Source organism: Schistocerca gregaria, chromosome 2 (genome assembly GCF_023897955.1).
Source record: "Schistocerca gregaria isolate iqSchGreg1 chromosome 2, iqSchGreg1.2, whole genome shotgun sequence".
NCBI lineage: Eukaryota > Metazoa > Arthropoda > Insecta > Orthoptera > Acrididae > Schistocerca > Schistocerca gregaria.
This window is the reverse complement of record NC_064921.1, coordinates 374,662,980-374,807,158: the sequence shown is the minus strand read 5'-3', so window position 1 is coordinate 374,807,158 and position 144,179 is coordinate 374,662,980. Positions and strand designations below refer to the sequence as shown.

Genomic DNA, 144,179 nt, shown 5'->3' with positions numbered 1-144,179 from the left:
TTTCTCCATTAACAGTGAATATATGTCTCTGCCTTTGTCTCAAGTTTCCAGCCAGGCTTAAACACAGCAATATCTGGCTTTTCGCTATTGTCATCCTGTCCTAATCCTAGTGATTACAGACACTGCCAGTGTGACAATTCCAAAACCAACTACATCCTTCTTGTGTAAAATTCTGTTGAAATATAAATTTAGATAATCATATGCTTGTGCAAGGAAGTGTCATAATATAACCGAGCACCAGCCAGTATAGCCGAGTGGTTCTAGGTGCTTCAGACTGGAACTGCACAACCGCTATGGTCACAGGTTCGAATCCTGCCTCGGGCATGAATGTGTGTGATGTCCTTAGGTTATTTAGGTTAAGTAGTTCTAAGTTCTAGGGGACTGATGACCTCAAATATTATGTCCCATAGTGCTCAGAGCCATTTTTGAATCAAGCCCATAATTCAAAAAGAGAGTAACATAATTCCTTAATGGCTTACAGAAGAGAACAACAGTTACTTAATAAGTACAGGCCAGATGAAAAAGTATACATCCTTTTATAAAGATAAGCTTATATATTATCATCAGCATTACAATTTCTCAAAGTGAAACAATTACAATAAGTGTTCATTCTGCAAACCACCTGTCTCCAAACACTTCTGAGCATGATGCCACACATTCAAAATCACGTTTTCCAAGAATAGCTTCAGGACTTTCTTGACAAGCCATTTCCGTTTCATCACACAGTTCTGTTAGTGTGTGTGGCTTCATGCTGTACACTACGATCTTGAGGGTATCCCACATGTAAAAATCAAGTGGGGTAAAATCAGGAGATACTTTGTACATTGTGAAAGTGGGGTGGAGTGCCATCTTGCAAAAAAGATAAAAAAGGAGGGAAGGTTCAGCATCAGACAAAACAAGAACGGATTGTGAAATTAATAAGTACAGATTCTCCAGGTAACTCCTACCAGTAATTGTACCTTTGAAAAAGAAAGATCCAGTGATTCCCCTTGACAATAACTCACACTGTGCATTAAGACCCAAAATACTTACCGCTCATTTGATATAAACATCTGGACGTCATAGATCCTGGTACATACAGTTATGTCTCTTTATCGTGCCATTTAATTTGAACTGTGCCTCATCACACTCCATTTTGGAAACAAAATTAGCAACACATTCAGCCTGCACAGAGAACTTGTCACTAAACTGACTTCTTCTACCTTGGTCATCCTCATTCAATGTGTGTAACAATTCTGGAATGTAAACTTCCCATTTTACTCTGTGCAAAATATGGCTTACTCTTACTCTACTCATGCCTGTTTCACATGTATGTTTTTGTGTTGATTTTTGTAGTGAGCGTCTGATGCAGAAGACTCTTCACCTGTTACTGTATGTGGTGGGCCTGATCTTCCTTACGACATCCACAGTTGTTCGAGCAGTTTTGAACTTATGGCAAAGGCAAATGATGCTTATGCATGTTAGTGGTTCATTTCCATACTCCTGCCCCAATATTGTTACAGTTCACTGATTTTGTAAACTTCCAGAAACATTTGAGAACATTTTTTTGCTGCTCGAATGTCAGTCATGCTTGTGCCATGGCCTCACTTTGTACACTGAAATTAGGACAACATAACACTACTGCCATCTGTTGCTTCACCATCATACAGCACGATCAACCCACACCCATTGTGATTTCAAAGCATATCGTTCATATAACCAGTTTTAAAGTGTGTATACATTTTTTTAGTTACCTTGGAGAAACTTTGAGTTATTAGAAATTTTTAACTTGAATGAACGACTTTATAAGCAGAGTAAGCAGACATTCTCTTATGAAATTTGTGTGTCATTGTCATCAAGCATGCGAGCATGGATTTTTGCTATGAATATCCAATTTTTGCCATCTAATCAATTGAGTTAAATAAGTCTACAGTTCCAAATATATATGCTGCAAAGATGTACGCCTTAAGTTCATTGTGTAAAACGGACTTTATGCCAATGTGGCAGCACACAGTTGTCGTTGGCTGTTAGTCTATTCTGAGCATGCATAACTTCTTCTTGCACAGGATGAGCAGTTTAGCTCAACTTATGGACACACCAATCCTGCATTAAACATGCATCTACACAAATCACACTGAATGGTCGACAGAGGCCAGGGTTGTAATTAGCAGAGCTTTCTTGTTCGTCGCTTGGTCTATTCACATCTGCACCATTCTTCTTCAAGCAAGCTGACGGTAGTCGATGTAGTGTTCCTCCGCAGTAAAAAGTCTGCAGCACATTCTTCCCATACTCATGTATTTATACCTGTCGTCTTCATGATGGGTTTTAGCTAATCCTTAAAACACTTAAGAGGGCCTCCATGAGGTCTATTGCAAGAGTACAGTTCACTGTAAGGAATTTGGTGGGTAAGTCTGGAATCACTTTGTGATGAACATGGCCTAATCATCTCAGCTGATAAGTGATGATGGTTGTCTCAAAGCTGTTTAGATGTGTTTTCAAGAGAACTGCAGTGTTGACATAAGGTCCCTCCACTTCATGTTCGTGAAATATCTCATTTTTTGTTGGTGGAAGCGTTCAGTTTGTTATATATCAAGACAATAGAGTGTCCAAGCTCCCCAGCGATACAGGAGCATGGAAATGAGAACAGCTCTGGACATCATGAGCTTCTTTAGTTCTTTATTCTTGAAGATTCTGTGCAGTAACCATATGAATGCTGCATGGGCAGTCCCATTTCTTTTATGACAGGATTGGGTTGTTTGGAAGAGGAGACCAAACAGCAAGGTCACCAGTCTCATCGGATTAGGGAAGGATGGAGAAGGAAGTTAGCCATGCCCTTTCAAAGGAACCATCCCGTCATTTGCCAGGAGCAATTTAGGGAAATCACTGATAACCTAAATCAGGATGGCCGCCGTGGGATTGACCGTCATCCTCCTGAACGGGAGTCCAATGTGCTAACCACTGTGCCAACTCACTCGGTTTATGACAGGGTCATTCCATTTCAAGTGATCACATTTTTCAAACGTTTCCCACTCATCCATTTCCAATTATGTTCAAATATACCTTGTGTACAGATGTACCATGCAAATGAACTCATACAAAATTTGATCTCATAATACGAATTTGTTGGAGACTGTGGGCCTTTATTTGAGAAGCTCTTCAGCAAGGGTGCAGTAAAAGCAAGCAAATCTCAGTGTTTAAATCTTTCTTAATACAAGGAACAGCAGTTAGGAACCTCTTGTCGTTAGATGCTCTACATCTTTTGGCCCTAAATCAGAAAAACACAGTGTGGCAGTGTGAAAGACTTTGTGAGCCAATACAATGCTTCAAAGCACCCAAAAACAAAAGAACAAAAAGAAAACCGTAGGGAAGTACATTCAGAGTTTTTGGTGTACTTTAGAGTCAGATACCTCTACAAGAAAAAACAATATGGAATTATAACTTGGGACATTTGTTTACAATGCCTGGGATATGATTCTATAAGCAAATCTTCCCGCTTAGCCAATTATTTTCAGTTATAATCCATCACAAACATGGCGTCGAATTTAAAATTACAATAAATGAAACAAGTTCAGATGTAAATATTAAAAAAGGGTAATTTCAGAAGTTATTCTTCTTAGCACCGCTGGAAAGAGCATACTATTCTCCATTATAAACATCTTGTTGTATCTTAGAGTCGACACAGCGAAGGGATGAAATGTAACTTGAACTTCAACAAAATTGTGCAATATGTACCACCAGAAGAGGCTTGATAAATGCACAATGCCAGTTCAAGCAAAAGTGGTGACTGCCAAACTGATACTGGTTTACAACTAACCGTGAAGACGTATACAACTTTCATTTAAGAAATCCCTCTATGAAGCCGATGGGCAATAGTTGCGAGATTCATATTTCATGTAATACAACATGAAACCATTCATTATATGTGAGTCACATTACAATATTTTTTTTACTTTTGCTGGTGTTTGTGACCCCTCTGGTCATTTATTATAAGAAATAATTAAAATAATTTATCATTTTTCAAAGAAAACCTAATTTATGTAGTAATGGCAACTATTATTATATGATAAGGCTTTAGTTTTCATGGATGACTATAAAAATCAAGCTAGCATAACTGATTTCTCACAAATTTCGCTTCTTGGTTAGCTTCTATTAGATGGTCAGCTTTGTTGAATGTTAAGGTATTCTACGTTGTATCGCGGCTTGCTGTCAAGTTCGTTTGGTTAAATAATAATTATAATTGATCTCAAAAGTTCTTCCTGCACTTTTCCTTTCCTTGGCTATAACTTAAATTGGGCCACGATGATTGTAAGAGCAGAGGCTGGTGGTGTTTTCCAGAATAATTTAAAATAGATTTCCTTAGTTTCCATTGAGTTCTCTTTGACTGTTAGAAAAATGTTATTACGTAAACACAAAAGCCAAAGCTTTGCATGAACTTTCGCTTCGGACTTGAAAATAGGATTCCATAATTAAAAAGAATCGTAAGTGAATCTGAAATTACGATAGGAAAAAGTAATTCGATTCTGGTAATAATATCCAATCAGACAGTCACCGATACTGACGTGCCTTTATTTTTATGTACGTTTAACCGGGTTCACACACGCAACGTAAGTGTCGCCACAACTAGTGGCATAATTCAGTTGCATGTGTGAAGAACTCCTACAGTCTTTAGTGGTGCAACTTAAGAAACGCAACTTTTGTTAGGCCACAAAAAGTCCAGATTGGCTGGACTTCGTTGCACCACTTCCCTACCACCAATCATCCTTGCCATTAGTATTACAAAACACGAGAATTCTATCGCTGTTATTATGCTCTAATTGCCACTGTGCTCCATTCGATTTCAGTGTGTTCTTTATTTTTGAAAAAAAGTGAAAACAATGGTCGGCAGGTACATTTTCACAGCTTCTAGAATTGCAACAACAGAAACATTTATTTGATTTTCTGCCGCTGTGTGTGTGTGGGGGGGGGGGGGGGGGGATATTTGCAAATCAATGACGTATCCCACAGTCATAAAAGATTTTTGAATGAATAAATAAATAAATAAACTAAATATATGTAACCAAAAAAGCGATTCGTAGCTTTTTTGAAACCAAACGTTGTATTAATTGCGGATTATATGCAGGAAACAGCTCCAGAGAGTGATGTGGCAGCTGTTAAAGTAAAAATAAGTCATTCGAAATGCCTATATCAACGAATACAATAAGATTCTAAAATCTCGGAAGAGAAGTGTGTCTGCAGGAGATATTTACAAACCAAGTGTTGGTTAGCTTGCCTTTGAGACAGCATTTTTGTCTCTGAATGTTATTTCTGTTATAAATGTATTTGTCTCACCTGATTCTTGCACAATGTTGAAGAAAATTATTCTAGAGCTGCTCAATCATTATCTATAGCAATTAACAAATGCTTATCCTCTGTTGTATTCTCAAAATTTCTTAAACTAACATGGACAGTATCAATTTACAAAAAAGGTGACCCGTGTGAAGTGTCCAGCTACAGACCAATTTCTATCATTCCTATTCTAGCTAAAGTTATGAAGTCGGTAATGAAACTCCAGTTACAGAATTATTTTGAAGTAAATAAGCTTTTCCAGGACACACAGAATGGTTTTCGCAAGGGAAAATCAACGTTTCCAGCAGCACTGGACTTAACAAGAAAAATAAGCCAAGGATTCAAAGACAGAGAAAGTGTGGCACTTACACTCTGTGATCTTAGCAAGGCATTTGACTGCATTTCCCACAAGGTACTGCACAATAAATTGAAGTGTTACGGTGTTGGAGGTGTTGTTTTGGCAACTATTCAGTCTTATCTGGAAAACCGGAGACAAGTGGTATCAATTCATGGAGCAACATCACAAGAACAAAAGCTGGAATATGGAGTTCCCCAAGGGTTCGTTATAGGGCCTCTCATGTTCCTCATTTATGTCAATGATATGGGTTATAACAACAACATGTTACAGTTTGCTGGTGACACCACCCTTTTAACTAAAGGAAGAGCTGCTGCAGAATCACTCCAAGAAACCGATGTACTCTTTCAAAACATTAAAGAACGGTTAATCAAAAATAAAATGAAAATGAATGAAGAAAAAACACAACATCTGATATGCACCCTTAAAACATTGGATGCCATGATAATATGGAGACTGTCAAACTGTTGGGCTTCATGATAGACAGGAAACTAACAATGAACAAACACACAGTGTAAGTGTGTTCCAAGCTCTCTCGTGAGGAGGTTGAAAGGTGTATTGAGTGACCAATAGCTCATAACAGTATATTATGTCCTATTGTATAGCCACATGAATTATGGCCTACTGTTATGGGGACTTTCTGCAGGTTGTAAGAATGTGCTACTTCTACAGAAAAAAGCTCTCAGAACAATCACATCAAGCAAAAGACAGGAGCACTGCAGGCCTATATTCAAGCAGTTAGGAATTATGACAGTCGTCAGGCGGTATGTGTTTTTATGTCTCATTAACTTGAAAAAAAAAAAAAAACCAAGGATTCTTCAGCATGAGGCAAGATATCACAATACCCGTAACAAGTGGAGCATCGAAATACCCAGGTGTCGACTAACAGGAACGCAAGACAGCTTTCCAGTGGTTGCCCTAAAGATGTTCAACTCACTGCCTCAAGAAGTGCAACCCCTGCCACTAGGAACATTCAGAAGGAGAGTAGCACAGGACCTGAAAGAACAACCATTGTACTCCATTGATGAATTCTTTAATAGTGACCAAAGTGAATGGACAAACAAATATTGTTACTATTAAGTACCTGCCCATATGATTTTCCGTCAAGTTTGTATTTGGTGTGTTTTCTGTTGTAACCAAATAATTGAATAATTTATTTAATTATTTTGTCCTTATAAATTTCTTTTCAGTACATACATCGTACACAAGGTATTGTACAGAAAACCTTTTTATTAGTTGGTTTTTCAAATATAAAATACAAATACAAATGTTTTATTCCACTGTTGAAATTATTTAGATGCTAGGCATGACCTGCCTGAATGGTCTTGTGTAAACCAAGAAATTCAATGTGCAAACAGAAAACTAAAAAAAATAATAGTGAAAGGCTTCCATAACACTTGTTTTATTGATACTCCTAGTAACAAGGGGCTTTATACAGCACAAGGACAACACCTTAATGCAACTGGTAAAGAACTAATTGCCACAAGGATTTATGAATCAGTGGAAACAAATAGGAAAGTGTACAAAACAGCAATAGAACTTCTTATGGAAGGATACTGAAGTCTCAGATAAAGAATCAGTGAGAATTGTTACTGACACAACTCCAGTACAAATAACAACATAATCCTTAAAAGTGAACTCTGTTTGTGTGGAGAGGACAATTACTCAATCAAAAACTTACCGAAGAGGGCAATGCAAAAGTTTGAAGAAACAGCAAATGAGATGGCAGGAAAGAAGGCACCATATAAGAAGAGAGACCTACTTGCAAAAAGAAGATCAGCAAATCTAGCTCAAGGAATGAGAATACTAACACGTGGAGTACAGCAGTCAACACGAAAAAAGAAACCACAAAAAAGGGACCAGGATTTTTGGTGGGATCAGCAGTGGTTTCACAGACGAAAGCAGTTAACAAAGTGAGTCATCAATTGGATGAACAGGTATGTGACTATCATAACACATATGATCACAGTGCATCAAGATTAAAGACATTAACGGAACTTACAACTTCAAATATAAAGTCAAATTGCTCTCAGAGGAATACAGGCAGAGACAAACTACTTACTTTTCTACAAGTTAACATATGTTGTATTAGAAATAAAATTTTAGAATTAGAACATTTATGTAACACTGAGCATGTAGAAGTTATATGTGTATCTGAACACTGGTTAACACAAGAACAAGTAAATATGTTCATTCCCCAAGGATATGTTGTGGGAGACATGATATGTAGAAAACAGAGAAAGAATTGTTGGGTGGGAATTTTTGTCAAAGAAGGAATAATGTTTTCCAGAATTGATGTATCTACATACTCCTCTGGACTGGATGGGGAGTTTAGTTGTGTAAAACTAATGAATGAAAATATAGTGGTAGTTAGTCTATATAGGTCGCCAGATGGTGATGTAAATTTGTTTATTGAAATATGTGAATTAATAATTTAAAAAATACTGAAGAGTGAAACGAGAATTGCTATATGTGGTGATTTCAACATAGGAATGTTAAACACACGGAGACCAGTTGCTAGGACATTTTTGAATTTGCTAAGATCATTAGACCTCTATTGTACAAATAACTGTGCCACACGTAAGAATGCCTGTATAGACAATATTATTGTGAATTTCCATAGGAAGGATTTTACAGTTAGACTTGCAGGAAGTGGACTTGCAGATCATGAGCCACTACTCCTTACACTGACAGAAGGAAGAGTACATAAATATGTTTGTTGATAGATTAGGAAGTGCAGATTGGGACTTTATATATAATTGTCAATCTGGAAAAAGGGAAGCTGAAATTAGCTTTGGTAACTTCTTTAAAAAGTACACAGATTTATGGTATTCTTGCACACCAGTAAAAAAAATTAGATATCCAAATGAAATGAAAAGTCTGAACTGGTCACACAAGAGCTAGTAGAAATTAAAGGAAACTTGCATATGCTGTACCAGATGCATAAACAAGCCTGTGACCAAGGGGCAGAACAGAGTGTGAACATTCATAGGTCATATCTGAAATGCAAAAAAATAGTATAAAGCTAAACTTCTTGTGGCAAAAAAGCAAGCAGTGGAGAACTGTATAGAAAGAGCTCCCAATAAATGCAAGGCAGCCTGGCAAATAATAAAACAAGAGAATACACTGAAATGCACAGAAACAGCTCTGCTTGATCCTGAAGAATTAAATGAGTACTTTTTAAACTCAGTTAAAGAAATAAGTAACAGTATCAAAGCAACACATTTATCTGCAATGATCCTTCTTGGAACACCACTGCCTGTTAACCTGGCATTTCAATGGAGGGCTGTCACGCCTGCTGATGTTATAAAAGGTGTATCCAAATTTTCAGGTTCTAAAAGTATGGACTTTTATTGGTTATCAAATAACATAATTAAAAATACAATACACTCAATCGCCAAACCATTAGCTTATATTTTTAATAAATGTGTAGAATTTGGAGTTTTTCCGGATGCACTGAAGGTACCAAAAGTTGTCCCAGTTTTTAAAAAAGGAGACAAACATCTCCCCCGAAGCTACAGACCAGTCTCGATTGTTCCAATATTCTCAAAGGTATTTGAGATGCTGATACACACTTCTTTGAAAAACACAATATCCTATGTAACAATCAGTTTGGCTTTCAAATCGGGAAGAACGCAACAGGGGCCATCTTGGAAATCATTGACCAAACCTTAACAGCTTTTGAAAATAATAACATGGTATCACTGGTATTATGTGACCTAAGCAAAGCTTTCGATTGCATTCCTGTTGACATACTACTGGGGAAACTAGAGTTTTATGGGGTGAGAGGGAGCACTTTATCTGTGATAAATTCTTATTTAAGTAACCGAAAACAATTCGTTTCAGTCAGAAATTTAAATTCTTCCATCATGGAAATCAGCACAGATGTACCACAAGGGTCTATCCTCAGACCCTTCTTCTTCATTGTCGCTATTAATGATTTACCTAAAAATATAGTTCCCCCTGTTGTGTGTTATGCTGACGATACAACACTACTTACCACACATCAGAACATTTCAGATCTGAATAACCTATTAAAAGAAACATTGGATAAGGCCCTGGACTGGTTTGCAGCCAATAAGCTCCTATGCAACCCTGACAAAACACAACAACTTTTAATGGGAACATCAAATGAAGTAGACAATAAGTCGGTAAAACTCTTAGATATTCACATTGGCTCAAAACTATATTGGGAGGAACATGTCAATCATGTATCTGAAATTTATCTCGGGTGGCATACCTTCTCTTGAAACTGATGGAGGTAGTGATCTTGGAGTACCTCAGGGTGACATACTTTGGGCTATTCCAGTCACATATAGTCTGATTATATGGGGGCACACCCCTCACATCAAGAACGTATTGAAATTAGAAAAAAAAGTCGTATGTATAATATGTAAAAGAGGTCATAGGGGGCACTGGCGACCTCTTTTTTCCAGACTCAGAATACTTACAATTATAAATTTATACATCTATGTGTCTGTACTCTATATTAAAAATAATATTTCAGAATTTATTGCCAGAAGGGAAATACATGAACACAACACCAGGGCTAATGGTGATTTAGACATACCGCGCCACAGATTAGCGAGAACAGGAAATTCCCACAAAGTTAACCCACTCAAAATGTTCAATAAACTGCCAATTCATGTTCAGACTATGGATACAAATTCTTTTAAAATTAAGTGGTACAGCTGGCTGTCAGATCATCCATTCCATGACATTAAAGAGTTCTTTGCGATTCCTAAGGAGAATACAAGCATTTAAAAGTTGTCTGCATTTAAACATATTATTTTGTGTTGTGGTTAATCGTGTGTAATTACATAGTTTATACTATAAACAATAAAATACCATATTATATTAGATTATAAGATAGCTTGTTGTGTTATCTTCTCAAAGCTGTCCTCTGTAATTTGGTACTCTGCCATACTTCAAATGTATTCTATAATGTATTGACAGAAGTTTATTTTATTATTCTGTATGTACTAGTACATCTTGTATGATGAAGGCAATATCATTGTAAAATGATATATTGTGAATAAAATTCTTGATTGATTCTTGATGGATACTGGTGTCATCAGTGTTAACATAATAATAACAATGATAATAATATAAACTTCGACATGAAATATGTTATTAAGTAGAATATAATAATTCAAGATGGATACAATACATAATGTGCAAATATTAATAACAACAAGAAGTTTCCTAATAGATCAATTGCAAGATAAATGAACTACATAGTTCAGCGAATGAAAAATAAATAATCAAAAACATAACTAACAATAAGTTCATAAACAGTAATAAAATAGTTGTTCAGTGTCACGTATATATAGTTTGCAGTTAATTTATAATACATCCTCATAAGGAAAATGGGTAATTTGTTACATACTCAAGGAACTTTTGAGCAGAGTAAATTAGTTTACTTTTGATCCATCTCGAAAGACTGGTTTTAGATTTATTTATTGGCACTGTGTAGACATTTTCAGGTAATTTGCTGAAGTAGAAAGGACCAAGATATTTGTAGCTTTTATGTGTCATTGCAAACCTAGCATATGACGTATTAATTGTACATCCATTTCTTATGTTATGGTCATGAACTGTTCTCCTTAAGTCAGATTCACTCAGATTCTCTTTAACGAAGACAAGGCAGTTGTAAATATACCGGCCAAGCACTGTCATTATATTTAGTTTCTTAAAATAATCTCGACATGATTCATATAGGCTAAGTTATGCCATCACACCTTATGGCTTTCTTTTGCCATTTAAACACTAATTTTGAGCCTACAGAATTTCCCCATAACAGTGTTCCATAATTCAGATGCGAATGGAAGAATACAAAATATGCATGTAACAGAAATTCTTTACTGACACTGCTCCACAGCTTGTACAGCAGATATATGACACATGCCAATGTGCCACATATCTTCCCTGTGTGGGTATCCCAGCTGAGCTTTTGATCTATATGAAATCCTAATAATTTTACTGTTTTGTTATCATGACTGGGAGCGTTCAGATTGAGCATAATAGCTTCAGTTTTACTAGCATTCTTCTGCAGCACATTTGCCTCAAACCAAGTAGTGCAGCTCTCCATTGCCACATATTCAAGATTGGTGTCACATGTGATGAGTGTTGTGTCATCAGCACATAGCAGTGCATCACATGATATAACTGTAGATAAATCATGTAAATCATTTATATAAATAATGAAAAGGAAAGATCCAAGAATAGATCCTTGAGGTACACTCTTTACTGGGAGACATTCTGACTTTTATTGGTTACCTTAACTAACTGTTTTCTATTGGCCAAGTATGACTGCATTAGGCATAGGGCATTCTCTCTATCTCTATAGTGGCAGAGTATTTTATGAGACTATTGTGGGAAACCATATTAAAAGCTTTCCTGCGTCCAACAGTGCTGCACAGTTAATATATTCATTTTCAAAACAACTGTATATTTTTGCTACCATACTCTCAACTACTTTGACTGTAGAAAGGCTGGATCTGAAACCACATTGTGGGGACGTGAGTACATTATTATGTTCAAAATATTGACTCATACCGTTGGAGGCAAGCCGTGAAATAATTTTGTTAAAGCAATTATGGTATAACACCACAGATCAGTGTTACCCTCTGAGAGGAATTTTGTTATGTTGACCGTCTTGTACTTAACAGAAAGATGGCTTATCAGAAGTGAAAGTCAGAATTACGTCGCCGCCATTGGATAAGCAGCTGCTGCAGCAAGTTGTATACTCTTAGCTCACCTATTTGTTACATAGTTAATTCTTAATTTATTTGCGTGTTTTTGGTATTTGCATTGTTTAATTCATAAATTTCGAGCGTATTATAGTATTTGAGAGTTGTAGCATCGCGTTTTAGCACCTCAATAGTGTAAATCCGCGTAGTCGTCTGTCTTCTGTTTTTGTTTTGAACGGCCAGTGTCCGTTGGTCACAGCCAGTGTGCTCTCTGCCGCTGTTGGATAAGCAGCTGTAGCAGCAAGTCGTATACTCTTAGCTCACTTATTTGTTGCATAGTTAATTCTTAATTTCTTTGCATGTTTTTGGTATTTGCATTGTTTAATTCATTAATTTCTGGCGTATTATAGTATTTGAGAGTTGTAGCATCGAATTTTAGTACCTGAATAGTGTAGAATTGCGTAGTCTCCTTCCGCCGCTGAGCAGTGTGTCAGCAGTGCGCAAGTAGCAGCATTACTGCATTTACTAGGCAATCTTGTATTTTAATAACCGTTTAAATTTTGTGTCAGACTGTGCTCTCTGTAGATTAGTTCAGACGTTCTTGTACAACAGTTTTTAGCATCGATAGGGACTGCAACTGCTGTGTTCAGATGCAGGCTGAGTTGGCATCCCTTCGCTCTCAGCTTCAGGCTGTGTTGGCTTTGGTCACACAACTTGAGGCTGTTGCCAATGTGCATCACTGTGGGGGTCCGGATGGGGGTTTGTCGGGGATGGCCAGCTTGTTGCACACATCCCCCGATCGGATTGCGACTGTGGCTGCCCGGGCTACTGGCCACATTGAGGCTGATCCCTCACCTGCGGTAGAGTGGGAGGTCGTCTCGAGGTGTGGCAGGAGGCGAAAGACATTCCGGAGGGCTGAACGGAAGGCCTCTCCAGTTTGTCTGACTAACTGGTTTCAGGCTCTGTCTCAGGCTATACTGATCTTCGGCCGGACATGGCTGCTTGTCCTGTTCCAGAGGTTGCCCCTCAGTCTGCAAGATCCAGGCGGTCGCAGAGGGTGGGCTTAGTGGTAGTTGGGAGCTCCAACATCAGGCGCGTAATGGGGCCCCTTAGGGATATGGCAGCAAGAGAGTGGAAGAAAACCAGTGTGCATACCGGGGGGAGTCATTCCAGATGTGGAAAGGGTCCTTCTGGATGCCATGAAGGGTACAGGGTGCACCCATCTGCAGGTGGTCGCTCATGTCAGCACCAATGATGTGTGTTGCTATGGGTCGGAGGAAATCCGCTCTGGCTTCCGGAGGCTATCTGATTTTGTGAAGAGTGTGAGTCTTGCTAGCGGGATGAAAGCAGAGCTCACCATCTGCAGCATCGTCGACAGGACTGACTGTCCTGTTATAAACTACTAGTCATCAATGTAACGAAGTGGGGCGTTGTCACGATAGTTCAGTGTGTTCGGTCAGAGGGTTAGCTGTCCTTTGGAGTAAAAAAAATGAGTGAATGGATCAATGATGAATTTGAATAGGTGTCATGGGATGTCTCACTTGAACAAATGCAACGAACAATGACGAACAAAATGAGATAAAAAAGTGGATATGTTCTCACAGTTGCCAAGAAAGTGTTATAATGAATGTGGTAGTATTGATACAAGTCCTGCCCTCCATTCACCTTCATGGCTCTGGGGGCTTCAGGGACTTGTCATTGTCAATAATTTACAAATTAAGCAACAAATACAGAAGTGCAACTGAATACTCAAAACATGTTGATTATCTGGTAAAAACATCATCAGAACAAAAAAACATAAAAAGACTGATGCATGTGAGAAAGAATTAAAAGATGACTTAGTCTCGCCATCAACTGCCTATGAAGTGTAAAAGAAAATTTACAAGCTTATTATTTGAGGAGATTTCTTTTCCAAACAAGAACATCTTCATATTAAGCACATGTACAGAAAGAATAGATTCTGGTACTGATGCAGGCATATTTCTGCTGGTTTTTCAGGAAGAAGTTCATTTTCCTGGCAATGAATTGTAATGTTTCCCTCAAATTAGAACGTACTATTTATTTAGCAGTGGGGGAAATTTTCCTTAAGTAAATTTTGAAAAACTTATTACTACATAAATAACTAGCATGTAATTGACAGGATCTCACTTTAGAAGAAAGAAATACAGCAGTAGTCGTACTTCTTCGCACAAATTATAACATACTTCACACAACCAGCACACTTACGTTGCGTTGGGAAGCTTCTAAAGTACCTTTCGTACTATATACCTCTATGTAAACAACGAGTAGAAAGTGGGCAGGTTGTACCTCTCAAAGAGTGAAAAACCATATAGCAAGCAAATTCTCCCTCTGACATAAGTGAAATAGAATCATGAAAGATAAAATTGTTATGTGAAGTATACGTACTAATGAGAAACAATAGCCTCTGAACAAATATCTCTGAAGTAACTGTAGAGTATATGATCCCACTTCTGACACCAATTGTAAAAGAGTACAGTTAGGGAAGGGAATGGGGAGAGAAACCTTTGAAACTAATGTTAATGTATAAAATGACAGGGAAAAGGAAAAAGGTCGTAGATATGCTTCGCAGTGGCAGTCTGCAGTAGGTCGAGTGGTTAGGATTTGATAGTGAGCATCCAGGGCTGCCGTTAAATGACAAAACAGGAAATTAGGTACAATAATGAGAATATGTTTCAATGTATGGTGTGCAAGGGGCGAGCCTAGGGTCGGAAGTTACCAGGTTTAGGCCAGTCCAGGAGGTCGAACAATTAATTGAAATGAGCAATGGATGCGGAAGCGGTTCACGTTAACTCATGTTGGTGGCCAGGCATGAAAAGTGGAGCCAGAGGCTCTGCCGTCCAAAAAGACGTATGTTCTGCCCGAGGTCTGGATTACAAGAGAGAGAAGCAAGTGTGTTCTGCACTGCAGGACACTCCAGTCTCCGCACATGTGATCGGTATCCTGTGCATACTATTGGCTAAAATAAAAGGCTTGAATTCGCTAGCAGTTTCAGCAGAGGGCTCAGGGCGTCTCCTGTCAGCAGCTTTAACTGGACAGAACTGTCACAGTTTTGAAAGACAAGCGACTTGTGTCACGTAGGCATGGCGTAAGTTACTCAGGGAGAACACTTGTAAAGATTCCACTGGGCCTTTGAAATAAATTTCTTAAACCAATTTCATAAAACATTCCTTGAATGTCAGCCATCTTGTACATTCCTTCCCCCTTCCAGAGAAGTGGTACAAACATTGTTTACAAATGGAAAGACAATTTGCTGTAGCAAATGCCTTAATACCATGGGAGGGATGTGTTGCAGTTGTTTTCATTTTTTGCAATTGGGAGGGGACTTACATGTAGTCAAGTATACCAATTTCCATGAGTTACGAAAATAGTAAAATATTAATTGTTCATATTTTGTACAGAAATACAATGTCATCTGTAATAATCGAAATCATCACTGCCCATATTATCAAGTCTTAAGACAAGTGTAGTTAAAATGATGCCATAAAGCTTCACAAGATAGGAATGAACTATTATGGTTTTTGTTAGTTTGAGGGGAAGATCTACTATTATAACAAAATACTTAATTCTATGGTAATCAAAATATTCGAGTAAAAAGATAATAAATTGACTCACTGCAGAACATTAACGCCTAGCTTGGGTTGCAAATGGGTTACGTACATTTGAAGAAGAGTGATAACATATGAAAAATCTTAGGACGTCCTCTGTGTGTTAGTCACAGGTAATGGATATAGAAAGTTCCATGGACTACAACATACACGGAAAAAACACTGGAATTAAGTATGAAATCAGGGACTGTCAGATGGCATAAAATGAGTTTGTAAAACAAAGTTACAGGCATGAAAACACACAGGCAAAACTCTACAACAGGTAATTAAAAGGTGTGTCCATAGTGACAAAACAACTAACAATATTCTCGTGCTATTCATAGAACTTCATATAAAGGAAGGGAAAGAATGCAGAGAGCTTATAATCAGATCATAAAACACAGAAAGATTCACACCTAGAATGTGGTTCTGTGCGACAGAGGCGCACGCATAGTTTTTAAACAAACTTTGACTGACGGGAGAAGAGCACGTGGCTTGTCCGGCGGGGAAGTGTGACGTCGACAGACTTCGTTCTCTCTAGCAGGATGATGGATGGGGTATTATCTGTGGCGTTACGCACGTCTTGCGGGAGTGGAAAGAGCGGGCAGGTTAGCACGAGGTACGAGGAATGGTGAGGGGCGAAGGGGAAGTGGCTGCCAAGGAGATAGGTCGTTGGTGGCAAGGCACTTTCAGCACTCGGCACAGCTAGCGGTGTGTTCCGGCGGTATAATGCAAAGTACGCGTAAAAGCAGAGAAAGACAATGCTGGCTGGCTAACAGATGGTCAAACACCGGTAATGATCCACACAGAGCGACACCAAATTTGTACATGTAAAGATCATAACTGTTATAGGACAAAACCAAATGCACGGCGGCACAGTAAGAAACATTTAAGGAGACTAAGTTAAGATCGTTAGTACAATACTCGCATTAATTCTTAATCAGATACTGGACTACAGAGTGCATTTCAGTGTTGATTTTCAGGAAACACGAAATTCAAAAATGTTCAAATGTGTGTGAAATCTTATGGGACTTAATTGCTAAGGTCATCAGTCCCCGAGGGTACACACTACTTAACCTAAATCATCCTAAGGACAAACACACACATTCATGCCCAGGGGAAGACTCGAACCACAGCCGGGATCAGCCGCACAGTCCATAATTGCAACTCCTGAGACCGCTCGGCTAATCCCGCGCAGCACAAAACGCTGAAGTAACAGGTTGAGCTACGAAAAAATGGTGCGAAATACTGCAACATTGTACAATAAAACTTCTATTCATTTGGGTGGAAGTCTCTTGCTAAATAAATTTTCAGCAAAATAGCGCGTTACTGCGATGTCGTCACGTCATGGGTGCTAAACATCAACAAATCAGTGCTTATTTCAGCGGGAGCTTCAATCTTGTAACATCATGGGTGCGTTTGTTTCAATAAACAAACTGGTGTCTCTCATTTCCTAAACACACGACAGGGCACTGTATCCAAATGGTAAGCAGTGTCAATTTCCGTGCTCGCTCGTAACATCCTTACTTCGTCAATAATAATTACTTCGTAAGAAGTAGGGTGAATAATAACGAAACTTGTGTTTGTCCTGGTGAACTCTCTATCTCGCTTACCGCTCTACAGTGTGAGGGTAGCACACTTCTTCTCAACTTCAGGGACGCATTCAAATCTTCTCTATTGTGTAGATAACTCAGGTGCTTCACTTGGCAAGGATTTCCACGAAAATGCATATCGTAGCGGGCATGCTAAGGGTTTGCAGAAGGTGGTATGGTGGTACTATACTTCAGAGGAGACTCGGAAGTGCAAAGGGATACCAAGCTAAATAGCAGAGCACGGGGAGGCACCCGGTAATGGCCAGCTTTGTTATGGCAATGCATTTCTGTTTCGTGTTTCATCAGCTGGTGGTCTTTTGCTTCTAAACTCCCCTCGGAGTAGTCTGATCAGCGGGCATGAGAGTGAAAAACTCGCAATCATTTTTAATCTTAGGCAGTTTGAAAGAAAACAGGGAAATAAAAGCTTTTAAGACGACAGTTGACGTAGCTCATCTGCAAAGCAGTGGAACAGTGGAGTGTTAGTTGCAAAATTTAGATGAAAATTCGAAGTATCACAATCTATTGAACAAGAAAAGACAAATAGAATGGACAACTCAAGGAGGGCATCCACATTCTAGGTTTGACAACAAAACGAAACATTCAACGATGTAGGCTTGTAAAAAGTAGCGTAGTAGAAAAACTTTATTAGGGTAAACTTGATACGGTCTTTCGAAAAGCAAAACAAAACCATTGTCAATAAAGGAGATCTAAAAGTGAAATACAGTACAATAAAAAAATCGACTACAAAGCTAAATATAAGGCAAATAGCTTAATATCATCAAATAACAAATACTTAAACAGCAGATGGGAGAGGGTATCTTTAAATACTTAATACTGTCCGTACATGGTCACTCAAAACTTATACAATAAATGGCTTATAAATCAAATAAAGACTAAATTTATGACAGGCAAGAAGAAGAATAGTGGTAACGTTTGTGGGCATGTCTGACTTATCACAAGACGATGGCTGTGCCAGTCCTCATTGTTGCGCAAAGCAGTCTCTGCTTATAGTAAGCGTTTGCTGGGAACATAGGCCGCAAATTAGACGACTGAAAAACTGGAAACTCGCTGCATGGTTAAGTGAATCATGGTTAACGATTCTGCGCTGACATCTTTGGTGGCAGCATGAAACAGACCATTTAACATCACATAAAACAACACACACAAGACCTTTTGTCTGCTCATCAATAACCTCAATAAAACAACCTCAAACATCACTTCACATCAACAAAACTTCGTTGCCCTCTGGGTGATAACTGCCGGAAGTCATCTAACCTCTCTTATCAACTTACAGGGGTAGAACAGATCAATTATGTTTCATTGTAACTTCGTGAATTGAGTTACTCAATCAAGGAACTACCACTTACCTAAAACAGAAGGGATGGGTAGAAAAAGAATAAATGGTTGGGAAAGTGAATGCAGAGAGACAAGAGAGAAAAGAAAGAGAAGATAGAAAAAGTTCATTCCTTTCGTTCTGCAATCCAACATGTCACACAGCATCCTATTGGTTTCGGCAACACAAGTGCTAATCGAGTAATTATGACTGTGCATACGCTTGGGGCATAAAGTCGCCTAGTAGCAGTTGTAAACAACGGACATCACCAGGACCATCAGAATCCAATGGTTTGTCGCTTTACATACAAGCCCTAAACGCTGATTTCACGTCTGTGCCTGGTCTTGCAATAGAAACAAACTTCCATCAACATAAAAAGAGTTAGTGCACTAACGATTTGAGAAACCTTGCAGGCGCAGTATGATGGCAGAGGGAGTTTCAGAGCCCTTAATGCACTCACATCTGTGGAAAAAGAAGAAATAACGCTTATAGGAAAGATGAAAGAAAAAAGAGTTGATCATGATTAGATTAGATTAGATTAGATTAGATTAATACTTGTTCCATGGATCATGAATACGACACTTCGTAATGATGTGGAACGTGTCAGGTTAATAAAAGATGTCTGTACAAGATATTACATTACACAAATATTGCATGACACTAATGTTTAAGCTGGGTTTTCTTTTTCTTTTTTTCCCCTCCCTTAATTTATATTTAAAAATTCAGCCAATGCGTAGAAGGAGTTGTCATCTAGAAATTCTTTTGATTTAGTTTTAAATGTTGGATGGCTATCTGTCAGGAATTTGAATGCTGTTTGGTAGGTGACCAAAGACTTTTGTGGCAGCATAATTTACCCCTTTCTGTGCCAAAGTCATATTTAACCCTGCATAGTGAAGATCATCCTTTCTCCTGGTGTTATAGCTATGCACACTTCTATTACTTTTGAACTGGGTTAGATTATTAATAACAAATTTCATAAGTGAAAATATATACTGTGAGGTTACTGTAAGGATCCCTAGATCCTTAAATAGATGTCTGCAGGATGTCCGTGGGTGAGCTCCAGCAATTATTCTGATTACACGTTTTTGAGCAATGAATACTTTTCTACTCAACGATGAATTATCCCAGAATATGATGCCATACGAAAGCAGTAAATGAAAGTAGGCATAGTTAGCTAATTTACTGAGATTCTTATCACCAAAATTTGCAATAACCCTAATAGCATACGTAGCTAAACTCAGACGTTTCAGCAGACCATCAATGTGTTGCTTCCAGTTTAACCTCTCATCAATGGACACACCTAAAAATTTTGAAAATTATACCTCAGCTACAGACTTCCGTTCAAAGTCTATATTTATTACTGGAGTTGTGCCATTTACTGTACGGAACTGTATATACTGTGTTTTATCAAAATTTAAAGAGAGTCCATTTGCTGAGAACCACTTAATAATTTTGTGAGAAACATCATTTACAATTACATCACTTAGTTCTTGGTTTTTGGATGTTATTACTATACTTGTATCATCAGCAAAAAGAACTAACTTTGCATCTTCATCAACGTGGAATGGTAAGTCATTGTATATCAAGAACAGTAAAGGACCTAAGACCGAACCCTGTGGGACCCCGTACTTGGTAGCCCCCAGTTTGAGGAATCTGCTGTTGTTTTAACATTACATGAACCACTTATTTCAACTTTCTGCATTCTTCCAGTTAAGTATGAATTAAACCCATTAATGCACTGCCCCCCTCAAACCATAATGATTTAGCTTATCTAAAGAATTCCATGATTTACACAATCAAAGGCCTTTGAGAGATCACAAAAAAATACCAATGGGTGATGTCCGGTTATTCAGAGTATTTAATATTTGATCAGTGAAAGCGTATATAGCATTTTCTGTTGCAAAGCCTTTCTGAAAACTAAACTGAGATTTTGTCAGTAGTTTATTTTTACGAATATTGAAGGCTACTCTTGAATACATTACTTTCTAAAAAATGTTTGATAGGGCTGTCATGGTTCAAATGGTTCAAATGGCTCTGAGCACTATGCGACTTAACATCTGAGGTCATCAGTTGCCTAGAACTTAGAACTAATTAAACATAACTAACCTAAGGACATCACACACATCCATGCCCGAGGCAGAATTCGAACCTGTGACCGTAGTGGTCGCTCGGTTCCAGACTATAGCGCCTAGAACCCCACGGTCACTCCGGCCGGCAGTTGATCATGACACAAAAACGAAACGGAAGAAAATGCCATGAGTAGCTGGTTGCCAAACACATTGTGCAAGCTGCGCATCCCTGGAGATTAATCGAAAGCTATAAAAACAAAATCTTAAAAAACTCCTCATAAATTTATGGCAATACACATGTTCAATGGAAGTGTATTTTTAAACTAACATCTATCTAACATACATCTGATGGGCTTATCTAGGATTCAGTTGCCTTTGTGAAGACTAGAATCTGGAACAGTACATATGTATAACAAAGAAGAATCTTAGTAGTGACATTGTTCCATAGGTAATTAATGGATAAGTTCTTCTCTGGATAAATGGCTGCAAGGTCTCAGTGTACAACAACAGTCACAGTAGAGAAGATACGATGGCGATGCGGCGGCTGAGGGCCGTTCGCACGCGGTACTCACGTAATAGCGGCGTGGGCAGTGGGGCGGCTGGCTGCACGGTGCTGAAAGTAGGTGGCCTGGGTGTTGATGGCAGGACCCAAACGAAGACGGCAGTGGGAAGCTGACTGGCGGCGAACGTGGAGTGGCAGGTGGCCGGCGGCATTGGCAGGGAAGCCGCGCCGACCGATAATAGCTGGAGCTACAGCAGTGGCTCGCACGCATTGCGGTTTTCTTACGTCATGGCGTCCAGCTCAGAATTGGCAGGCGGGGACCGAGAAGCGAAACCGAAGCGGCTGCGACTGTCAAATGCGGATGGAACGCACACAGTGTGCACGTGTGCTGTGAAGCACAACTCGGTGGACTAAGTAAGCACATGTAGGAGCGGCACGCTGCAGAAGCAGTCAGTGGACTTTGCCTCGGGCGCTGGTATGTGCGGGTGTAGCACCTGGCGTCACAGCTGGCTCAGTTTCAGCAGCCAGACTCGGCTTGCAGCAGAGTAATAGCGACGATTTCTGACCGACCACACAACGTCAAACATGAACCAGGATAATTGGCCACCCTGTGAACCGAACGTTGGGAATGAATCCCACTCATGACACCAATTGTATATATCCCATTTCTGACACCAATTGTAAAAGAGTACAGTCGGGGAAGGGGATGGGGAGAGAAACTTCTGACAATCTATAAAATGGCAGGGAAGGGGGAAGAAGGTTGTTAAATATGCTCATGGTGGCAGTGTGCAGTAGGTCGAGCGGTCAGGATTTGATCGTGGGCATCCAGGGCTGCCATTAAATGACAAAACAGGAAATTAGGTACATTAATGAGAATATATTTCAATGTACGGTGTACAAGGGGCTCGCCTAGGATCGGAAGTTACCAGGTTTAGGCCAGTCTAGGTGGTCGAACAATTAATTGAAATGGGCAATGGAAGGGGAAGCGGTTCATGTTGACTTACGTTGATCGCTGGACGTGAAAAGCAGAGCCAGAGGCTTCGTCTTCCAAAAGACATGTTCTGCTCGAGGTCTGTATTCCAAGAGAGAAGCAAGTGTGTTCTGCACTGCAGGACACTCCAGCGATCGCACACGTGATCGGTATGCTGTGCACGCTATTGGCTAAAATCAATGGCATGAATTCGGTTTTGCAAGAGAAGCGACTTGTGTCACGCAGGCACAGCTTTAGTTACTTGGGGAGAACAATTGTAAAGATTCCACTGGGCATTTGAAATGAAGTTCTTAAACCAATTCCCTAAAATATTCCTTGACTGGCTGCCATTCTGTACATAACCATGAAATGGTGAAAATCTGACAATTAAAGGTAATTCGACCTCACAGTAACTTCCCCAGCAGCAGAGAAAAAAGGTTTTTGTATATGTTTTCGTTCTTGTTATGATTGTTACTTATTGAAACTTCTATTTTACGGTAATTATAATTTGATTTAATTTCCCACAATAATGGCTGAAGTTTCAACCCTGAAACCGCTTCCACAGTGCAGCCTTTGTCAAGCCACCAATTTTGAAAGCCATGTAAAGACCTTCAATGCCATAACTAACCAATTAAATCACATCACTGGCTACAGTATCGAAGATCAAGGCCTGATACATCGGCGCAGTGGGCCAGCTATCGATGATGAGTTACAGACCTGTCTCCACCTTGAAACAAGAAAATACGAATTTCTGCAGAAGAGTTACTGCAATCATTTCCATAGAAGGATCACACCACAAGGAAATGTTTGCAAGTTATTCCTGTAGCAGCAGTGGATGAGCTAAACGAAAATAAAGCCAAGCCAAAAGTTGTGCCCAAGATGCTAAAAAGAGTTAGGAATAAAAGCAATAGAACCAATGGCATCACACTCGGCTTCCAACAATTAAGGAGATTTAGATTTTAATGACGACTGCAGTGCAGCAAACAAATTTCATCGTCTTTTGATCTCTCCCCTTTAAGTTTTCTTGGATAAGCTCTAGGGACAAGCAAAGCCATGCAGAGTGAGAATTTAACGAAGTACAGGGAACAACTGCAGATCAAATTTCGGCTGCTGGAAGGCTCAATTCACAATAATTTAAAGTTGAAAATGCCAGCACGCATTGCTCCAACTGCAGAAACTACAATCAATTGCTGAATAAATTGAAGCACAAAATAACCTCACTGAAATTCCTAAACCAACAAAGCTTCTGTTTTGCACACTTACTCCCAATATCTTGTCCATAAAAAAACTAGCAAGAGAATTAAAAGTTTCTGGAGGAATTTTTAGGAATGCAAGTTAACTAAAAGCTGTAAATGGCACATTAGCAACACCAGCAACGAAATATGGAAGGCCAATTTCCGAAGCTGTGAAACAAACAGTTACGAATTTTTATGAAAATGATGCATATAGCCGACTTTGTCTAGGAAAGAAAGATTTTGTCTCAATTAGAAGTGAAACAGAAACTCCTATTGTAAATGAAAGAGTTGTTTATTCAGTGTCAAAAAGAAAAAAAAACATGCAGCAAGACATTGGGTTTTCTAAATTTTGTGAGTTGTGACCAAAATGGTGCATTACTGTTGGAGCAGTTGGAACACATTAAATATGTGTTTGCACAATCCACCAAAATGTGAAGCTAATGCTTAATGCAAGTCTTATTGACTTCTCCGGGGGACACCACCTTGACGGAGCACTGTCTGTGCGGGTGGAGAGGCTTGTGTATGTGCGGGAAGCTGTGGGTTATGCCAAAGGTAGAGGACCTACTGCCAGAAAGGCCTCATCTGCTGGATCAGACTAAGAGTGTCCCACAACGTCCCCTCTTCCCTATTCACTCCTAGTCCTACCATGTTCCCTGACCCAACACAAGGTGTGATGCGATCTGTGCTGAGGGGTGCGTGGCACATGGGAAGATGTGTCACAAACAGAGCCTCAGGGATACTGGGCGACCTCCCTGAGTAATTAGCCTTACAACACGCGGGGTATTCGTGGTGTGGACCTTCTAGATCCCCAAATCTCGTCGGACCAACATGGACACGACTACAAAAAAAGAAAAAGAAACTGAGGGGCAAATTGAGACCTCAGATACCCAAACATCGGGGACTGAACCGATGGAAGGCACTTCCACAACTGAATCAGGGTCTAGACCTGAGCCAGAACTGGGAACTGTAACCGAGAAGCTGGACCAGATTAAGATCAAAGGCTTGTCTGGGGCCCGAAGGAGGAAGCTACTCAGGGAACAGAGGGAAAAGGAAGGAAAAAAATGGCTTCCGAAACACAAATGGAGGGAAGTAAAGGGACTAGAACCCAAGACCCCTAGGAAAAAACTGTCCCAGTTTGAAGGGGACACGCAGACCCCCATAACGTCACAGACAGGTAGTAAGCGGATAAGGGTGGAATCAGAGACTCCCTCCTCCCTGGATAAGCGAATCCAGACAAAACCAAGTCAAGAAACAGGGAGACAGACCTATAGTGCTTGAGTCTCGGTTTTTATGATGGCAGTTATCCAGGAAGGTTATCCACTGGTGGCCATTACCTCGCAGCAGGAGGAACTAGTACAGATAGCCCTCTTTGAAAAGAGTGGTGGGGGGACGCTGGACCAGGTCCCGAATTCAGGAGGGTCTATCTAGATCGTGGTGCACTCATTTTTGTCTGTGAGAGGGTGCACACAGTAGAATGGCTCATGGACAAGGTGCCCATGATATCGCCGTGGGAAGGTGCGAAGCTGCTGGTCAAGACGGCAGGGGAGCTTCTTAACACCGCAAAGATATCATTATGGGTACCCAAGATCCTTAAGGAAGTCTCTCCCACGACTCTGTTCGGGAAAATAGGGGCCCATAACCCAAAAGTCCCAACAGAAGACTGGAGAGTGATTAACCAGAAGGTTGCTCCGGAAGGACGAACCCTGGTGGTGGAGGTTGGTGAGAAGTCCCGGAGGGCGATGTAGGAGCAGGACCTGAAACTCTTTTCAGAGCACTCACAGGTCACCGTCAGGGTTCTCAAAGACCTCAAAGATGGCAGTAAGATGGAGCCTGGAGGTGCTGCAGATTAATCTGAAGCACAGTGAAGCGGCCTCTTCTGCCCTGAGCCGCTGCCTAGGGAGACAGGAAGTGGATGTGGCCCTGATACAAGAACCCTACAACCTGATACAAAGGGGATGCATCGGGCCTCGAAAACACTGGAGGTAAGTTGATCTATGCCAGAAATATAATAAACTCCAGAACATGCATCTATGTTAGAAACGGCATTTCTTTCATGCCAGTGATGGATTTCTGCTCTAGGGACTTAGTAACCATCAAAATGCAGCAATGTGAGGAAGGTATCACGAGGGAAATTGTCTTGGCCTCAGCATACCTTCCTTACGAAAACAGTTCTCCCCTTCCCTTGGAGGTGAGGATACTGGTAGAGACTTGCCATCGGTAAGGTGACCAACTGCTGGTGGGGTGCGACGCCAGTGCCCACAACCTAGTGTGAGGCAGCAAAGACACCGACAGTAGAAGTAAGTATCTTCTTGAATTCCTCTTAGCTAACAACTTAGAGGTCCTGAATAGGGGCAATGAACCTACATTCAGGAATAGCAGAAAGGAAGAAGTAATTGACATAACATTTGGTTCCATGACGATGGGTAGCTATGTCAAACAATGGCATGTGGTGTTGGAGCCATCCTCATCGAACCACATGTACATTAAATTCAAAGTTGAAATGGGAATCAGGCAGACCATGACTTATAGAAGTCCCAGGAAAACAGACTGGGAGACATATAGGAGGAACCTTCCCTTAGGATTATCGGAAATTAAAACCACGATAAGGAAGCCAGTAGAATTTGAGGAAGTAGCAGAGGATGTTACCTCTGCCATAGTGATCTCATATCAGGACAACTGCACAATCACCAGGAAGTGCACAAATAGGAGTGTTCCTTGGTAGAATAACAAATTGGAAACGCAAAGAAAACAGGTATGGAGACGCAAAGGACAATTGGCTAAATATCGTGAGGCACTTGTCAGTTACAATCTTGCAATAAGACAAGCAAAGGAGGCATCTTGGAAGGCATTCTGTGACTAAGTGGAAGGCATGGCTGCACAAGCCAGACTTCACAAGATTCTCACTAGAGTACCAACTAATTCAGGAGGTACGTTGAGGAAGGAAGATGGGGAATACACAAAGACAGCACGAGATGCTGGAATTGCTCCTCAAAACTCACTTTCTTCGATATGCTCTGTAGGATAACACAGACCAGTATGTGACACCAGAGAGACAACAGTCCTCAGACACTCGAAGAGAGGACTGGGAATCGGCCAAGGAGTGTGTGAACTTCAACAAAATCCAGTGGGCGGTGGGAATATTCCAGCCGTTCAATCACCTGGCCCAGATGGAATTCTTCCAGCTCTCCTGCAACAGGCAGGAGGAAAACTTACAAGATCCTATGCAGGCTATTTAGGGTTAGCTTAGCAGTAGGAATCATTCCCAATGTTTGGCAGTGAATGTTGTCTTTGTTCCAAAGCCAGGGAGAATTGATCATACCAAGGCCAAGGATATGAGACCAATCAGTCTGTCCTCCTTCATTCTCAAAACATTGGAAAAACTGGTTCATGTATACGTTTGGGAGAGGAGGCTATGTAGGGTTACACTACACCTGAACCAACACGCATACCAACCAGGTAAATCATGTGAAACAGCTCTCCACTAACTCGTCAGGAAGGTGGAAAAAGCACTTCACTTCCAAGAAATACCCTTCTGCATCTTCCTGGATATCGAGGGGGCCTTTAGTAACACGACTTTCGATTCCATGGTAAGGGCAGCGGAGGTGCATGATTTGGGGACCACTATATGTAGGTGGACCAGAGCCATGCTTAGTGGAAGGAAGCTAGAGGCTACCATGATGAATGAAAAGATGGTAATTAAGACCACAAGAGGCTGCCCATAAGGAGGAGTTTTGTCTCCTCTATAGTGGAATCTAGTGTTGAACGAACTCATTGAGGAACTAAATTCCACACATTGCTTCTGTCAAGGATACGCAGATGACCTTGTCATAGCAATAATTGGCAAATTCACTGACACAGTCCGGAATTTGGCACAAGGAGGGTTGGACATTGTGCAAAAATGGTGCATTAACCAGGATCTGAGAGTTAATCATAAGAAGACTGTTGTGGTACCATTTACGAAGAGACGTATCCAGAATGCAAGTTGGAATCTAAAGCTCTTCTATGAAACTCTACTTGTGAAGGGGACAGTGAAATATCTAGGGGTAACCTTGGATGAGAAGTTAACTTGGACCCCTCATATTAAGAGTATCTGCTCTGAGGCAGAAACACTTTAGTGAGTACTAGAAGGGCTTGTGGCAAAAACTGGGGCCTAAGCCCCAGGGGTTACACTGGATATACACCACAGTGGTTAGACCTAGGATTTCCCATGGGGCCGTAGTGTGGTGGAAGAAGGTAGAACAGCGGGTTACTGCTGAAGAGTTTGCTAAGGTGCAGAGATTGGGCTGCTTAGCCATAACGGGCGGAATTAGCAGCACACCAACCGCTGGAATGGAAGCCATGCTGGATATACCTCCACTTCACCTTTGGGTTAAGATGGAGACAGCAGCTGGGGCATACAGACTTAAAACTGGCCAAAACTGGGTCTCATTTGGATATCCAGAATCACACACTAACATAGTGAGTGAGGTAAATATCGCTATGGCTGGGGAAATGCCCACTGATTATATAATAACTCCGAACTGCTTTGACAAGCCTTACAACATAATAATTGGAAGTAGGGAACAGTGGGAGAAAACAGTTCGACACCGTAAGGGGGACATTGTTTGGTTCACCGATGGGTTGAAAACAGATTAAGGCGTTGGGCAGGGTTGTACGGGGTTCAGCCAAGACTGGAGAGCAGTATCTACATCTACATCCATATTCCGCAAGCCACCTGACGGTGTGTGGCGGTGGGTACCCTGAGTACCTCTATTGGTTCTCCCTTCTATTCCAGTCACGTATTGTTTGTGGAAAGAAGGATTGTGGGTATGCTTGTGTGTGGGCTCTAATCTCTCTGATCTTATGCTCATGGTCTCTTCGCGAGATATGCGTAGGAGGGAGCAATATACTGCTTGACTCTTCGGTGAAGGTATGTTCTCTAAACTTTAACAAAAGCCCGTACCAAGCTAGTGAGCGTCTCTCCTGCAGTCTTCCACTGGAGTTTATCTATCATCTTCGTAACACTGTCGTGATTACTAAATGATCCTGTAACGAAGCGCGCTGCTCTCCGTTGGATCTTCTCTATCTCTTCTATCAAACCTATCTGGTAATAATCCCATACTGCTGAGCAGTATTCAAGCAGTGGGTGAACAAGCGCGCTGTAACCTACTTCCTTTGCTTTCGGATTGCATTTCCTTAGGATTCTTCCAATGAATCTCAGTCTGGCAACTGCTTTACCGACGATCAACTTTATATGATCACTCCATTTTAAATCATTCCTAATGCGTACTCCCAGATAATTTATGGAATTACCTGCTTCCAGTTGCTGACCTGCTATTTTGTAGCTAAATGATAAGGGATCTATCTTTCTATATATTCGCAGCACATTACACTTGTCTACATTGAGATTCAATTTCCATTCCCTACACCATGCGTCAATTCGCTGCAGATCCTCCTGCATTTCAGTACAATTTTCCATTGTTACAACCTCTTGATACACCACAGCATCATCTGCAAAATACCTCAGTGAACTTCCGATGTCATCCACCAGGTCATTTATGTATATTGTGAATAGCAACGGTCCTATGACACTCCCCTGCAGAACACCTGAAATCACTCTCTCTAGGAAAACTGGCCTCCAAGCCGAAATTACTGCAATCAGGGCGTGTGTGGTGGAGAATATGAGTAGGTGCTACAATGACCGTAGCATCTACATCTATTCAGACAGCCAGGCATCCCTGAAATCATTGGCAGCTCCTGCAACAAGACCTAAGATTGTTGCAGATTGCCACAGGGCTCTGGTGGAGCTAGGGGGATGCGATAGGGTGTACCTAGTGTGGGTCCCTGGCCATTCAGGGATCTGTGGCAATGAACAAGCCGATAGATTGGCTAGGATGGGGGCAACAACTCCGTTTATTGGACCAGAACCTGTCTTGACAATCGCCAAGGCTATGATCAAATTAGGACTATGGATCTGGCTCAGGAAACAGCACGTAGGATATTGGAGCAAGGTACATAAATAAAAACCTGGTAAGGTAATGATGCCCAAGCCATGTTTTGAAAGAAGCTCTGTAATCCAGGGATTGAACAGGAAAGAGATCAGACTCATGACTGGACTGATGATCGGTCATGGGAATTTCAAAAAACACCTACACACAATGGCTATAATGGAAGAGGACCCTAAATGTATTATCTGTGATGAGGGTGAAGAAACTGCATTACACCTCATCTTTGAATGCATGGCATTGGAGAGTAAAAGACACAGAATCTTTGGGACAACTAGACCTGAAGAAATAGTGTCTAACAAAAAACTGGTAGAGGGACACCTTGCACTATTTAAGGGCACTGGTTGGCTTTACTAGATGTACAGGGAGCGATACCACACACTAAACCTTGTTTCGATGTGGGCAGTAGCGGGTTAGATCTAAGCTGTTTTAGCTCTCCTGTTAGAGTCAAATCAAATCAAATCAAGCCTTACTGACATTGACTACAAAGCCCTTTTTGTCAAGATTGTCTACAGTTGAGATTTGCATGCTTCAACAGTGTGAAAACCGCCCAGATAGAATTGAATTAGAGAAATATTTAACAGAAGTGTTTAAAAACTCTGACTTGGATGATGTGATTGAATTCAGACAATGGGCCCACACTGATAGTGATACACTAGAGACAAAGCAGCTTGCTTTTGAAGGATTTAGTGAAAATATGATTGTCAAAATTTTGAAGCTTTTTAGATGTGACTACATTGTGAAACACCAGGCTTGTCATTTGTCTAACAAACCAGTGCTCTGTTTCAAGTGCCATCGGTTTGGAAACACCACTCTTGGATGCAGGGGTAAGGCCACTTGTGGCAAATATGGTAACGTTATCCACGAAGGAGTCAGATGTTCGTCTCCTCCAAAGTGTGTGAATTGCTCTAGGACTCACTCTGTTTGGAGTAGGGACTGCTGTGACTTTCTTGAAGAATGGAAGGTACAGAAGATTAAAACCACATGACAGATCCCCTCTGGTGAGGCCAAGAAGAGTTGTAAGACCCTTCGCTACTTCTTTTGTGTCAGTTGTTAAACAGTCAATACAGAAAACTGATGCTGCTACATGTATGGATGTAGCTTGTGTTAGCACTAATACCTGTGTTTGTCAGTGTCTTGTGCTGCTGCATTTACTTCACAGCCTACACTTTCTCCCAAAACGTCAGAAAAGTCTGTGGTCGCAAACGTTATGTAGCTCCATGCTCCCCCTAAATTTCAGTCTGGCCCACTGCCCAGTGCTGCTACTATCACTGCTACGTTTGTCTCTTCAGAGCCTACTAATGGAGACAGGAAGTGAATAGTCCAATGATGTCGATGTCATACTATCTGATGTTTCTCTTGACTCTTCATTAGAGCTAATGGAGCTTGATGTCGGACTGGGGCGATCATCTCACCCCAAGACTCAGCCCCCGCCCATTATGGGCTCGCTTCCCGGCCGAAAGACATGGTGAAAGTGCAACCCCCTTCACAGATGGCTGCCATCTTACAGCAGAACAGTAATGGGATCAGAACACATGTAGAGGAACTGAAATTCCTAGTGCAGGAACGCCCTTGTGCATGTGTTTACAAGAAACACATTGTAAAGTTACTGAAGCCCCTGTGCTATGGGACTATGCCCTTCGCTGAAAGGATGACCTGACTTGGGACGGAGCCAAGTGATGGGTTGCTGTGTTTATTAATAACGCACATCACTCCTCTGCTCTTCCCCTGGCTATTGATCTGCAAAATTCATGGGTGTTAGAGGATCGCTGTTTGCTCGCTACATCTGCTAGATGGAATAGATTCTGAAGTGCTCATAGATCTCGTGGAACAGCTCCCAACGACCATTTATATTACTGGGAGATTTCAGTGCCCATCATGTGTTGCGGTGCTCGACGTCTACTTGCCCTTGTGATCGAGTTTTGGAGAGCCTCATGACGTGAGGTTAGCTTTAATAGCCATGAACAAAGCGATTGTAATTTTAGTTCTGCTGCAGATTGCTGACCACTGCTTTCTTGGATAGATTACACATCATGAGGATGAGGTTAGCTTAGGACATGAGTTTAAATACGGGGCTACAAAAAGCGTCTCCTGCTGCAGTTCAGTCCTTGGGCACTTGAACTCAGCTGTCGACAGAGCATCTCGCGTTTCTGACATACCATGTGGCGGTCACTTACAACATTGCTCTGTGTTACTCATTAACAGCATTTGTCAAGGACTTGCCATTTACGTTTGGTGTGTTACCTATGACCAAGCAGTAGCTGGTGGCTGATGTGGTAACACCATAGCGTAAAGTGACAGATGTAACTGTCAAGCAATTTTAAATGGACTATAGTAGATCCACTGATGAAAGCACGACAGTGTTTATTATTTCGGTTTTGAATTATCATTGGAGGATGATTGTAGTATATCGATTGTTAAAATGTATTGTTTCTACTACCTGTTAGTAACATGTGAGCAAATCTGGGTAACTGCTGTTGTAGTTTTAACGTTTGGAAGGAAAAAGGCCTTAGCCATAAGACTATAAAGCATACTAAATCGCAAGAAGCAACACCATTCAAACCAGAAATATGTAGGCCCTAGTCAGTCCATGACAAGATATGATATGATGTGCTAAGTTGAATACTAATTTTGTCAAAAGCTGCTAACATGGTGTTCTCCATTAAATGTGAGAATATGTGAAAAACGGATATGAACTAAAATGAAGTAGAATAGTAATAATATTCGCATTTAAATCGAGCAGTTCACACACAGATTCATAGACAGGAAGAAATGCCAACAGGACACTGTTTGACAAAACCAGTTTCTGTTTTATATGAAACAATAACAAAATGGCATCATATTATGGATGCAAGCAGAAATAAAACACAATACAAGGAACATATTCATGATTCATTTCAAAGATTACAATACACCAGGAGCAGTGAAACTAGCTTCTGTGTCATGTCATGTCAGTTAAGAGTTACCTTTTTACATGTACTAAGGGGCAATTATTAACACTTGATAATGGCCACACAGTCGAAATTGCAAAATTAGGTTTTAGACATCAATAATTTTACAGTCAAACGGCACCCATGACCTCATTTACAAAATTTTACATGACTGAACCTCAGCTATGTAAAATTAATCTTATTTGTTTGAGATTTCTTGAATTCTAGTATATTACTTTGAAAGGTCACAGAAGCCTTTCATGTAAATTAATGATGGAGTTGGGGAGAAAGGAAAGGGATTGCTAGTGTAAGATGCACAGGAACATTATGTGGAATCAGTGGCAATGAGTAAAAATGTGTACCAGACTGAGATTCCAGCCTGGCATCTCGTGCTTACTAAGCAGGTATGTTAACCACTGTGCCATCCAGGACACAGTGTTACTGCAACTGCGCAGACTATCTCGGCATGACTCACGGCCACTGTACATTCCCACCAAGCACCACCTGTCCCCAATCCCTGTCCATTTCTTCCATGCTCGTCCCTCTGAGTTTCCTGCAAGAGATTGAACGTACTTGAGCATCTGCACTGGAAAAGCTGAATCCATTGCCCATCTAGGCGTAGGCGAATCACTTATATTAATGCACAGTGTCCATTTTTTCAGACATATCGGAAAGAACAGACACCACACATTCATACAAAAATGTTTCAGTTTCTAGGCATGCACATACGCACTAAACGACAAGGCCCACCCATAAAGTATAGTTCAAGAATATTATCATCTAAATTCCGTATTTCAAATGAATAATACGGATTTTCATGCCAAATTTTGTCATATTCATAGTTCACTGCCAAGCTACCGGGAGCTCTATTGTCGTTCTCGTGGTCTTGCACTTCTGATATTGTGGTGTGTCACTGGGAGCGCTGTAGTCGTTCTTGAGGTCTTGCGCTTCTGATATTGTGGTCTCTCTCTCTCTCTCTTTTGTCCATTTTCTGTGATTTGTGTAATGTACTCCAGTCCTGGTCTTCATCTGTAATTTTTGCCTTCTACTGCTGCTTCAGGTATTCTTTTTGGTAGACTATCATGTCGAAATATATCAACTATCATCTAAGGCCTTCTTCTTCTTAGGTGTTTCATGAATTACCTTTTCTCTCTTGCCCTAATGAAATCTTCCTCATTTTGATCATTTCTCTCCAGCTGATTTTAATCCTTCTTCGGTCGCATCATGTTTCAAATGCAACAAGTCTCCTCTCCTCTGTCAGTCCTATCGTCCAAGCTCTACTGCTGTGTTACAATGCTCCAATAACTGTTTCCTCAAGTCAAGGCTACTTTCTTTGTAGTGAAAGAGTTTTTCTTCTCCTTAAAACATTTTTCACCTGGTAGTTCTGCATACTATCACCTTGTAGCTTCTTCCATCACCCACGAGTTTATTTCCTAGATAATTAAAGTTGTTCACTTAGTAATCTGTTTCATTTTTCAACTTTACTGCTGTCTTGCATTTTTTATTTCTACTGCAGACTAGAGCTTTTGTTTTATGTGTGTTTATTCGTATGGATTTCCTCTTCCATTATTTTATCCACTGGGTTCAGGATTTTTTGCATGTCTCCTTTACTTTCTAGAGTTAGTGCTATATAACAGACAAATCTCAGCATGTCTACCTTATCACCATGAATTGTTACTCTTATGTTTACTTCTCTCAACCTATCGATAACCTTTTGTATGTTCAGACTAAATTTGTATGGGGCTGAGGACAAACCTTGCCATATCCCATTTTGAATGTTAGCTGATTCTTCTTTATTACCACAGCGAACTACTCCGATTTCACGAATGTTTGCACGATTATGCAAACAAAACTGAATTCCTCATTAATTTTATGTATTATTTATAATTGTAAGTCGACAGTAACATATGCTACAAAGACTTACAACCACGATATTCATTCTTAAACACTCAGTCCCAAGATGCTTTCTGCGATTACCATGACGACTTTTTGTCTGTTTTGTTGGAGGATTGAATTAATTATGTGTCTAGTGCCCTTGATCAGTGAGCTTGTCAAATTTGTTGTAGCGCATTTGTGTGAAATTGAATGATAATCGGTAAAATTAATTTCCGTCGCTTTTTAATCCTAAATATCTTATACCCACTTGAGAGGCGGTAGTCTGTAGGAGACCTGTGCTGTTGGATAATAGAAGAGGCGAAAACAGCCAGCCTTAAATTGGATTTTCACATAATATGTTAACATGTTTTCGTACAGTTCTCACATTAATAATAATCGACAGCCACCTGTGTTGACTGTAGCCAATTAACAAACGATGTTGATCAAGAGACAAAATAATTTGCAAATTATTTTATAGCAATTTTCGTTTTTAAGTTACTTAACAATAATATGAAAAGAGAGACATCAGAAGTTGAGTGTGAGAAACAGAAAGTTAAAAGCTGCGCCGGAACTTCCGATACTTTCACTGCGAAGTGACAAAAAAGAAATGTTGGCCAACCTGTGAACACAACTAAATGTAAACAGTAAGCTAAGCTGATATGAGGTTTGGCGCAGATATGATGAGGATTGGGAATCTTGCCTTTAAGAATTTTCGGAATGTGCTGTTGCCACGGTAAAATTTGTTTGTTTTATACAAGAAAAAAATTGTACATTCGTAGTTTTAGTACTAGAACAGAAAGTCACTCCCACCGAAGTGAAATAAAGCTTTTTAAATTGAGTTACTCAGATACTTAAGTGAAATATTGATGTTAAATACTTTCCGTGCATTTTGTGCCCGTTAATGGTAACGGCGTGGCCTGCTGCTGCAAGTATGCAACAACAGACAATGCTGTCTCATTCATGTAACGCTGTAAGCCTGTGAAAGGCAGTAATCTGTAGTAGGTATTGGCTGCTGGATAATAGAAGAGCAGAGAACAGCCAGCCGTTATCGCAGTGTATAGAGGGTCTTAATGTACTATTAAATCAGAGAGATGCCATTGAAACTGATGGCCTTATTCGTGAAAACCCACAGGTGTATGCCGTTGCAGGATTTGTGTACGATTAGTTTTTATTTATTAATATTTGATGTGAAAAAGTTCCGGTCCTTGCTTTTTGTAATGTTGGGTGTTTCGCAGTTTATATTGTGAATGGAGTGTCACTACTAAGGGCAGCAAAAGTTACGATGCATAAGAACTTATTGGTCATGTGAAGTCTGTTTAATTCTGGAGCTTTCCATAATTAGTCTGTTAGAGTAACAGCAGCACTTGTTCATGGAAGTAAGCACCATACTCCAGTCCTCAACGGACCCGTCAGAAACGAGTATACGATACAATAAACAGTATCTCCCGCCATGCACTTTACAGTTGTTTGCTTAGTACGCCTATGGATTCAGAATTAATGTCAACTATTCACCAGACATAACATAAACTAGAAAAAAAAAAAACGGTAAAATGTGCCAGTTGTGTTCTATTGATGACAATGGTCTCTAATGAGTAATAAAAAAAGTTGTGTACAAAATGAGACTGTAAACTAGTTAGTTTTCACAAATAGTTCAGGTCAAGTCAAGCCATAAATTTTAATAATTCAGGACTACAATCAGTTGAAGAAATGCAGATTTTAATAAATCACTACTCGTTACATAACTTGCTACCAAAACATGAAATATGGGTTGTTTATTAGCTTAGGTGATTGTAGTATTGTTAGCTTTTTCTGGTAAAAATGGTATGTGTACACACTGGCAAGGAATGTGTCCATTTTACTCCCACTGCACATGGCAGGTGCATTTAACAGAACTATGTTATTGGTGAGATTTGTGAAGTCATATTGTGTTTCGTATCTCTCACCACAAAGGAGAATCTTCAGGAATGTGAAGAATGTTAAATTATTTGTTAAGTGGCAGGAGCAGCAACTGTAGGCTACTTGTATAAAGTATAGTAACAACAAATTTTGATTAGTGCTAATCTATTTATGATGATGATGATGATGGAAATGATTTAGTTTCCTATGTAATAGCAGAAAGAGTTCCTTTGGAAAACAACCTCTGTCCTTTTTTTTGTACTGAAGGTACTCATCTACTGTTTTTATGTGATACTTCAAACTGACAATTTTTGTAAGTTTATACAGAACACTATCGGCTCTGTGCAGGCTTACTAGTGAGGCCATGTTGTTGTTTTGAAGGTACAGGTTCAATCCTCGCTTGCTCCTGGGATTATTTTTGTCACTTATCCCTCTTGTAATGATTTCTGTATGTGAAGAAAGGTGAATTTAAATTCTGTGTTGAACTGTGGGCATACATCCTCCCCTCCTCCTCCCTCCTCCCCCCTTTCACCCATTAATTGTTTGTCAAGTCAGCTTGATGGTTGGAACAAAACAAAGGCATGCCACCTCAAATAGGACCAAGGCTGTTGGCCTAACCAAGTTTCAGTTTTAGGACAGCTTTTACATTTTTTTTTCTAAAGAAATCAGTGAGGTAAATGGTCCAGGTGGAGACATTAAAATGTTGGTTTTGTTGATTCAGTGCCAAGAGAATTAAGAAAACAAGTGATGAAATGTTAAATGACAAAATTGAATCTAGGGAAGAATGAACTAAATAGATGTTTGAGGGAAGGAATGGGGGTGGGAGGAGGATTCTAGGGATGTTGACAATAAAATGCACAGGTCTGAGGGACTGACATGATGATATAGATGTAATTGACTTTTATCCTAAAATTGGAGAGATACATAGGGGCCCAGTGTAACCATGCACAATGGTGATAGTAACAGTAAAAGTTTATCAGTCCTACTATAGTTCCTCTGTTTTTGGTACTGATCAGGAGACGTGCTGTCTCCCAAGTGCTATTGAGAGTTACTTAGCACGGAGAATCATAACCCAGAAATAGTGTAAAGTAATTGTAAGTCAAGCTACATATTTTCCCCATATTCTAGCAGTTCCCCAACAATTGATTACTTGATTCTTCATAGAATGAAACTCTCGCTCTACAGCAGAGTATGCACTGACATGGAACTTGCTGGTAGATTAAAACTGTGTGCTTGACTGAGACTCGAACTCAGGACCTTTGCCTTCATGTGCAAGTGCTCCCCCATCTGACCTACCCAAGCACGACTCGACCATTCACACAGCTTTAATTCCACCAGTACCTCATCTCCTACCTTCCAAACTTCACAGAAGCTCTTCTGTGAACCTTGCAGAACTAGCACTCCTGGAAGAAAGGATATTGAGGAGACATGGCTTAGCCACAGCCAGGGAGATGGTTCCAGAATGAAACTTTCACTCTGCAACGGAGTGTGTATTGATACGAAACTTCCTGGCAGATTAAAACTGTTTGCCAGACCGAAACTTTAACTGGGGACCTTTGCCTTCATGGGCAAGAGTTATACCATCTGAACTACCCAAGCATGACTCAGAGTTCACTCCTCGGTGCGGCACGCAGTTTTAATCTGCCAGGAAGTTTGATTCTTCATGTTTTACACTGCAGGCTTGCTGTCCTCTGCAGAGGAGGCAACAGCTGTATACAAAGAACCTGAAGCAACAGGTAGTAATCCATCAACGAAGAGTACATTTGTCTTGTGTAATAGGCAGCAATTTAACAGCTACAGTTGAGATGAATGTTTATACCTTCCACAGAGAACTTTCAACAAAACCTGTCTTATAGATTGTCAGCTCGTGCTTTGATTGACAAGGTGCAAGATGAAAGGGGATGATAATGAAGGTTATGCAGCCTGCAGAAAAATGATGACATGGATAGTGCCGAGGGATTTTTCCTGTACTGCTTTTATTTATTTATTTATTTGTTCATTCATTCATTTATTCAAATCTAGGGATTGTCGCTCAATTCTTATTTATGTGTGTTCATTCTACAGGCATCACACAATGATATGTTGATTGTTATGGTAATACACTCATGTTCAGAAAGAAGGAGAACACCCTGAACGACTCAAGATAGGATGTACATATTCACAGGACATGCACATTGGTATATTCTGCAGAAATGATTGGCATTTGAACCATGTCAGCCTGCAGGTTCAAAGTCAACAGTATTGCGGTGCAACACCACCTACCAATGAAATGTGCCTGTAGCTCACATTGCTGTGAACCACTGTGACTTAAGCAGGCGTGCAGGATGTCTCACAGACAAATGCGTGAACCGTAGCATCAGATCAGTGAGTTTAAAAGAGGGCACATTACTGACATGTGAAAAAGTGACGCATCCATCTGGGAAGATGCTGCTTGTGTGGGGCAAAGTTTTTTCGACAGTGCAACGGGTGTGTGCAGAATGGTTCACGGAAGTTCGTAGAACATGGTGAGATTGATCAGGTTGCACCACCCTGATCATCCCCAGAGAGGACTGACACGTTCTCCAAATGGCGGTGCAGGACAGATTGTCATCCTCCTTGGCTCTGGTGCAATAGTGGAACAGTGTGTATTCGCACTAGGCAAACAGTGACAGCTATTGGGTACAACTGCAAATCACAGTTGGTGTGGTCCAGTGCCCTGTAATCTGTGTGACCTACATTAATGATATCCTGCAACCTGTAGCCACACCCTTTTTGCACAACACCCCAGACATCATTTTTCACAAGACAGTGCACAACCATGTTTTGGTGCATGAACATGTGCCTTCTTGGTGACACAGGATGTCAGCCTTTTGCCAATGGTCGCCAATTGAAAAAGTGTGGGGATATGGTGAAATGACTGGTCCAACACTGACCCAATGTCATCCACCACAGGTGAACTTTGGAACCAGGTGAATGCAGCGTAGATGGCTATACCACAGGACATCAAGCAGGGACAAGTTATCACGGCCCATGGTGGACCCTGTGCCTACTAGGCAACAGGACACGTGCTGAACCGAAGTGATGGAGTGCTAATCATTTCTGCACAACATACTAATGTACATGTCCTGTGAATATGAACATCCTATCTCTAGTCATTCAACATGTTCTGTTTCTTTCTGAACATGATTGTGCAATGAAATTCAGTAAATCAAAACATACATACAGAATAAGTATGCTTTCTGAGTGTAGGACAGGTGATTGGCTGTGGCCTTGGTGAAGGAACCATCCTGTCATTTGCCTGAATTTATTTAAGAAAACCTAAATCAGGCTAGCCAGACAGAGCAAACTCCATCCACCTGAGTTAATAACTTAACAGCTACATTGCCTCATTTGGTTGGGTTCTATTGGACCACGAATATAGTGCTATGCCCCCTCCACTAGCTCGAGTCAGTTCGGAGAATTGACTCCAGGACTCTAAACATGCAGCTTATCTCTGTGCTTATCATTTCCTTCACTCAGCCCACTTGAAAAACTGAGTCAGTGTGATGAGTAGTACTATGGTTCTCGATGCTAAATGATTGTCAGTAACGAGAAGAGTGAGATGTTGAATTCTGGAGAATCTCAAGACAGTATTACTGCACACATTAGATGTACACATGATTTTCATGTAAAGGCATTAAACTGTGGTTAGTGTTATTTGTTGTTGATGTTGTGAACAATTACTCTGAGTGCTCTAAGTAATCTTTAATCATGTAGTACAAATTATTTATAAATAAAACAGAAAGAAACTTCCACATGGGAAAAATATATTAAAACAAAGATTCCAAGACTTACCAAGCGGGAAAGAGCCGGCAGACAGGCACATGAACAAAACACACAAACACACACACAGAATTACGAGCTTTCGCAACTGGTAGTTGCTTCGTCAGGAAAGAGGGAAGGAGAGGGAAAAATGAAAGGATGTGGGTTTTAAGGGAGAGGGTAAGGAGTCATTCCAATCCTGGGAGCGGAAAGACTTCCCTTAGGGGAAAAAAAGGACAGGTGTACACTCGTAGACACACACATATCCATCCGCACATACACAGACACAAGCAGACATATTTAAATGCCTTTAAATATGTCTGCTTGTGTCTGTGTATGTGCGGATGGATATGTGTGTGTGTGTGTGCGAGGGTACACCTGTCCTTTTTTTCCCCTAAGGGAAGTCTTTCCACTCCCGGGATTGGAATGACTCCTTACCCTCTCCCTGAAACCCACATCCTTTCATTTTTCCCTCTCCTTCCCTCTTTCCTGACAAAGCAACTGCCAGTTGCGAAAGCTCGTAATTCTGTGTGTGTGTTTGTGTGTTTTGTTCATGTGCCTGTCTGCCGGCGCTTTCCCACTTGGTATGTCTTGGAATCTTTGTTTTAATATAAATTATTTATGAAGAATGCTTAGCTGCCTTTTTGATAACCTTTTTCATTTTATGCAGAAAATTATTACACACTTTTGTTCCCTGATAGAAAATGTTTTCAGTTTTTTTCCCATTGGTAAATGTAAGATCAAACTAGCTCTTGTTCCATGATTATGTATAGAGCTATTAGTGAAATATGTAGTAATATTTTCCAGCTCTGCCCAACAGATTGGTATATTTACTCACTTGGTGCAGTAAGGATACACAGTTTCTTAAACAGTTCTTTACAATGAGCCTAAACCTCTAGTTATTATTCTTACAGCCCTTTTCTGCATTGTAAAAGTGTGTGCAGTTTATAGATGTTTTGTGGCTTTAATCACTAGAAAAGTATCCCATAGCCATGATGTCACATACGAATAGCGTTTAACCACAGGACATTGACTGTTACAAATTGATGGTGAAACCCAATGATGATGATCTTTTTACCAATATATTTGTGTGTGGCTTCCATATTAATTGGCAATCAGTGCTCATTCCTGAAAATGCACAATGTATAGATTTATCGACTGTGCCAAATACGACAGTTATTTTCCCTGTTTGTGCTGAAGTGCAAATGTTTTTCTTTATTCATTGTACTGTTATTACATGTTGCTTAACTGTAAACATCCTTGAGAGTGGCATTCTCCAATAGAAGTTCTGATGTTTTGTTGGTGACTTTAATGTTACTGTCCTCAGTGAAGAGAACTTTTTCTCCATGTCTTACACTGTCTGGAAAGTCATTGATACACTTTAAGAACAGGATTGGACCAAACACACTACCATGGGGAACATCTATGTTGATGTTTCTTGTCTGACAATTGTTGTACTAAAAAGTTTATCATCAGCTTATATGTAAACTGTCTCTACTCTTTTGCAAGAAAGACTGGAACCATTATTTTGCTGTTCCTCTTATACCTAGTGCTTCAAGCTTGTTTAGCAGTATTTAATAGTAAACAGTGGCAAGAGCCTTGGACAAGTCGAGTAATGGGCATGTAACACAGTAATCTTTGTCAAGAACTTAAAAGTAAAACTTTTGTGAACTGTAACATACAATATTGTACTTCTCCCATGTCGGAAACAAAACTGTGCTTCATTGAAAAGGTTTCATTTATCATGTAACTCATTGGCTATCTTTCATGACTGATTCAGTTATTTTTGAGCATCCAGACAGTAATGCAGCTGGTCTGTAATTTTCAGTTCTCTCTGTATTACCATTCTTCAGTAAGGGCACAATTCAACCATGCTTTAGATAGTCTTGAAATAAACCCAAATTAAAGGACTCGTGTATTATGTTTGTTATTTGGGCTTGTATGCTGTTTGTGCACACCTTCAGTGCAGAGACTAGAATGGCTCCTGAATTATTTTTTAATTTCAGTAATGTCTTCCTAATTACAAGCTCTTATGTGGGGAACAAACCTGTGGAATAAAATTTTCACACTGAAGCAGAGTGTGCGCTGATACAAAAATTCTTTGCAGATTAAAACTTTATGCTGAACACAGGATCTCTGCCTTTCGCAGGCAAGTGTTTTACTAAGTTGCCCAAGCATTACTCGTGACCCATTCTCACAGCCTTACTTTCACCAGTACCTCATCTTGTACTTTCCAAACTTTGCAGATGTTCTCCTGCACAACATGTGGAACAAGTGCTCCTGAGAGAAAGTCTATTGTGGAGACATGGCTTAGCCCCAGCCTGGAAAACGTTTCCAAAACGAATTCTTCACCCTGAAGCAGTGTGTGCACCGATAGGGAACTTTCTTGCAGATTAAAAAGGTGTGCTGGACCAGGCTCAAACTCTCGGACCTTTGTCTTTTGTGGGCATGTGCTCTAACAACTGAGCCAATCAAGCATGACTTGGAAACATCTCATCAAAAATTAATTTAAGCAATGTGCACAATTTAGAGAACAGAGCAGTTACATTGTTTTCCATGTGCACTTCATCCCAGGTGTGTTTACCAGTGCCATAGAACAAATATGTACTTTATATCCTGAGAAGAACCTTTTTTTTTCTTTTAGCCATAATGAGATTTTCACTCTGCAGCAGTGTGTGCACTGATATGAAACTTCCTGGCAGATTAAAACTGCTTGCCAGACTGAGACTCAAACTCGATACCTTTACCTTTGGTGAGCAAGTACTTTACCAACTGAGCTACCTAAGCACAACTCACGACCCTTCCACAGCTTCCCTTCTACCAGTACCTCGTCTCCTACCTTCCAAACTTCACATAAGCTCTCTTGCAAAATGTGCAGGACTAGCGCTCCTGGAAGAAAGCTTGTAGAACACTTGGCCACGAAAGGCGAAGGTCCTGAGTTCACATCTCAGTCTGACAAACAGTTTTATTCTGCCTAGAAGTTTCAACCTTTTTTTAGGCCCTGCATATTTATGGAATTTTGGCAGTCTTATCTTTAACTTTATCTGATAATAATGATCAGAGAGGCCAAGATCTCTTGTAATTCCTCTGCAAATTATGGTTTAAGAAACACATTTGTGTACTGTCTAACCATTTTTAACAAAGCAAGCACTCATAATATGATTTTTTTTCCCTTTTTTGTTCCCTCCGATGATGGCATAGGAACAAGCCTTTTTTTGACGATGTCTCTTAAGTATTGGACATATGGAATGTTACAGCTGATTGATACCTTGCTATTGATATGTGATTTTGGTCATCGAAATAGAATCGTTATTGGGATTTCAATGATAATTTTTATTCAAATGATATCTTCCCGATTAGGATTTGTTTTCCAAACATAAGATACCATCAAAATGAAGTGAATATTTTACAGTGATTTTTCTGTTATGAACTGTGAAGCAGCAGCACAAAGTGGATTTATCACATGCGAACCATATCACTTATTGCAACTGTAACGGAATTACGAATGTCGACCTTTCATGAAAGTAGAATTCTAGTTCTGTAGCTGATGTCAAGTACAGACTAGTCACAGCATTGGAGTAATTCATGTTGTGACCATGAAATCTAGGCACGTAATCAGGGTGATCCAGGAAGGCTACCGTAACTATTTTTCGATTCAGTCATGAAACTGTGGGAAGTAACTATGAATATTGTACAACATACAATGAGTTTATTATTTTGTGTTGCAGTGAGGTAACTGTGCACTCACACAACACTTGGAGATATTGTCTGTATGTGGACTAATGCACTGTCACAGTTAGGTAAATCTGACCTGTCACCACCACTAATGGGTCTCAAAGATGGACAGTTGGACTACATACTACAATGTAGTATAAATAATCTATCTCCAAGTAGGAGAAGAATTCTGTCATGACACTATCTTCCGTTCTCATTATCTCCGAAGCTTAATCTTTCACTACTCCCCATCCTTGATCACCTCTTCCAACTGTTGTCCCATTCCCTTGTCCTCAATTTTTCCTCTTCTTTTTGCCCTTTCCCATTCATTTCCTGTCCTATCCTGTCCTGTAATTACAGTAATTTTTTTAGAAAGATTTGTGTTTCTTTCTCCCATCTCCCAGTAGTTACCTACCCTTTTCTCGTCCTGTCACCTCTCCTGCAGTCCACCTGGATAAATCCTCATACACTGTCAGTGTTGTATTAACTGATTAAATTGTGTTAACAAGAACATTAAAAAAACTCGTTTATCACTTTGAACACTGTTTTTCACTCCACTCCGTGCTTTTTCCTTTTTGTACTTCACTCTATGTATTATTTCTACTTACAAGTAACCTGATTAGTTTTGAAATTTAACAGTATAGAAACATATTTGAAAAAAAAAAAAAGAAAAAATATTGGAAAGACAGCGCATGAGGATTTTAAAATAATAATAATAATAATAATAAAAGAGGAGACTGTGTGGCAGCATGAATTGTTAGGTGTGCTTTCTGGTTGTTTAAATATAGCAGCAACAACTTTGAACATTCGCTTGACAGCAAGACTAGATCACATACCTGATCTAGTTGTTTGCACAATTGTCCATTGTCTCAGATGTCCCAGCTTTGATTTATAGTGGCCACCTAAGAAATTATCTGGACTGGAAGAATCTGGAATGGGACCAATTAAGCATCTTGAATCCGAATGATGTGCTTATGGTTTCTTAAAAGTAAAATTAACCTATGAACAGCTAAAATTGTGTCAGTCTTGCACTGAACTGGGGGCTACAAGCATATATTTTATTTAGACCATTCTTTTAATATTGTGATCAGTTAATAAAAAGGTAATATTTATTTTACAAAAGAATTTTCATTCCTCGGCATCTAAAAATAGACACTACAAATGACATTCATTATTTAAAGCTGTTCAGACTACTGTTTGCTAATAATTGTTATTAATGATCATATTGTGTCATACAGAAGGAACAGTCTGTTTTCTGTAATATATTGCATCTTATACTGTGTGTTCACCACAAATATATATTTTTTTCTCAACATTATGAAAGCATCTGTATATTGGCTAGAGGACAAATTTAAGGAAGGCTTATCTTACGAGGGGTAAGATAGATACTGCCTGCAGGAAAATTATAGAGACCTTTGGGGAAAAGAGAACCACTTGCATGAATGTCAAGAGCTCAGGTGGAAACCCAGTTCTAAGCAAAGAAGGGAAAGCAGAAAGTGGGAAGGCGTATACAGAGGATTTATACAGGGGCGATGTTCTTGAGGACAATATTATGGAAATGGAAGAGGAGGTAGATGAAATGGGAGATATGATACTGCGTGAAGAGTTTGGCACAGCACTGAAAGACCTGAGTCGAAACAAGGCCTTGGGAGTAGACAACATTCCATTAGAACTACTGACAGCCTTGGGAGAGCCAGGCCTAACAAAACTCTGCCATCTGGTGAGCAAGATGTATGAGACAGGCGAAATACCCTCAGACTTCAAGAAGAATATAGTAATTCCAATCCCAAAGAAAGCAGGTGTTAATAGATGTGAAAATTACCGAACTATCAGTTTAATAAGTCGCAGCTGCAAAATACTAACGCAGATTCTTTACAGACAAATGGAAAAACTGGTAGAAGCTGACCTCGGGGAAGATCAGTTTGGATTCCGTAGAAATGTTGGAACACGTGAGGGCAATACTGACCCTACGACTTATCTTAGAAGAAAGGTTAAGGAAAGGCAAACCTACATTTCTAGCATTTGTAGATTTAGAGAAAGCTTTTGACAATGTCGACTGGAATACTCTCTTTCAAATTCTGAAGGTGGCAGGGGTAAAATACAGGGAGAAAAGGCTATTTACAATTTGTACAGAAACCAGACGGCAGTTATCAGAGTCGAGGGGCATGAAAGGGAAGCAGTGGTTGGGAAGGGAGTGAGACAGGGTTGTAGCCTCTCCTCGATGCTATTCAATCTGTTTATTGAGCAAGCAGTTAAGGAAACAAAAAAAAGTTTGGAGTAGGTATTAAAATAGATGGAGAAGAAATAAAAACTTTGACGTTTGCCGATGACATTGTAATTTTGTCAGAGACAGCAAAGGACTTGGAAGAGCAGTTGAACGGAATGGACAGTGTCTTGAAAGGAGCGTATAAGATAAACATCAACAAAAGCAAAACGAGTATGATGGAATGTAGTCAAGTTAAATCGGGCGATGCTGAGGGAATTAGATTAGGAAATGAGACACTTAAAGTAGTAAAGAAGTTTTGCTATTTGAGGAGCAAAATAACTGATGATGGTCGTAGTAGAGAGGATATAAAATGTAGACTGGCAATGGCAAGGAAAGCGTTTCTGAAAAAGAGAAATTTGTTAACATCGAGTATTGATTTAAGTGTCAGGAAGTCATTTCTGAAAATATTTGTTTGGAGTGTAGCCATGTATGGAAGTGAAACATGGACGATACATAGTTTAGACAAGAAGAGAATAGACACTTTTGAAATGTGGTGCTACAGAAGAATGCTGAAGATTAGATGGGTAGATCACATAACTAATGAGGAGGTATTGAATAGAATTGGGGAGAAGAGGAGTTTGTGGCACAGCTTGACTAGAAGAAGGGATTGGTTGGTAGGACATGTTCTGAGGCATCAAGGGATTACCAATTTGGTACTGGAGGGCAGCGTGGAGGGTAAAAATCATAGAGGGAGACAAAGATGAATAACTAAGCAGATTCAGATGGATGTAGGCTGCAGTGGATACTGGGAGATGAAGAAGCTTGCACAGGATTGAGTAGCATGGAGAGCTGCATCAAACCAGTCCCAGGACTTAAAGACCACAACAACAACATATGAAAGAATGTTGTTAAAAGCCATTACAGCTAATAATTGAAGTGTGCCCTCTTTCATGTATTCACCTCATTGTATAGTAAGTTAAAGATTTCATTACTAGCATCTTGTGCAATGAAATAATGGTTTTTGATGTACAGCAAACTGTGTGCTATGTCACTAAGATCAAATTGGTTCATGCTTAGGGCAGTGACATATCAGGGAATTGTGACTTGAAGTGTAGATATTGTTTAAGGCAATAATTGTAAATTGCTGGGATACGTGATGTGCTTGTACATGATGGATGTATTTCTGTGTGCTTGAAAGTGTTGGTTTTTACCACCAAATGAGCATATGTGTGTGGATTTTATATATTAGTCATCTATTTACTTTTTACTAATTTTTCAACCAGACTTCTCAGGCAGTGTTTCATGGTTCTTATAGAAATGCTATTGAGTCTTCGTACTTGACATTGTCACTTTTAGTTGCCCTTTGGTTCCAAGAAAAACTTGCTAGTCAGTATAACTTTTTTTTTAGAAAGAATGGCAATACATTTTTAGGAACTGACACAAATTTATATTTTAAATTCTCTTATTATTTCGTGTGTTTTTAGAGTGAGATTCTTGTAACAAAGTTTTCACACAATTTAGATCTAAAAATTGTGTTTGTAGTATTCATCGGATCTGTTAAGATAGTTTCACTTACATTAATCTTTTAAGAGTGATGTTATGTTTTGAAAGAAAATGATTCTATATATTTTATGTTCATAACTTTTTGCAATAAGTAACAAAGTTTCTGCACAAAGCCATCTTAAGAAATTTAATGTTTTCATAATTTCTTTTATTTAATCACAATCTTTTTCAGACACAGTCTTGGGAGCTTTCCTGCTGACCAACCAAGTTGTGGACTGAAACAGTCAGTTGAGGAGAAGCTGGGATTACCTCCTCGACCAAAAAAGCCATTAACACCATATTTTCGTTTTATGCAACAAATAAGACCTTCTATTATCCAGAAAAATCCCCAGGCAAAAGCCACAGGTTAGTGATGATGCTCATCCAAACTGGGTGCTCTATACATTGCAGTTTGAGTGTCCAGTCTTATGACTTACTTGCATGCACAGCAACATGCTAGTTTATTCAAAACTGTGGAGACTAGACAGCTTGTTCACCATAAGATAATCAAAATATGCCGATACGTCCTGCATGGGTAAATCAAGCTGTCACTTGTCAAAATAACTGCCACTGTTATTTGTGTTAGGTACTTTCCATGTAGTTCATCAGATCTCTTGTAAGCTTGTTTCATTCTCTCCTTACAGTTATAATTAAGTAAAGGGATCATGAAGTTCAAAACCAACTTTGTGATTGACCCTTTAATAGTGATCACATTGTTGACTTCATACGTCCTAATATTGTAAGCTGAATTGAAATGCAGAGTTCATCTTGCAAGATAGACTTTGTTTTATTGTGTGTCCATTTTTCAGTGATGTTGAGTTCAGAAAGAAAGTAAATCTAGTTGTTTTATGAGCATAATATCTTGTGAAAGATAATCAGGTTCCTGAACAAAATGCACAAAGCAATTTAATGTTTTCATAAAGCACTTTTTGTTTCAGTTTACAGATGAAGTCTGTCTTTCTTACAAGTCTGTGATTTTCATTGCTGTTCTTAAACTACCAGACAAACATATATAATTTTAATTAAGCTTTATAACAAGCCCAATACATGTATTGTTAGATACTTGTAGTACTCTGTAACTGTGCAAAAGTATTTGCCTATATAAGCAGTAGTATGGATAGATAAAAAAAATCTGCTTGCCAATTGGTGGCAGGAGAAAACACAAGATGCAGAAGTGTGTGAGTTTTTGGAGCTAGTGGCTCCTCCTCCTGGCGTAGGGTTGAAGGGAAAGGAAGAGGGATGAAGGAAAAGGACTGATGAGATTTGGGAAATGGAAAGAGTTACAGAAAAGTCACTCATAATCGCGGGGAGACTGACTGGACAGGATGAGAAGGAAAGACAAGATATGAAAACCTGATAGCTTAGAAGTGGAAGATAGAGTAATGCGTAACACAGAGATTACTGAAAAAAATATCATGTAAGGTTGAAATAGAGTGGAAAGCTAAATACATTATAAGTGGTAGACAGAAAAGGGGGGGGGGTATATACAGGTTGGAAAATAAAAGATATAGAAAAATAAATAAGAGAGCAAAGAAAAGGAATAGTTACTGAAATGAAGTGATGAAACACAGAAGCTGACGTAAATTTAGGCTAGGGGTGGCAAGAACCAAATACATGTTACAAAGTCAGTTCCCTCCAGTGGAGTTCTGAGAAACTGGTGTGTGGGGAGAATTCAGACTCATGGTGTAGAGCATGCCGTGCAACAGAATGCATGTTGCCAGTATAAACCCTCTGTTTGTGCCCATTCATCCTAAATGATAACTTGGTGGTTGTCAAACCAATGTAGAAGACCAAACAGCTGGCATATAATATGTGTCAATTCACAGGTGGCTCGCTCTTTGATAGTATATGTTTTTCCACTTACAGAGCTGGTATAGGTGGTGGTAGGAAGGTGGTTCGGGCAAGTCTTACAGCAGGTAAAGGCACATGAGTAGCCGGTATAGGTTAAGAAAAAGCATGCAGGAGCATAGGGTGTGACTAGCACTAGGATATTCATGAGGTGTTTTTTTGGGTGGGGGAGAATGAAAGGTGGTGGACAAAAAACTGGACCTTATTTCAGACCATGATTTTAGGAAGTCATAGCATTGTTGAATTAGCTGATTATTACATTCAAGAACAGGGGCAGTACTGAGTGACAAGAAGTGTATTCCTCAGTTGGGTTGTTTTTTGGGGGTATCACAGTACCAGGATTGGATGTGATGGCCTGAGAAATCTGGTTTTCAACTACACTAGCGGAATAATTACCTACAGTGAAGGCTAAGGTGACAATGGCAATGTACTACTGTAAAGAGTCTGCACCTCAGCAGATGCCTTGAACACCAAGACACTGTGGGACTGAATATTTGAAATGGAAAAACTGTCAAAATGTAAGTACTGTTGTTTGTTTGCAGATTTAATGTAAATAGAAGTGTGTGGCTGACCCTTGTTGGGGATAAGGTAGACATCAACCAAAGTTTTTTTTTTTTTATTTATATGGGTGTGGCAGAATCGACTGGGCCGTTTAGAGGCATAACTGCTCGCGTGGTGCTTGGAGGAGGCAGTTGCGTATGGTCTCCCTTTGTTCCATCAGGGACTCCAGATCAGTAGCCAAAATGGTTTTGACCAGAGCATATCGGGGATTTGCCATGCATGCATAGAATGACAACATCTAAACATCCAATATCTGATAGTGATGCAAAGGGTTCTTCAGTAACTGTTCAACATTTTGCACAACAAAGCTGTGGCTAATACAGATGCAATTTGTTCCTGGGTTCAACGGTTTGTAACAATCTTTAAATGTTACTACTTAACTTGTGTTGACCTGTGGTTCATTGATGTTGTGGATGCTGCGAATAATGAAAACATTACGAAAATTTCAAGCTTGACAAATTATTTATTGACAGTAGCTGATCGACAGAACTGACATAGGTGCAAAACAATTTATAAAATTGAGCTAAACCAAACTGACTCCTGAAGTAAACAAAACTTGACTGACTGCCTGTGCAGCTTTGCTGTGTCACTTTAAACACAAGTTTAACAATCGCTACCATTATTAATTTGTTACAAAATGTAACTTACAATTAAAAACAATTTCATCTAAACTAAATGCTGTTACAGTTGTACAGGTTATGAAATATGTCAAATAGCACAATATTTTTATCATCATCTTGGTTTTGTGTGTGACAATTAATTCACACTTTGACTTAATCAATTATTTTGATTTTACTTTAATTTCGTAATTAATTTATTGCTAACATTTGTTCCAATTATACACACCGTGCCTCGCCAGATTACATAAATTAAGTACACATGTTTTATCAAATATCAGATTTTCGTAAATATGGGTGGTGTAACTAACAAGAGGTAAATATCTGCGTAATTTACAGGCATCATTAATTACCATGAATTACATAAAAATGAATAACAAATGAAATTACGATGCTGGATAATGATTGTTATTTTCATTTGAATCGTAACGAGGTTTTTGTGTTAGCAAATTTACAAATTGCAATTATGGTAAGTAGAGACGTTAGTTATTTATGCTAACATTTCCATAGCCCCTTAATATTTGTTGCTAAAAATTTATTACTTCAGTTTCATGATCTGATATTTAATTTGGCATCTGTAGATATTTTTGTTAATGACAACAATCTATTAATCATGAGAATGTACATCATTCCAGAATATTCTATATGTCAAAGAAGAATAGGTTTTCGGGCGAACTGAACTGAACGATACCCATAAAAATACACATAAAAGGCCCTAGGAAGTACTGAATCATATGGGAAATACATGGATGCACATAAAAAAGGTGGTATTGGACAGTTAATAATGATCTTGGGGGAGGCTGTTGCATAATAAGTTGGAGGAAACTAGTTGCACACTAAGATGTTCTACTCAGAGGCATGCTGTTGCTTTGGACATTTTAGATCTGTTTGAAGAGGATTTTACATTTTGTATTTGAATTTTCATCCATTCAATACAGTTACGGTCTAAGAATTGAGTCCAGCAGACTATACCAAAACCTGTGTGTGCAAATGCTTGCAGAAATCCCTCCAGAGGCAGCTTTCTTCAATAGGAACAAGGCACATTTTCTTCTTAGTGAGTTTGAGAATAAACAAAATTTTTGCATCTGGGCTGAAAGTAACCCACAAATTATTCAGAAAAAACCTCTACATTCCCATAAGCTAAAGGTGTGGTGTGGCATATCTTTGGGGAGGAAGGTGTTTAACTATGACCATGGACTCCAAATATTACATTTCACTGTTGCAAAATTTTCTGCAGCCCATAATGAAAGAGATCATTATAGAAGAGAGATTAAGAGACTTGTGGTTCCAACAGGATGGAGCTACAGCTCACACAGCCTGAAATTCATTTAGTGTTTTGAGAGACATGTTTCAGGGATGCCTGTTTTCTTTTAAGGGTTGATGTGAAGTGACCTGCGACCTCACCAGATTTGAGCATTTGTAACCTCTTTCGATCGGATATCTGAAAGAAAAGATTTTTAAACTCCCTACCAGAGGTAAGGAAGCAGATTATTGAACAAGTGAACACCATACCACTTATTGAGCTGTTCAAAACTTCAGAGATAGTCTCTAAAAGTGAATTGCTGCTGATGATAGCTATCTTGAGGACATTATTTAGCACTGAATGAATAGAAAATGGTATGAACTTCTAACGTTGAAAATAAAAACGTTTTATGTTTTTATACCCCTATTTCTCTCTTGCACCCCTACCCCTGTACCCGCACATTCACATACCCCTCTCCCCCTCCCCCTCTCCCCCTCCCTCCCCCCTCCCTCCCCCCTCCCTCCCCCTCTCACCCTCCCTCCCCCTCTCACCCTCCCTCCCCCTCTCACCCTCCCTCCCCCTCTCACCCTCCCTCCCCCTCTCACCCTCCCTCCCCCTCTCACCCTCCCTCCCCCTCTCACTCTCCCTCCCCCTCTCACCCTCCATCCCCCTCTCACCCTCCCTCCCCCTCTCACCCTCCCTCCCCCTCTCACCCCTAGCTTCTTCACAGGTAATACAGTGCTACATTGTCTTTACAATGCAGCCTGACTAGGGATGAAGGGTTGTGTTGGATGAGGGGATGAGAGGAACAAGGAAATTGGAATGGATGGATAGCAGGGAGAGTTAGTAGCTAGCCAAAGGAGGAACACCAAAGGAAGGTGATAAGAAAATGACACTAGTGAGCCGACTGTGGTGTAGGTAGGGGAAATTCGCTGTAGTTCACTATGGTGTGTTAAGTACGAGTTAATGGATAGGAATAGGGTAGAAGGATATAACAGTGGGAGAAGGAGAGAGAACAGTTCAAATATAAGATCAGTAGGAGGATGCACTGAAATAAAGTGGCATGGAAATGTGGAGACCCAGGAATCTTTGGTCTCCTTGGTTGCAGGATGCTGTGCAGAGAGCGAGAGTGTGGTCCATTGAAACACCTGAGTGTGCCAGTGACACATTGTTGGCTGTCAATACATTTATTTTCAGAATACTTAAGATTCAAATAGCTCCTCCAAAGGCAGCTTAGTGGCGGGCGTGTTGGTGAGTCGTCCAGCTCAGTGGCATGTGTGTTTCATGTTGGGAGTTTGGAAACCACATCTTCAGCAGGGCGGTGTCATGCAGGGTGGTGAACTGGAAGTATTGTTTTGCAGTCAGGACACCAGTGGTATGTTATGCTGCTTCACCCAGGTGGTCTGTAAGACACTGGAGTTCGCACCCAGGTCAGTGGCAAACAGCTCTGCCCCAGATGATGGTAGCTGCGCAGTAATATGCCCTAGCTTCCCAGTGAGAGATGGCCAGCACTATGGTAGTCGCTTACAGGTACAGCGAGGGGGGCAGCATGACTGTGCCTCTCCCAGGCTATGTGTGTGGCCAGCAGCTACCAGGTCACCCTAGATTGACCCCCAGTGGGATGCTGGTCGAAGACACTCTGATCTTCACATCAGAGGCAGCAGTATTCCATGGCAGTGGAGTGCGTCAGGCTGTCCTGCACCCCATCATTGAAGTCACGAGACAAATATTAGGCAGCACGTCATGGATTCATTGTAACTTACAAGATTCACACCAACAGACAACTGACTGCTGGCAACTGAAGAGCATTGAACATATTGTGTACTTCAGAAATTTCCTTGTGCTGATGACGTTATTAATCTGTGGCAATGAGTGAACTTGGCCCCCATTTCAAAGCTTGTTGGTGTTTTACACTTACACAAGTGAGAAAAGCTGGTGTTGGTTAGGAAGGAAGGGGGGACGAATCCAGATGGTATAGAAAGTGTCTCAGTGCTCGTTGTTTGATGCCACCTTCATATATACTAACATGGCCTTGCTGCCATCATACATTCCCCCAACATCATGCTGACTCCAAAATTATCGGTTTGTTTCTTATACCTTATAGGAAAGACCTTCTCATCCTGCCCAGTAATTCTCCCCTGACACAGGGTTTTGGGTGACTTTTCTGAATCCTTCCCATTTCCTAAACCTCATTACTCCTTTCTCTTTCATTCCTATTCCTTTCCCTTCAACCTTTCTGCCAGCAGGAGAAGCCAATGTCTCTGAAAGCTTGCAGATTTCTTTAACCTTTATGTATTTTTTCTGCTGCTGCGGTTGGATGAATTGTTTTTTATCTATACAGTTACATTATAAACTTGCATCTTGGCTAGGAAAAACCACAGTGAACCCTCTTATCTGGCAATATATGTATGGGCAGCTTGGAAAATTCTTACAGGGGCTCCCAAGATTCTTTACCATGGTATCTGGTTATTGCTGATAGTTTGGTAACTCTGAAGAAGCTCATCGTACAAAAGCATAGCATCTTGGCCTTTCGGTGATGATCAGTGTATAGTATAAAGCTCATCTAAAATTTCCAAGTCTCGTTTGTGAGACCCTGTCTGCCACTTGATTATATAAAGAGCTGTAATTACATTTCCTCTTTCTGTTGTCATTAATATGTGGTTTTTAGGGAGATTTATTCAGTCTTCTTGATGACTTTTTATATATGAATTTTCAGATCTTTCTTTTGTCTTTTGCCACTTAACTTGAAGTCATTGTAATTCTTAGTAACTTTCAGTTGTCAACTTCTTTCAGTACCACGAACGTATTTATGGCAATTTGAATTGCGAGATTAACATTTCAGATTAATAGTTTACTGTGCCAACTAATTATGGAACTCTTTCTGCCAGCTTAATGCCTAAACATTCAACAAATTAGTCTAAAACTCAGCAATGAAAGTAAATAGTAATAATAATAATAATAATAATAATAATAATAATAATAATAATAATGGCCCGGGAAAAGAATAGGCCTTCAGTATGTTCTGCCAGTCGTAGAAGGCGACGAAAAGAACAAACCACTAATAGGACTAACCCCCCTTTTAGTGTGATTAGTTGGTTCAGGACAGAACTAATGAAGCCTCGGACAAGCGCTGTCATGGTCTGGGACGACTCTTGAACCCTGTGCCCGTCCACAATGGTAACAACACTGCTAGCCACATGGAAAAGATTTAAATCCAGATAGAGGTGTTTTGCAGGATATGCTCCCTGCAACCACTCTAGAAGGAAAACAAAGACAGAGGATCAGATGGTCAGATGAAGTTAATCGACACCTCATGTTCTGTTATACCAAGCAACAAACTTAGGAACCAACACAACTGGATACCGGTCACAAGTATACGCAAAATTTATTACCAGATACCCAGAATTAAAATTTTGAACAGAACAAAGACTAACTGATCAGATTTGTGTAGTAATCAAAAATAACAGGATACCCCAGTCAGAATTAGAAAACGTCAAACAACAAGTACAACAAATACTGGAACAAAATAATGTGCTGTCAGAAGAAGAATAAAATACAGTAATGGACTCAAACATCCCAGAGCAAACAAACAAAGAACAACACACATCAATTAAACAATCAGAGGAAAATGAAATCTTAAGACAGCCACCAGCACAAGCACAAATAGAACATGAAGTGACACAAATGTTAGATATAGAAGAAAAATTTCAGTTGACATATATAGAATACAAAGACACAAATAGAGACATTAGACCATTCTTGCATAGACCACCAAATAACCCACAACAATAAAAACTATCAACACAATCATACACAACAAAATAAATGAAAATACAACTATGGAAGAGTTACAACTACTGGTTTATGTAGGAGCACTCACTACACTAAATATACACACTCGGCAGAGATCAGAACCAACCAACACACAGAAGATACCCACAAAACCAGCATGGCAACCCAGGCTGCAGATCAGAATAGAAAAACTGAGAAAAGACATCGGACAGCTAACACAATTTATAAGAAATGAAATATCAGACAAAAAATGAAAAAGGTTAGGTAAAATCTCACAACAAGAAGCGATAGAGCAATTAGATGAAAAGAAGCAGAAATTACAAGCATTAGCCAAATGGCTTAGAAGATACAAAAAAAGTGAAAATAGAAGGTAACAGTAGGTAAAATCTTACAACAAGAAGCGATAGAGCAATTTGATTAAAAGAAGCAGAAATTACAAGCATTGGCCAAACGACTTAGAAGATACAAAAAAAGTGAAAATAGAAGGAAACAAAACCAAACATTCAACACAAACCAAAAGAAATTTTACCAGACAATAGATAACACACACATTAAAATAGACAATCCACCAAACATAACAGAGATGTAACACTTCTGGAGCAACATATAGTCAAACCCGGTACAACATAACAGACATGCGCGGTGGATACAAGCAGAAACAGACACATACAAAACCACAGATGCCTGAAGTGATAATTTTGCAACGTGAAGTCACCCGAGCAATTAATTCTACGCACAATTGGAAAGGCCCTGGAAAAGATAAAATACTAAATTATTTAACAGTTACATTGCAGACCCATGCACATTCTCTGATACACTTACACAAGGAGTAACCTATCTGAAACCTAAAGATCAAGCAGACACAGCAAACCCAGCAAAATATCGCCCCATAACATGCCTACCAACAATATACAAAATATTAACTTCAGTCATTACGCAGAAATTAATGACACATACAACAAAGAACAAAATTATAAATGAAGAAGAAAAAGGCTGCTGCAAAGGAGCACGAGGATGTAAAGAGCAACTGATAATAGATGCAGAGGTGACATATCAAGCTAAAACTAAACAAAGGTCGCTACACTATGCATACATTGATTACCAAAAAGCTTTTGATAGTGTACCCCACTCATGGTTACTACAAATATTGGAAATATACAAAGTAGATCCTAAATTGATACAGTTCCTAAACATAGTAATGAAAAATTGAAAAACCACACTTAATATCCAAACAAATTCAAATAATATCACATCACGGCCAATACAGATTAAGCGTGGAATATACCAAGGAGACTCATTAAGCCCTTTCTGGTTCTGCCTTGCTCTGAACCCACTATACAACATGCTAAATAATACAAATTATGGATATAATATTACTGGAACATACCAACAGAAAATCACACATTTGCTATACATGGATGATCTAAAACTACTGGCAGCAACAAATCAACAACTCAACCAATTACTAAAGATAACAGAAGTATTCAGCAATGATATAAATATGGCTTTTGGAACAGACAAATGTAACAAAAATAGCATAGTCAAGGGAAAACACATTAAACAAGAAGATTACATATTGGATAACCACAGCGACTGCATATAAGCGATGGAAAAAACAGATGCCTATATCTAGGATACAGACAAAAATAGAAATAGATAATACAAATATTAAAGAAGAACTAAAAGAAAAATATAGACAAAGACTAACAAAAATACTGAAAACATATTTGACAGCAAGAAACAAAACAAAAGCTATAAATACCTATGTTATACCAGTATTGACCTATTCATTTGGAGTAGTGAAATGGAGTAACACAGAACTAGAAGCACTCAATACAGTTACACGATCACAATGACACAAATATAGAATACATCACATACATTCAGCAACAGAAAGATTCACATTAAGCAGAAAGGAAGGAGGAAGGGGATTTATCGACATAAAAAACCTACATTATGGACAGGTAGAAAATTTAAGAATATTCTTTCTAGAATGAGCAGAAACTAGCAAAATACACAAAGCAATCACTCATATAAATACATCGGCTACACCACTGCAATTTCATAACCACTTCTACAACCCTTTAGATCACATAACATCAACAGATACGAAGAAAGTAAATCGGAAAAAGAAAACACTACATGACAAGCACCCGTATCATCTAACACAGCCACACATCGATCAAGACGCATCCAACACATGGCTAAGAAAAGGCAATATATACAGAGAGACGGAAGGATTCATGATTGCAATACAGGATCAAACAATAAACACCAGATATTACAGCAAGCATATTATTAAAGATCCCAATACCACAACAGATAAATGCGGACTTTGCAAACAACAAATAGAAACAGTAGATCACATCACAAGCGGATGTACAATACTAGCAAATACAGAATACACCAGAAGTCATGACAATGTAGCAAAAATAATACATCAACAACTTGCCATACAACATAAACGAATAAAACAACACATTCCGCCATAAAAGTGTGCACCAAAAATGTACTGGGGAATGATGAATACAAATTATACTGGAACAGAACCATTATAACAGATAAAACACCACCACATAACAAACCTGACACCATACTCACCAATAAAAAGAAGAAATTAACACAACTAATCAAAATATCCATACCCAATACAACAAATACACAGAAGAAAACAGGAGAAAAAAATTGAAAATTACATCCAACTGGCTGAGGAAGTCAAGGACATGTGGCATCAGGATAAAGTTAAGATTATACCAATTATACTATCAACTACAGAACGCAATACAGCTAGATCCAAACGTATATATACAAGTACAGAAATCTGTAATTATTGATACATGTTCAATTACCCGAAAGTTCCTAAATGCAATGTAACATATAAGGAAGTCCCGCTTGATCAGGTTCCGCATCACTTTCCATTTTTATCTAAAAATAAAAATGATGTGACTTACCAAACGAAAGCGCTGGCAGGTCGATAGACACACAAACAAAAACAAACATACACACAAAATTCAAGCTTTCGCAACTAACGGTTGCTTCGTCACCAAAGAGGGAAGGAGACGGAAAGACGAAAGGTTGTGGGTTTTAAGGGAGAGGGTAAGGAGTCATTCCAATCCCGGGAGCGGAAAGACTTACCTTAGGGGGGAAAAGAGACAGGTATACGCACACACGCACACATATCCATCCACACATATACAGACACAAGCAGACATATTCAAAGGCAAAGAGTTTGGGCAGAGATGTCAGTCGAGGCGGAAGTGCAGAGACAAAGATGTTGTTGAATGACAGGTGAGGTATGAGTGGCGGCAACTTGAAATTAACGGAGATTGAGGCCGAGTGGATAACGGGAAGAGAGGATATATTGAAGGGCAAGTTCCCATATCCGGAGTTCGGATAGGTTGGTGTTGGTGGGAAGTATCCAGATAACTCGGACGGTGTAACACTGTGCCAAGATGTGCTGGCCGTGCACCAAGGCATGTTTAGCCACAGGATGATCCTCATTACCAACAAACACTGTCTGCCTGTGTCCATTCATGCGAATGGACAGTTTGTTGCTGGCCATTCCCACATAGAATGCGTCACAGTGTAGGCAGGTCAATTGGTAAATCACGTGGGTGCTTTCACACGTGGCTCTGCCTTTGATCGTGTACACCTTCCGGGTAGCAGGACTGGAGTAGGTGGTGGTGGGAGGGTGCATGGGACAGGTTTTACACCGGGGGCGGTTACAAGGGTAGGAGCCAGAGGGTAGGGAAGGTGGTTTGGGGATTTCATAGGGATGAACTAAGAGGTTACGAAGGTTAGGTGGACAGCGGAAAGACACTCTTGGTGGAGTGGGGAGGATTTCATGAAGGATGGATCTTATTTCAGGGTAGGATTTGAGGAAGTCGTATCCCTGCTGGGAAGCCACATTTAGAGTCTGATCCAGTCCCGGAAAGTATCCTGTCACAAGTTGGGCACTTTTGCAGCTCTCCTGTGGGAGGTTCTGGGTTTGAGGGGATGAGGAAGCGGCTGTGGTTATTTGCTTCTGTACCAGGTCGGGAGGGTAGTTGCGGGATGCGAAAGCTGTTATCAGGTTCTTGGTGTAATGGTTCAGGGATTCCGGACTGGAGCAGATTCATTTGCCAGAAGACCTAGGCTGTAAGGAAGGGACCGTTTGATATGGAATGGGTGGCAGCTGTCATAATGGAGGTGCTGTTGCTTGTTGGTGGGTTTGATGTGGACGGACGCGTGAAGCTGGTCGTTGGACAGGTGGAGGTCAACGTCAAGGAAAGGGGCATGGGATTTGGAGTAGGACCAGGTGACTCTGATGGAACCTGGACGTGCGGTATATTTGTGTATAAGGAAGTGGCATCAGTGGTTACAAGGATGGTTTCCGGGGGTAACAGATTGGGTAAGGATTCCAGGCGTTCGAGGAAGTGGTTGGTGTATTTGATGAAGGATGGGAAACTGCATGTAATGGGTTTAAGGTGTTGATCTACGTAGGCAGAGATACGTTCTGTGGGGGCTTGGTAACCAGCTACAATGGGGCGGCCGAGATGATTGGGTTTGTGAATTTTAGGAAGAAGGTAGAAGGTAGGGGTGCAGGGTGTCGTTGGGGTCAGGAGGTTGGTGGAGTCAGGTGAAAGGTTTTGTAGGGGGCCTAAGGTTCTGAGGATTCCTTGGAGCTCCGCCTGGACATCAGGAATGGGATTACCTTGGCAAACTTTGTGTGTGGTGTTGTCTGCAAGCTGACGCAGTCCCTCAGCCACATACTCCCGACGATCAAGGACCGTGGTTATGGAACCCTTGTCCGCTGGAAGAATGACGATGGATCGGTCAGCCTTCAGATCACGGATAGCCTGGATAGGAAGAGGAGGTGGGCCCCGCTGTGATGGAGGAAGGAACTGTTCCAGGCAGGGTTAAATTTTTATAGTGTCTTGGGTAGTTGGATCATTAGGAGTAGGATTAGGATCACTTTTCTTCGTGGCAAAGTGATATCCATTTTTAACCAGACATAACGTCTGAGAAAGGAAATAAATAATAATAATATCAACAACAACAACAACAAACAACATAGACATTGAAGTCTGTGGATTCAAACAAGAGTTCAACCATTTCTGAAGAATTGTGCTCATACGTGTATAATGTTGTCTATCTGATGGTCGTGTTCTTACTGCTGGCATATAAAATGAGCAACCACCGTATTGTTGTCAATGTTTTTGGTGGTTTCACTTCAGGCGCACAAGAAAAATATTAACATAAACGTTGGTGATCACTATTTTATGGTCATTAGGCTGTGTTCTATGTCATGTTTCTGTGCCTGACATCAAGTCTCTTATAATGCTGGAGACATCATTAGAAACTACAAACACATAGTCAGTTGATTTTCAAGCTTCAACAAACCTATATTGTTTAACTGCATAGGCTTCTGGAGCCAGAGTCAGTTTACTTAAACATTTTCTGAGTATTGCACTGCATCATAATGTAAAAAACTATACTGCCAAAACCAAGTCAGCCATGCTTACAGTGACCTTCTGGGTTCTACTGATGGGCACTTTAACTGTGAGGAGATACTTATACTTTGTCATAGCTGCTTGCTGACCATGACGTTATGTCATAACTTTAAAAAATCAAAGTTTTGCTTGGTCGTTTGAGGTAGAAGGAGTGAGAACTGCACTGTAATAGGTTGAAATGATGGAAGGAGTGGGCATCTGCTGTTGTTGATTTGCTTCTTGCATTGTTTATTGTGATTGTTGCTCATTGGTGAATGAAGCATGAGCTCCTGTGTTCCTCTTGCTGTATGGAGGTCACCCAGCAGCAGTTACTTGGTGGTATCGCTTGTTAAACCTGCATACTGGCTAAGCACCCAGCTTTGATGAAATGCAAAATTAGAGAAGCCATAGAAATAGTAAAACACCATACGGTGAACAGAGAGAATGGATACAAGCTTGTCCCATCCTGGTTGCCAGCCATCAGCATCCAACAGGCTACACCAGATACAAGTAACGCGAACACTACTGGTGAGTAACTGCTTCCATGTAATCTGCATCCAGCAAGTGGGAAACAGGCCCCCCCGCCCCACTCACCAATGGGCACCAATCGTAGCAAACAAAGCAAGAAATGATATGCCTTGGCAGATCCACAGTCCGTCCACTACATCAACCTATTATAATAAAGTTCTCACTCCTTATGCCTCAAATGACCAATCAAAACTTTGATCTTTTAAAATTATGATGGAAGTCATGTTCAGTGACTGACAATGACAAAATATAAGTGACTCCTCATAGCTAAAGCACATCAGTAGACCCAGAAGGAGGCCACTATAACCATGGCTGAAATGTTGGTTTCTCCAGTACAGTTTTTTACATTAAGACGCAGTATGATACTTGGAAAATTTTTATGTCAGACCTATATTGTATGATTAGTGTGAATTATCCAAGCATAAATGACTGACTAAAATGTCAGTTTTAAGCAATGTGTTGGTGCAGCTAACATGACAGTGCAATATCCACACAATGATTTGCATAATTTGGCTGATGACACAGATAACTAAAACTGAAGTAACATTTGATTTATAAAAGCAGTTATACTCTGAATAATGTGTCAGAGTTCTGCAACATGTAGCCATTCATTTAAAAAAAATAAATATTCATTTGCATTTCATTTGAGGCCATAAAATGTTTGGGGTATTCTCCACATGTTTTAAGAAGGCAAAGCAAATTCTTACTTCACCCAATGTATATCTTGAGATCTTCTCAGCACAGTTGTCTCCAGGTTTTACGCATTCTCTTCCAAGCTGTTCATTGCATGCTCCTTGTGGCTTCTTGGAGAGGTTATTAAGCAATAACTCATAGGCAGAAACACCTGATACAAGATACATAGTTTCTTTTGCTTCTTGGTGAAATGTAGACTGTGTAATTGATGCCAAAGTCTTGATGGAGGGGACAGGGGGGGGGGGGGGGGGAATGCATCTCTGGATATTAATCTGTGAACAAGGTATCTCACAGATCTATGTTTGACTAATCCTTTGATTCTTTCAAAAATCTTAGGAAAATATAACTTTAACATACATCTGTATGTTCTAGCTTGTGTGTCTGAATATGGACTGACAAGACTCGCAAGTGTTAGCAGACAGCTGTAATTTATGGGTGAGTGCTCAAGGTACTGGATTGTGAGAAGACTATGGTGAAGGAAGTGTTGTTCAACAAACTGGGCTTGGTGAAAATGACTTCAAACTACAGTGTAACCGCACTTTTACGTTCCTGGAAATAACGTTTTCCTGCTGTTTATGGTCCCGTCATATTTCCTATGCCCACAATGTTAATATGCACCTGATTTTGTGTCAACATATCTAGAATTTTCCCGCAATTTATGTATTACGAAAAAAAACGTTTGTGGAGAAAATATGATACTGGCATGATGTTGGCGTTCCAGTAGTGTTTACAAATATTAAGTGGTTAAGTTTCTTGATACCAGGGCACTCTATTCAGTAGATTTGAACCGCTAAACGAGTAAAAGTTGTAACCATTCATGCCATATCTCCCGCCACTGCCAAGCTCTACTTGGTGTAGTGGCTGATGAGAGTAACTAGGTTTGTTCAAATGAAGATATCATGACCAATCACAATCATTTCCAAACTGCCTCTACTGCGCAAATGCAGTTTCACAATTGTTGTGATCATCGTGACATCTTTGTCTAACCATATTTAGCGTGTTTCCATGTATGGCTACGTGGAGTGCTAGTTAACACCATCATTCACTTTGCTTTGCTCAAATATTGTTAGTGTAAACACAGTGTCGGTTATATATTTTATTCATGCTGAGTAAAGCGCGTTTTGAGGATTTTATACTCATTGTCGAGTGCAGTATTTATGTACGTACTTTTTGTGATGTTACACAAAAAAACTGTGTGTGTGTGTGTGTGTGTGTGTGTGTGTGTGTGTGTGTTTGTGTGTGGGGGTGGGGAGATGGTTTCTACATAACTGATGAGGCACAGTAGCTGATAACTTCAAAAAGACCCCTTAAATGCAAGATATGCAGAATAACACACATTCAGACACCATACAAATACTTATTTACATATTTGCACTTGACAACGAGAAAACATTCTCAAAATGTGTTGTGCTAAGCATGAAAAAATATGTACTAGTGCAGTATTTCATTATTTAAATAATGAATAACTGCTGCAGGCTTTCAAAAGCATCGATTATTTTTGAAATTGAGTCAAACGTTTGTACTTCCCAGACAGTTATCAGTTCCAGTTACATCAGCTGTTTTTGTAAGATTATAAACCTTCATTAGATAGTAAAAGAGTCCCTGACAAGTCTTTTGATGCCTACTATGTACATAAATCATACATAAAGTACAAGGGTGTATCATATATCTAACTTTTAAAGCTTAGAAGGTTTTTCCCACATTTTACATTTTCCCGCATTTTACACCATTTTCTTAAAGTCCCATGAGAAGCAGTGCTTCACGGTAGCTTTTGTTGATGAAATATTTGGTGTTCTGACCCTGAATTGCAACAAACCATAGAACATTCTTCTGAGTTGGATTGTAAATCTGTTTTTTTAGATCATGAAGGCGAATGACAGAAAAAATGTCACTCATCTCCCCTCATACTGCCCCTTTAGTTAATCCCTTTCCCCAGTTTTTTTGGACGAGAATCTCAGGAAAGATTCAGATAAGTGCCTGTCAATTTCTTTCTGTACTGTCAGCAGCTATGACGTTAAATATTGACCTTCAGCTGCAGAATCAATTGTATCAAGGATCTGTTGACATGCTCCAAATATAGAGATTTTTGTTCTTTCAGTTTTGATGGTTTAGTGTACCCTGATGACAAATCGAATAATGATGCTAAAAATTGTAATATAGGCTCTTATTAACAGTAGTAGGAATCCAAAAGTATGCTGAATGGTTTGAAAGGAACATTAACCAAACATAAAAAGTGGCTATGAAGATCAACTTTCATCTGAATTCTGTAAACCATTAATACATCATATACATGCCCAGTATTCATCTTACTTAAAATTTGTGCTGACAGCTAATGAATTGCTGTGGAAGACCTCTTTTGATATAAAATCATTGTGATAAAATTCAATTATTCTTCAACCTTTTAAAATGATAAAGTGTCTCTTTTTGCACTGTTTGGTGACTGAACAAAATACTGAAGTAATGTTAATTATGAAATGTTATTTGTCTGCAGTATAATTGTTTTGTACATCATTCATGTATTTGCTGGCCAAAATTGTGTAGTAGTACAGAAAATAAACTAAATGTTGATAGTTAAAAGTAGTATGGTATGGAAGCGAAAACAAAAAAAAAAAAAAGACGCCTACAAACTGTGAACCCAGATTCAACATAATTGATTGGACAAGGAACTGAATGCGAATCTGTTGCTGAAAATAACAGTTAATGAGTTGAAGATCAACATCAGGATAATCACAATGACATAGACTTAAGAACTTACATAGTGGAAGTTTGTTATAAGCCAGAATTGGCATTGGGAATGGCCCCTTCTGAATGGTCACTGCATTGAATTATATTACCGCACTCAACTATTTCTTGTCCCACCTCACTTGTTCTGAAGGAGTCTTACTGGGGTTGTGTTAAATGTAGGCATGTTGTTCATACTTGATGCAAAGTATGCATATGTTGTGAAAATAATTGGACATTTCTGTAGTATATGTATAGAAGTACATGAAGTTATTGAGTTCATTGTTTTGCGTGCCACTCATTAAAGAAAAAGATTTCTTTAGCATACAATGTGGTTTATCAGAAGGCAGATTTTCCAAGGATACAGTAGTCTATAAATAAAAGCATCGCAGGGATATACTTCAGCATCACACGTGAGGATACTGTCAATAAACAGACAAAACATTGGTTTTATTTTACTTTTGTTTAACAATACATTATTGCCACATGTGAAGAAAGATAACATACAGTAACACAGTTTACATTTAGTGTTCGAGTCCATTTACAAAGGCAAAATATAAAATTGTCATATAATTCATTGTATGGCCTTAAGTATCTTAAATGTAAATTCATGATGGAAGTAGAAGACTTCAAGGTGGTGGTACTGGCTGGCATGAAGAAATTTTTCTGACATTTGTAGTGATATTATTCTCAGGCGATACTTTATGTATGTTAAATGTCCCACGATGCACAGTGGTTTGAATCCTAAATTAAATCGCAGGTTTGCTGTTAACTAGCTGAGTTGTTTCATTAAGAGGTGTGAGAAAGGCAAAAGCATTGTAACAGTTAGACCAGCTTCATCTCTGAATTCCTAGATACCACTGACCACTTACTTTGGGCTCAGTAGGCACTTATACCTCTTTAATGCCCAATTGAAATTTTTTAAGGACTCTGAAATGTACATAGGAATAATTTTGTACACTAATTAGTGCTTGCTGCATACATTAACATGAGTGAAAATATAATTGTGATTGGTGGGATGTTGTTTACAATCACATATTTTTTAAATTTAGATATAGTGAAGATGGTTGCTGCTGAATGGGAAAAAGCCGATCAAGGTGTGCGTGACTCCTTGCAACGCAAATTCCATGAAGAGATGATGGAGTATGCAGAAGAGTATACACACTACCAGAATAAACTGACAGATAAGCAGCGGCAAGCTCTCCGTGAAGCTAAAGACCAGAAAGTGAGAGAGAAGAGAAAGAAACTTATTCAGAAGGTAGCTTTCTGATTGTCACACTGTTTTTACACTGTCATTATGTGGATCATGTGTGAAATTGTTAAGATAACATACAGCAAATATAGATATGGTATTATAAGCATAGTGATAGATTATTAACATTTGCTTTTTATGAAGCTTGCTGTCACTTGTGTGGCAAATTATTTCTGCTTTTATTAATTTTCCAGTAGGTAAAATTTCTGTCCCTCCTTTCATTCTTCATCTGAACTTCAAACTCAGACGAAAATAGATAAATTTCAACAATAAAAGGAACAATTAGAAGATTTGCGTATTGCAAGAAAAAGAGATATGGATAAGTAGTCATGAAAGTGTGCTAAATAGCTGTGCATACTGAAGTGATTGGTTGTACTATGCTAAATTAGAGTACACAAAAAACATGACAAAGCCTTATTTTTGCTCAGCCCAAAGTTTTTTCTGTAAACAAAGGAAAGTGGGATGGATTGAGTTATTGGAAGGATAAGTTATTCAGAAAGTTTATGTGGAAGAAAGAAAAGGAGCAGTGCCATCCAACAAATTGTTGTCTTCCTGATATCCAGTAAAATGACATTGACAAGAAGATATACAGCTAGTTGCAGAACATAAAAATGATAAAAAAGCAATTGAAAGAAAGGAGTGGAAATGTGAGAAGTTTAAGAGGTGTAAGGACGATTGATAAATGGGAAGGTTGAAACGGAGGTAGGATGTAGCTGAAATTTTGCTTAGACCAAGGGATTAAAGATACATTGTGAAAAAAGAGAAAAACAACCTTCAGTTGATGAGATTAAGACCAGAAAGACTAAGAAAGTCACATATCCAGTAATGAGCAATCTGTGATGTGAAGATCAGATGCACTGATGGTATATTAGTAAGCCTAAGCTCTGGAAGAAGTGAGTATGTTCCTACTGTTGTATGCCATAGTATGATCACCTTAGCTGCATCATACACTAATGAGACAAACATTATGAGTACCACCTACCGTGAAATCAACTGCTATCTTGAAACTTCCTGGCAGGTTAAAACTGTGTGCCCGACCGAGACTCGAACTCGGGACCTCTGCCTTTCGCGGGCAAGTGCTCTACCAACTGAGCTACAGAAGCACGACTCACGCCCGGTACTCACAGCTTTACTTCTGCCAGTATCCGTCTCCTACCTACCAAAGCTGTGAGTACCGGGCGTGAGTCGTGCTTCGGTAGCTCAGTTGGTAGAGCACTTACCCGCGAAAGGCAGAGGTCCCAAGTTCGAGTCTTGGTCGGGCACACAGTTTTAATCTGCCAGGAAGTTTCCGCTGCAGAGTGAAAATCTCATTTTGGAAACTGCTATCTTGTGAGGCTGCAGGCAAGTGATGCAGAAAAAGCAAGTAAGCTGTATAAGCTCTATATGGGGAATCATTCTAGCTACAATACAGGCCACAAACTGGGAAATCCACTGGTATAATTGCCCTTGATAGAGGACACATTGTTGTAGTTCACCAACTGGAAATGAGCGCTTCCGAAAAAGTGAAGCTATATGCTTGTTTCTGTCATGAGCATCTATAGAAAGTTGTTGAAGAATGGGGTACCTTTAGGAAGTAACAATGTGTTAGATGTGTACACCTCCGCATACAGTTCAGTTCACCATAGCAGATAACCCCTACATATTCTCTTGTTGATCCAATGAGTGCAGTGAGCATGGGATGACTTGTTGAATCCATGTTATGTAGAAGCAATGCTGTACTGCATTCTAAATATGGACCAACACACTATTAAGCAGGCAGTTGTAATGTTTTGATGTATCAGTGTATCTACAGTACAGTCCATGTGTCTGTGCCTCTGTAAAGTGATTTTTGTTTATCATACCAATGTTGAGTGTTGTTTGTGCACGAGTTGATATATTATTTGAATTAGTGCTTCTTTCTTGATTTACTCAACTAAATTTCAAGTGATTTTTTACAATTTTTCTGAATTGTTTTTGCAACATTTATCTTTTTTGTTTTGACAAATACTCCCTCTAAGAGATTAGTCCGGTTATTGGTATAAAACATCACCCCTTTCTCTTGGTTTTGTATTATCCTAATTGCTTGTTTTGACAAAGTGCTACGCAGTCAATCATTAACTAAATAGGGAGACACTTTTGTTCTGTATTTTTATGTAAGTGAAGTGAATATGCTACAAAACAAGAAGAAACAAGGGAGAAAACAATTGTGGAGATACAACTAAAACAGGAACATTCCCAGGTGTAAGTAAATGATCTTGACGAAACTTGCTGGGTATCAAGAGGTGTCCAAATAATACAGTTTAAATTCTAAGGGGTAAAAAACACCCCAAAGATAATTTGGCATATTAGGTTTAGAGGGAATATCTTTGAAACCATGATGTGTAAAAAAGTGTTTCATAGAAAAGTTGAAATGTAATTAACATTCTTGAAAACTGTATAATCAACTTTTATAATTACTTACAATTTTGCAAACTAACCCGCCATCATTAACAAATTATAAATTTTTTTTAACTTTAGTTACAAATTAACTTAAAGAAGCTTTCACGCCACCTCAGTTCATGTGTAATGAAACTGGTTTCTGAAATCCCTTTTTGGAAAATAAGTTGTACACCCTGTGGTATCATAGTATTTTCACATAAGTAATTAAAATATTTAAACATTCATTATTATCTGGATTATTTGTTTTACTTACTTTTTCATTTTCTAAATTGTTATTTTATGTTTTAAATTCAAGTATTTTGTATTTTAGTTTATCGTTTCACGTGAGTATTTTGTTAACAGAAACTAATAACCAACTCATTCTTCTTACACAAAATCATTAAAATAATGTTTATCTCTAACGTAATGTTTAAAACTTAAGAAAATTCGGGACGGGATGTAACAATATTATGAAAAGGAAGGTTGCTACTTGCCATACATCGGAGATGCTGAGTCGCAGATAGACATAACAAAAAGACTCACAAATAAAGTTTCGGACATTAAGGCCTTTGTCAACAATAGAGGACACACACACACACACACACACACACACACACACACACACACACACATTCATTTGTGTGTGTCTGTCTCATTAATTATTGACAAAGGCATTAATGGCCTAAAGCTTTATTTGTGACAGTGTTTTAGTTGTGCATATCTGCGACTCAGCATCTCCACTATATAGTGAGTTGCAACTTTCTTTTCATAATATTGTTTAAAACATAACATTTTTTTTTACACCATGCAGATAAAAAGAACTAATTTCTGTCACATAATAAACATGGCGGACGACACAGTATAAAACTAAATCCAGCAGGATTCTCAAATTGTGGTGAACGATCCTCCAAGTATCCCGATTTGCTTCAGGTATATTTTGGTACATTGGAAAATGTTGTTGAAAAGAATTGATTATGTTATAGTGACTGCAGCATGATTCTATTGTTTCTCAAATGGAAACTGACATCATAACCATTGAGAACTAGATCCGAAAAATCTGCTAACAAAATTCTTCGCGTGCGCTCACACACACACACACACACACACACACACACACACACACACACACAAAACTACAGTTGCCTAAGACTGCAGTCGCATGTGTGACTTGCGCTTGTGTGTGTGTGTGTGTGTGTGTGTGTGTGTGTGTGTGTGTGGTTATCACAATAAAAGTGAAATTAGGCAAAAACAAAAAGTATGGATTGCATTATTTTGACCCTTCTACATACCCAACTTTCATCAAGAATGTTTATTTACACTTGGGAATGTTCCCCTTGCAATTAACTGATCTTTTCTGTATAGATGTGCAATATGATTTTTCTGTCATTTCTTTGGCATTATCACTGCCACCAGTACAACCACCACTTCCTCCTCCTCCTCCTCCTCCTCCTCCTTTCTATGGTGTTACAACCTTGCATGGGATAGTAGTGTACACTGTCTGGTGGAGTGTGTAGGGACTAAGACTGCCAACAGGTATAGTGTCAGGAGGCTGTGGGGCAGGGAGGTGGGGGAAAAAGGAGAGGAGCAGGGAAAGACAGGCAGATGCATTGGCAGAGGGCTGCAAATAAACAGGGCAGGTGATGAGAATGGGGAGGAGGTGATAGGATAGAGGGGGTAGAAACAGTCTTTCCACCACACACCCTGTTTAAGCCCTTTGCCAGTGTCTCCGCCTGTCTTTTCCTGCTCCTCTCCTTTTTTGGTCCTTTTGTCCGCACCTCCCTGCCCCACAACCTCCTAATGCTGCACCTGTTGGCAGTATAGTCCCTGCACACTGAAGGCTTTGGCCGAAAGCTATATGTGAGTGTCTTTTAATTGTACCTGTCTGCAGCTTGATGTGTCTTCTTTACAGTATAAAGCAATCTGTCTTTTCCTATGTTGTTGATATTCCTACCTAGAGTTTCCATTGTGTGATTTCTCAGAGATTTTATATTTTCACACTCTCTATCCACAGCTTTCTTGGCTGTCCTCACTCTCTCCTTCCAGTTGACCTCCATTCAAGAATGTATTTAATTGTTCATCCAGTGTCTGTCCTAAAGGCATGTCCAAACCAGTCTATTCTCCTACTTTTTATTGATCTTAACAGTGACAGCTCATTGTATGAGGCAGTTCAGTTCAGTGTTCATACTAGATCTCCAGAAACGATTGTTATCCTGATCTTCCCCATAGATCTTGATCAGAACCTTGCATTCAAATATCCTGAACTGCTGCTCGTAAGCACTCATTAGTGTTGTTTCATATTTACTGTAGGTTACATCTGGCCTGATTATGACTTTATAAATTTGAAGTTTCAGTTGCCTATTTAATAACCTAGAGGTTAACAATTTCTTAAATGTGTGGAAGCATCTAATACTACTTAGGACATGCTGTTTTATTTCATTTGACATGGAACTTGTCCTGTTAATATTAGATCCTAGATAGTCAAAGTTTTGCACATGTTCAAAATTGAAACCAACTGCTGATGGTTTATCCTCTTGTGAAATTCGTGTATTTAGTCTTCTTTTCATTAATAGCAAGACCTCTATGTAGTGTCGCTTCATTCATCTCACCTTTTGTTCCCTCAAGTAAAACTCTTCTTCTGCTAATAATTGCTGCATTATCAGCATAAGCACATATCTAGGTTGAATTTGTACCTGTGTAACCAGATATTTGAAGCTTTTGAACGGCTGCTTCAAGAGGGGGAAAAAAAAAAATTATAGAGAGGGCATCCCCTTGTATGACTCCTTTATGAATACTAAACCATTTACTGGGTTTTCCATCCACTCGCTATGCAACCTTGAAACCAGCAAATGTTGCTTGGATAAATGAAGCACACTTAGAAGGTATACCAAGCAGTAGCTAATCATTTAGCATTTCTGTCCTGTCAAGACTATCAAAGGCCTACTTGAAGTTACATAGAGGTTATGAAACTCAATACTGTACTCATGTCTTTTCATGTATTTGCCTCTGCACAGATACCTGATCTATTGTTGATGTATTAGACTGAAGTACTCACTGATATTCTCCCAGAATCTCTTCTGCCTCTGGAACCAGCCTGTTGTGGATTATTCTGGAGAGAGTCTTGTAGGTTACATTCAGCAGGATAAGTCCTTAGTAATTTGAACAAGAAGTCTTGTTTCCTTTTTATGGATTGTTTGGATTGCCCCCCAAAGGCCCACTCTTTTGGGATTCTTTCCCAATTCCATATGGTTTTAACTGTGAAGTACATGAGACTGGTCCAAAGTAACCCAAATTCATGAAACACTCAACCAGGACAGAAAAGAGACTCCCATGAATCCCCACATAACAAGATACAATACGCTGTTGTGAATGGTACATTGGAAAGGCATGCAAGAGGGCACTAGCTAGCACTTCTCCACTTATATACATGTGTGTGTCGCTGGTAGACAGTGTGGCGGACGCGTTGCTGTGTGTATGCTTCCCACAGGTGGCTCGTGCTGATGCAGTTGATGGCTGATGCAAACGTGCATGTGTGGTGACACCACACTCGGCGAGCACAAACTAGTCACAGGATATAACACATCTCTCCCTCGTGTGAAGTGGACCCCCAGGCAACGGAGGAGATGCCAGTGGGATGCTGTACTGGGTAAGCACCGGAGCATAAGGCCGGAACACGCGGGGGCAGTGGATCTGCATGGCGCCAGAGGACAGCACTGTAGAGGAGGGTGCCATTACCATTTCGACATAGTCATCACCAGGCAGCCCCCAGGGGCTCAGTATTCATTTGCTGAGTACGGGCTTGGCGACCCCGGGGTCCTGAGCTTGGGACTGGTCAGCGCCGCCAGTCTCCTGTCACCGTAACCCCCGGACATGCTTCAGCAACCACCGTATAGTGTGGCGGTGGAATGTTGTGTGCTGCGGGGAATGGTAGTCTTGGCTTGACCGCCTGGATTGCGAGGAAGGCCAACCTCTATAAAAACCCCTCAATCTTCCGGTGTGCTCCGTGCCTATAAGATGCATGGCTGTTGGGGTGGAACAGTCGCAAGCGGGCAACCTCTGGGGCACCTGCCGCATCCCAGTTGTATAAGGCTTACTCAGGCACGCGGGGCTCTGTCTGAGCAGACCTTTAGTTCCCTAGCTGCTCATGGGACCGCAATGGACCCTTTGACCTCTACATTTCCTCCTACCAGTGGCTTGGGTGGACTGCTGGTCGGAAAACACACCCCATCGAAAAAGCGACTTCGCGCTGCTAGTCCTCCAGTGCCTGGTGTTGCTAGAGATGTATCAGACTGTTGTAACAGAGCACATGCTGATAATCAGAATATGTTTTTGATTATTAAACGGAAGAAGGGTAGCTTTGAGAGGGTTTCTCCCTTTTACATCCACAAGGATCTTTAGGGAATTGCAGGTACACTGAAATCTGTTAAGCAACTGTGCAATGGTACTCTGTTAGTGGAGACTTCAAGTTCCCGTCAAGTCGCTTCTCTTCGGAAAGCAACCTGTCTCGGAGAGTACGCTATCAAGACCGAGCTCCACTCCACGTTGAACTACAGTAAGGGTTTTGTGACAGGGACTTGGTGGATATCCCCACAGACAAGTTAAAATCTGAGTGGGCTGAAGGAGGTATTGTTGACATACAGCATATTATGAAACAAGTCGATGGGGACCTAGTCAAATCTGACTCGTTTATTCTCACGTTCAGTTGCCCGAGACTCCCAGAGCATGTTAAAGTGGGGTTTTTACGTTTGCCGGTACGGTCATATTTCCCCAACCCAATGCACTGTTTTAAATGTCAGCGCTTTGTGCATACTGCGTTAGGATGCAATGGGATAGCCACTTGTGGTAAATGTGTTCAGCCTGCCCATGAAGGAGCCGATTGTTCATCGCCTGTGAAGTGCGTGAATTGCTCTGGGAGTCACCCTGTCTAGAGCTGGATCTGCCCCACCTATCTAGAAGAACGGAAGATACAGGAGATTAAAACATCTAAGCGCATCCCCTATGGTGAGGCCAAGAAGCTCTTTAAGGCCATGCAATCTCCTGTGTTTACGACATCTTTCGCTTCCGCTCTGAAAAAAACGGTACAAATAGCCACTGTTGTTAAGCAAACGGAGGTTGCTAGTTTTAGCACCAATACCTGTGTTTGCCAGTGCACTTGTGCTGCTGCGGTTGTTTTGAAACCTGCGGCTTTGCCCGCAATGTCGGACAAGGCCGTGGTTGCTGACATTGGGGTACTTCCTGCCTCTCCCCATATGGCGCCTTCTGCCCAGGCGAGTAAAGCTCCACCTGTTGACAAGGCTCTGCCTTCTAAGCCCCCCACGACAAAGACGCCGAAGGTGAAGGTTTTGCCACCTGAGGAGACTAGTCAGGGTCGGTCCAATGACGAGGCTATCGTACTGTCTGACATCTCTCGTGGGTCGTCATCGGAGCTGATGGACATTGATGTCGACCTCGGGCGATCTTCTCGCCCCAGGAATAAATCTCCGGTCAGTACGGGCTCTCCTCCAAAGCACAGAGGCAGGGTGATAGTTCAGCCACCCTGATCACTGGCTCCCATATTACACTGGTACCTGAATGGGTTCAGGAGACATGTGGCCGAATTACAACTCCTTGTACGAGAGTGCCCTTTGTGCTTATGCCTCCAAGAGACACATTTTTGGGCCACTGATGCTCCTTCTTTATGGGCTATACCATATATCGAAAAGATGATCTGATGGGGGAAAGGGCAAATGGTGGTGTTGCGGTTTTTGTCCATGACATGCACCCCTCATCCGAGGTCACTCTCGTTACAGACTTGCAAGCAGTTGCGGTTGACCTTCTTGTGGGTCGGAGGCTCACAGTCTGTTCAGTTTACTTACCACCACAGGATGCGATAGATTCTGCGGCTCTCACAGACCTTATTAGCCAACTCCCCCGCCCATTTCTTCTTCAATGCTCATAATGTCTTATGGGGCTCCCCGACTACTTGCCCCAGGGGTCGCATTCTGGAAAGCCTCATGCTGTCTGAAGAACTGTGCATCCTCAACTCTGGTGCTCCCACTCATTTCTGTACTGCTTCGGGGTCGTCATCGGCTATTGACCTTTCCTTTTGCTCTCCAGCACTCGCGGATTCTACTCTGTGGGAGGTTGCTGCTGACCTCCATTCTAGTGACCAATTCCCCCTTTGGATTCACCTCCTGGATGAGGCTGTGGCATTACCAGTGGCACCTCTGCAGAGCTGACTGTACACTTTTCAGCCCACTGGCTGTTTTGGAACACCGTGCCAGCGTCCACGAATGGGTAGACCATGTTACAGCCGTGATCTCCCATGCTGCTGAATTGTCAAACCCACGGTCATCCGGTCATCCCAAGAGGCGTCCTGTCCCTTGGTGGACCACTGAGTGCCGCTCAGCCATCCAAGCGCGCCGTGCAGCTCTGCGCCGCTTCAAGTGCCGTCCCTCAGCTGACAATCTTGCGGCCTTTCGGGTGGCAAGGGCCAAAGCACGGTGAGTGATTAAAGAGAGCAAACGACGGCCATGGCAGTTGTTCTTGAACTCCATCTCCCGCTCCACTAGTTCTACGAAAGTATGGGAAGCAATCAGGAGGATTTCCGGGAAATTTCTCCAACTACCTGTCACGGCATTGCTGCATCAGGGATGTCTCCTCACGGTGTCGAGAGACGTTGCCCAAACAATGGCCATGCATTTTTTGGAATCTACCGCCACTATTAACTGTGTTCCAGATTTCTGCTGCTACCGCACTGCCATCGAGAGGGGTCACTTGGACTTCCGGTCTCCAAATTCTGAACCCTACAACTGTCCCTTCACAATGTGGGAACTGGATTTGGCACTGTCTGTGGCTCATGATACTGCACCTGGTCATGATCAAATCCGGTATAGCATGGTGCAGCACTTGTTGCTGCCATCCAAGGAAGTTCTCCTGAATTGTTTTTATATGATATGGTTATCCAGCACGTACCCTGACTCGTGGAGGGAGGCGATTTCAATTCCCCTCCTAAAATCGGGGAAGGATCGAACGTATCCCAGTAGTTATCGAAGTATTGCTTTGACGAGCTGTGTCGGGAAGGTGTTGGAACGCATGGTCAACCGTCGCCTGGTTTGGCTGCTCGAGACCAGGCAGCTCCTTATCCCCTTTCAGTGTGGCTTTTGGAGATGTTGTTTCACTATAGACAACTTGACCCTGCTTGAGACGGCCATCCAGCAGGCCTTCCCACGTAACCAGCATTGTCTAGGTGTTTTCTTTGACATTAATAAGGCGTATGACACTACTTGGTACCTCCTTATCCTCAGTCAACTCCATGAGTGGGGCTTTTGTGGCTGTCTTCCCATCTTCATTCGGTCCTTTCTTTCCCACCGCCTCTTTCGATATCGGGTTGGTAATGTGCTATCTGATTTGTACATGCAGGAGAACGGTGTTCCTCAGGGAAGCGTTTTAAGTGTCACTCTCTTTGCCATCGCCATTAACAGTATCACGTCCACTATCCGGAGTCCTGGCCAATGCTCCTTCTTTGTGGACGATTTTGCTGTTTTCTGTTCTTCCTCCAGTCTTGTCACTGCTAGTCGGCAGTTGCAGCTTACGATAAAGCGCTTAGAGGCATGGACTGCGAAGACGGGTTTTACCTTTTCTGCGGACAAATGTTTGTGTGTTCATTTTAATCGTTCTCGACGTCTTTTTACCTCCCTTGAATTGCGTTTGAGGGACACCATTCTTCCTTTTAGAGACACTGTGAGGTTCCTGTGCCTCACTTTTGATTCCAAGTTGTCGTGGTTGCCTCACCTTAAAGACCTCAAGGTGCAGGCCCTGAAGGCACTGAATATTTTGAAGTGTCTGAGCCATCAATCCTGGGGAGCAGATCGGGCGCATCTGCTGCAGTTTTATAGGGCTTTCGTTCGATCGTGTCTTGACTATGGTTGCATCGTGTATTGGTCAGCAAGGCCTTCGTATCTGAAGATTCTTGACGCAGTACACCATGAGGGTATCAGGCTGGCCACTGGTGCCTTCCGTACCAGTCCCATCCACAGCCTGTGTGCTGAGGCAGGGGAACCGCCGCTTGCCATCCGGCGGAAATTCCTCATGGTGCGACAGGTGTGTCAATTCCTTGCCTGTCCTATCTCCCCTGCGTACCCTACCATTGCCCAACTGCCTATGGAACGTCTCTCTTCCAGTTGTCCCAGGGCAACGAGACCATTTGGGATTCGTGCCAAGCATTTGCTTGAGTCCCTTGGTGTGGAGCGTGTGGCCCCCCAACGACAAGGTTTTACCCACCTACCTCCCTGGTTGCTCCAGAGGCCCAGTGTCCTTTTAGGCTTGTTGGAGTACCGGAGGAGCTGCACTCCTGCGTTTGTTTTTACCACCTTATTTTCCGATATTTTACACCAGCATCCCGACCATGTACCAGTATTTACGGATGGCTCTAAACAGGGGGACTCTGTTGGTTGTGCTGTTGTTTTCCCTGATCGAGTTGTCAAGTTACGGCTTCCTGCGGCATTTACCATCTTTGATGCCGAATTGTTTGCGATCTTGCGGGCATTGGAGCAGATGAGATGTGTTGCCAGTCTTAAGTTCCTCATCTGTTCTGACTCCCTGAGTGCCCTTCAGACCATGCAACACTTGTACCCAGTGGATACGGTCGTCCAGAACATCCATGATGCCCTACTCCAGCTGCAACGGCAGGGGAAGGAGGTTTCTGTCTGCTGGGTGCCAGGGCACGTGGGTATTAGGGGAAACAAACTGGCAGATGTGGCTGCCAAAGATGCATGTTCCCTCACTCACGTTGCTGACTGTGCTGTCCCCCTCCATGCTGTTACCTCCCTCCTGTGTTTTCGTGTTATGCGTCAATGGGAAGAGGAGTGGCTGGCAGTCGGTGAAAATAAGGTGCGTTTGGTCAAGGCCACCACGCGGCCATGGTGTACATCCTACCAGTCATGCAGACGGGATGAGGTTCTCCTCACTCGCCTCTGCATCGGGCACTGTCCCTTAGCATATGGTTGTTTACTCCGGCGGGAGGACCCCCCAATCTACAGTGTTTGTGGCGTCCAGATTACTGTCCCCCACATTTTACTTGACTGTCTTTTATTCTCGGACCAGAGGGTGGTGGTTTCTTTGCCACCGGATTTGCCCTCTATTTTGGAAGACGACACAACGACTGTGGTTAAGGTCTAACAGTTTTGTGTCGTGTCCAATTTGTTGCCTTGGATTTTAGGGAGAGGATTTTTAATGTGCTGCTGGGTGACTGGCTCACCCAGGTTTTAGGTAAGAGGTCTGCCAGTCACGATTACCTCCTTGTTTCCCTTCGGTACCTGTTCTCTTTTCCTTGTGTTTCTTTTCCTTTTTTAGTGCTCTTGTTTTGCCTCTGTATGTGAGGATTTGGAACGGATTCAGGTCTGTGTCTTTTAGCCGTTTTCCTTGTTCGCTGCCCGTATTAGTCCCTTCACTGCATGTGTTCCTGTTTTTATGCGCTTGGGCACTGATGACCACGCTGTTTAGTGCCCGTAAACCTCAAACACACACACACACACACACACACACACACACACACACACACACACACACACACACCACCAGGTAGGTCCCATTGTGGGATGGCAGGGCCACACCTACCAGATATGATGGATGATGTGATGATGGAGAGCTGTCCGGTGGAGGTGTTCTGAATTGAACAGCAGGCTGTAGCAATGGATCCGAGACCAGAGATGGAACAGCACTCAGCACTAGGAAGCTGGAACCCCAGGACACCACACGTGAAGGAGGCAGCTGATGGGATGGGCGCACTTCCACAGCAGGTGACAATGGGCTAATGGTGGAGGGCAATGGGGCGGGCTGCTTCGATGGTTACCACACCTGCAAATAGGTAGCTTCCAGTGGCGAGCAGGGGCACAACTGATCAGGGTGGCACACCACCAGCCCGTCCACTGTATGGACATACAGATGGCATCCCTGGCACCAGACAGCTATAGTCGGTATCCACTTGGGCCTGTGACCAAACCCTCGTGAGCCCGGTGCGAAGCGGCTGGATGAACCTGATTGTGTCAGGTGCGATGCAGGCTGTAGAAGGTGGAGGAGCATGCATGGCTGCCAGCTGTGAAGCAACTCAGCTGCGCTCCACTCCACCATAGGTGTGAAGTGATAGGTGCTCAGAAAATGGAGAAGGGCGTCATAAAGTGAAAAATCCACAACCAACTTTTTCATTTGGGACTTGAAGGTAAGCACTAGTCATTCTGCCTCACCATTTGATTGAGGATGGAATGACGGAGCCATAATGTGATGAACGCCATTATGGGAATAAAATAGTTAAATGGTGTGAGAAACGAACTGGGTCCCATTGTTGGAAACTGAAGCACAAGGCAACCCCTCAGTAGCAAAGAAACCCTTAAAAGTTTATGAATTGTAACCTCAGCCAACGTCGAGATACACTGGAGAATGTAAGGAAACTGGGAAATGCATCCAAAACCAAAAGGAATTAAAGAAGCAATCTGCAAAGTTGACATAAATGCATTCCCATGGCTGATGTGGAGCAGGCTTGGTGGACAGACGGCATGGGAGCCACTTGTTGTCAGGCACACTGCTCGCAAGCCACAACAGAATGGACAATGTTTCCATCAATCTCTGGCCAAAAAGCACGTCTCCTAGCTGATGGTTTAGGGCGCGGAACACCCCAATGGCCCTGGTGGAGAAGGTGTAGGATCTCACACTGTAATGTGGCAGGAATGACTTCTCTGGGAGTGAGGTCTTCCATTGACAACAGCAAAACTCCATCAAAAATGCAGAGGTGATACTGTAGGGAAAAGTAATTGTGCAGAGGTTCTGAAGCCTGATCTGACAGTTTATCTGTCGGTGGTAATAGCAGGTGCTGTGTACAATCTCGTAATTGAGAAAACCTTGACTATGGTTTGCTTTTCAATGTCAAGATGGAAGCAAAGCGATTGTTCATGATCGAAGTTGGGATCATGGACCACAACTAGACGGGACAAGGTGTCTGCATTAGCATGGTTAGATGTGGGTTGAAAATGAATTTTGTAATTGGGTAAAAAATGGATTTCATAATGGTAGTGTGACTAGAACAGCACCTAGCATTGGAGGCGATGTGCTGCCTCACTCAGCAAGGAAGTCTGAGGATTAAACAAGGAAAGGTTTGTGGTTAGTAATAAGGTGACTCTTGGAGCCATACAGAAAAATGTGAAATTTCTTGAGAGCATAGGTGATGGCAAGAGCCTCTTTTTCTCAACCTGAGAGTAACAGTGCTGGGCCGGGGTGAGAGATTGAGACAAAAGCTGTTCAGTGGCATTGGCGTTCTGGTGCTTGAATATCATGCCATGGCCGTACTGTGAGGTGTCAATCACTGGAACTATGTTCTGGTCTGGAGAGAACATAGCCAAACAAAGGAGCCATGAGTAGTTTGGATTTCAACATTTGAAAAGCGCATTCACAATCCAGGCTCCAGCAAAAAAGGTACATTCTTGCATAACAAGGCATGTAGCAGGTGGGCCGAGGTCACTGCCCCCGTCAGGAATTTATAGCTATCTTCCCTAGGAAGGCCTAAAGCTCCTTCATGGATGAGGGGTGAGTCATAGACCTTACAGCAGTGGGTGAACCCCATCCCTTGAGACCCTGAATCCCAAATAAACTATAGAAGGCTGAAGAAACTGAGATTTTACGAGGTTACTCAGTAAGCCTGCGGACTGTATGACAGAAAACAAAGTGCATGAGTTATGTAAGTGTTCAGCCGTAGAGGAGCCCATGATAATAGTATCATCCAGATAATTAATGCAACCTGGGGCAGGCATAGTGAATTACTCTAAAATCATTGGAAAATAGCAGGAGCTCTAGCCACACCAAAACGAAGGCACTTATATTGATAAAGACCAAAAGGAGTATTCAAAGCCAAAACATGCCAAGACTCTTCACCCACTGGAACCTGCAGATACACTTCAGACAAATCAATTTTAGAATAGTAATGGCCACCCGATAATTTCGCCAACAGTTGCTCTGGTGTGGTAGAGGAAACGTATCCACGATCGACTACACATTAACAGTAATACTGAAGTCACCACGGAAGCGAAGTTTTCTGGACAGTTTACAAACTACAGCCAGCAGAGATGACCATTCACTAGCCACATCTAGTTGCTCCACCCTTGAGATTAGAGTCTGTCCACTTCTGCTTCCACTTGATCTTTCAGGGCAACAGGAATAGGATGCATATGGCAAAAATGGGGCAAAGCAGTGGTTTTCAAAATGATATGAGCACAAAAATTTGTAACACACTCTATATCGTCCAGAAACATGTCTGAAAACTCCTCACACAGTGTTTCCTACTGAGAATATAGTACCTGTTTGGATACAAGGTGAACTGCATCAGTGATAGAAAATCCAAATGCCTGAAATGAATCCAGGTTGAACTAGTTCTCAGTACTGGCATCGGCAACCAACAAAAAGATAATGGACCAAACCACTGACTTGTAGGAGGCAGATGCCATAAATTGTCCCAACAGTGCAATGTCCTGTTTGTTATAGCTGGCAACTTCCGTGTGACCTGTATCGACAGCAACGAGCCCAAACTCGCGTAGGTTTTAGAATTAAATAACGTCACTGCAGCACTTGTGTTGACTTGAAACTGGATCACTTGGTGAAAAACATTTAACTCGGTAAACAGTTTGGAGAAGTCACTAGTATTGAAGTCACACAGTATATGTCCATGTCTGTATACTGAGCAACCGTCTGTGAACAACACGTGGAGGCGATGTGGCAAATATTACAAGTAGACCAGCACTTAATGCACACCTAATTTTATGCTGGACAAAACAGGAAGGACAAGACGGAAACAGAGAATGCCGATGCTAGTGTTGTGGCGATGGCAGCGGCTTTGTGTGGGCCTCGGTCAGCTTGTCACTGGGTCCGCATGTTTACTGCCACCATTGCCGTTTCCTCCTGCAAGCTGTCTGTTGTTCTAATGGGCACTTCATGTGACACTACTGCCTCATGATCCCACTCTTCAATTTGGTCACCCGCCGCCCGAAAAACTTTTAAAGATTGTGCTGTTTGCAGAACTTCAGCCACTTCCTTGTCCGTAGCTAAGCAGGTAATTGTGTTGCTCACCATACAGTCTGCTTAAGAGGAATTATGGGCATCAGTAATGAAGTGTCCCTTATGGCTAATGCCGCTTTTGGCTGTCCGGGCCTTGTATGTTTGGTTTGGTTTCCTTGGCATTGGTAGAATTCAACTTTGCCTCTACGATGAGCACTCATTTGCGATAGTAGTTTGACAATAAACTATACGTGATCAAAAGTAAGAGTTACCAGTTCTTGTAAATGGCTTAGTTGATGCAGTAAGTGATTCACCTTAGGTGGAACCCACGAGAGGAAGAATGCTTTGTACAGATTCGAATCTGTAACACTGAAAGCCAAAAAGTGGTGTCTGAGTTTTGTCATAAGCATCACAGTTCTCGGCTGAATCATCATACAGAGGGAATGCAGGTGGATGGACCAGTGGAATGGTACCCTGACTGTTAATGGAAGCCGACAGTGTGGTCACAGCCGAAGTAAACTGTTCAATCAAGGCTTGTAGCATGGTGTTCATAATGAATAAACGTAACGAAAATGCACATAAAGATTGTACATACGGAAACAATTCCTAACTTGTCGCCAGTTGTGATGTAATTACACGGTATGTGAGACTGGTCCAAAGTAATCCAAATATGGCTTTATTCATGAAGCACTCAATTACGATGGAAAACAGACTCCTGTGAATCCCCATGTAACAAGACACAGTACACTGACATGAAAGGCACTCTGGAAAGGCACACAAGAAGACCAGTTAGTGCTGCTGTGCATATATGTATGCGTGAGTTACCAGTAAATGGTGCGGTGGAGGTCTCGCCACGTGCACGCCTCCCACAGGTGGCCTCCAGTGGCCCGTCCTCACTGATACAGTTAGTGGCCATTTCAAACATACATGTGCAGTAATATTGTACTCAGCACACAAGCACTAGTTGCGGGATATAACCAATATTAACTTGATAAGTTTGTGGATCCACTTATGGAGACCAGTTCCCCCATTTTTCAACAGTTTCGTTGTTATTCCATCAGTTCATGGTGCTTTGTAGTTTTTCTAGACAGGTACCTTCTGTACCACATCTAATGAGGGAGTCTTTCATCTTTGGCTCTGCATTGCAGTAGAGTGGCTTGCACTCTCCTGATAGGATTTGCCCTCCAGAATTCCCTTGAAATGTTCCCTCCTTGTAGTCAGAACATCTTGTTTATTTCTTTGCAAATTTCCCTCTTTGTCCTTATATGCTGTTATTTTTTGTCTATATTCTTGAGTTCCTTCTTTAATTTTCTTAATAGTGCTCTTCCATCTCCTCTATCTTTCTCTTTATGGCTTCTGTTTTTTTTCTCTTATACACTCTGGCTGCCTCTATTCTCCTTTCATTAGATAATACCTGATTTGATCTTGTATATTACTGTAAGCATTTCAGTCTTGTCTCCTTTTTCTGTTTCATTGCCTGTCCCAATCATCATCATACCAGTCTTTATTACTAATTCTTCTTGTTTACCCCAGTATTTTGTTTGCTGCTGTGTCAGAATGTCATTTCTAGTAGAGCTCGATTATTCGTCTATATGGTCTCTGCCATCTTCAAGGGTCTTTATAAGGTAGTTGATGATACTGGTGAGAGTACCATATCATTTGGGGCATTAAGGAAGCTTTTAGTATGTGGTAGGTGGAATAGATATGCAAGTTGTTATGGTTTGGCTAGGGGTATTGAGTGGAAGTGACGGTTCTTCAGTATTGCTAATCCTGTTGGGGTTAAGATGTAAGTAATGTAGATAGCTCCCTTACATGGTACTGTGAATTGAAGTTTCTCATGATGAGAAATGAGAAGGGATGATATGTATGTACTTCAAAACAAATTTTAATAGCCATTATTATGTTCAAAACATGTAGAAATTCCAATTTCCACAAGGTGCATTTTAGCTGTGTTTATTTTTATTTGTGACAAACCTGTTTGTAATTTTAATTTTGACAAACTTGTGTTGAATGTGTAATAACTCTCCACTAAAATTTTAATGTGGTATGAGTGATGAACACAATGTACAGCCAAGAACGTTTTTAAAGATCTGAAGATGACAGTCTTACCTGTTGAAATTGGTCAAAAAAATCGGTTTTGAACCCAATTTTGGCATAAAATTTGCTTTAAAGTGCAGTGAATGTTGCTATAGTTATTGGAGACCAATTGTATCAGTTTCAAAGTTTTTTGGACTTTCTCAATGTAACAATACAGTTTTTCTGAAACTGGCAATTTCACTAAAATGTGGTGTAATATCTTCATCAGTTGGCTGTAAAAATAATTTAATTAGACATATTTTTAATATTTAATAGCTATATTAAACTGTTTATACCTCAGAACAAGTCTTTATTGTAAATGTCTCATAATGTAAAATTGTAATAGTTCTTTCTTTGTAACAATTTTTAGAAAATGCAAGAAATGGGTAAACCAAAAAGGCCCATGACTGGATTTGTCAGATTTATGTATGAACAGAAGGACAAACGGGGGAGCATGCCATTTAGGGTAAGTGCTTTGTAATTGATTTTCTTTACAATCATTCGTGGGAAGAAGTGTTGGAGTTATGACACTGTAAAGATTAAGCCAAGGCCTCTTGGAAGTTCATAGATGGGAACAAAGTAGTGCATGGAAAGGCTCAGATATTGTTTTAAGAGCTTTGAACTTTTTTATATTTTACAATGAAATCCAGACTATTAGCTGCCTACAGGCGTTCATAAATATGAACAGTTGAAAATGTGTGCCCCAACCGGGACTCGAACCCGGGATCTCCTGCTTATGTGGCAGACACTCTATCTCACTGAGCCATCGAGGACACAGAGGATAGTGTGATTGCAGGGACTTATCTCTGGCACACTCCCCGTGAGACCCACATTTCCAACTTACTGTCTACACACTACATTCTGTAGTGCCCCTGGCCACTATACACATTACTCGCAGCAGTCAACCTACCAATTCCTGTAAGAGTTTGAGCAATGCGAGTGCATTCACACTGAAGAAGATCATGGGCTGGTAAGCCTTATCTGTATGAAGATGGTATCTGCTCAGCCTCCAATGGGAATTGGCAGATTGGCTGTATCAAGTAATGAGTATAGTGGGCAGGGGCACTACAAATCTAGTGTATGGACAGAAAGTTGGAAATGTGGGTCTCACGGGGAGTGTGCCAGAGATATGTCCCTGCAGTTGCACTATCCTCTGTGTCCTTGATGGCTCAGTCGGACAGAGCGTCTGCCATGTAAACAGATCCTGGGTTCGAGTCCCAGTTGGGACACACAAATCAACTGTTCCCATTGATGTTTATCATCACCTGTAAGCAGCTAATGGTCTGGGTTTCATTGTAATTTCATTCTTCGAGAGCTGCAAGATCACCAATGATATCTGTTATTTTGTACATGTCTGAAAACAGTGAAACATAAAACTAACAGTATGAAATACAAAAGCCCTGGGAACACACACCAGAATCACAAAGAAAAAATGAACTCACACAGTCCAGAGCAAACAAAATTCTTTGGTTTTGGAGTTGGAATGTGCAAAGAAAGTGAGGGAAGGGACTACATAAGTAAAGATGGTAGTAATTATTTTAAAAATAGGCAACCTATAGATCATGATATGGTTCATTGTAAAGAGCATATTATTTTGCAACAAGATTTAGACTGCCAGTTATGGGAACCTTATTCTCCCTTCTCAAAGTAGTTCATTAATTTATCCTTTTCTATAGATTGCATCAAGAACAACATTCAGGATCTAGACTGAGTTGAAGGATACATTAAGAAAACAGAGCAGCAGTAAGAAATGTAGGCTGTCAATCTGTTGACAATTAACTATCACTACACTGCATATTGTTATTTGTGCTTAAACCAGCCAAAAATTACCTGTTACATTTTCATAGGAAAGCTACTGTTTTGATAAAAGGTCCTGTTTGTCTCCTATCAGTAACTCAATAGTTACTTGAACGTATAGACATTTTGCAAACAAAATAGTTTTCAACACCAGCAGCAACAGAGGCCTGTTTACAGTACACCGCTACTTGCCATGCAGCTTAATAATGAACATTGCTACTTACTGTACAGCTAGCAGGAATTTACAATCCTTGAAGTTAAGTAACCAGGTAATTTGTGCAAGGAATGGTCATTGAGGCATGTTTTTAATTGTGTTTTAAACTGGTAAGAATTCACAATTCCTTTCATTCTGTTGAATTGGAGATCTTTGAATACGTTTGCACTAGACAAATTAAGTCCATTCTGAACCCTAGACAAGAAGCCAAAGTCTAAAAGAAAATTATTTTTGTGTATTGTATTCTAGCAATGTAGAGCACAGTTCAACAGTAATTTTATTTATTGTCAACAACAAAAGCCATTAAGGCATAAATGTACTTCAGAGTGAGAGTTAGAAATTCAAGAACTTTTAAAGATTCCTCTACAATATTTGTGGTTATCTACTTTACACATTGTTCTAGAACATAATTCCATTGTAACAGTAGAGTGAAAATATGCAATTTAAGGCAACATCCTTGTCCACATGTTAACATAATACTTAATTGGACTTTTTCATTAATTTATTTTTGTCATTAATGCCATTATAAATTGTTAGACATATGGACACCAAGCAATTTTATGCACAGTGTTGTACTTAGTTTGTGATTTTTAATATCTACTACTTATACTAGCTGTGTGACTTTGTTTATTGTTGGATAAAGCACAGAAAACTAATGTTGACACCAAGAAGCTGACAGCTGAGCAGAGCAGATCTACTTGCAGTTGTAAATGTCGCTGGAAATCTACACAGAAAGTTGAAAAACGGAGTTTTCCTACACCCAAATTAGTGGTTGCAGTTGAACTTTGTCAGCAAGAATAAAATAGCCCCACAGCAGACAGGAGAAAACATGAAACATATTTTTCTTAAAACAGCTGTCCCCCAAAACCAAAGAAACCAAGTTGGGGATGAAAAACAACAGGCCAAATGTTCCAGTCTGAAGCCATCGCATCATGCAACTGCTGATGGCATAGACATTGACTTCTATCTGCAGGCAACAGGGAGTCCCTCAAGTAACCATCCCCCCCCCCCCCCCCCACACACACACACACACACCACCACCACCACCACCACCACCACCACCACCACAGAAGTTAACAGGGCAAAAGATAGAGAAAAACCTCACACTTAAGATGGCTTCCACACTTCAGTAGAACTTGAATGGGTTCGGGACACACATGGAGGAACAGTGTCTATTAGCTCAGGGTAGACTACAGCTTCTCGTTCTTCAGGAGACACTTTTTAAATTCTCTGACAGACCTGAGTTACATGACTACATTCTACAAAAAGGAGGAGCTTTGGGGAGACAAAGCTAAAGAAAGAGTGGCAATTTTTGTAAACAGTGCTACCACTCTTCATCCTCTCCCCCACAACCAGCCTTCAAGCAGTCACTTTAACAATGTATGTATGTCTTTGATTGACAATCTGTTCACTTCACTTGTCCCCACATGTGCTGCTAGGAGGGGTGGGGGGAACTCTTGTAACACTTGAGACGTAATTGGTCATTATTAGTATTTTTTCATTTTGTTCCATTTAGTTTGAATAGCTATATCATTTAAATATGAAGTTCATAAAATTATGCTAATCAACACACATATATACTTGTTATTTATTATGAAACATGCAGGTAGCCATATTTCTAACTACATTTCACACACGAAATTCCATTTTTCATTTGCAAATACACATTTTTAATTGGGTACTGATCTTTTATAAAATATCAGTGTTAAAAAAACTCTTTAAAAATTATATTTTTCTCTACACTTCATGGAAATGCTCATAAAACATGCATGCCACATGGCCCATGGAAAAATTGAGCTAGATTTAGCTATTTAATTATGCTCAGAAAACTTCAAAATTGATTTTCTTGAGGATTTGTGAGTTGCATCAAACTGCTTTATGGGATTAATATTTGAGTTGTGAACTTCATGAACCAAGTATTAAAAATTAAAAAAAAAACTGATTGTCATGTGGTCTCCTCCTAAGATGGGTGTAACTAAAACGATAGCAAAAATAATAGGTACTACTTTATCAGGTTAATTTTAAGGTATTCTGGGATTATCAAAGTCTGTCAAAATGTTTTGAGAAAGTGAAAATTTCTAATTTGAGCAATTAACAAGATATTTTAATAAAAGCAGGAATTTTTTGAATCAAAAAGTTTTGGGCTGCAAAGATAATTACAATTTGAAATTGGAAATTTGAGTACATGAAAGTTTTGAATATGAATAACATTTGAAATATGAATTTTTTGGAAAAAAAAACTAAAAATCTCTTGAAAAGTGGAGAATGAGGGCTTTCAAATGAAGTATACTGAAGAGTCAAAGAAACTGGTATAACTGCCTAATATTGTATAGGGTGCCTGCAAGCGCACAGAAGTGCCACAGCACAAAGTGGCATGGACTCGACTAATGTCTGAAGTAGTGCTGGAGGGAGTTGACACCATGAATCCTACAGGGCTCTCCATGAAACCGTAAGAGTACAAGGGGGGTAGAGATCACTTTTGAATAGCATGTTGCAAGGCATCTCAGATACGCTCAATAATAATCATGCCTGGGGAGTTTGGTGGCCAACAGAAGTGTTTAAACTCAGAAGAGTGTGCCTCAAGCTGCTCTGTAGCGATTCCAGACCTGTGGGGTGTCGCAATTTCCTGCTAGAATTGCTCAAGTCTGCCAGAATGCACAATGGACATAAATGGATGTAGGTTATCAGACAGGATGCTTACATATGTGTCACCTGTCGGTCATATCTAGATGTATCAGGGGTCTCATATCACTCCAACTCCACATGCCCCACACCATTACACAGCCTCCACCAGCTTCAAAGGTCCCCTGCTGACATGCAGGGTCCATGGATTCATAAGGTTGTCTCCATACTCATACACATCCATACATTCAATACAATTTGAACAAGACTCGTCCGACCGGGCAACATGTTTCCAGTCACCAACAGTCCAATGTCAGTGTTGACGGCCCAAGCAAGGTGTAAAGCTTTGTGTCGTGCAGTCATCAAGGGTACACGAGTGGGCCTTCAGTTCCAAAAGTCCATATTGACGATGCTTTGTTGAGTGGTTTGCATGCTGACACTTGGTGATGTCACAGCATTGAAATCTGCAGTAATTTGTGGTAGGTTCACACTTCTATCACATTGAATAATTCTCTTCAGTCATCTTTGGTCCCATTCTTGCAGGTTCTTTTTCCGGCCGCACTGATGTCGGAGATTTGATGTTTTTCTGGATTTCTGATATTTACAGTACACTCGACAGTTGTACGGGAAAATCTCCATTTCATCACTACCTCGGAGATGATGTGTCCCATCACTTGTGTGCCAACTATAACACCCCATTCAAACTCTCTTAAATCTTGATAACTTGACATTGTAGCAGCTGTAACCAACCTAACAACTGTGCCAGACACTTGTTTTCTTATATAGGTGTTGCTGACTGCTGCGCTGTATTCTGCCTGTTTACATATCTCTGTATTTCAATAAGCATGCCTGTACCAGTTTCTTTGGTGCTTCAGTGTGTATTAATTTAGAAATAAACATATATTTGTTCATAGGTAATTTCACCTTCTCCTGGTTCGCATGTATAATCAATTACTAATATCTCTTTAAACAAAATATTTCCATGAGAACCAAATGTATAATTATCACCATTTGTCTGAAAACTAGCCTATGAATAATAAATTTTAATGAAATATAGCATGAATAAGAATTAGCTATTTTGTATAACAGTTTTACATGATCAGATAAAAAAAATTGGCATCAGGAGTGGTGTAAGAACAAGCAGGCTTGTTGTACCATGCTCTGTTACAAGCAAGTGACATAAGGATGGATCAGAATAGTATACCTTTAGGGTAGGTATGATTCCTCATTTCTAGGCACAAAGGCACACAGATGAAGCCTAGGTGAAAGGTGTGGTTAGTTGTTTCAGTTTGGGATGATGCTAGGTGATATGGAAGCTGTTCATTTGAAGGTGTTGTGTTGATTTTGTATGGGAGGTATGTTTGTAGACTAGATTTAGGGGGTAATGCCTGTCTGTGAAGGCCTTTATATAAACTTAAACATACTGGGCAAGGCTCATCACTGCAGATGTGCCATTTTTGTGTGGCTGCACTCTGCGGTAGAGATTTCTTAGTATGGAAAAATGGAGGTACTGTTGGTGGTTAGAGAGCTTGATATGGACAGCAATTTTGATGGAGCTGTTGGAGCGAGGGCACTAAATGTCCAGGATGGTAGCATACTGTGTTGAGGAGGACCAATCGAAGCAAGTAGGAAAAGAAGGTGTTGAGGCTGTAGAGGAATGAAGGCCAGATCAGAAGATATTACTGACATATCTGAACTAGGCAAGGTTTTTAGGATGTTGAGTGACTGGGAGTGTTTCCTTTAGATAACCCATAAACAGGATGTTGTAGGATGTTGTATGTGGGTGCCTATGGTTGTGTCATGGGTTTCTTTCTACAGCTCTACAGTGAAGAAGTAGTTATGAGTAAGGGCGTACTTGGCCTGGTGTTTAAAGAATGAGGTTGTGGGTTTGGAGCCTGTAAAACATAGAGTGAGGTAGTGTTTGACAAAGGCAGGGTTATGGGTATGGTGGATGTTCAAGGAAATGTTCAACAGCGACTAGCAGGGATCCAGATGGTTGATGGTATGAGGATGGCTCAGAGGCAGAAAAGTAAGTTGTTTGTATCCTTGATATGGGAAGGCATGCTGTAGACAATGGTTTAGAAGTGTTAGTCTGCAAGAGATAAGATTCTCATAATTTTGTGTGTGTTCTTGGAGTGTTTTTTTATATAATACATGTTTATTCCATTACAGCTTTTAAAGTAAGTCTGGAAGACTTTACAGTACTGGTGGTAATGGAATTTCTACTGTTGTAGTGAACAATCTGTAATTTAGTCTACAGTTAGAACTGTCCTTGTTGGTCGAGACTAATGGGGCAAAGCAAGTGGAACTTCTTAGGAAGTCAGGAAAATTGAGTGACTGTGACTTAATTGTTGCAATGTATAACTCCCTCAATTCAAGCAAGGGTGTGGTCACATGCTGTGAAATTATGGACATAGTCATCTCAGAACTTATACAAGAATTGGTATCGCAGGGTATAGTGGATGTGCAAAACAAGAATTGGTATCACAGGGGATAGTGGATGTGCAAAACAAGAATTGGTATTGCAGGGTATAGTGGATGTGCACTGGAGGACAGAAAGGAATAATTGAAAAATTGAGAAGACCACCACCTTCTTTTTCACCGTCAATTCTCCAAAACTGTCTGAACACATTGTTCCAGGGTTCATCTGACTTACGTACCTAAACCTATGTTGTGCTTCAGTTCCAGTGATTTGGCCTCAAACACTGAGTCAGGGAAGTGAAGCAACTTGTGGGAGGTGTGGAAAGGCAGCTCATGAATCCTGTACTGCTTGCCCATTTCCTGTGTGGAGCCAAGACTGTTTTTGCTGAGGAATGCAAAATTCAGGAAATACAGGTCACCAAGTGGATTACCTATGAAGAAGTCAAAAAAAAGAATATCAAGTTTAAAAAATCCCCTCTTTTTCCTGGTTCATATGCTTCCATGGTGCGAAAACATGTTCCCAAGGCGAACACTTCAATGAAGACAACGTCCAGTGCACCACTGGCCACCTCTAGCATGTGTACTTGCACCTGTACATACCAAGCAAAGTGAGGAAAGACATAGCGATCCAGACTCCTACGACAGATGAGACCATGAATATTTTTGAAGTGAACATTGAGGAGGCATTCCAAAAGCAGAGTGCCTGCCAACATTTGAATCAAAGGCTGTCCCAGGTGCCATCAGACCCACGCGAATTGTAAATGGTTGCAAAAACATATTGACCTCGTAGCCACAAACAATCCAGAGCTGATAGAGAGCATCATGACTGATACAGGGATTAGTGATCACAAGGTCGTTGTAGCTAGGCTCAATATCGTTTCTTCCAAATCCACCAGAAACAAACACAAAATAATTTTATTTAAAAAAAGCGGATAAAGCGTCACTAGAAGCCTTCCTAAGAGACAATCTCCATTCCTTCCGAACTGACTATGCAAATGTAGACGAGATGTGGCTCAAATTCAAAGATATAGTAGCAACAGCATTTGAGAGATTCATACCTCATATATTGGTAAGAGATGGAACGGATCCCCCTTGGTACACAAAACAGGTCCGAACGCTGTTGCAGAGGCAACGGAAAAAGCATGTGAAGTTCAGAAGAACGCGAAATCCCGAAGATTGGCTAAATTTTACAGACGCGCGAAATTTGGCACGGACTTCAATGCGAGATGCCTTTAATGGGTTCCACAACGAAACCTTGTCTCGAAATTTGGTAGAAAATCCAAAGAAATTCTGGTCATATGTAAAGTACACAAGTGGCAAGACGCAATCAATACCTTCACTGCGCAGTGCCGATGGTACTGTTACTGACGACTGTGCCGCTAAAGCGGAGTTATTGAACGCAGTTTTCCGAAATTCCTTCACCAAGGAAGACGAATGGAATATTCCAGAATTTGAAACACGAACAGCTGCTAGCATGAGTTTCTTAGAAGTAGATACCTTGGGGGTTGCGAAGCAACTCAAATCGCTTGATACAGGCAAGTCTTCAGGTCCAGATTGTATACCGATTAGGTTCCTTTCAGATTACGCTGATACAATAGCTCCCTACTTAGCACTCATATACAACCGCTCGCTCACCGATCGATCTGTACCTACAGATTGGAAAATTGCGCAGGTCGCACCAGTGTTTAAGAAGGGTAGTAGGAGTAATCCATCTAACTACAGACCTACATCATTGACGTCGGTTTGCAGTAGGGTTTTGGAGCATATACTGTATTCAAACATTATGAATCACCTCAAAGGAAACGATCTATTGATATGTAATCAGCATGGTTTCAGAAAACATCGCTCTTGTGCAACGCAGCTAGCTCTTCATTCGCACGAAGTAATGGCCGCTATCGACAGGGGCTCTCAAGTTGATTCCGTATTTCTAGATTTCCAGAAAGCTTTTGACACCGTTCCTCACAAGCGACTTCTAATCAAGCTGCGGGTCTATGGGGTATCGTCTGAGTTGTGCGACTGGATTCATGATTTCCTGTCGGGAAGGTTGCAGTTCGTAGTAATAGACAGCAAATCATCGAGTAAAACTGAAGTGATATCAGGTGTACCCCAGGGAAACGTCCTGGGACCTCTGCTGTTCCTGTTCTATATAAATGACCTGGGTGACAATCTGACCAGTTCTCTTAGGTTGTTCGCAGACGATGCTGTAATGTACCGTCTAGTAAGGTCATCCGAAGACCAGTATCAGTTGCAAAGCAATTTAGAAAAGATTGCTGTATGGTGTGGCAGGTGGCAGTTGACGCTAAATAACGAAAAGTGTGAGGTGATCCACATGAGTTCCAAAAGAAATCCGTTGGAATTCAATTACTCGATAAATAGTGCAATTCTCAAGGCTGTCAATTCAACTAAGTGCCTGTGTGTTAAAATGATGAACAACTTCAGTTGGAAAGACCACATAGATAATATTGTGGGGAAGGCGAGCCAAAGGTTGCGTTTCATTGGCAGGACACTTAGAAGATGCAACAAGTCCACTAAAGAGACAGCTTACACTACACTCGTTCGTCCTCTGTTAGAATATTGCTGCGCAGTGTGGGATCCTTACCAGGTGGGATTGACGGAGGACATCGAATGGGTGCAAAAAGTGGCAGCTCGTTTTTTTGTATTATCACGTAATAGGAGAGAGAGTGTGGCAGATATGATACGCGAATTGGGATGAAAGTCATTACAGCAAAGACATTTTTCGTCGCTGCGAGATCTTTTTACGAAATTTCAGTCACCAACTTTCACGTCCGAATGCGAAAATATTTTGTTGAGCCCAACCTACATAGGTAGGAATGATCATCAAAATAAAATAGGAGAAATCAGAGCTCGAACAGAAAGGTTTAGGTGTTTGTTTTTCCCGCACGCTGTTAGGGAGTGGATGGCTCTACCAAGCACTTAAATGTGAGTTGCAGAGTAGTCGTATAGATGTAGATGTAGAAGTATTTGGCTACTATAATGCATTCACTATGATGTTAATAGTGGCTTACCTGGATTCCTATTCTCTTATTCATCATTAGGTTTACTCTTGCATTACCATAATTTGATTTTGTGTTGATAGGATGCACTGGCCTGACCAGAACTCCTGTTCTTCCTGCCACTGTGCTTCAGTAATTCCCTGTACATTTAGCTTCAATCTATCCATTTCCCTTTTTAAATTTTCTAACTGACCTACCTAATTATCGGATCTAGCATTCCACCCTCCAACCCTTAGAACCAGTGACGACATTCTCCCGAGGACTCCCCACCCAGAGAGTCAAAGGGGGACTACTTTAGCTCTGGGATATTTTACACAAGAAGATGCTATCAAAATTTAACCATAAAGTAGAGCAGCACGCTCTTGGCAAAAAATAATGGCTGCAGTCTTCCCCTGCTTTCAGCTGTTCACAGTACCAGCACAGCAAGCTCCTGACGGCTAATGTTACAAGGCCAGATCTGTCAATCATCCTGACTTGTGCTTCTGCAACTACTGAAAAGGTTGGCGCCCATCTTAATGAACCATTGCTTAGTCTGCTCCCTCCACAGATGATCCTCTGTTGTGGGTGCACTTATGATACAGCTATCTGTATTACTGAAGCACCCAAGCCATCCAACATCAGCAAGTGAAAGAGAATGCAGAAGACTAAAAAAAATGAGATTGACAGGCTAAGCAGGAACCGCTAGAAGACAAACCTAAGACCATAGAATTGTACATAGTTAGGTGAGAGGTAGATGCACTATTTGGGAAAGTTAGAGAGACCTTTGGAAATAAGAGAATTACTTATAAGAATATCAATAGCTCAGATGTCAAGACAGAATTCATTAAAGAAGGGGAGACTGAAAGGTAGAAGGAAAATATAGAGGGCTTATGTAAAGGAAATAAACTCGAGGACAGCATTATACACACACCAAAAAATAGTTTTGCATCACCTCAGTTCTGAGAGTTCTGGAATCTGTACAGAAAATTGGAATAGGGATCAACATAAACACCATTTTTGTCTTTTTTTATTGCTCATGAAAACCACACATTGCCTGTTGTACCACCATACAGCGAGACCTTCAGAGGTTGTCGTCCAGATTGCTGTATACATCGGTACCTCTAATACCCAGTAGTACGTCCTCTTGCATTTATGCATTTCCTGTACTTCACAAGTCCCTCAAGGCAATGTTGGTCCAGATTGTCCCACTCCTCAGTGGCGGTTGGTGCGTTACCTAATCCATAAACAGCCCTTTTCAATCTATCCCAGACATGTTCGATAGGGTTCATGTATGGAGAACATTCTGGCCATTCTAGTCGAGCATTGTTACCCTGAAGGAAGTCATTCACAAGATGTGCATGATGGAAGCTTGAATTGTCGTCCATGAAGATGAATGCCTTGCTAATATGCTGCTGATATGGTTGAACTATTGGTCGGAGGATGGCATTCACGTATCGTACAGCGGTTACGGTGCCTTCCATGACCGCCAGAGGCTTATGTCGGCTCCACGTAATGCCACCCCAAAACAGCAGTGGACCTCCACCTTGCTGCACTCGCTGGACAGTGCATTTAAGGCATTCAGCCTGACCAGGTTGCCTCCAAACATGTCTCTGACGATTGTCTGGTCAAAGGTATATGTGACACTCATCGGTGAAGAGAACGTGATGCCAATCCTGAGCGGTCCGTTCGGCATGTTGGTGGGCTCATCTGTACTGTTCTGCATGGTGTCATGGTTGCAAAAATGGACCTTGCCATGGATGTCAGGAGTGAAGTTGCGCACCATGCAGCCCATTGCGCACAGTTTGAGTAGTAACACGACGTCCTGTGGCTGCATGAAACACATTATTCAACATGGTGGGATTGTTGTCAGGGTTCCTCCAAGCCATAATCCGTAGGTAGGGGTCATCCACTGCAGTAGTATCCCTTAGGTGGACCGAGCGAGGCATGTGATCAACAGTTCCTGTTTCCTCCATGTCCTAACAACATCGCTTTGGTTCACTCTGAGATGCCTGGACACTTCCTTTGTTGAGAGCCCTTCCTAGCACAAAGTAACAATGTGGACATGATTGAACAATGGTGTTGACTGTCTAGGCATGGTTGAACTACAGACAACACGAGCCATGTACCTTCTTCCTGGTGGAATGACTGGAAATGATCGATTGTTGAGCCAGCCAAAGAAGGTGGGTGCTGACAGATGTGAAGAATTCTACTGAACTATCAGTTTAATAATAAATGGTTGTGAAATATTGATGCCACAGAATAATGTATAAACTGGTAGAAGCTAACTTCAGGGAAGATTACTGTGTATTCTGGAGAAACATAGGAACACATGAAGTCATACTGATGCTATGGCTTATCTGAAAAGATAGGATTAGGATGAAGAAAGATAAACCTCTGTTTACATAATTTGTAATTTTAGAGAAAGCTTTCGTCAGTGTTGACATGACTACACTCTTTGCAGCTTTGAGGGTAGTAGGGATGAAACACAGAGAGCAAAAGATTATTTACAGCTAGTACAAATACCAAATGGCAGAGTTACAAGATTCAAAGGACATAAGAAGGAAGCTGTAGTTGAGACGTGACTGAGACAGACTTGTAACCTATTCCAGATGTCATTGAGTTGGTACAATGAGAAAGCTATGAAGGAAACAAAGGAGAAATTTTAAAAGGGATTTTAAGTTCAGGCAGAAGAAATAAAAAGTGGCATTTTGACAATGGCATTTTAATTCTCCTGCTCACTAGGCAGATGCAATAACCACTATGCCAGCCTGGCACAGTGGCTTTGCACAATTGCACACACTACCCAAGCAGGCCTCCCTCCTCAATCCAAATTCCCGTTCATGCCTCATCCCATTTGGTATTCCCCCTTAACTTGAATGGGATTGCAGAGGCTCACCAACTGTATCGGAATAGCACCTCAGCTTCCAACGAAATGAGCGATCCCTGAAGTATGAATGGAAATTTGGATTGAGGAGGGAGGCACGCTAGTGTAGTCCATGCATTTGTGCAGAAGCCACTGTGTTTGGGTGGAGTAGTGGTTATCACATCTGTGTACACATTTTCATTTGCTGCTTCAGTCTGCATGTACACATCATAGGTGTTCGAGATTTGAGGCTGTCGGAGACAACTAAGGATTGGAAGATTAGTTGAATAGAAGGGATAGTGTATTGAAAGGAGGCTGTAAGATGAACATCAATGCAGTAGATTAAGAAATGAGACATGAAAAGTAATAGACGAGTTTTACTATTTGAGTAGTAAAATAGCTAGTGATTATCGAAAGTAAAGGATATAAAATGAAAGAAAAGTGTTTCAGAAAAAGAGGAATTTGTTGGCATCAAGTATAAAATTCAGTGTTTGGAAGTCTGTTCTGAGTTTCAAGAGTAGCTATGTGTTGAAGTGAAACTTGGGTGATAAGTAGTTCAGGTAAGAAGAGAATAAAAGTTTATGAAATGTGGTGCTGCAGAAGAATGCTGAAGATTAGATGGATTAGATTGAATAACTGATGAGAAAGTACTGAATTGAATTGGAAAAAAAGAAATTTATGGCATTACTTGACTAAAGAAGGACCAGTCGATAGGACACAACCTGAGGCATCAATGAATTTTCAGTTTGGTAGTGGAGGGAAGAAAAATAGTACTGGGATGCAAAGGTTTGGCTACAGTAATCAGGTTCAAATGGATGTATGTTGCAGTAGCTATTCAAAGTTGAAGATGCTTTCACAGGATAGACTAGTGTGAAGAGCTGCACCAAACCCATTTTCAGACTGAATGCCACAACAATAATGTTGAAAAGTAACCTTCATAGTTAGTCATCATGCATAGCTTAAAATGAAGTTATTTCTAACAGAAAGGATGGTTTTTATATACAACACATGAATGGATAGACTGTCTTCATGGTCAAGGTAGTTTAGCACGAACTGCTCTATTAAAGATGATATGCTTTTGCCTTTCTGCACCAACAAATTACAGGGATGCACAGAGCCTGCACATGAGGAATCAGCTTTTCGCTTATGCAAACATTACCAGAGTTGAAAGTCACTATCATAATCATGCTATTAAAAGAATGAATACTTTAAAATGTTAAAAATTAAACAGTGTGAAATTAATGCCTCTCTTCTCTATATTATGAAGTATGTGATGAATAATTGATTAGTTCTAATTATTTTCATAATTTGACAATCATTGTAAATACATGCTACACAACATAAAGGAAATATGTTTGACACATTTAGAATAATCTTTCTTGAAAGCTTTGTAATGATATTATGCATACTGTTACAGGAATGGCAGGCAAAAGTTGCAGAGGAATGGCAACAGTTACCTGATAATGAGAAGGAGGAGTACTCAAAAAAGTCACAGCGTGATCTTGCAGACTACCAAGAACGGCTGCAAGAGTGGGAAGAACGCATGATTCGCCTTGGCCACATAGATATAGTGCGGAAAGAAGCTCTTATTGAGTCTCGTGATAGTTCAAGAGGTACCCTTAGTCATCGATCTCACAGTCGAGAATAGCAATATGCTTGCTCCAACCCATCACCCGTGGCATCAAAACAGATTGTGGAAGGTATGTGATTTTAGATGTTTCTTGGCAGCTCTTTACTTTGTACCAAAGTTTTTATATTCAAATTACAGAGACCTTAATTTTGATTATCAGCCAGTCTTTCTTGAGTTTATAAATATATCACTTTGGGATTTTATGTGTATGTCAGAGTGATTTCAAATACCAAAAAATGGTTTTAATAAAATCATTTCAAGTATTAGGCTGCATCTTTAGGAAACACTAGAACTAATCTGCAGAAATTTCAACCATTTCTGCAATGGTCCTCTTAAGAACTCTTGAACTGTTCAAAAGGGACCACTGCAGAGATGGTATAAGTATTGCTATGTTAGTTGTTTTGGTGCCTCACAACAATGTGGCTAATATCCAAAATGGTTTTATTCAGATTTACACACTTGAACAATGATTTTGACATTCATGTTGTATTTGTTATGCATCATTGTCAAAGTTAAATTACCAGATGTACTATCATGATTTAGATTTATAGCTGTCAGTTCCTTCACCTTCCTTCCTTCCTTGCCTACACTTCCTAAACTCTTAGTGAATAATGATTAATTATCATAATATGATTTTTACAGCATTACAAGGTCTTCCATTTTGTTATTGTTTGTGCATGTCAGATGAAATATACTTGAGTGATCAAAGAGAATGTGAAATCACCAAGATGTGTAAATGATGAGAATAACTAAGCACAAAGGAGCATCATGTATGATTCTAGTAGCAGTTTTCTCAGAACTTTGGTAGATGAGTTCTCTTTTACACTTGTTGCACTAAAATAGTGCACCTCAAAAATTTAGTACAAAAATTTTATCTAAAATTTAAATTCATTTTTGTGCATGTCTCATGATATATTGTGTACTTTTGTATGTTGTGTACTGCAAACAATGTATGATGTGCTAGAGCATCAGCTGTAATCAGCATTTCTGCTTTATATGGTTTTTAGCAGTGGTAGCCTCATTCAAGGAATCATTCAACCTGAATTCCACTTTGTATCACGGTGAATAAATGTACATTTTTGAGAAGTTTCAGAAGTTGTGATGCTGTTCATAACATTTCATACTAAGAAAAGAAAAAAAATACACATTATAATAAGCATATTTTGTTACATTTAATTTTCCCTCTATAACATTTCAGCTCCTCAACACCAAATTAAAACGTTCCACTTCAATTTGTTTGCACTTATAGCGATCCCAGCTTCCTCAACCAAATTAAAACATTGCATTAGGAGGTGTCTGCTTCGTGCAAAAGGTCTTGAGTTCATATTGACGACAACAAGTAATTCTTCATTACAGACGTTTATTTACAAACAGAACTGACAGACTTCACAGACTCAACAACTGACTCTCAGAGCTAACTGCACTGCATATCCGAACTGGCCACTGACAACTTCTAGGTGTATTAATATTTTTCCAAACAATGAGAGTCTTTGACAATGTTTTGTTTACAATACGATAGCAATTCACGACTTAAAACTAAATTAGACATTACAGAATTTTAGTCCAGATTAAAGTAAGTAAAAGGATCAGTACATATAAATTCTTACAAGCATAATTTCCAAATAGATTTTATAACATTTTTCTACCAGCTTCTGGGTAACCTTCACCAGATTTGTACCGATGTTTCCAGAAATATCTTGACATTTGATTCTGGATATTTCTTGAGTGATTTAGAACAACTATTTATATGTAAAATGATTTAAATCGTGTTTCAAAACGTAAATAAATCTTTTTAGCAATATTTCTTGATACAAATCGTCTTTCGAAATTAGGTTATGAAACAGTCTTCACAAGTTTTCGTATTTTTGCAATCATAATATAGAATTTCTCCATAGAAAGTTCCAGAAGTGTGCATTAGACTTTCATTTACAGACTTTCTCTTTAGCTGGTGAGTTTTTAAAAGTATCTTGTCCATATTATACGAAATAATTTAGCTCAAAACTGATAATTTATACAATTAATCAGAGCTACAGCAAACAGTGAGTCTTTCTTTTACAAAATGAAATATAATTACAAAATTGAATAACACTAATATATATTTACATTAATTCTATTTTTGTTCTTTCTGTGCAAAATGTCCTAATATTGACACAGTACAATATTTAAACATCACCAAAGTTTCCCTTTACATTTTGCATATCTGTATCGACATCCCCTAAAAGTCTACAGTATCGAATACTTCAATATGTCCCAATATGTCCTGTAATGTTACACAACCCCCCCCCCCCCCCCCCCCCATCAGCACTTCCACGTGAAACACGGAAGGGTTGATGTCCTTACATTACAAAACAGAAAAGTTTTACACATATCTTTGGTGTCTTCTTTCTTGAAGACCGGTGATCTTCTTTCTTGAAGACCGGTGATCTTCTTCCTTAAAGGTCGGTATACCTCAATACCACACACTGTATTTCAATCTCATCTTCACAGTCCGTATGGTTTCCATATACACTGCAGGCTATCACAGGCTGCAATAGCACAGTCCGCTATGAATGTACAGCATACAGTGGTAAAACCCAGTTAAACATTAGCAAAAGCATTTGATAGTCGGTGGACCGGTTTTTAAGGACACAGAAATTTGAATTCTCTAAAGTCTAATTTACTCAAGAAAATTTACTCTAAATAATTTCTTAAAGCTAAGAGAGGATAGACTGACAGATGGAGAAAATTGATTATACAGGATCACAGAATAAGTGTAAGATGCAATGCCAGAATACGAAAATGAAATATGACAATTGCATAGCTAGGGGACCTAGTGTTCGCCAAACACTTAGCACACACAGAACGTATGCTCCCCTGAGGAATCGGATAAATACAACATAACAAAGTATACAAAAATATCCTGGTAAGATTACATATAAAAGTCTATAAACATCTATTATCTAAAATACTTTTTTACATTTTTTTTATACAATTTCAGTTCGGTCACGTTTCGTAGGCCTAACAGTCTGCCAGAATTTGGGTAGACTAGACGGTAGGCATTCGGATGAGGATTGTCCTGAATCTTGAAAGGTCCAACGTATATGTCAAAAAACTTTTTTAATTCACCACTGATGGCTTTAGACTTCTCTTGTGTTTTAACAAGGACCAAGTCTTCAATTTTAAATTGAGTAGGCTTCAATCTTTTGTCATGTCTACATTTCCTCTTATCACCTTGAGATTTCATGGTCTTTCTCACTATTTCCTCTCTCTCTTGAGTACTTAATGGTTTGCAGACTGGAAAATCAATGAAAACACTAATTGGATGTGGTGGTTTACTATTATACTGTATTTCATAAGGCGAAAACCCTGTTGAGGAATGCTGTAGGCTGTTCACAACATCTTCGAATTTCTCAACATAGTCAATCCAACTAGCATGATCAGTATTGCAGTAGGTTCTAAAGAATCGCCCAATTTCCCTCATGTATCTCTCTGAAGGGTTTCCTGATGGATGATAAGCTGAAATAAGAATGTGACTTATATTTTCATCTTCAACAAAAGCTTTCCATACTCCAGAAGTAAATTGAGTCCCATTGTCTGATAAGATTTTCTGAGGTTTTCCAACCCTGCCAATATCATCAAAAACATCACAGTAATTCCACAATAATCTTTCTAACTCTACCTTCTGTTCTTGGTTCAAATTATCTGATTCCGTAATTTTTCTTGAACTATATCCCCATATTCTCCATCGTCATAATCCTCAGTAATTTCCTCTACACAATAACCACTGTCTTTAGAAAATGTAACGTCCCTAATTTCAATTCCCTTATCAGCACAGTTTTGAACCAACATGTCAGTACTGGAACATACTCTCGTCTTAGGATCAATAAAGGTAAACAAACTCTTTTCCCAATCAAATGCTGCATTAGCTTTTAATATCCAGTCCATACCCAACAGTACATTCTCATTTAGGTCACTTATTACAAGACATCCTTGAGTAAACTGTACATCATTTATACTGAAGGACAACAACACCTGTCTATTAACAATTTTGCTCAGTTTGCCGGTAATGCCTCTAATTTTTATTCCAACAACTGGTAATTCAACGAAGTCAGGATCATGCTTAATTATATCTCTTAATTTGCTTGAAATGGCACTAATTGGACTCCATGTGTCAATCAAACAATACCCTTCCCAACCTGCAGCTTTAATTTTTATGTATGGACTACCAATAGTGGTGTTTTCCCTTTCTTCCTGTTCTTCATACAAAAGATCTTCTGCTATCTCATAATACCTCTGTTCCATATTTAGGTTTTCTTTATTAGGCAATACTTTCTTCAAACTTCTAGGTCTACTGGAATTTACTGGAATGTCTGGATTACTATTTACCTCACACGCATCCGGACTAGTACCCCGTTTGATGATTTCATTAGGCTTAAAAGCAGAAACTGGTTCACATATTTCCCTTAATTTGATCTTAACATCATTGTCATCACTGTAATCTTTAAATTTGTCCCAAACAGATTTCAAAATAATCTCAGATGCATCAGCACAATCAACCCCCCTGTCTCCTGATGTATTACTAAGCTGAACTGGCACAATCTGATCCTCATGTGGAATGTAGTTAGAGTTCCTGGCACAACTATTCTCAACACTATTGCTTATAACATCCTCCTTAACTTCAACATAAACTATTCCATCCAATTCACCATCAAAATCTTCTAGTACATAATCACCATTAGCCTTAACATCAACATTATCATCATCATCGCCTGAGCTTACACTACAAACACTACTAGTATCACCAACATTACTCACAACACCATCTTCTTCACCAACCACATCCATATGAATATCAGACTTTCCAGAAACTTCAGTACGAACATCATTATGACAACTTACATCTCAAACATCACCACACATAAGTTTGTACAATCCAAAATTATCAAAGTTATCCTTACCTTTCATTTCAGCATTAGGTGCTTCTTCTTGATTATATAAATTTGCAATTATATCATCTTCTAAGCCTACTTCATCAAAGGTAGCCTGGTTCCTATTAGAGTTGTTTCTAGTATTTTCTCGGATGACATTCCAAAATTTCCTGTCAAATTTAATTTTTTCATTACCTCTATCTACAGATCGATCATAAGCATACTGTCTATACTGGTTAGGTCTCTGATTGTAGTGCTGTCTGTTCTGGGTGAAATTAGCCTGATTTTGAAAATTCCTTGCCCCAAACTGACAGACTCCCAGTGGAGCATTTAGTCGTTTAAAGGCCTATGTCTGTCGTTTCCCTGCCTCGGGTTACCTTCTCTCATGTCATTACCCCAGGACCTGTTTCGATTTTCCCATTCTCTGTTTGAATTAAAGTGCTGATCATTCCTACCAAAATTTCTTCTGTCATTGCTATTATAATTATACCTGTTGTTGTTAAAGTTTCTTCGTTCACTATTATTGTTATTATTTCCACGGTTCGGTTCCCACCCTCTGTGTGATGAACCTACAAAGTCGTTAAATCTGTTGTTTTGTTCAAAGGCTCTATCAAGTTTGTCCACATATTTCAAGAATTGTTCTATGGACTCATCTGGACCATATACTAAACCCCATTGTACTCTTTTCGGAAGTCTCCGTTTTAGTGCATCAATTTGAGTTAGCTCATCAAATGGCTTATCCAGATGCACTAATTTTTGCAACTGTTTCTCACAATAGGCTTTCATTGACCCATCAGATTCTCTGTAACTAGGACCATTCAAGAATTCACTTTTGATTCGAGCTTGCTCAGTTTCAGACCAAAATTTGGTTAGAAAACATTTTTCGAAATCTTCAAAGGACATTTCCGCGGAACAATTCTGATTGGCCCACGAAAGCGCCTCACCATCAAGTAATTTCTTTACAAATTTTATCTTAACACTATCTGTCATTATGGACGTGAACTGCTCCTTGCAGAATTGCATGAAGTCTTTTGGGTGTATATTCTTGTCACCGGGATAAGTTTTAATGGGAAAATTTCCCCATACCCCATTACAACTATTACTAAAACCTTTTTGCAACATAGTTTCTTGTATTTCTACAAATTTTCTGTCTACAGTTTTTTCGACATTACCTACTCTACTACAAATTTCTGTGACCTTTTTGTCAGAATCAGATATGAAAGATTCAATTTCGCTTTCAAAAAATCGTTTTGTCTGGTCAAATTCATTTCTCAATTGAGAATTTTCGTCATTTACATAATCAACAACTTTTTTAAGTTTTGACTGGTTATTTGAAATTTCGTTACTTAAATCAGTTTCAAGGACAGAAATTTTGCTCTCAACCGTGTCCACACGACAACTAAGTTATTTTTGGTTTGACTCAAAAGTAATTTGCCATTCTTCGAGAACCTGATTAGTGTGAGCAATCTGTTCTGTATTTGAATTTATTTCTGATTTTAAATCACACACAGCCTTCGAAATCGACCTGTCCATCTGTTGTTGTGTCTGTTCAATTTGTTGACGTAATTCGGCACGAGAATCGTCCATCTTCGAGTTTGTGTTATCCAACTTAGAGTTTAACTCTGAAAACATTTGTTTTAACATTTCCAACATTCCTACACTGTCAGAAGCACTTTCCCTAATAGGTGTACTCGCTACACCGCTGTCAATACTGAAATCTGCGTATTTTTCCATTATTTTAGGAAGCAGGATGGTTTCGCTCGGTTGATTCACTCCTCTTCTTGTGACCCCAGAATCGACGTATTTACTTCTGAAGAATGACTGGTCCGTCGTATATCCTCTTCTTGTGGTCCCAAAACAGACGTATTTTATTTTAAAGAATCACTGGGTGGTCGTCATATCCTCTGCTTCCTCCACCAAATTATAACATTTCAGCTCCTCAACACCAAATTAAAACGTTCCACTTCAATTTGTTTGCACTTATAGCGATCCCAGCTTCCTCAACCAAATTAAAACATTGCATTAGGAGGTGTCTGCTTCGTGCAAAAGGTCTTGAGTTCATATTGACGACAACAAGTAATTCTTCATTACAGACGTTTATTTACAAACAGAACTGACAGACTTCACAGACTCAACAACTGACTCTCAGAGCTAACTGCACTGCATATCCGAACTGGCCACTGACAACTCCTAGGTGTATTAATATCTTTCCAAACAATGAGAGTCTTTGACAATGTTTTGTTTACAATACGATAGCAATTCACGACTTAAAACTAAATTAGACATTACAGAATTTTAGTCCAGATTAAAGTAAGTAAAAGGATCAGTACATATAAATTCTTACAAGCATAATTTCCAAATAGATTTTATAACATTTTTCTACCAGCTTCTGGGTAACCTTCACCAGATTTGTACCGATGTTTCCAGAAATATCTTGACATTTGATTCTGGATATTTCTTGAGTGATTTAGAACAACTATTTATATGTAAAATGATTTAAATCGTGTTTCAAAACGTAAATAAATCTTTTTAGCAATATTTCTTGATACAAATCATCTTTCGAAATTAGGTTATGAAACAGTCTTCACAAGTTTTCGTATTTTTGCAATCATAATATAGAATTTCTCCATAGAAAGTTCCAGAAGTGTGCATTAGACTTTCATTTACAGACTTTCTCTTTAGCTGGTGAGTTTTTAAAAGTATCTTGTCCATATTATACGAAATAATTTAGCTCAAAACTGATAATTTATACAATTAATCAGAGCTACAGCAAACAGTGAGTCTTTCTTTTACAAAATGAAATATAATTACAAAATTGAATAACACTAATATATATTTACATTAATTCTATTTTTGTTCTTTCTGTGCAAAATGTCCTAATATTGACACAGTACAATATTTAAACATCACCAAAGTTTCCCTTTACATTTTGCATATCTGTATCGACATCCCCTAAAAGTCTACAGTATCGAATACTTCAATATGTCCCAATATGTCCTGTAATGTTACACCTCCAAGCAGAGTTTACATGTCTGCATTTATCAAATTAACTCTGCTTTTTTAATTTGTTAGCAACTATAACCTCAAAACAGAAAATTAGTAACTATTATCACACGTTTAATAGAAATCTCATTCTGAACACTAATTACGTGAGGTCTAAAAGGGGATTAGTAATATGTAAAACATAACAGATCCAGAAATTAAAAGAGAATCAGCAGGCTTATTGTAAAAGTTATTTGTTTATTATTCTGTAAAATTTGCACCAGCCTTGGTGCAGCTCCACCATGAATGCTGTTCCTAAACACAGGATGAGTTAGTTGACACTTGTAAGAAGCTGGAAATTTCCGTGACTATTGTCAACCAGTTGGAAGCCGCTGCAAATGGGTGTTTCTGGAGAGCATGCAAGAGTGATGTACCAGAGATACTTGAAGTACCTGAAGTACCAGGTGGTTAAGATTAAAGTAGAGCTGCTCAAGGAGGTCCAGTGTGGGCTGTAACTATCGTATAACAATGAAACTAGGTAGATATGCTAATGTGTTAATGCAGAACTGATTTACGGTGGAAAAAAAATTAGTTCAATGTTGGCAACCAAGAGCAAATCTGGCTCTGTACAGCATCTCGTTGTTGTCTACAGTACTCATAGTAAACAAATTGTCGAAGCAGTGCTTAGTAGTAAAGTCAACATTATGCCTGTCTCAATTGCTTGACCTTTTCTGCTCATGTCCTGTTTTTAGTCTATTACACATGGAAACATTTCTATACACCTTTCTTTCATTCACAGTGCCAGACTGCAGCTAGTGCCAAAATTGGAACTAATATTTTTTTTTGCATGATTCTATTCTGTATTAACACACTACAATATCTACCATGTTTCATTGCCATATGGTAATTATGGCCCACACTGGATGTCTGTGAGTAGCTGCATTTTGATTATAACCACTCGGTTCTATCCTTGTTTGTGAGAGGCACATCAGTGGTAGGGAAGACAGGTACCATGGAGAATTCAGGGTGTTACACCCATCCCTTCTAACCAACAAGTTCAAGGCGCTGCCTTCCACAGAAATGGAAACTGAGCTAGTGAGGCTCACTTCACCTGTTAGGAAACCTGTTGTGACATGTTTTAAGAGGAAGGAGATGCAAAAGGGTAAAGGTCTATTAATAATTGACAGTTAAAACATACGGCGAATAATTGTATCACTTAGACAAATGACAACAAGAATGTCAATTCCACTCAGTGCATGTGCCTGGGGGGTGACATTCAACATGCTTGAAGAGACTGTTCTGGCAGCCATTTGACAGAACAGGGTGCAACCAACTGTAGATTGTGGCACAGTTTTTAGAAAATAATGTCCGTCATCTGGGCTCCGAGGCCATAGGTGGATCATTCCACTGACTGGCATGGAAAATTGGAAAAACCAGCCTTGCTCAGTGTTTCATCTAAGCTGATAATTTGCATCACCAGAACTGATCTTGGTTCCTGATTGTGAGTTAAGTAGAAGGACTTAACCAGAGACTTCGAATGTTCTGTGACAAGCTAGCCTGCAACTTCCTAGACATGGGGCATAGGGCTGTGAACTGTAAGGTCCCCCTAAATGGGTCAGGTGTGTACTACGCATCAGAGACTGCTACCCAGGTAGCTGCCTGCATCTAGGGCACACATAAGAGCTTTCCAGATTAGGCGACACCCCATCCAGCTGTAGGGAACCTAGATGTGTCAGCATAAGATACACAGAAGTGCCCCCTGCAGGTAAGAATATTAAAATACTAGTGGTTAACTGCTGAAGCATTGTGAGATGGGGGGGGGGGGGGGGGGGGGGCGCTTCTAAATTGCTGTTGGATATTTTTGATAATGTCTGTCCTCTCTATTTTTTTTTACAGATGTGTAATGTTTGCCATGCCTTTCAGACTAATTACTAAGCCTGAGGCTTTCAGAGATTTTGCATACATTGTTAACTAAGAATACGAGTCTTTCATTTGAATTCCATATCAAGTGACACAAAATGTATCAAGTTACAATATAGTGCTTATTTAAGAATTCCTCTGATTTAATTTGTCCCCAAGATGATGCTGCTCCATGTTTCCTTAAGGTAAAGATCAGTCTTATTCATTGTTTACAGGTTCCAGATTCTTGCAAGCTGAAGCCAATAAGTAAATATGGCAACAGCAGAAAATGTTGAAACTGGCAAATTTCAGGCATTATGAACCACAGCTTCTGCCATGACTTAAAAGAAAATGATTTAAAATGCAGAGTACATGTTCTACTGCCATTGCTCCCCCTTCCAACTATTGTTTATTTTTATGTAGCTTCTAGCAAGCATTGATTACATAATTGATGTACATTAGGATTTTTCTTCTGTTTGTTTCAGAGTCCATGGAACATCAGGCAGCAGGTATGTAGGGTTTAGATTCTGTCATTAAATAGACTGTGGTTACTATGTAATTTAATTGAGTTTTATTGTGATATCACATGTGACAAAATCTTCGTAAACATAACCTTGGGAGAGGGGGGGGGGGGGGGGGGGGGGGGAGAGAAGAGCAGAATGTTGGCATAATTGTTCTATTAAAATTTTGTTGAATGTTCAAGCATGAATCCGTAAAAAGTGCTTATTTCGAACACATTAGTGCTCTACTAGGCATAGTCCTGTTGGAAGCGTTACGCTGTTGTTTTCCTCTGACCTTTGAACTGGCTTACCCAGCCAGTTATAGGGGGAGAAACAGTTCAATGTCAATTGTGAACCACAGTGCAACTCAGCGTTTTTCTTGGCAAGAGACATTTCCAGAGGTGAAAAAAAGTGATAGTTGACACACAAAAATCCTAGGATTGACGGGAGATTGAACCCCGAGATCTTTAGATTTCTAGCCTGGCACTTTGCCAGTGAGCCATCAAGCCACCACATGAATCTACAGCACCTTTGAAATAAATTTTCTGTTCTATGTTTTATATGACTGACACTGTCCGCCTTAAGTTTTTATGGAAATGACACAAAACACAGATAAAGTTGGTAAAAACTATGCAGTTGTTGAAATCCTAAATGTAGCAGCAATGGTTAGATCAATAAGGAGATTTACATACACACATACATACTTACTCTGCTAACCACCATATGGGGATTGGTGGAGGAGCCCTTGTACCAGTACTTGTACTTTCCTTCCCTGTTGCACTCACAAATGGAGTGAGGGAGATATGACTGTATGTTTGCCTCTGTATGAGCCTTAATTTCTCTTATGTACCATCGTGGTCCTTTCACAAAATGTAAGTTGTTGGCAGTAGATTGTTCTGCTGTCGGCTTCAAAAACCAGTTCTCTAAATTTTCTCAACAGTGTTTTGTGGGAAGAACATTGTCTTCCCTCCACGGATTCCCACTTGAGTTCATAAAGTATCTCCATAATAATCAAGTGTTGGTCAAACATACTGGTAACAAATCTAACAGCCCGCCTCTGAATTGTTTTGAAGTCTTCCTGTAATCTGACCTGGTGGGGATCCCAAACACTGTATCAGTACTCAATAATGGGTTTTGCTACAGGTCTATATGTGGTCTCCTTTATAGGTGAGCTCCACTTTCCTAAAAGTCTCCGAATAGACCAAAGCTGACTATTCGCCTTCCATACTGCCGACCTTACATAATTGTTCCATTTCATACGCTTTTCAGCTTTACGCAAGATATTTAATTGACTCTTTTTCTTCTGAAGCAACACACCACCATTTTACTGTTTTATTATTTATTTAAATACAGGTCAGGGTTTGGCCTGTTATACCATTTCCAGGTATTTAATTTTACATCTGCAGTCTGTAACATATATTGCAGGACACTTAACATGTCGTCAAGCTCAAAGTTTCCCATAAATTAAGAAAAATATATATATAAAGATTGGTAATTTAATTGATGTGGCTGTGTCAGACAGCACACTACTAATTCTACATTTGAACATTATGGGATTGCTATTCCTGTTCATCTACATTAAGTTACATTTTTGTATCTTTAGAGCAAGCTGAAATTCATCACATCAACTATAAATTTTTTTCTAAGTCATCTCATATCCTCCTATAGTCAGTCAATGACTAAACCATTCCGTACACTACAGAATCATTAGCAAACAGTCACAGATTGATGCACACCCTATGTATCAGATCATTTATCTATATAGAGAGTAAGAGTAGTCCTATCACACTTCCCTGTGCACTCCTGTTGATACTCTTGTCTCTGATGAACACATGCCATTGAGGACTACGTACTGTATGCTATTGCTTAAGAAGTCTTCGAGGCACTCTCATATCTGGGAACCTGTACTGTATGCTCTCACCTTTGTTAACATTCTGCAATGGTGCACTGTGTCAAACTTTTTCTGGAAATCTAGGAATATGGAATCTGCCTATTGCCCATCATCCAAGTTTCGGCAGGATATCATGTGAGAAATTTATTATATTCAAACTCAAAATATCTTTTAAGAATTCTGGAGCAAACCTATGTTAATAGTAGTAATTTTGCGGATTGATTTTCTTACCCTTCATATGGATAGGAATCACCTGTGCTTCTTTACAGTCACTTGGGCTTTACACTGGATGAGATATTTATGATAAATGCAAGCTAACTAAGGGGCAATGCTTTAGAGGACCCTCTGTAATACCGAATTTATGTTTTCATCCAGACCATGTTAGTTACATATTTTCAGCTCTTTCAGCTGCTTCTTAATGCAATGGATGTTTTGTACAATGTCCTTCATACAGGATTCTGTGTGACGATCAAGTGATATACCACACAGTATGCACAGCCACAAAAAACATAATACAATGTGTACCCATTCACTGTATTAACAGTGTTGTGACAAGCATAAGCCAATGTTTGCCCATCCAGGGCAATAACTAGTGTCACCACTAGGGTTTACTACCTAGAGAAGAATTTCCATAATTTGCTCATACAACCACACTATGCACAGACACAAAAAAGTGAAATTCAATCACAAGGATCCACCTACTGTCTCTGCACAAACCAAAATGAAAGTGTGCACACTGGAAATTCTGTGCAAGCTAACTACCTAAACAACATATCTACACAAACAGCTGGTGTCTGATTGCGAGGAAGATGTAGAACAACCTGTTAAACCATAGGTCTCCCCACTAAGAAAAATAACTTACTTAACAAATTACAATTTTTTTATAATTTTCAACTTTTGATAAATTATTTTAATTGATGTAATTAATCTGTCATAAGACTGAATTCAATATCGTTTTTCCACACAGCAGAATATGCATGATCATATATAAGTGAAATCATTTTAAGTTTGTGATTACTAATTTAACAACAGTTTCAGTTCTCTTTTGCTTATCTTTATAATGTACCATATTCCTCAAAGGCAATTAGCTTTACAATGCTTTTAAATCACTGCATATACCAGCACCATGTTCTCAAAGTTATTGAAATCGGTGTATATACGACCTGGGACAAACGGGAGATCTGGGAAAAACCCGGGAATTTTTGCAATTTTTATGTCCGTATTCTGGAACATTCAAAATTATAATTTTGTGCAAAAAAAAATGCATTAAAAATGAATGAAAATTCTTTTCATTTGACAATTTTGTTTTAGGTAATTATAAATTTAAACAAACATTTTTACAAATTATCAACATTTGTTGTTCTCTTAACGACATGGTTTGTTTAGTGTCAACTGATGTATAGTCTACAGTTCCTCCATACGTCATTAACTAATGAATAAACATGAAGTGTGTTCATAAGTAAGTGGAATACTCAGTGCAATGTATTGAGTGATACATTAACAGACGTGTATCGATTAACACATTAAAAGTTGTGTACCAACTACTCCAACAGGAGACTCTTGGCTGTTACATTTCAGTGGCCACATGTAGGCAAACAGCTCATGCATAAGCAGTCAGGTAACCAGGCTGTATCCCATGCTCCCATACTGCCGTGAACTAGTGCCTGCGAACAGGGATGACCAAATGGCATGTACACGTGCAAAATGTGGTACAAAAGCACTACTTGGTGCTATCTATGCCTACTTGCAAGAATGCTGATGTGTGCTCGCAGGGTCCGTTGACCCATTGGGCAGAGTTGAAGCAGCCTGGTCTAAATACAAGGTGTATATACTCCAGTACAACTGGGAATTTTTCATTGTCTTAATTCTGAGTTAAATTTTTGTAATTTTGACTGCCTGCACACATTGTAGCCATCCTAGCAACACTAACTGAAGAAGTGAACTGTAAAAGCAAACAGTCCTAGATATGTAACTTGCTACTATTCTGACCCTGACTTATAAGGCATTATGCCATAATAAGGAACCAAACATGAGGTAATACAGTAATGTTACTCAAAGAAAACTGGCTTCTTGAAAACCACACTGAAAAGCTTTAGGAGAATTTTACATATCTACCTTCTGTAAAACACAAGCACAGAGCGAGGTGGTGCATGGTTAGCACACTGGACTCGCATTCAGGACGACGACGGTTCAATCCCGCGTCCGGCCATCCTGATTTAGGTTTTCCATGATTTCCCTAGATCACTCCAGGTAAATGCCAGGATGGTTCCTTTGAAAGGGCACGGCCGATTTCCTTCCCCATCCTTCCCTAATCTGAGCTTGTGCTCCGTCTCTAATGACCTCGTTGTCGACGGGACGTTAAACAGTAATCTCCTCTGTAAAACATAATCTTTTTTGATTGCAAGACATGTTTCAACACTTTCAGGTATCTCCACTAAGCTTGACATTATTTTTTAATTTGTCTGTTTGTTAAATTTACTGAACACCATTCTTCAGTAAATCATAGACTGGCAGCACATCGTGTCTTATCATTGCAACTTCTCACAAGGCTCTATATTTTCATCTGGAATAGAATATAAACTGCCAACTACACATTTTCTTGGCTTCACAAGTAGCCTTGTTAATTTTTATACAGTTTGAAAAAGTCATGAAGAGCTTATTGTTCTTACTTCTGTTGTATAAAGGCAACTTTTTTAAAATTTTTGTTAGAAATTTGTATTCCTTCTTACCAGCTTTCTGCAGTGCTGTGATGTAAACTTGATTGGAAATGCTATATAACAGTATTGTAGATAATAGATAAAAAGCTATGTTAAAGTCACCACATAGCAAAATTTTAGGGTACGTTGAGTTGTGAAACAGATATCGTGCCAAGGACCACTTGCTAATTTTGCATTCCTTATTTGGATAGGATATGGTAAAATAATTGCCCTAACTACACTAACTCTGCATATCCTCTCCAAACAACATACTGCACTTGATCACGTGATGCCCCACTGCACATGAAATTCTAAACAGAAATACGATGAATGTGTATGAGCACAGCAAACATCAAGCATGGAATTCCTATGTCATCATAGCTACACATGCACAGTAATCTGTCTTTTGATGCTATCTGGCAACTTTTCAAATGAACTTATTTCTAAAATGTCACTGGAAAATATTCAAATGGTGGTTTGAGAAGCATTACTTTCAAAGTAAATTTCCTTGTACAAAAGATGAATAATGTTGCCTGTTAGAATTTCTTAAATCAGAGTGCTTGACTCTCATTCAAAACTTGAACACTTTGAGGACCAGCAACTAAGAAAAATTTTGGGGCCAGAAGACGCACATTTATGTTTGATATATCTTACAGGATCAACTAAATGTTGCTGAGCTCTTGGACAGAGTCCTCCTTTGGAGAACACACATCGTTGTATTGTTTAGGCTGATTATGTTGTGTCCTTGTGCTCAGATTGCCAGAACAATAGCAAGAAGTATAGCTTATTAGGACTGTGTGTGTGTGTGTTTTCCTTTATCATCATTTACTGCTTCTTCATCTTCTTCTTGTTCTTCTGCATGTTAACTGACTCAAATATACTTTTATTCCTGTTATTTGAAATAATAATAATAATAATAATAATAATAATAATAATAATAATAATAATGTTGTTGTTGTTGTTGTTGTCTTCAGTCCTGAGACTGGTTTGATGCAGCTCTCCATGCTACTCTATCCTGTGCAAGCTTCTTCATCTCCCAGTACCTACTGCGACCTACATCCTTCTGACTCTGCTTAGTGTGTTCATCTCTTGGTCTCCCTCTACGATTTTTACCTTCCACGCTGCCCTCCAATGCTAAATTTGTGATCCCTTGATGCCTCAAAACATGTCCTACCAACCGATCTCTTCTTCTAGTCAAGTTGTGCCACAAACTTCTCTTCTCCCCAATCCTATTCAATACCTCCTCATTAGTTACGTGATCTATCTACCTTATCTTCAGTATTCTCCTGTAGCACCACATTTCGAAAGCTTCTAATCTCTTCTTCTTCAAACTTGTAATTGTCCATGTTTCACTTCCATACATGGCTACACTCCAAACAAATACTTTCAGAAATGACTTCCTGATACATAAATCTATATTCGATGTTAACAAATTTCTCTTCTTCAGAAACACTTTCCTTGCCATTGCCAGTCTACATTTTATATCCTCTCTACTTCGACCATCATCAATTATCTCACTTCCTAATCTAATTCCCTCAGCAACACCCGATTTAATTTGACTACATTCCATTATCCTCGTTTTGCTTTTGTTGATGTTCATCTTATATCCTCCTTCCAAGACACTGTCCATTCCGTTCAACTGCTCTTCCAAGTCCTTTGCCGTCTCTGACAGAATTACAATGTCATTGGCGAACCTCAAAGTTTTTACTTCTTCTCCATGAATTTTAATACCTACTCCAAATTTTTCTTTTGTTTCCTTTACTGCTTGCTCAATATACAGATTGAATAACATCGGGGAGAGGCTACAACCCTGTCTCACTCCTTTCCCAACCACTGCTTCCCTTTCATGCCCCTCGACTCTTATGACTGCCATCTGGTTTCTGTACAAATTGTAAATAGCCTTTCGCTCCCTGTATTTTACCCTTGCCACCTTCAGAATTTGAAAGAGAGTATTCCAGTCAACATTGTCAAAAGCTTGCTCCAAGTCTACAAATGCTAGAAACGTAGGTTTGCCTTTTCTTAATCTTTCTTCTAAGAGAAGTCGTAAAGTCAGTATTGCCTCACGTGTTCCAACATTTCTACGGAATCCAAACTGATCCTCCCCGAGGTCCGCATCTACCAGTTTTTCCATTCGTCTGTAAAGAATTCGCGTTAGTATTTGGCAGCTGTGATTTATTAAACTGATAGTTCGGTAATTTTCACATCTGTCAGCACCTGCTTTCTTTGGGATTGGAATTATTATATTCTTCTTGCAGTCTGAGGGTATTTCGCCTGTCTCATACATCTTGCTCACAAGCTGGTAGTTAATGGAATGTTCTAATGGAATGTTGTCAACTCCGTGGGGCCTTGTTTCGACTCAGGTCTTTCAGTGCTCTGTCAAACGTATCTCCCATTTCGTCTTCATCTACATCCTCTTCCATTTCCATAATATTGTCCTCAAGTACATCGCCCTTGTATAAACCTTCTATATACTCCTTCCACCTTTCTGCCTTCCCTTCTTTGGTTAGAACTGGGTTGCCATCTGAGCTCATGATATTCATACACGTGGTTCTCTTCTCTCCAAAGGTCTCTTTAATTTTCCTGTAGGCAGTATCTATCTTACCCCTAGTGAGATAAGCCTCTACATCCTTACATTTGTCCTCTAGCCATCCCTGCTTAGCCATTTTGCACTTCCTGTCGATCTCATTTTTGAGTCGTTTGTATTCCTTTTGGCCTGCTTCATTTACTGCGTTTTTATATTTTCTCCTTTCATCAATTAAATTCAATATTTCTTCTGTTACCCAAGGATTTCTAGCAACCCTCGTCTTTTTACCTACTTTATCCTCTGCTGCCTTCACTACTTCATCCCTCAGAGCTACCCATTCTTCTTCTACTGTATTTCTTTCCCCTATTCCTGTCAATTGTTCCCTTATGCTCTCCTTGAAACTCTGTGCAACCTCTGGTTCTTTCAGTTTATCCAGGTCCCATCTCCTTAAATTCCCACCTTTTTGCAGTTTCTTCAGTTTTAATCTACAGGTCATAACCAATAGATTGTGGTCAGAGTCCACATCTGTCCTTGGAAATGTCTTACAACTTAAAACCTGGTTCCTAAATCTCTGTCTTACCATTATATAATCTATCTGATACCTTTTAAATTTCTTTATTTCGTAATTTAATTCTATTCTCTTAATAAATTTTTGAGAGATTTTGAACACTGAAACTGTTCGTGGACATCAGACAGGTGATGTGAGAATTAAACTGTGCCAGGTCCACAGATATAATTCTTAAAAACTGCAAAATAAATATATTACCAGTACCCTCTTTTAATCCAATAAAATAAAACTAATTACATTTCTTCTCCCATGTGACTGTTGCGGTTATGTTTATAACAGTCTCAATGCCCAGGTCCCATGGCACATTGGTTGCATAAAACAAATAACAAACTTCACATCCGTTACATTCTTATTTATCTCCCTGTCATTTTCCAAACTATCATCACAAAGCAGTCATGTAACTTTAATTTGTGTCATAGACTTTTATGATAAAGTTATGCAAGTATTTTTGAGAAAGTTATAAAGAAATTGTATTTCTTTCCAGTTCGTGTCAGGTTTCATCTTTTTGCTATTCCAGAGATTTTATGCTTGGCACTTTGATTTGCCTATTCACAGTCCTAATTCTGTTAAGAGTGTATTGCAGTGGAATTATAATAATAATAATAATAATAATAATAATAATAATAATAATAATAATAATAATAATAATTATTATTATTATTATTATTATTATTGTAACATCTAATCTCAGGAGACATCAGTGCAGATTAAAATCAAAGTATGGTCTGATATTTCCAGCAGATAATACAAAAGCAAACTGTAATGGACTAGGAAGACCAGCTACAAATAGAGAATAATTAAAACTAAACCCAGAGCAAGGTGATCAGTAGGCACATGAGCAAGAAAGAATTTTAAGATACTGAAAAATAAAGCCAGTAAAAGAAAGAGAGAAAAGTTGCACAACATGAAGAGAATATCATGAATTTTGGAATGAGAAAACCTTTCATACACTTGAATTTTTCCTAGAGCGTCATTTTTGCAAACTGTTTTTAGAATCACAACAATTTCTGCAGCATTTTCCCCAAGAAAACAACACGTTGTTTACCTACACCCACCATTATTATAAAAGGACAGGGCAAAATGTAACCCACTTATTAGAAAAAAGTGTACTAATTGAAATCTGCCGAAGACCTTGCTTTCAGTGAACTATCGGGTAGCCCCTTGTATGCTTCAAATAGATACTTTCATTATGTCTGTCTGTCCTTACCAACAACCAAACAGTTGTACATCCAAATCAGAGCAATCTTTGCTCATTAGGTGGTATTACAGACAGGCTGTTACATGTTGTTTTTTACCTGCTACTGAGGGGACAGCACAATAGATGTTTTTTTGGTTTTTTGCCAACTCTTGTGAAAACTGCCATTCACATTATACCTGTCTTCCACGTTCATTGCACCGGCCTATAACAGTGTCTTTTCACCTCTGTAATCTCTGGTTAATATTGCTGAATACCTAGAAAACTGTTATGAAACAAACAAAACATGAAAAATAAGAATAAAAAAATCACCATAATAATAGTGTTCAGGTGCTCTCATTTTTTCTCCAGACAAGAATCAAACCCCTAACCTTTTGCTTATGAGCCTGTACCTGAACAGTTATGCTGGTTATATGTCCCTTTATCAAAGCTGTAGAGCATCACAGGAAATTCAAAATTTTTTCTGTTGAATATTTGCAAATGAGGGCCCATCAGGATGAATGGTTGCAGGGTTCAGTACTTGGGACCTTAACCTACATCACCATATAATGATTTTAAAAAAGTAGATGCCACCACTAAGGACCTCTCCTAAATTCCTCTTAATTACTGTGCTTGCATTCAAGCAATTAACACGCCCCCCCCCCCAAAAAAAAAAAAAACACTAATGCCCTATGCTGGTCACTTTGATGCCCTGTACCGGCCAGTGTGGCCGAGCGGTTCTAGGCACTACAGTCTGGAACCGCGCGACCACTACGGTCGCAGGTTAGAATCCTGCCTCGGGCATGGTTGTGTATGATGTCCTTCCGTTAGTTAGGTTTAAATAGTTCTAAGTTCTAGGGGACTGATGACTTCAGAAGGAGCCATTTTTGAGCCCTGTTTGTCCATTTTCAACTCTTCATTTGGCTGTGAAAATGCAGAGAAAAACCCATTGTGCCAATTTACACTGAGGTAATATCTCATAATATCATGTCATACCTCCTTTTTCCCAGTGTAATGCAGCAACTCGACATATCAAGGACGCAACAAGTTGTTGAAAGTCCACTGTACAAATATTGAGCCATACTGCTTCAATAGCTGCCCATAATTGCAAAATTGTTGTCAGTGCAGGATTTTATGCACAAAATCGTCCCATGTCGGGTGATCAAATCATTCACTTGAATTGTCCAGAACGTTCTTCAAACCAGTTACGAACAATTATGGCCCAGTGACATGGGACATTGTCATTCATAAAATTTACATTGATGCTTGGGAAAATGAAGTCCATGAATGGCTACAAATGGCCTCCAAGTAGCTGAGCCTAATCATTTCCAGTCAATGATCAGTTCAGTTGGACCAGAGGACCCAGTCTGTTGCAAGACTACTATGGAGCCACCCACACTATTACGGAGCCACTACTGCCTTGCACAGTGCCTTGCTGACAACTTGGGACCATGGCTTTGTGGGGTCTGTGCCACATTCGAACCCTACCATTGGCTCTTACCAGCTGCAGTTGAGAGTCATTTGGCCTAGCCACAGTTTTTCAGGAATCTAGAGTCCAACAGATATGGTTGTGAGCCCGGGACAGGCGCTGCAGCCGATGTGCTGTTAGCAAAAGTACGCACATCAGTAATCTGCTGCCAAAGTCTATTAACACCAAATTTTTTTCACAGTGTCCTAACAGATCCATTCATCGTGCATCCCACATAGATTTCTGTGGTTATGTCATGCAGTGTTGCATGTCTGTTAGAACTGACAACTCTACGTAAATGCCACTGCTCTTGGTCATTAAGTGAAGGGCATCGACAACTGTGTTGTCAGTGGTGAGAGGTAATGCATGCTCTTCTCGGCACAATCTTGACACTGTGGGTGTCAGAATATTGAGTACCCTAGTGATTTCCAAAATGGAATATCCCATGTTTCTAGCTACAATTACCACTCCACATTCAAAGTTTGTTAATTCCTGTCATGTGGCAATGACCACATTGGAAACCTTTTTGCATGAATCACCTGAGTACAAATGGTAGCTCCGCCAATGCATTGCCCTATATCTTGTGTACATGATACTATTAACATCTTTATATGTGCATATCGCTATTCCATGACTTTTGTCAACTCAGTCTGGAGCAGTACTTGTTTTTGCTCTGCTCAAATGTTGGCGAACAGTCACATTTAGTGATTTAGCATTAATATATGCTGCGAGGTGATAAATTCTTCCGGGACAGTAGATCATCTGCAAGAGTGTGTTACCTGTAAGTGAAGCTGAGGGTTGCAAATTGTTGATATGAGACTTCTTAAACCACATACCTCTGCTGCATAAGAGTATGAAGAAGTACATAATTAATTCGTTTACCTATAAGTCACAACTTACAAATCTCAAATTCACTGCATTTTCTTTAAATGACAAAATGATTACTGTGCTGAAGTTTAAAGTCCATATGTTAATTATGTATATTGCATAATCTAGTTATTTTAAGAGAAAACTATGTAACAGGCAGAAAAAGTGAAATACATTCTAGAGTTTTTCAGTTATTGCAAATTGGTCAATTGGTGTTTCTATTGTCAGTAGAAAGTGTTTCTATTATGTAAACATGTTGTACTGCAAAATTTTTCTCTCTGAGATTATTTGTTTGCAGCAGTGCTGAAAACATTTGTTTTTGTTAAATTATGGCCAAATTTCGTGCTCAAAAGTTATAAATCTCCACAATATGTCATAAAAAAGAAATCAAGTGGTTATATGTGGTTTCTGACTGTTAAAAGTAGTGGTGAGCAAAGGACAATGAAAAGAGCAAATAATCACAATACACACACATTTGGCAACCAATGATTTCTCCAGTATGACATAGGGACAAGTGCAGCCCTGCTCATGCCATTGCACTCTTAATTTCTAAGGCTATGATTATTTTGAAACACTGCAATTGAGGCATAAATTACAAAGTGATAATCTGAAGCAGTAAAAATTCCAGGTTGGAGTATCAACAATATTATGAAGATAATGGATTGTTACTCATCATAAAGATGACATGTTGGATAGCAGATTGTCACACATTGAGCTCCTGCAAAGCTTTCTTCAGAAATGAAAAGAAAGCGCGCGCGCGCACACACACACACACACACACACACACACACACACACACACACACACACACACACACACACTTTTACAAAGTCAAATACATCTCACACACATGCTTCATGACCTGGGCCATCTGCATTCTTCCTTCCACCATAAGCTTCGCTAAACTGCACAGATAGGAGTTATCCTTACAACACATTTTCTGCTCCTGGCCCAAACCAAAGGTGACCTACTGTCCCAACACCCTCCGCCCAACAGTTTCCACCCCCTATCCCCTTTCACCTCCTCCCAGTTCACATTCCCCTTCCCCACTCGTGCTCCACTCTATCCCAATGCCCTGTTCCTCCTGCATATCTTTATATCATCTGCTTCCGACTTTATATAAACTGAGATGACAAAAGTCAGGAGAGAGCAATATATGCATATATGGACAAGAATAGTATCACATACACAAGGTATAAAAGTGCAATGCATTGACAAAGCTGTCATTTGTACTCAGGTGTTCATGTGAAAATGTTTCCGATGTGATTATGGACCCATGACGGGAATTAACAGACTTAGCAGAATAATAATTGGACCTAAATGCAGAGCACATTCCATTTCGGAAATCATTAGGGAATTCAGTATTTCGAGATCCACAGTGTCGAGAGTGTGCAGAGAACACTAAATTTAAAGCATTACCTCTCATCACGAATAACGCTATGGCCAATGGCCTTTACTTAATGACCAAGACAGTGCTGTTTGCATAGAGTTGTCAGTGCTAACAGACTTGCAATACTGTGTGAAATAACCACAGAAATCAATGTGGAACATACAATGAATGGATGCTTAAGGACAGTGTGGCAAAATTTGACATTAATGGACTGACTTGAATGCCTTTGCTAACAGCACGACATTACCTGTAGCGCCACCCCCTCCCCGTCCCTCTCCACAGAGATTAGTTGGACTCTAAGACAACTGGAAAATTTTGGCCTGGATAGATGAATCCCAACTTCAGCTAGTAAGAGCTGATCATAGGGTTCAAGTGCGGCACAAACACCATGAAGCCATGGTCCCCAATTGTCAACAAGGCATTATTCAAACTAGCGGTAGCTTCATAATGGTGTGGGCTGTGTTTGCATGGAATGGACTGGCTCCTCTGGTATGTTCACCTGCTTGGAGGCCATTTGCAGCCACTCCTGAATTCATGTTCACGAACAATGATGGAATTTTTATGGATGACAATGCACCTTTCACCGAGCTGCAATTGTTCTCGACTGATTAGAAGAACGTTCTGGACAATTCGAGTGAATGATTTGGTCACCCATGTTGCCCAACGTAAATCCCATTGAACATTTATGGGACATAGTTGAGAAGTCAGTTTGTGCACAACATCCTACACCAGCAACACTTCCGCTGTTATGGACAGCTTTCGAGGAACACTTCGCGATTATGGACAGCTTAGAGGCAGCGTGGCTCAGTATTTCTGCAGGGGACTTCCAAAAACCTTTTGAGTCCATGCCACATTAACTTGCTGCACCACACCCAGCAAAAGCAGGTTTGACTCGATATGAGGGGATATCCCAAGACTTTTGTCACCTTTATGTGTAAGTAACCTGCTTACAGTACATGGGTTAACTGAACTGGGATGTGAGAAGCTGCAATTTGCCTCCACTCAGTTCTTGTAGCAACATATGCAACTTGGTAATGCTAGGAATGCAGCTGGGCATAGGTTCTATCAACAGTCTACAATGAAATGATTTTTTAAGAAAAAATGCAAAATTCAGAACAATAAAATTATATGAAAATATGATTATTTCCTATGTGGTAATGATGTATTTCTTGTTCATTACAAGTCTGCCACAAGGATTGTAAGGTAAGCAAGTATTTATACATTTTTTACTTGCAGCTGCAAATGTAAATGTCCATTTCATATATAATAATTTCAGCTTAGTATTTAATGAAAATCTCTATCATTTTCATATTTAGTTTATTGTGGCCCATATGTGTTTATTAGGAAAACAATACTTTCGAGCAACCTATTGTCAGAACAACACTGTATTTTAGTTGCTGTAAATATAGTGTGGGAAGTTCTGCAGAAAGTAATTCAGGAGTAAGGGAAACATATTGCTGAATAGTGAAAGCGACACACACACACACACACACACACACACACACACACACACACACACACACACACACTAAAAAGTTTGTGCTGATGATAATTGAATTAAGCTGGTGTGTGGGTAAATTAGAGAGAGTTGTGAAAATTATGCTTCTACTGTTACATTGTTCTATGTGGATAAAATGCACAATTACAGTATCTTGTATGTTTTTGTGTGGTGTGTGTGTGTGTTCACACTGCAGTGCCCCGAGGATAGCTCAATTCGTGCCTCGACAGCTCAGTCAATAAGAGAATTTTCCACCTAGGTGAAGTTTCATGGTGAGGCCTGACACAGTTATCATGTCAAGAAGTTTCGTAACAGCTTAGTGAAAGTCTCAATCTGAAAATGATTTTTATGTTATGGCAAAGTCATTTCTGCTTGATATCCTTTATTCTAGGAGTGCTATTCGCACACAAGTATACAGGGCAACTTCTGTGAAGTTTCAAAAGTAGTATAAAGATGTTGGCAAAATTGAAGCAGTGAGGACAGATTGTGATTTATGTCTGGCTAGCTGAATGAGAGGAAAACAGCCTGTAAAGGTGAAGGAAACGTTCTTGATTTGAGTCCTGGTCCAACATACATTTTTAACCTTCAGAAAGTTTCAAAATAGCACTTATTCCACTCTAGAGTGAAAGATTCATTCTGGGTATTGCAACAGGACAGTAAATGTGCAAGGAGTGTAATATCTTTACAGTCTCTTCAGAAGTGTACTGTTTGCCCATAAGTTGACGATTGGCATCGTGGCTGTCAGGAACAGCTGTGCCACTGCATTACAGCTGCCGAAGGGAAAAGAGCGGTGAGGGGAAGGCAGTGTCAGCTGCTTGCAGCATTGCTGTCGCCACTACCGGTGTTTTGTGCTTAACATGAAATTACAGGCTGCACTCGTGAAATATTGCCTGTTCAGGTGACACTTCTTTTGGACTGGAAATACCAAATTTGTTGACATATTCATGCTCAAGAGTTTTACCTATAACTTATGAATTATTTATGTATTGAAAACAATGAAAAATGAATGTAGATGAATTATGAATTGAAAGTAAAAAACTTATTTTTGAAATCTGTTTGCACATTTCATTTACTAAATGCAGGCAGCAGTAATCTTTACGAAGTGTAATTAAATGTGCCTGGCATACTGTCAACATGATGTTCACTATAGATCACTATAATTTATGTTTGTTTGAAGATAATCATCGTTTGAACACATGGTATTAATAACAACTTTATCGATGGCCATTACTGTTATTCCATCTCGTGTCCAGTACTCTTGCTCCAGCTGCTGCACGTTCCTGTAGTAACCTTGCCAGCCCTATGCAGTATTAAGAAGATTCTGCTATCTTTCGTTCGACATGTCACCAGTGACATTGTTCTCCCTGAAATTGTTTTATTTTAGCCTATGCCAATTCTATCGATTTAGATCCCAGTTGTATGGTGGTAAATACACTACTTTGCGGCTGCTGTGTTCAGCAATTCTATCCGTGATGTACACTTTCACAGCTGGTTTGTTTTCCTTTATTGTGGATAATGGTTTGCCTTCCTCATTGAGTTGTTGCTGTTTCTGTGCTCATCTTCCAATCACTCTAACGTTTTAATCCTACAATCATATTTATTAGGCATTCTCTCAAACTTGCTGCTGTGGTATAAGGCATTATCTATACAATCACAGAATTTGGTGAAATATTACTAACGACCATGTCTGCGCCCCCCCCCCCCCCCCCCAATCTCTGTCCACTAGTTTTGTCAAATTCGAGAGGTTTGCAAGTTAATTTAAACAGTTTCTTCAGTTTCTTGCATGAAACTTCCTGACGAATTAGAACTGCATACCAGGTTGGGTTCCAAGGTTCGAGTCCTGACACAGTTTTAATTAGCAAAGAAGTTTGAAAGCAGCACACACTCCGCTATTTTCTTGCATCTTGCTGCAAGTATGTGCTGAATTTGTCTTTTCATGGAACTTCTCAAACTTATATAGGTTGTGTGTGTTCAGTGCGAAAATATCATTGTCAAAAAGGAGAATGGCACAAAGACAGATGGGCCGAAACAAATGTACTGTTGGAGTCTCTAAATACCTGTAATTGGTACCACATTCAAGGAACTGTGAAATGAGTTTACCAATCAATTTGTTTCACCAGAAGGTAAAGCAGAACGGAAGTACAGACGTCTTTAAATTATAGCTGATTTTTTTAAATAGTATCATGAACATAAATGCATAACATTTGTGATAAAAGTAGTAAACATGGCTTGCAAAAATCAAAGGGTAATTAATAGGCAGTCTCTTGGTGAGCTACTGCACTGCCTTTTTGTATCCTGTTATTGAGTACCTGATTATACAATAGACAAGAGATGTTTGACATTTGCATATGACATCATCAAAGTTTTTAATCTAAGTGACGTCTTCTGTTACTTGGTAACATCAGTATGTGCTCCTTGTATATTTTTTCGGTTCTTTTTGCATTTTGTCCCGATTTTTTATTATAAATAATAATGTAGTAATAGTGGTGACTACTCTGATTTTTAAGAATAACTGCACTTCTGTAACAAGTACTTGCGGTGAGTTCCTGAAATAAGCTTGCCCCAGTAACTTGAAGACGTAAACTTGAGTAAGTTTTTGTTCTAATGTAAACACCTAGCAAGTACTTACAACAGTTATTTGTTGCTTTTGCTATACTTCACATTTAGGGACAGCTTGACATTGGCAGCACTAAAAGAGAAATGAATATCTTTCAAGTAGCGCCGATTTTCTCCATTTCTGGCAGCACTAGCAAAATTGTCAAGTTGTTATGGCCAGACAGGACTGTGTGTGTGATACAGAACACATGTAATTTAAGAAAATACATGATTTTAATTTATTTATAGTAGGTCTTGTAATGATTCAATAAACAGTATTAATCTTGTAATAATTCGAGGATTTCTGTATGTCCACTTTATTGTATTTCCATGTGATTCATTGGTATCTATCTTTAACCAGTTTTTAGTTCTGATGATCAATCAAAAACCTCAATGAGAAGTGATGTAACAGAAAGATAAAACACTTGTCTTTGTATCCTCTGGAAAATAACTATCAATTTTGAACATTATGTAGTTAGAACAATGATATTTTATTAAGTACTAATAATGGAAAATCCAGCTTGCAATAACAATAATATTATGAAAATGATAGATTGCTGCTCATCACCCAGTTGCTGAACATGCTGCCCAACACAACATGCTTCACTTCAGTGACTGTTTCACAGCCTGTGCCATCTGTATCTTTCCTACCAACACCAGCATTTTCTGAAATGCACAGGTGGGAGCTCTCCCTCAATATATCCTATGTTCCCATAACCCCCCTGGCCTCAATCTTCGCTAGTCTCAATGCTCAACTTACCTATCCCCTTCCCTGGTTCCACTCCAGCACAACACAGCCTGCTATTTCACCAATGTACTGACATTCATGTTCCCCTTCTCTAATTTAGCCCCCCCCCCCCCCCGCCCCCCACAAAGCCATCTAGCAGCCCTACCTTGTCCCCACCACACTTCCGCATGCTCCCACCAGCAGCACCACACCATCCCACACCCCACCCTGCTCCCCACTCCATGGCAGAGACAGAGGTTGTGTTTTTGTGTATGTGTGTGTATGTGTGTTGTACTTGTGTGAAAGTATGTATGTTTTACACTTCAGAAGAAGACCATTTAGCTGAAAGCTAAAATGTATTGCAGTCTTTTCATTGTCTGCATCTGAATGGCTCCTCTGTATGATGAGTACCAATCTATCCTTTTTATAATACTTAAATTATTAATAAGTATTTTCATTAGCTGTCTTCCAGTGTGAAAGTAATCGTATTTCATTTTTATTTGGAAAGAATTTTCTGTTAAAATAGTACTATTTTTTTCAGTTCTTGAGGATATTGCAGATGGTCTTATTGTAGCACCATGGTTGTTGCTGTGGGAAGCTTTCGAGCATTGGCTGGGGTTGGAGGAGTAAGGACGACTGTCAGAAGAAATCTCTTAAGTCACTTGCTCATGTGCTAACTGAGTTCTGAACATTAGTTTCCTTAGTGAATTACCAATTGGACAGAATGTTACTGAAGACTAATTTTGAAGAGAGTGTGTATCTTGAATCATCATTCCCCAGAGTATTGTTGACAGTAGTTTTGTAACATCCATGAGATCTGCACCAGATATGTTTGATCATGAGATCAGCGCCAGATGTGTTTGATACAGCGTGTTTTTGAAACTGTGTAATAAATTACATTGTATAAATCTCTTGACTTCAACATATTTTCTGTGTTCCAAGCAAATATTTTGAGACATTATATCTAGTTGTGATGAGGAACAGTTCACATGAGACTCTTCATTATTGAGTTGATGGAAGAACAGAAACATTCAGGTATCTACACCACCTTAAATTTTGCCATCTAAATGTCATTGTAGAAAGACTTCACATTAGTGATGTTATGGAGTTTTAACTCTTGTGATCACAGCTTGCTCTCTGGATATATGTAGAGCTGAGTATTTCTGACCCAAGATACTTTAATCCCATGTATTGTTTATCCCTTATACCTTCTTCCATTTGGTTTTATGCTTTAGTTTTAGTGGTGTACAATTGGAAAGTAGAAGAAATATTTAGCAACAACTGGTCAGTGAAGACAGATTGTAAGTCATGCTTTGATAGCTTAGTTATAAGCAATTACCTGCAAAAAGCAAGAATATAACCTAGAGCCCTTGTTTAGCATACAGTTTCAGTTGTAAGGAATTTCAGTTCCAGGTGTCTTCAGGCATTCTCCTTTCCTTGTACCAGTAGTACAATAAAATGCACAACTAACATGTTACACATAGTGGGTTATCAAAACCTTGTCATACTGTGTAGACCAATGTGTTGTCCACAGTGGCATGAGAAACTGTGAAACGTGCCTTATGTTGTCTGTCATCCCTAGTTGTATAATGAAATCTCATTACAGTAGTTTGCTTCATCTCCATCCGTTATTATTATATAAGTGCATTTTTATGGGAGTGGAGGGATCTGTGAAAGTCTAGCAGCTTTTTGTCAAATCTGGCAACTCCTTTGCATAAAAGAAGGCTGTTATTCACAGTGGTGCTATAAAATGATGCTAAGTGTCATGGAGTGCTGTGACAGAGAAGAGAGACAGAAAACAGTGAAAAAGAGTGGCTACATATATGTGAAATAGTACCACAGCGTGAAAATGCTGATGAAATTTACAAGGACTCATCTTCGTAACCCCCCTCCACTCCTAGCAAGAAGTCAATTTCAAATACATTTCTGAAGTAGCTGTGTAAGTGTGTTAAGTCACAAAATAATTTTCTGAGCCAAGTAATTTAAAATTTTGGAAGAACATACTAAATCAAAGTATTGGGGTAAAATAATCTATTAATCAAATTAATAATTTGTATTCTTTCTTTCAGTATTTTCAGTTGCAGTGCTTTTAAGTTCACGTATATTTATATATGGGTGTTGTTGGGTATAACAACAAGAGGGACACACAGGAATGTGAATTTAACATCTTTTATGCTGCTAACACAGATTTATTACATTCAACAGTCTTTTGAAATACTTTAGGCATGTCTTAGACAGAGTGTTATTGGCATTTCAAGTGTTGACTTCTGGAAGCAAATGTGAAACATTCTGCTGTTCCCTCTGCTCTTAGCATTTTACTCAAAAGTGTCACATTACAGAGCCGCTGATGGGCAGGTTGTTTTGTGGGGTGGGGCGGGTAGAGGGAGAGGGAGATGGGAGGTAAGGAAAGGGACTGTGGTTGGGCATCTAGTAGCTTGGAGGAAGGCTGATTTCCAGCTAGGAATGCAGGAGGGAAGGGTAGCAGGTATAGTTGTAGAGGCTTGTGTTAAGTGGCATATGCTAAAGGTTATGTGGTGGCTTGAATTGGGAGTGGGTGTCACAACAGAGAAGGGGAAACTGTTGGGTGGAGAGTGTGGGGACGATGGGTTATCTGAGATTGAGGCCAGTACAATTACAGAAGCAGAGGATGTATTATAGAGACAATGCGTAATGTGTAGTTCAGAGAAGTGAGTGGTGGAGGGAATGATCAGAATAGCTGTGAAGCAGCCATTGAAACTGAACGTGTTGGGGGGGGGGGGGGGGGGGATGTCTGTCCGTGAAGGGAGTTCACATCACTCTAGATACATCATCCACAGGTGGCTAGGCTGTATGGGAAGTATTTTTTTGGTGTGGAAGGAATGGCAGCTGTCAAAATGCAGGTGCTGTTGGTGGGTTTAATGTAGACAGAGGTGTGGATGGGTACATCAGTGATGTATAAGTCAATGTCCGGGAAAGTGGCCCATTGGTGAGAGGAGGACAAGGTGAAGGAGAAGAGGTATTGAGATTGTGAAGGAATATGGACTGGGTGTCTTGGCCCTGAGTCCATACTGTAAAGATATAATCAATGAACCTGAACCAGACTAGAGGTTGGGAGTTTTGGAAGGCAAGAAAGATTTCTTCTAGATGGCTCATAAACAGGTTGGCGTATGAGGCTGCCATGTGGGTGCCCATGGCTTTGCCACAGATTTGTTTGTAAAATTTTCCTTCAAAGGAAAACTAGTTGTGGGTCAGTATATGGTTGGTAAGGTGTATAAGGAATGAGGTGTTGGGTTTGGAGTGTGAAGAGCAATGGAAGAAGTACTGCTGTATAGCAACAAGGCCATGACATGAGGGATGTTAGTCAGCAAGGAGGTGGCATCAACAATGACGAGTAGGAGTGGGGCCCTAACCGTCTTGATCCTTTCCTCCACCACCACCACCACCACCACCACCACCACCACCACCACCTCCATCTTCCCTGAACTATGCAGATGGGAGCTTTCCTTCCAGCATATCCTTCCCCTTCCTCCGACCTAGCGCCTCCTCCCAATTCACTTCCCCCACATTGCCTTCAGCATGTGCCACTTTCCACCGGCTGCAACAACTATACCTGCCACCACCCCTCCCTCCCTCCCACATTTCTAGCTAGCAAACCGGCCTCCCTCTGAGCCAATAGCCACCTACCCCCAAGTCTCTTCCCCCCCCCCCCCCCTCTCTCTCTCTCTCTCTCTCTCTCTCTCTCTCTCTCTCTCTCTCTCTCTGTCTGTCTGTGTGTGTGTGTGTGTGTGTGTGTGTGTGTGTGTGTGTGTGTGTGTGTGTGTGTGTATACACACTCAGGGCTCATCAAAGAATAACTCCAAAAGCTAGTAAGTTTTCCAATTTTTGTGTGTGCGCATTATTGACTCAATGCTCCTGCTTTTCGGTGAGTAGTCTCCTTTAACCCTAAATTATTTAGATTCCACAAGAACATTCCCATAACATTTACTCAAAAATATGTATTTTATTATCACTACAAAGCTAAAAACCAGCATCCTTCTCGTCATTCAATTATCATCCTGGATTGGAACAGGGTTTTGAGTATTGCTCATCCTGCCCTGAAATGAGAGTATCCTACCCAAGATGCCTCGCACCTATCCTACTGTGCTGTGTCATCCACCCAATCTACATATAATCCACGTCTATCCCTATGCCACTCCCATTTGCAACCATCCACAGGGTTCATATCATGTCGCATACCAAGGACCACGATGTGTCCAATCCACCCACCCAGCACCTCATATTCCAGTCCTGTCACAGGCTTATCCTCCACTGTCAGAGGCTGGGCCACCTGTGAAAGCAGCCATGATATATAGCAACCCTGCTGTAAACACAGCACTGTTGTATATTGTAAGGACTACAAATTTAATTTTACCTCAGCTCAAGGTATTCAATGTAGAATGCAGTCCAACTTTAAATAATTATTTTTCTGTTATTTGATGTAGGCAAAGCACTGGTGAGTTTCAAAATGAAGTTCATGATTTTTTAATAGCCAGGTAATCACGGACACCACTGAAGAATTTTATGCAGTTAAGAAAGTTGTACTTCTCTGTAAATGGCTGCTAGCTGTGAAGAACTCTATAGACTGGAGCTCAAGTACTACCTCATTGAGAAGTGTATTACAACTCTGTGGCTCAAATGGAAAATGCTCCAGAAAAAATGACTTTTGTTTGTTGAATGCAGGGCTATTAGTTCTGGTAGTATCATTCATTGATGCAAATGTGGAACATCAGGGAACCTGGCATGAAATTTTCCATCTAGATGAGACCTGGATCAATAGCAACCTAACCTGTAACAAACACTAAAAGATTGGTGGATTACATAATGGGAGAACTGCCACTGGATAGGATAGCTAATAAGAGAAAATATCATTAGAAAATTTTTTGAAGCAAGTGCATTTCCAGCATTGAGCTACATCTGCCGGAGTGTTTGTTATGCACTGTGGGAATTTCTAAATTATTTTGGCTAAAAGGTGCTTCCTAACTGCCCACCATGATAATTAATTGCACTGAATAATGTATCATACGGCTGTAGACATGTCGGAAACCATCAAGTGAGTACAATCTTTATGTAACAATGACAAATTGGTGCCAGAAAAGATGAATCCAGTGTGATGGTAACATGCAGGACAATGACCTCTACAATTCCATTTGTTCAACCAAATCCACCAAAAAATTGTTTGTAGTAGACCAATTGATTAAAAGCAAAGACTGTAAAAACTATCATTTGCCATTATGTGTGTTTTGCCCCAATGCCATTGAATGTTTAGGGGTCATTTCGAAAGAATTTCAAAGACCATAACACTTGAGGTGATGTGCCTGCCAAAAACCAGTTGAACTTTGCATATAGTTCATTCCAGTCTATTACCCATGAGAACTGGAAATTCCATTGCAAAAAGGTACAAGAGCTTGAGGAGGAATATTGGTGGCATGATAGGGTTGTGCAGTTGCTGTGGACAGCATTATCATTGGTTTGAGACCCTGGCAGCATCACCAATTCAAAGGCCTCCTTCATCAACTCTTCTATTGACAATAGCAATGGAAAAGATTTGTAGTTTTGTGACTTTTACCTATTATATTCTTATAGTTCTTCTACGTATTAACTGAAGACATTTCAGAGACGTAGACAAGGATACTGGGTAGTTATAAATGGTGGAAAAATAGTGCAGGTTTCTAGTGTCTGTAAATGATTATCTTTGCTAGTATTTACTTTCGTTTGTAGCAGTTTGTTCACGTGTTGAAGAATGTTTGTTGCTCCAACGCTACATATACTTGTGGAAGTACATATCCTTTAGTCTACAGTGTCGCTGAGAAAGTAATGGGTAAACTGTTTACGTGTAACAAAATATGTTGGAGAACTGTTTTACAGCCTGTTCCTTCTTCGGGTATGTGTGTTGGCAATGTTGGCTGAAGGAAGAAGGAAAGCGATGAAGCGGGTAACAGAGCCACACCCCATCGGTTGTCAGCCGTTGCAGCTGGCTCCGACCCTTACGTCAGTCAGCTGTTTGTGCGGCGCGCACCCATCTTGGCGGCGGTATTGCTGCGTGAACATGAAATGTATTGACACAGCTTTAATACACATCACCATTGTTGATTTAGATGAGAAGAGTCATAATTACTTTCCACTAATTCCGCAGATATTCTTGCGTATCTGGGTAATGTTTTTGTATGTAGCAGTTATCATGTGGACAGTATATAATGTCAGTCGGACTCGACCTTAGACAAATGAAAACTATTGCTTCCCGAGGGGTGAGGAGCGGAACGGGGGAATAGGCTACGCCTCCATCCTGAAGGGCTACCACCCTACATCCGCATTCTGCGCTTCCACGAAAGCAAAACTGACATAAGGATCACAGGAATTGTTGATTCCCTTTGTTGTGGCGAGAGTCCCATTCAAATCCCTTCATGCACCAGCATTAGTCTCTTCATTCACTTCAAAATAAGAAAGAAAAAAAAAAACTAGGAATCCACAACTCAAAGCAGACTGTAGTGCACAAAGCATTTGGTGGTGACTACAGAGCAATTGTTTGCAGCCAGTCGCAGTGGTAGTTCAGGCCGGACCTCTTTATCTGTATCTTATGAAACTACAGTTCAAAACACACTCCACCTAAAACGGCCACCATATAGTGTCTGCATAATACTCCAGTATTTCGTACATTTCTGAGCTGTAGGCATTAAGTGTTTTAATTGACCTAGAGAGTGCAGTAGTTTCTTATCTGTAAGTGCACTTCACTAGCTCGCACTGTCTTATACACAATGGTGAGCATTCATTACAGGATTGTAGTGCTTTCCGAATTCGCAATTGGCACACGTGGCATCTCAATGATCAGGTGCCACGATTCCGACCGTCTTTGGCTGTTTGGCGAGTAGACAAAATCCGTTTCAACTAGCATAGGGTACTTAACAGTTTTCATTTACACATTTATCGATGGGACATTTAAAGTAAATAAACTCATGAATTACGAACTGACTATCACTGAGTGACGCACCAGTCACTAACTTGCTGTGATTATGCAGTTTGTGATTCTTAACATTACTCAGGCTAATCACTCGCACAGAGCGTTCTTATCGTCGTAGCACAGTTTGATGCTCTCATTTTTTTTCCATACTTAGAGTGAGTGCTTCTTACATCATAAAGTTTGGACATCGTACGTGATGAAAAGAACCACTACAAGTATTTTGTTCTTTAGAGATCGTGTGCATGCCCAGAATGTAACTTATATCTGAGTTTCACGATTTTTTCATTATAGTATATTGTTTACCGTTAATTTTGAGCAATTCAGAAAGTAACTAAGCATCTCTCCATGTCGAAAAGCTGACCATTAGGTCATCTGGACTAAATAATTCTAGTGGTTTTACTGTCATTAGAGACACCCTGGTTACATGGGGCTCCCAAAACCGTATATTGTACGACGATTTCTCAATACCGCTCTTGGGTGGTCGTGTAAACACTTCAAAATCGATTCTGGAAGTACGCTTCTAGTTGCCGATTTTCCAATAACCCAATCTATTTTCGCTCCCATGTAAAAGCGACCAGTTTTGAAATTTGCTTGGGTTGTCAAGTTACGTGTTGTTTTCAGAACATTCGGTTAATACGAACGTAATGTGCAGTGAAGTTGAAGCAGAAATATTAGTGTGAGCATGAATCTGTCGACCCGTAATATTTAAGAGAAGAGAAATAACCACAATGTTCACTGAATCAAACTGGAGCAGCTGTTTTTCAGATGTCATATTTAGCTGGGCTAGCAAATTCACTTCAGGCCGTAACATGTAAATGCGACAGTGAAAAACGGTTTCCGAAATTCGGTTTTCGTCTTTCGGAAGACATGTCGCATTTAATGGTGGTAACCGAGTCATTCCATAACCTAAAGTCATAGGGCGATATTTTAACACAGGACACCGTCGCATCCTGCCCAGCTTCACTATGACATGAAGCAAACTTCATATATCACGAATGTAATAGTTATGAAACAAGCGTGACTGTGTTCAAATGTCCAAAATTACGACAAATCTCACCCCAGATGAGATGCAGTTACTAGCAAAACAAGAAATCAGACCAATCTGACAAGAAGTCAAAAACTGGAAATAAGTGTCCTCATGGTACATGCAATATTTGCTTACTGAGGACTCAGTCAAGTGGACTCGAAATTTGCTAATATAGCTCCTACATAATGAGTCAAATCATCTGTGACTTTTAACAATGACACCTTGCAGTTAGGTGTATCATTACACAATACAAGAAAAATCTTAATACCACGAACATACATAAATACAAATCAACCAAATACACACCATACCAATAGTAAGTATTTACAAAAATATGAACATTGTTTTTGTCGCTATCAGATCTTTAGCATCAATTTATTCAGGGCCAATAAAAAGTTTTAAACCCCAAGTGCTTGAATTAGCTAGAAGGTAACAACCTTCATGAGGTATTTCATAATTGGATGTGGCGCTGTATACAACAGTTGGCACTTTTTGTTAATTTTCTTTATGCTAGAGGATTTAATATGAGTTCTCAGTCAGACATGATTGCCTTCTTCATACTCATGCATCGACCTCCGCTGCGTATTGTGTCTTTGACTCGTAAGTTGACTCTGTCTACTATTATTTGTTAATTACCTTTATTGTTGGCCTTCATTGGACCACTTTAGCCAACTTTATACAAAGAATTTTTCAGTTTACTGTCAGCCCAGTACTCCTCCACTCTCCCGGATCTCATCCTTCTTCCTTAATCGGAAATCACTCTTTCTATTGTCTGTCTACTTATATATGGTAAAGCTTGCTTGATCTTATCTTCCCTCTCCATCTGTCTAGGTATTTGAGGTCATGGTTTCAACCATTCTCTACATTCAGCCTCTGAACACATGAGGTTAAGAGGTGTGAACCCTGTTGACTCATGGAGTAAGTTGTTTTAAATATTCTCAAATACAGAGTCATAACTGCACCCACTTGTAAAGACGAAATTACGAAATTAAACTAACGTGTGCCCCACTTACAATTTATAATCACTGCTCTGAAAGTGGATATCTCGAATTTTCAGCTTGGAAAAAGTGAGCCGAATACTTGACACATTCTGCAAAGCGTCGAGCCTGGTTGCGAAAAGTGATTTAAAGTCACTTACAAAAAACAGCACGCAACAAGTACAAAATCGAGTAAACGGTAAAAGTACTTGTGACACATCTTTGTACACGAGAACCATATTGAAGTGCTTTCACCTGTAGACTGTGATATCTCAATGAGCTGCGTCGAACCACTTGGAAAGAAAAAGGGCACCACAAACTAAGAACGACAGAGTCGCTTTCAACAACAGGAAAAAAATTTCAACCATGAGTATAATCACCGACAATGAATGAAAATCAAGTGTTCCCCAAGCTGGGTTATCGACTAATATGGACAAAAAAGACAAAACAAACAGTGACACCAAGCAAGATCCAAGTACTGGCAGGCCTAAAATGAGTTATTATCAACCAGCAAAAAAGTGTAAAATAAACGTTTTTGCAGATAGTCAAGGACGGAACGTAGTAGCTGAAATTCAGTTTAGAAGCAGTCACAAAATAATTAGCACAGTGAAACCAGATGCTAAATTTCAGGCAGTGACTTCCATGAACCTTGACGTGAAAACAGCAAGAAGAAATAACGGTTTTTTTCGTGTTCTTAGCGGGAACAAATGACGTAGCAAAAAACGAAACGAAATACCTAGTGATCTCACTTAGAAGACTGCTACATTAGCTGATAAGGTCAAATGTGATCGTCTTCTCTGTTCCACATCGACATGACTTGCCAATCTGGTCGTGTGTTAATAAAGAAACGCGAAAAGCAAATAAACAGATCCTAAATATGTGCACGAGATTCAAAAATGTTACATTTGTGGACACAAGCCGTGTAGGTAGAAGATTACACACATCCCATGGCTTACATCTCAACAGGCTAGGAAAGGACTTGTTATAAAACGTATCCAAGAAATAGTGACCAACAAAGTGAATGTGCAGTGTTGTGCTACAGAGGCCATCTCTCTCAAGGACAAAAATAACTAATACTTAGGAGAATCAACCGTATGAAATGACAGGTAAGTAAAACAATACTTTGGCAGGACAAGAGCAATGTTTTTTAAGACAATAAAACCTTCCACCAGTGCAACACCAGATGCAAGTTTGTGTGTTTCATATGTGCCTCAAGCAGAAGTCAGTCCACACGAGAATAATTTATCACTTTTGCATTATTATGTACAAGGTTTAGGAAATAAAATGGATGCTTTTGAATTACTTATCACAGTAGTATCTCCACATGTAGTAATAGTTACAGAAAACAGTGAACAGCATTTAATATTGCAAATTAGAAGGCTCCAACCTGCTTCAGTGGTGTGATACAATTAAGAGAATTGATCTAGAAAGGAGACTGTGTGCAATACACATGAAAAATTAAAACTTTCTGGCAGATTAAAACTCTGTGCCACACCATGACTCAAAGCTGGAATCTTTGCCTTTTGCAGGCGAATGCTCTACCAAGTGAACTATCAAGACACAGCTTACAAGCCACCCTTGTACGTACAGAAACAAAGCATGTTATCCATATTGCTGAGGCCAGCACAAAGACACTCCATGTACTGTCTAATAGGGCAGCAAACAGTAACAGCTGGTTGCTAGCATCGACCAACCAAAGCGGACAGGTGCTGGCTGGCTAACCGGAATGAACAGAATATTGTTTGCCTGCTCCAGTGCACCAAGTTGCCAATGTGTGTTTGTCAAATAATTTTACAGAAACTTTTGGGTAGAAAAGTTTTATTATTTCATTACAGCCTTATATATCAGGTTTATGATGCACCCCTATCACTTTGTTAATGGCCTGTACAAGTGGAAATCAAAAAGTTTCCATTTGAAGACCACACTAAACCATTACCTACATATCTGTGGTTATATTGGAGGCATGCTGTTTTGCATATACAGGGCTGCCACAAGTATCCCCAAGTGAAATTACCTGATATTTCCTTGATTTACAGAATAGTTTGAGCATTTTTCCCTGACAAATTTTGAGATCTCAAGGGTAAGTAAATGTAAGTTGACAATCCGTCTTTGCAGCTATGGTACAAGAAACAATAGTGCCAAATGAGGAAATATCTAAATAAAACTTGCAAGCAGATGGCGTATCCTAATGTGAGCAAAAATCTTAAATACTAACTATGGTACCAAGAGCCGCGGGTTTCGAATCCGTGCCAGATGGCATGAAACTCGATGACCAGTAGAGGTCACTGCAGCAGTCACACTGTAAGCTGTGGCTGCACACGCTCCTCACCCCCAGTCTAAAGTGAGAGCACCACTGTGGAGAACATGGTCCCCGCACCCAATAACAACATACCCTGTCATGTTGTTACGTCACTGCATCTCCCTCAGCAAGGCAGTCTGGTATTCGTGTTGATTCAGTTGACATCTCGCTTACATACAATGTGCTTACGGTGTGTGTTTTAACTTCCAGTTTATGAGTGGGTGTCGTTTGGTTGTCTCTTGTGACCCTGTTGCATAATACTTTGTTGTTGATCTTGGTGTCTTGCTCGATTGTCTGTTGTTATTCTGTCCTCCTATACCCATTCGTCCATCTTGTTTGTTCACAGGCCGCTCCCATCAGTCCTGCCGTGTGTTTGTTAGCGGCAACCCCTTGACAGTTCCTGTCACGGTTACAACATTTTGGAGATGAGGAACACTGTTGCACTTGTTAGCATGGAGGCTAAGTTGGTCTGGAACAACAGCAGCAGCTCCAGCAGTTAGACATCTTGCAGCAGCTGATGCGATTACTAATGGACAAAGTCGTGACCAGGACGCATTACTACAACAGCTTCCAAGTTCTCAGGTGTCCAATACTTTCCCACGTCCACCGTCGTTCCCACCATTCAATGACGCTAAAGAATACTGGGAAACGTACTTACATCGGCTGAAACAACATTTCGCGGCTTTTCAAGTCATGGATGACTCCATTCAGCAGTCGTTTTTGTCTTGGGTCTCCCCTGACACATTCTTTCTTCTCCGCAAGTTGGCACCCTTGTCCAGTCCTGTGGCTCTCTTCTTTCCAGGAGATATGCTATTTGCTGACAAACTATTATTCACAGCGCTACCATGTGGTCTTCTCTCAGCTGGTGTTCCACCAGTGCCATAAACAGCTTGGTCAATCATATCATTCCTGGGTCACGGACTTGCAGGGTCTCAGCCATCAATGCGATTATGCACCAATCAGCAGTGTAAGAGTTTGTATGCAGACTCCCTGATCCAGGATGTGGTGATTCAGCTGATTCCTGATCGTGACGCCCACACGGTGGCGTTGAAACTCGATATTCCTTCATTGGAAGAGATTCTTCGCCTTGCCCACTCATTTGAAATTGCTCTGGCAGCTAACGAGCATCTCATGGTGCGGCCGCAAGTGGCGGTGATCGATGCATCACTGTGGGTTCCGCCTTCACAATGCAGACAAGGCCCAGCCAACAGAAGCCAGCGCCATCAGGACTGCTCTTTGTGCAATGTCTCTATGGCAACAGAGCCTCCAGTCGTTTCTCGTTGCCAGTTGTGCAGCCCACTTCCATCTTGCCCACAGTGCTTTACCACACACACTCACACTGATTGCCCCCACCACTGGAAAATATGCATGCCATGTGAGAAGGAGGGCCATATCTGATTTGTTTGTTGTAGTCACTTGACTCACTCCCGTCTAGCCCCTATTGGACCTTAGGACACAGCACATGCTCTGCAATTGGTTGTCCCACTGGAGGACCCATCAGCACGAAAGCTATTCCTCATGCTCCACCTTTTTACTGAGGCTGTCAGTTTTCAGGTAGACGCTGGGGCCACCATCTCTCTGATTAATATTGCAATGTATACCTGCATGGGCTCCCCTGTGTTGTCACCTCCCTCTCGGCGTTCGGTCGCCTACGATGACGGTTCCATTCCCCTTCATTGGCAGTTTGTCTTCCAGGCAACATACAAACATGTTCCCTGGCTCCTTACCCTATTTGTCGCAGACCGTCCGTCGGCTTCGAATATTTTTGGCCTGGATGCGTTTCAACTGTTTGGCTTTTATATTTCCGATGAAGTTAAGGTCATTTCCACAGCTGTTCCTTTTCAGGACTTGGAAGATCTGTGCTCGGATTTTGTATCATTGTTTGAAACAGATCTTGGTCTCCAGGCTGCTGGCGTCCTAGAGTCTGTGACATACAGTGCTTGGGTAACACCATTGGTGGTCGTACGGAAACCCAATGGGTTCCTTCGGCTGTGTGGGGACTTTGACACTGCTGTCAATGCTCAGGCCTTACTAGGCACTTACTCCAGTCCCCAACAGGAAGACCTTCTCGCCAAGCTTGTGGGGGGGGGGGGGGGGGGGGTGAGTACTTTTCTAAGATCGACCTGGCTGAGGCATACCACCAGTTAACCTTGGATTCCGATTCCCACAACATCATGGTTCTCAATACACCTTTTGGATTATATACATGCGCCTTCTTTTTGGTGTGTCTTCAGCGCTGGCAATTTTCCAGCAGTTCCTGTGGCAGCTTACTCAGCCTACCCCAGCCTGCATGAATTGTCTGGTTAACATCTTGGTAACACGGCGTTCTTACCAGGAACATTTGCACAACCTCGGCACCTTATTTCACACTTTGCAATCTGCAGGTTTATGCTGTCAGCTGGATCGGTATTGTTGTCTCAAGCAGAAGTGGAATATTTAGGCCACTGGCTTAGCAAAGATGGCATTCACCCTTTGAATCACAATGCCGTGGCCATGTAGGCCCTTCCTGATTATAAGGACTTATCTGAATTCCAGGTGTTTTTGGGCAAAGTTACTTATTACTTAAAGTTCTTACCCCAAGCTGCCTCCATTGCTCAACCCCTCGGCACCACAAAAGGGGTGAATTTTGATTGGACTCCTGCCAGTGACCAGGCTTTTCTCCATTTAAAGACGATGCTGAAGTCTGCCTCGTGCCTTACTCTTTTCTCTCTGGACCACCCCCTTGGTTGTGGCAGCTGATGCGTTGGAATGTGGCATTGGGGCAGTCCTCGCACATTGGAATACCGATGGCTCAGAACAGCCCATTGCCTATGCATCTAAGGCGCTAACCCCGGAACATCGGAACTACTCCCAGATTGAAAAGGAGGCCCCGGCGATAGTGTTTGCCAACCAAAAATTTCACATCTATCTTCTTTGGGGCTAAGTTCACCCTCCTGACAGACCATAAACCCTTAGTTCCGCTTTTAAGACCCCACTCTCATCTTCCAGAGTGGACAGTTCAGTGTCTCCAGTGCTGGGCATTATTTTTGCGGATTTACACTTACACTATACCGTATAAGCCCACCATGCTAATGCGGATGCTTTGTCACGTCTCCCAGCAGGCCCCAATCCTGTGTTTGACCAACGAGAGGTCCCCTGCTTTTACATTGATTCTGCCCACCAGGATGCACTGGACGGTCTGCCTCTTATGGTTGCTCACATTGCCACAGCTACACGCCGGGACTCTATCTTGCAGCAGGTTCTCCGCTATGTGGGCCACAGTTGGCCTTCCTATATTACTCGTCGGATGCAGACCAACTTCAGCCCCTGGCGCCACCTGTCCAACAGGCTCTCTGTGGTTGATGATGTCCTTCTGTTGGTCATGAAGTCAAATGCCCATTGGGTGGTCATCCCTCCTGATTTTTGACGTAATGTGCTCAGTTTGTTATACCGCAGGCACTGGGGTATGTCCTGCATGAAAGTTTTGTCTCGCCAGCACATGTATTGGTCCACCACCCTGACCTCATCGGCCCTGGGATTGCAACAATCTCGATTTTGGGGACCCATGTAGTTACTTATCGTTGATGCCTATTCAAAATACCCGTAAGTCGTCTTCATGGCATCCAACACGACAGAGGCCACACTCATGGCCCTGGCCAAGGTTCTCGCCATTGATGGCCTGCCTCACACAATGGTCCCCAATAATGGCCCCCAATTCATGGCATTATCCTTCCACGACTTCTGTCAGGCTAACGGTATCAAATATATCCGTAGCCCGCCTTTCCACCCTTCCTACAATGGCTCAGTGGAGAGGCTTGTCACCACATTTAATCAACAGTTGACAAAGGCGGTCAAAAGATATCCAACCATGTTGGCCATCACCCTGTTCTTGAGCACATATCGCACCACGCCAATTGACAGGCATAGTCTGGCGGAGCTCCTCCGTGGGCGAAAGCCGTGGACCCTGCTCCATTTCCTGATGCCATCACCCTCCCACCCCCACTCCCGGCCCTCTCAGCATTGCCCCCCCCCCCCCCCCCCCAGTTCGGCCATGTGGGCCTGTGTGGCCGGCCAGTGTGGCTGTGCAGTTCTAGGTGCTTCAGTCTGTCACAGGTTCGAATCCTGCCTCGGGCATGGATGTGTGTGATGTCCTTAGGTTAGTTAGGTTTAAGTAGTTCTAAGTTCTAGGGGACTGATGACCACATATGTCAAGTCCCATAGTGCTCAGCGCCATTTGAAGCCATTTTGGGCCTGTGTGTATGGGAGCAAGGTGGGTTGGATACCCGCCACGGTCGTTGCGGCCCATGGGCAGCGTGTGATGTCAGAGCAGGCGCCTAAAAGGTTGGAGCGCCACAATCTTAACCAGCTCCGCCCGCCTATCCCTGCGGGTACAGACGTGGTCCTTCGTCGCCGCCACTGCCCCTGGTTGCTGCCTCCTGCCGCTGGCCCTCCCCGCCCCAAGGTGGATTGGAGGCTCTCTCCAATGCTCTGGGCTTTGGGTTGGCCGTCATGGACACCTAGAACATCCCTTCCTCCCCACCAACAGTGGTTGACAAGCCTGGGTCTTCTCCCTTCTGCCACTCACTACGGCACTGTCTGGGGCATTTTCGCCTCTATGCGCAAGTTTCAGGGGGGGAGGATCTGGCACCGAGCACTGGGGGTTTCGAATCTGATCCAGATGGCATGGAACTCGGTGACCACTAGAAGTCGATGCAGCAGTTATGCCATAAGCCATGGCTGCACATGCTCCTGGCCCTGAGTCTAACCTGAGGGCACCACTGTGGAGCACGCCAATACCGACATACGCTGTCAAGTATTTACGCAGCTGCATCTCACTCGGTGAGGCAGTCTGGTATTCATCTTGATTCAGTTGACATCTTGTTTACAGACTTCCTTACGTTGCATGTGCTTACTTGCCATTTACAAGCAGGTGTTGCTTTGGTTTCATGAGGTTGTCTCTTGTGACCCTGTTGCTTAATACTTTGTTGCTGATCTTGGTGTCTTGCTCGGTTGTCTGTCGTGCTGTCCTTCCATTCTCATTCGTTCATCTTGTTTGTTCACAGTCCTGCCGCATTTTCGTTAGCGGCAACCCTGTGACAGTTTCTGTCATGGTTACAACACTAACATCAACGTCTTTTGTAATGAATTGTATTTAGATGGAGATGGTCAGTGGTCATTAAGACCACTGATGTTATTTTCATTTCAATAAAACGAAACACATTTGGTGACAAAAATATCCATTTCCAAAAGAACAGATACCATCTTCATATCATCTTCTGTTTGGTTGCACAAACAGTGCCTGAACTCTTACGGGAATCGGCAAGAAGCCGTGAGTAATGAGTATAATGGGCAGGGGCACTATAAACATAGTGCGGGACAATAAGTTGGGAATGTGGGTCTCACAGGAGGCATGCCATAGATAAGTCCCTGCAGTCGCACTATCCTCTGTGTCCTCGGTGGCTCAGATGGATAGAGCATCTGCCATGTAAGCAGGAGATTCCAGGTTTGAGTCACGGTCGGGGCACACATTTTCAACTGTCCTCGTTGATTTATATCAACACCTGTATGGGTATTCATTTCATTGTAATTTCGATATACATTTCCTTGGATGTGCAAGACATTTAAAATACCTTCACTGATTTCAGAAATAACCTCGGAAAAAAAAGGCCTCTTGAAAGAATTGTACAAGGCAGGGAAGAATTGTGTAAACCAGTAATATAGGTTACTGCCAATAAAATGTTGGTTCCACTACATTTGTTTTTGTCAGTTATTATCCACTGTGTTACATCTATTATTTTAAAGATAGTATGTGATTTTTCTTTCGAGAAATACTTGAGTACAAATCTTACAAACCACCATCAACTACTACAACTTTCTTCTTCTTATTGTCCATACTTTCTGATATATAAACTATTTTCAAAGTGCCCCAATGTACTAGAATAAATGAATGTCTCTAAATGCCACACCTTGCAACATACTTGCAGTGAGACAGTTGCACCTGTGGCTTATGACCTGCCGAGGAGCACTGCAGTCCTGGGTCCATGGATAAACCATGAAAATCCACTGCATTACACAATACACAAACAGACCTGGCCAGCAGGCATGTCAGTGAGATTACATCTAATTAGTGGGATCTGAACATTAGTGGGAAGTGAAAAGCTTCAGACCAGCAGGCATGATCCAATGGAGACACCCACAGAAATGGCCTGCGGTTTTGGCCTGTCACAAAAATCTGTAGGAGGAGGGGGGGGGGGGGGGGGGATAAAAAATTGTTTTTCTACAAGAAAGTCAATTTTTACTACAATGCACGGAATCCAGGGGAAGTTGCCATACAGACTGTGATGAAGATAGGCTTTCAATGAAGTAAGTACATCAACAAAGTTTTGGAAGTCACTTGTTACAGAGCAATTACATGTTGTTTGATTTCTTATTTCTTGAACTGGAATTATACTGAAAATATCTGCACATGTTGACAGTATGCACTGTGCATCTTTCTTGAAAACAAACTTGAGCCAGTCACTCGCAGTACTTGCATTTGACAACACTAATGCCTCCTTTACTCTTGGCCCTCAAGCCTGCATTCAGTACTGTTCTGCTCTGTCATGGGTTTGTTATTTTTTCAGCAGGGTTCATTTTACATTAATAGTGTTGCGCAGTAGCCTGGGAATAACTGATGAGCAAATGGCTGTGTATAACGAGTGCCTCATGCAGGCCTTGGAGGCCTAAGGGATGTTGACTGGCTACCATGTCATCCTCCACCATGTGGCATCATGTGAATGCAGTATGGAGGGGTATGTGGTCAGCCCACTATTATCCTAGCCATTTTGCCAACTTTCCAGTCCATGGATCTGGCTGCTACTTCTCAATCAAGTAGCTTCTCAGTTGACATCATGAGGCTGAG

The 144,179-nt window shown here is 40.3% G+C and overlaps 1 protein-coding gene and 1 non-coding gene across 3 annotated transcripts; one reads left to right on the top strand and one right to left on the bottom strand.

Moving 5' to 3' along the window:
- The first annotated feature begins 35,060 nt into the window (after positions 1–35,060).
- LOC126320067 (transcription factor A, mitochondrial) lies at positions 35,061–126,932 on the top strand. Of its 2 annotated transcripts, XM_049993751.1 has the most exons (8): positions 35,061–35,179; positions 47,778–47,950; positions 66,111–66,316; positions 84,168–84,263; positions 98,125–98,407; positions 108,611–108,634; positions 122,387–122,406; positions 126,565–126,932. In XM_049993751.1, exons 1-5 carry the CDS (start codon positions 35,106–35,108, stop codon positions 98,353–98,355), a joined length of 780 nt encoding a protein of 259 aa, XP_049849708.1. In that variant the 5' UTR covers positions 35,061–35,105; the 3' UTR covers positions 98,356–98,407; positions 108,611–108,634; positions 122,387–122,406; positions 126,565–126,932. The 2 variants fall into 2 exon arrangements, with proteins under 2 accessions (XP_049849708.1, XP_049849706.1); XM_049993749.1 differs by lacking the exon at positions 122,387–122,406.
- Positions 84,497–84,570, bottom strand: Trnam-cau (transfer RNA methionine (anticodon CAU)). Its single transcript has one exon. It is a non-coding gene; the product is annotated as a tRNA-Met (tRNA).
- Positions 126,933–144,179: the final 17,247 nt, after the last annotated feature.

Bases quoted from the DNA above. Each gene is read 5' to 3' on its own strand.
- LOC126320067 (XM_049993749.1), top strand. From the start codon at position 35,106: ATGAGGTTTGGCGCAGATATGATGAGGATTGGGAATCTTGCCTTTAAG. The intron at 35,180-47,777 runs GTAAAATTTGTT...AATCTTTTTCAG, and splicing joins CGGAATGTGCTGTTGCCACG to ACACAGTCTTGGGAGCTTTC. The intron at 66,317-84,167 runs GTAGCTTTCTGA...AACAATTTTTAG, and splicing joins GAAAGAAACTTATTCAGAAG to AAAATGCAAGAAATGGGTAA.